The following is a 108,957-nucleotide window of genomic DNA, read 5'->3' as shown; positions in this document are numbered from 1 at the left end:
GAAAGAGATCAAATTAGGAAAAAGGCTTTTCTTATATTTTTTCTTAATATTTCATGTTGGTAATACATTCAGGTAATATGTGCAATGACATTACAGCCAATGGAGTTTACAGTTTTTGGTGTTTTTGTATTTTAAAGTTGCACTATTTTTGTTTATTTATGAAACGTGGTTTTATTTATAAAGACTTTATGTATCACAATGACTAAGCGCCGGTTCACACTACCGGGACGCTACTTCCCGGGGCGACCTCCGAGATCGCGGTGCGAGCAGAACGGGTCCGCAGCTTCCCTATGGGAGGCGACCTGTGAGGCGACCAGGTCGCCTCACAGGTTGCCTTAGTGTGAACGGGGGCTAAATCTGTGTCTGTAGTGCATGTTCAAACCTTAATACCATGAATAATAACAAATGATTTGATTTTCACTCTAGGAGCATATAATTAGTTTGGAAATTCTAGAGAAATGTTTAAATAATGCATCACAATTTATCTAAACCCACTTGATATGTAGTAAACTAAAATGTATGAGATTTTAGTCGACTAAAATGTACTGGAGATTTTAGTCGACTAAAATATGACTAAAACAAAAACAATTCAGATGACTAAAATACGACTAAAACTAATGAAAGCAAATTTATGCAGCGCTAGCAACAAATTAGTGACAAAAATTATTTAAAATGAAAACCAATCTATATCATGTAAATTCAATATATAATGATAAAATATATCAATCACATTAAAGTGCATAAATTCCTATAATAATAAATTAAAGTGCATAATTTAACTAAAAAATTAATAAATATATATTCAAAGTGTAAGATTTAAAGTGCATAAATAGTGGAATAAAGTCCTTATTGATGATCCAAAAAGGTGCCAAAGTGCCAAGTAAATAAAGGTGCTTGTGAGGTGAAGGTGCCCTCTTGGTTCCCCACTCACCGGAATTAGATTGCGGTTGCGGACGTAACGTCATTTCCGGTCGGGAACTTCCTGTATGTGGAACGCACGCCAAGAGCGGCGCCACTTGCTTTGTTTGCCATATGCCATTTTAACATTTGATTTTGTAAGTATTCAATCGCTTTTTGGGGAATAAAATTATACCTTATGTACTTCACGATGTATGGCCCTCTCTTCTTTTAATGGTGTTATCGGGAACGATTTCAACACGGAGGACACATCGGAGGAATCCCACATCTGATCCTGGGCAAATGTGCAATAAAATCAAGGGCTTTTATACAATCTAATTCCGGTGAGTGGGGAACCAAGAGGGCACCTTCACCTCACAAGCACCTTTATTTACTTGGCACTTTGGCACCTTTTTGGATCATCAATAAGGACTTTATTCCACTATTTATGCACTTTAAATCTTACACTTTGAATATATATTTATTAATTTTTTAGTTAAATTATGCACTTTAATTTATTATTATAGGAATTTATGCACTTTAATGTGATTGATATATTTTATCATTATATATTGAATTTACATGATATAGATTGGTTTTCATTTTAAATAATTTTTGTCACTAATTTGTTGCTAGCGCTGCATAAATTTGCTTTCATTCATTTATTCTAAGAATTTCTTAGTGTTTGCAGCAGCTGCACACTCTCACAGTTTTTTTTCACTGAATAATTTATCACTATTGTGCAGCGCGGGTTTAAATTTGTTTTTTCATTCACGACTAAAACTAAAATAGCATTTTAGTGAAAAGACTAAGACTAAAACGAAATCAAAATTTGCTGCCAAAACTAACACTGAGAATAACCCAATGGTTTAAAGCAATAATAAACCCAAAACCAAAAATGTAATATATTGATGCTTACCAAACCTTAGATGTGTTGGCTGCATTCGTTTTCTGTTTTCACCTGGTGATCTGACCAGTAACACATCTCCTGTATTAGAGTATCCCCACTCTGGATGAAGGATCACAGGGGCACCTTTGGACAGCAACAGCAATGTAGTAACAGATTTAGATACACTAACAAATTGAAGCCAAACTGTAGCTCACACTGCAGGTCATGTAAGGTTTACAATCTTAATTTCCTCAATTCCTGATCTATCGTTACTCCATAGGAGGTGGTTTTTGTTTTGTTTTTTTCTCACCAAAGCCAAAGTCCTTTGAGGACTGTTGATTCATTTTGCTTTTATGTTTCATCTTGTGCTGTTTATATAAAACTTTTTTCCACCGTTATACTCTTTCCATTTACTTTTTCATTACGTTTGCATATACTGCTCTTACAGTATGTCCTACCAATAACTTTTTGTGATAAATATTATAGCAACCATTATCTCAAGCATACGTACATTTTTTTTTTATTAGTAAAGATAGATGTGTTGGTAAAGCCCAAACTTTAATTTAAATTTTAGATGGCTTAAAACCTCTGCGGGGTTAAAATCCCAGTTTGGCTGTTTATTGCTACCTGTGTCCCTACTACTCAGTTCCTGTCTTGGAGATGCAAATATTAACCCCATTCATGAAATTTGAACTAAATGCATAATCTGTAGTCTTTACTTGTCTCTCTCCAAAGCTCTAAGTGTTGTTTCTCTCTGGTGCTTCGTTCCACTGTTATCAGCATGAGTCATTTCTGACAAGTTCTCCAACACATGAGATAACATTAACTGAAATTTGTATCCTGGAGGGAGCTTAGAGGGAGATAAGCACTGAGCTTGTCTATTTAGACCAGCCTTTTTTAACCAGTGTGCCCAGGCACCCCGGGGTGCCTTGAGGTTTCTTCAGGGGTGCTTTGGCAAAATGCCTAAAATGTAATCAAAAAATGTATACAAACCAGCAGGTGGATCAAGCCTGCCTTCCATTAGGACTTTCTAGACACTGGCATCCTAACAACCAATGATGTCATCAGTTGATAAGGATGATGCCTGTTGCCTCCACCGCATCCTTGTTTGACCCTCCTGTGCCCCTTTCCCTCAGCACTGGGGTCACATTAGCTGAGAGAATTAAAGGAGAAGAGAAACATAGGAATACAAGTCAGTACCAATGTGCAAAAGTGCATTTTCTTTGAAAGAATAAATCACCACTAACGTTGGGCGTCCTACGTGTGGATGTTGCTGGATTATGTAAAACTATTAGAATCGTTTTTTACATTTTTGAATGGGGTGCCTCAAGACTGCCCATAATTTTAATGGGTGCCCTGAGACTGTGTATTATTTTAAAGGGTGCCTTGACTGAAAAAAGGTTGAGAAACACTGATTTAGACTACAGCTCTGCTTGTTCCTTCATTCCTCTGCCTATGTGGAGAGAGGGGGGGGGTGTGTCCCTTTCCTCCAATCATCTCTCACACAGTGTAAGTGAAGTCTGTCCACCCATTCCTATGTACTGCTGTCAGATGAAGAAAGATTTTTAACATGATCTGCACTTCTTAAAGGGTGTAGAGAGTGGAAGACAGTAGATATATAAGTAAAACTTATGTTGGAGGATTTGTTTCATCTTTGTGTATCATCTGAAGCTATTCACTTCACTGGGTATATGTGAGGGTTTACAGCAGTGCTAATTTTGGCATCAAATTTTGATTTAGTTTTAGTCTTTTGACTAAAATGCCATTTGAGTTTTAGTCCCATTTTAGTCATCTGCAATTGTTTTAGTCGTATTTTAGTTGACTAAAATCTCCAGTACATAAAATAATTTTAATCAACTACAATCTAATGGGTTTAGTTAAATTGTAATGCATTATTTAAGCATTTCTATAGAATTTCCAAACTCATTATATACTTAGAGTAAAAAAATTCTAATAACTTGGTATTATTTATGGTATTAAGATGTGAACAAACTCACAGATATAGATTTAGCCACTCTTGACGGTCTGAGGAGGCCTGTAATGTTGCACAGTGCTCTAGACAGTGGTCTATCTGAGGAGGCCTGTAAATGCACACGGTGCTCTGGATGGTGGCTTGAGGAGGCCTGCAATGCACACAGTGCTCTGGACTGTGGTCTGAGGAGACCTGCAATGCTGCACAGTGCTTGGGATGGTGGCCTAAGAGGAGACCTATAATGCTGCACAGTGCTCTGGATGGTGGTCTAAGGGGAGACCTGTAATGCACAGTGCTCTGGATGCCGGTGGTCAGAGGAGGCCTGTAATGCACACAGTGCTCTGAACGATGGTCTGAGGGGAGGCCTGTAATGTGCACAGTCTTCTGGACGGTGGTCTGAGGGGAGGCCTGTAGTGTACACACTCACAGTGCTCTGCTCTGGATGGTCGTGAGTTGAGACTCTGTTGGGAGGCCTGCACAGTGCTGCTCTGGATGGTCGCCTGAGGAGGCCTGTAATGCTGCACAGTGCTAACTGCTAAATACTATGCACGCTACCGGCCTACTTGTTCGCTGGGGGCAGAAGCACTCTCAGGCTCTACACAGGCTCAGCTTCACGAGGAGTCTCTTTTTCATATTTTCGTTTCGTTTTCATTCATTAACAAAAACTGAATTGATTTTGGTGATCATTTTCGTTAGTGTGCAAAATGTGGTGTACTTTTCGTTTCATTTTCGTCACTGTCAAAAGGCCGCTAATGAAAATTTCGCAAAAATGTTTTCCTCAGTGAAATTACCACTGGTTTACAGCCACTTTAATTACTCTGGTGCCAACTCTAAAATGTTGGATTTCCCATCACTGTCTGTCTTAGTGATAATGCTTGGGAAACTGACAACAATACAAACCTGACAGGAGTTCTAAACCTTTCCTCTCTGTTCACAACTATTCCATTTTATTATTAGTGGAGAAAAGTAATGTTGAGTTTGCTACAGTGATGTCCATCATACAAAGGTTAGCTCAGGGATCCTCAAACTACGGCCCTCCAGCTGTTGCGGAACTACACATCCCATGAGGCATTGTAAAACTCTGACATTCACAGACATGACTAGGTATGATGGGAATTGTACTTCCTGAACAACTGGAGGGCCATAGTTTGAAGACCCCTGGGTTAGTTTGTTCAGTTCTGAAAATGCATGCAAGCGTTCCTCTTTGTGCAATTTTATACAGTTATGAAATTGTGTAATGGAAGCAAATATAGGATTGTGGGACTGTCAAAGAGATACTGCCAACCCTTTAAGATGGCTTCAAGAGCCGTAACTGGCGGAAAGGCTCCCAATCATGTGATCAATGTGATGGGCTGTCACAGTGGTCACATGATCGAGGGCCAACCTATTTCTGTATTCTAAGCACAAATAGTAACCAGGAATTGTTGGTGACAGCTCAGTCACTGTGGAGGGGGATGCTGAATGAATGCATTCACAACACAGAAAAGCTGTACCAGCTGTACATATATATATGTTGCATACTTTACTGTATATGTATATGACTGACAGCAACAGGTAAAGACATAAATGTCTTTATTGTTTAATGATGGATAATGTACAGAAAGGTTAGAACGTCCGCTGAATTTTGTCCCTGTTGTAAACATCATCCCTCCCTTCCTGTCCTAAAACTGTCACAGGGATAAAAGTTGAAGGAACCTCCCCAGTACTATGAAATCAGCAAGGGTTCAGAGCTTTCCTCACTCTACTAATAAAAATGTACTGCTATGTCCCTTTCGAAAAGATTTTTCCTCAGTTGCTGTCTTGGTTAGCATCCTAGGAAGTAAAGCTGATCATACACTATGCGAAATTCACTTCATGGGTGGCCTTGTTGCCTTGTAAAATTGTTGGCTGAACATTCAATCAGATGCAGCTGCTGTTCAGGTATTCTGATACCCGCTGGTACTTCAAAAGAAACACCACATAATTCTCCTGCACTTGAAGGTAGGCCCCAAAACAGTATTTTGCTCTAGGATCTCTTTTCAGGCTGATTCGGATAAATGCCGCCCTGCTGCCCTCACAAGACTGGGGAAGTATGAATAACTGAAAACAAGAAACAAACAGTGGGCACACCGGCCTAGTGCATTATCCTTGATAAAAAGATTTTTAATTTAATAATAGAAAGGTACTCACAAACAAATGCTTGATACAGGGATATCACATTAAAATAGCTGTAGTGTCCACAGTATTACATCATGGATGAAAACTCCAGAGAAACTGGCTGACACGTTTCGAGGTCCTGCCTCTTCTTCTGAGCCAACTCAACTCAGAGTTGGCTCAGAAGAAGAGGCAGGACCTCAAAATGCCTCAGCCAGTTTCTGTGGAGGTTTTCCTCCATGATGTAATACTGTGGACACTACAGCCATTTTAATGTGATATCCCTGTATCAAGCATTTGTTTGTGAGTACCTTTCTTTTATTAAATTAAAAATCTTTTTATCAAGGATAATGCACGAGGCCGGTGCGCCCTCTGTTTGTTTCTTGTTACCCGCTGTCAGAATACAAAAGCTGACATCTGAATCTGTTAAATAATTGTCACATAGATGGCAATAAAAACCCTTCCCCACTGTATTCAAAAGTCCGGACTAAGCGCCGGTTCACATTACCGCGACGCTACTTGCAGGGGCGAACTCCGAGATCGCGGTGCGAGCAGCGCGCCGCGACCTCGGAGCGGCCGCCACGGACTTCATAACATTGAAGTCTATGGCGGTCGCCTCCTGGTCGCCCCAAAGAAGCTCCGGACCCTTTTTCTAGGTCGGAGCGACTTGTGTCGCTCCTATTAGAACGGGTCCGCAGCTTCCCTATGGGAGGCGACCTGTGAGGCGACCAGGTCGCCTCACAGGTCGCCCTAGTGTGAACCGGCACTTAAGGTTAACTTGAACATATAAATATATAAGAAATCCGCTTTTATATTTCCCAATATTATGAATAAGGGACAAACACATATGTAATTTTATATTTTTTATTTTAATTACCACAGTTATTACAAAAGGAAAACAGCTGAACAAGCTTTTAATGGAGACCAACATTTTTTTTACAGGTATACAAACACATATATATATATATATATATTTAGAAAATAGATCCTCAAGCCTGTTAATGGTTTACAAGCATTTACAACAATATTAAAGGCACACGTGTATTTTGGTTATCATTTGCATTGGTATGTGCATCTAAAAAATTGTATTTAGTGATATTTATTTTCATAGAAGTGGCCAACTCCAGAAATCCATGGAACTATATTTTGAGTGCAGATCTGATATCCCTGCCTTGTACATCAGATGCTGGATCATTTCTGAAGTAGCAACAAAGGCAGCTCATAGATTTTAGATGACACAATATCAAGTCTACGGTGGCAGACAGATGTGCAGATCCCTTGGCAGGACCTTTGGTTTGGTGGGTTCAACAGCCTGCTCAGATTGTGATTTCTCTCAAGCTGAGCATTGCTGGCAGTGTCTGCCTGTGCTGCTTTGTATTGACACAGAATTGCAATGGGGACAGTGCCATGGGGGGAACTTGCTCTTTGCTCATTACTGTTGCACAGTAGTCCAGCTTTATTATCCCTTTTCTCTGAATTTAATGCTGGCCGTACATGTCTTTCACACGGGCGTTCCGCATGTTCGTATATCATCCTATTTTTTTGCGGATGATATACGGACATAATGTATGTCAATGGCATTGCGGATGTCAGCAGATGACCATCCGCTGACATCCGATTTTCGTCCTTTCAGTTCTGTTCCATTTTTTGGAACGGAACAGAACCCTATTTTTGTTCCGTGTAAAAAAACGGAACGGATGCAAAATCGGATGTCAGCGGTGTCATCCTCTGACATCCGCAATGCCCATAGACATACATTATGTCCGTATATCATCCGCAAACGGATGGGATGATATGCGGACATACGGAGCGGATGACACAAATGTCATCCGCTTGTGTGAAAGAGCCCTAACTTTGGCCAATTGCTGCCAAACCATCCAACTCAACAAACTTTGATTGAAAATTTGATCTAGCTGGCTGGAAACATGTTGGCCAAACAGTGACTTCATGGATGGGGGACTCTATTGATTCTTCATGTTCAGTTTGCTAAAGAGGTATGCATGGCCATAGATGGTGCACGGGTTGCAGGAAAGAAATTCACACGTTTACAGCATCAACCATGGGTTGCAGGATAGAAATTCACATGTTGCCCCCATCAACACAGACAGTGCTGACAAGGGAATCCCTCCTGCTAAGACATAGGGGTTGATTTACTAAAATTGGAGAGTGCAAAATCTGGTGCAGCTGTGGTTGGTAGCCAATCAGCTTCTGACTTCAGCTTGCTCAATTAAACGTTGACAAAAACCTGGAGGCTGATTGGTTTCTATGCACAGTTGCACCAGATTCTGCACTCTTCAGTTTTAGTAAACCAACCCCATTGTATTCTTCTGGGGGGGATGGGTAGGGGAAGCCACCCTCACTGAGTAATTATTGGTAATGGCTATACCAGCCACTAGCGATAATCACAAGTAAAATGATTGATGGATCAACTTTGTACATTCAGCCTGCCTATGGGTTCAAACCGTCTATGGCTGGCCTAAAGCCCCGTACATACGAGTAGAAATTCGGCCGGGAAATTTCATCCGACGACCTATCTGCCGATTTTCGGCTTGTTAGTATGGTGCTTCCGACAACCGACTCCGACTTTTCGGCTGAATAAATCCTGATGTGCAGGCTATATAATTTTTGTTGACCGTCAAAACACGTCAGATTTTCGTCTCTTTAGTACAGATTTCGATGGGGAAAAATCTTATGAGCAATACTAGGCATGCTCAGAGATGAAAGAACACATAGAAAGCAATCCAACACATGACATCACTTCTGAAGTAGAATTCTGTCGTGCAGGACAATTTGTGTGCAGTCTAGGCATATTCCAACCAACAGACACCACTCTGGACAAAAGACGGAAGACCGGTCGGCGGAAATTCGTTGCGTGTGTACGAGGCTTTAGTCTATCAGTCTGCTCAGACTAATTAGAAATAATTTGTTCTGCAGGGATGGTGAATACACTGTCTGCTATACAGATAGCTACTAAAAGAAGAATCTACATATTTGTGTCTAAAATACAATCATGAACATATGAAACAACAAGCATGTAAAAATGTTTAAGTCCCAACTAAAATATGTTTAGCATAATGCAGCAAAAAAAAATTATGCAACATGCTTTCTTACTGAAAACATAGTCTAGATTTAGGCTGGCCATACACTATACAATTTTCTTGTTCAACTTTCCTTTAGATTTACCAAAACCATATAATTGGAGGTCAAACCTAAACACTTTCAATTTGTATGCAGTCAGGCAGGCCCTTGCACTACATAGTTTTAGGTAAATCTAAAGGAAATTGAATAAGAAAATTGTATAGTGTATGGCCAGCCTTGGTTTATAGTAACCCTTTGTTGTCACTATAGGCAACAAAGTAACAGTGCAGTGGTACAGCAGGCACCCTAATGTGCTTGTGTCTACATATACAGTGCTGCCCACCTCTCTGTGTTGCAGTGTACTACTTTCTGTAAGTTATTATCCTCGTATGTAAAATGCACCGCCCCTGCGATAAAACCTACAGTATTGTTTACTCCAGTTGTAAGAACCTATATTATATGACAAATGCCTCCATGTATTTGGTGTCTGATTCAGACTTCTTATAACGTTTTCAGAAGTGTTGCACTGTGTTTTACATGCAGCTGCTGCTGGGCTGCAAGCACAGGCAGCTCCCTTTTCCATTAGCATTTCGTCAAACTCAGCTAGGTAGAACTTTTTTTTGTTTTTTTAATGAAAAGCTTACTAGTAAATCTATGTAAATTATATTTTAATCTTTTTTTTTGCAAAACTAGTTTAGGCTGGACTGATTTTCCTGATACCTAATGCCCCCTATAAAGATCAGATCAAGAGACTGAAAAGCAGTACTAAGGAGAATAACTACTAATATCCTCAAAAGATGTAGCAACACAAAATTCAGCAGTGCCATCACCATAAAATGTTCTGTTACCGAGTTTAAAGCTGAACTCTAAGCTCACGTTTTTCACTCTAAGGTCTGTTCACATCTAGCGTTTTGGGATCCCAGGCAGAATCACTGCCACTCTGCCCGCAATTCCAAATCGCACTGCAATAGTGGCTAATGCCATTCATTTTTAATGGTACTTCAAACACTATGGCGTTTTGCCGCAATTGACACGTTTGAGGTGCCATTAAAAATGAATGGCACCCAAACACATGTGGTGCGCTTTGCCACTATTTCAGTGTGATTTTGTTTTGCTAGTTAAAGAATAAAACAAAACTTTTGAGTTGAACAGGACAAAGGAGGTAATCTTCCAATGAGACATTTATTCCCCTGCCAACTGTTAAACGGGGATTTTTCCCACATTGGAAAGATATCCTCTCACTTCCTGTTGAGCCTCCAGGACAGGATGTGAAGGCAAATCTCCCTATTTTGACGCAAAGAAAATTAACAGGGGTTTTAACCTTCCCCTACTCTATCCAAAATGAATTGTTTGTTTTAACCCTTTTAGTATCTGAAATATGTTATGATATACAGTAAGTGACTGTGCAATGCATTTATCAAAGACTCTAATGTGAAAGTCTAATGCTTTTCTTATTTCCAAATGTATCTCCATGTCCTTTGATAGGCCATAAAAGTACATTATTTTATATAATAAAACATTGTTTTTAAGGATGTCCTGTCTACTAATGATTAAAGAATGTTGTATGACTTTAAATTAATTAGACAAAGATTAGACATATTTAAGCCTGGATTCACACATATGCGATTGCGGAACCAGCGCAATTCTAGTGCGGGTCCCCGCATCGCATCTCCCTTGCAGGCAGTTCACACTGCTCTCTGCGAACCGCTGCGGGTGTCAATACAAAGTTATTGACACCCCCAGATCAGTTCGCAGATCACAGTACGAACTGTAAATTCAGGCAGGAATCAGATCGCATGGCTGTGAACACCCATGGGATCCGATTCCAGTGCAGGAAAAAAAAGGTTCCTGCACCTTTTTCATGGGAATCCAATGCAAGTTCAGCCATACAACTGTACAACAATGCAGTGCGAATTATGTCTGACATCGCATGTGTGTGAACCCAGGCTAAAGGCACATTAACATTACCCTATTGTAGTAACAAGCATGTAATGTGTTTGAATGGCACCCCTACGCACCTTCTCAACCTTCGTGAGCTAACATACTGTGCAGTGCAGGCCCCATTTTTTGGTAGCACACAACAACGCACATTAGTCGGGTGCCTTTCAGAATAAACAGCAATAGCAAAGTATCGCACCAACATATTGCACATGCGTTTTAGTGAATAAAGATAATGTAAATGGGCCATGATAACGTTTTTAGGTTCTGCACATATTAATCTGCGTTTTATATATCTTGATAATGGACATTAGGCCTGATTCAGTTGCATTGAACTATGCCTAATGATTTCAATAAAAGATTCACTCAGAGCTACTAATGATAGTTCATAAAATATTAACAATATAATTCTACTCCACATATCCGTGAAATACGACACAGTACTAAAAAAAGTAATACTGTATTTTTACCCTGGTCCATAAAAAAAACCTTTGAAATATGTAGAACACTTAAACGACAACATCGATTCATCTTTGGTAACAAACACTTGATTTATAGAATTGGTTATCTTTTTTGTATCTTTATGTCAAATGGGAAAGGAGCAAGTGTCAGGCCAAACCGTCCTTCCAACATAGGCTGAAACGTTTCATCTGCGAATGAAAAACTGAAAGACTGCAGGAGATTGACAAACAGAAGAAAGAGCTCCATCTTGGCCAGTTGTTCCCCCATGCAGACCCTTCGACCTGGCAGAAAAGGTATATCATTATGAAGGTATAGAATAATAATCACAAATTATCAAAAACAGCTAAGTTTTATAACATAGACTGTACTTGCAGAATACCTGAACAGTGGCTGCATCCGATTGGATAGAGCCGTGCTGTTCAGTCAACAATTTTCCACCCGGCTCCTTCAAATTTCAGATTATAGGATGTTGAGTGGGAAATTACAGATATGGCCACCAAAGTTTCAAATTTTGGCTAATTCATCAGGAACCAGCTGAAATTTTCTCCGTGTATGGTCAATATCCCATGCAATGGACAAGAAGGTTAAAACATGGATGTATACTCTAATGTAATGACCTACATCTTGCTAAAGTATTGTGTCTCATAACAATTCTCATTTTATTTCTAAAAATATGTGTTTTCATCTTCTTGTCATCCATTGTTGCATCTTAGTGCTGTTGATCTGTTAAAGCCACTTCCTGTCTACTTGTATTCTCTAAAGTAGCCCATGCGACATCATGACAAGGACAAAGCATGGGGGATTACCAAGTATTTTTTAATAAAGGAGGCATGTGAGTAGGTGCAGGGGCAGAAAACACTCAGTACACTAGTCCCAGCACAGAGAAACAGAATTATATTGTAACTGAAGTTCGCTAATACAGAACAGTCCCGGCGGGAAGGCAACCCGACCGGGAAAACTCACTGAATACAACAGCAGTGTGTCAGTAGAATTAGGCCTCAGGTGTGCTGTCTCAAGGGGTGGAATGCCGTCTGGCTGGTCCATACCCAAGTGGGAAGGCTTCTAGAAGGATGGCATATCCCTGCACCTTCCCTACTCCTTCAGAACCTCTTCCTGACGCTAAGCACCATTTCTGCCAGACGGGTAAGCTGTCCCTACTCTAGCCACAAATGAAATGCGCACCAAACCCAGGAGCAGAGGTCTTAAATAGACTCTGTAAAATAAAATGCAGCGCTTTTGACGACGTATTCTGCTACGAAACGCGTAGGAGGAGCTACTCTCTGCGTCTGAAGTCACCAACCAGGAAGATCTGCCGCTGTGTCCAGCATTACTGGATGGTTTACTACATGTTATGCTGTACAATTTTATCTACATGGTGAGTGTATTTCCTATATGTTTAATAAAACGTGGATTATCAGACATGCTGCACCATGATCTTTCCCTTATTTTTATGATGTGACCACGCATAACGCTGGACATTTTTGAGCCACTCGTATCCCTTTGGAGCCAGGTGTATTTACCGCGCTACTCTTTTGGCCATTGGAGTTTACATCCGTTTCGTTGTGCCATTGGACCACTGTGAGAGCAGGGGTCTCACTATATCTGGTAAGAGGCTGTCCATTTAATGTGGTGGAGGTGCCTGTTCATTTGGGTCACTTGTGTCCGTTCATCACATGCACACTGGAAGGTGGAGAGTTCCTTTTTATTGACTGGACTGATCATGGACTGATTGTCATTACTTTAAAGCGCTGCATTTTATTTTACATTTTCTATTTTTTACTACCTGGTAATTGATGATGGCTGCTTTGTTTATTTTTGGAAGCGTGGTTTTTCTTTATTTTAAATAGACTCTGCCTGACCTAAAATGGCCACCAAAGTCACATGCAGTGCTAGGATCCAATTGGATGCTCCCACTCTGTGACTCTGAGGAAACTATAGAGGAACTGGGTTCCTCTCGACTTCATCCACCACCTGCATTGCCACTACGGATGATTGTGACCTGCAGTGGAGAAAATACAAGTAGATAGCACCTGCCTACAGATTTAGAAATATTGGAAATAATTGTTGTTAGAGCTAATGATATGAGAGTTTAATGAGTGGGTTTACATAAAGTTTTAAACAAGAATAACAAGAGTTATTACCAATGCCAAAAGGAATAAAAGCTTCCTTCTTAAGAATCTGCCCATTCTCATCTAGAAATCTGTTTGGGTTGAAATCATTTGGCTTCTCCCAGACCTGTGGATCTCGGTGTACAGCCCAGAGATTAGCCAGAACCACGCTGCCTTTTGGAATGGTGTAGCCTTGGAACACTGTAAAAAAAAAAAAACACAAATTTAATTTAGTGTAATCAAATTAGATGGAACAATTAGTATAAACATGTGATGTTCAAATGTACTACAGATACCATCTTATAAATGGAATCATCTAAATAAAATTATACTTATTCATTTTTTTTAACAATTAAGATCCTTATTCAATTTGATGGGTGGTTAAAACTACTGCAGTTAACAGACAAAAAAAAGTTTGCTAAGTCTGTTCAACAGTATATCAAAAAGGATTTTTAAAATCCATTTTCATAAGAGGGTTTGCCATTTAACAAATACATAGATTCCCCCCCTCCCCCGCCCCCCTTTTAACAGTCACTTGGGTTGAATTAATCCCACTACATTCTTGCTAAATTGTTCATATACAGCTGCTGTTACACCTGAGGACGGGATGCAATTTCCAACATGGTAATCCAGAAAGAAAAAAAACATGTACGACATATAAATTACATGAAAGAAAACTCATGGTGCTCATGCAACCACCAAAATAAAGGCCGGCTGTCTCTCATGGGGTTAAAAAAGAATGGACCTTGAACTAAAAGCTTTTTTGTTGTTTAGAATAGAGTGGGAAAGAACATCCATCAGGTTTTTACCCATGTCTCAATCACCACTTGGGAGATTTACCCTCACATCCTGTTGTTTTACCGGGCCAAAAAAAAACGAAATATCTCCAAATGAATACAGAAATACCAATAAAAACCTGGCAGAGACAGTGATTATGACCCTAAGGTTTTTGATTGATGTCTGTATTAGTGTAATGTTCCGGTACCTTTGGTACCCTAAATTACACTTTCCACAAGTGTATGCGCCCCACCATTTACTTTTGGAAAGGTGCGCATACACCTTTAAGACTGGAGCTGTCATCACCCAGCGCCGGACTAGATGGCTATTTAAAGCGCCGGTTCTCACTCACATGTGTTCGTTCAAACACCTTTACCTGGATGCTAACCTTGCTTGAAGCTTCCATGCTTGCAAGCTTACCTCGCTGACGGAACCTCGCCGCGCTGATCCCTGTATCCCGCTACTGGATCATCCGCCACTCCTGAACCACCCTTCGGCTGTATCGCTAATAGTGCTAAGTACCCCGCAGGGGAATTCTCTATAAACTTATACTAAGCTTACACTATCTAGCTCTGCATAGTAAAGACTGTTTATCACATCTGCATAACTAGATTGCTAGCTCTTGAGACTACTGCTACTTTTCTGCACTGGGTTGATCTCTTTTGTATGTCCACCTGCTATTCTGTCATCTGCTACCATACAACATTGCTAAACCTTCCTGCATCCATCTGCTACTGTCTCACCTTCAAGTGTCTATCACCTACCACCTCCACTCAACCTATCCCTCAACCTTCATCATTGTGTTACCACATACATAAAGTCATTCTAGGAACCAGCTTGCTAATTGTGTGTATTTACTGGCTGAAATAAGACCTTCCACACATGATGAGTCATTGAGGTTGGGAATGGTATCTCAGCATATCTCTTACATGACTACTGACGTGGAACTATTTCTGCAGCTGAAAATCCACACCATATAAGAAACGCAGAAGCGTTACAATTAGAGCCGGTTCACACTGCCGCGACCTCTAAGTCGCCTCATAAGGGGCGACTTGTTAGCGCGACTTTCAGCGCGACTTCCCGATCCTCTTCTTTTTGGGTCCCCTGCTGGTGGTCCTGGGTACTCCCCCTGCCAACTGCCCCCAATAGCAAGCCTCTTGCTATGGGAGCACTCGAGCAGGCTCGCTCCCGATCAGGGTTCCTGTGAATGGACATTGTCTATTCACACACAGAACACGGCTCACCCCCTGCTCTCTCTTCATTGGCTGATTGGAGACCAGGGAGAGCCGCTGCTCTCATACACATTGCTGGGTCGAGATGGGGCTCAGGTAAGTATAAGGGAGGCTGGGGGGGAGCTGCACCCAGAAGATTGTTTACCTTAATGCATAGAAAAATCAACCTCAATGGATATCTTCAGCCACACCTCTCCTCCCTCATATACATGTGATAACATTAAATAAAATAAGACAAATGGAGACATTTATTTTCTTTGACACAAAGCTTTTATCTTCACTGGCACCATGCAGCTCAAGATCTTTCTGCAAACCAAGACGAGTAAGGAAACATAGGAGAAAACATTGGGGTGCACATAGCTTTACAGATATTTACCATACAAACAACTGATCCAAACTGTGTTTTATTGACACTGCAAATGATTTACCTGTACTTTCAGAAGCCATGTGTGGTACAGACAAAGGGACAACCACAGTCATCCTCTGTATTTCCATAATGGTGGCTTCTGTAAATGGCATTGAAATCTTGTCAGTAAGTGATGGAGGCCGATCGCGTCCTATGACTGCATCAATTTCAGCTTGGACTTTTTCTGTAAGGATAAATGGAAAATAAGACAGGATTATTGAGGATTGGGTCAGAGTGCAAATGCAGCTTTCTTTCAGGTTTATTCAGCTTGTTTTGAGATTTGTTTGTGAAGCTTATGATCTGACCTGCACCTGAGCACCATCTGAGCTCCATCAACCTGCTTTATACTGCTTTTGCATTGTCATTGACTTGTATGGAAAAATGATTCTGATGTAAACAAAAGCCTGTCTACAAATGACCCTTAGACCCGGTCCACACTAGCGCGACTTGTCAGGCGACTTGTCAGCCTGACAAGTCGCGCTCCCCCGCGGTCCATTGACCGCTACAGGACCCGTTCTAATAGGAGCGACACAAGTCGCTCTGACTTAGAAAAAGGGTCCTGTACTACTTCGGGGCGACCTCAGAGCGACTTGCATAGACTTCCATTTTGTGAAGTCCATGCAAGTTGCTCCAAAGTCGTGGTGCATCTGAATGCACAAGTCGCCCCTGAAGTAGTACAGAGTCGTGTCGCCTTAGTGTGAACCGACTCTAAAAGTGTAAGGAATTTTTCAATAAGCACTTTTAAAAGTTTCCTTAACCTCACCCCCACTGTGCTAATATAAGCCCCCCTACTCATCTGAATTACATAAAAAAGAATTATTGCGCAGATAGAGAAGGCAACAGCACAATAGGACAACTTGTGAAAATGGTAGAATAAAGACTGAAAATTGCCGCACTGAACATTCAAAAATTAAATGTGGTGAAAAAAAGTCAACAAAGTGAAGCATTACATGCTGTTCACCATAGTGACAAAAACAATAATTCAAAGTCTGAAATTCTCCAAATATGCATCCAATTTTAATGGATAGGTGAATAAAAGTGCCGATCACCCAAGTGCACCTCCACCATAAATCATATGAAATGCCTTCTTACCGGAAACCTAGACTCCAAATTATAAGAGTCTAGAAAAGCACTGTTTACAGGTCCAGAAGGTCTAATCCTCTACCTCTGTTATACTGATGAGGGTAATGTCATGGCTAGTGATGAGGATCCCTCCGTCACAAAGCCCATGGGGAAGAGATAAAGAACGCCCACATAGTGTAAAACTGTAAATCCATTTATTCAAATATAATGATACTAAAAACTCAGTATTCCAGATAAATTACAGCATGTAAACACTCAAAAGTTCCCCGAGAACCGATCCACAAACAACCTCCGCCCAAGAAGTCCATACCTGTGACATCATTACACACGCCGAGGTTGTTTTACATGTGGATCGGTTCCTGGGAACCTTGTTTACATGCTGAAATTTATCTGGAATACTGAGTTTTTAGTATCATTAAATTTGAATAAATGTATTTGCAGTTTTACATTATGTGGGCGTTCTTTATCTCTTTCCCATGGGCTTTGTGACGGAGGGATCCTCATCACTAGCCATGACATATACCCTCATCAGTATAACAGAGGGGGAGGATTAGACCTTCTGGACCTGTAAACAGTGCTTTTCTAGACTCTTATAATTTGGAGTCTAGGTTTCTGGTAAGAAGGCAATTCAAATGATTTATGGTGGAGGTGCACTTGGGTGATCGGCACTTTTATTTACCTATTCACTCAAAAAATGTAAGATTTTGAATTATTGTTTCTGTCACTATGGTGAATAGCATGAACTAATTCACTTTATGGACTTTTTTTCACCACATGTAATTCTTCAATGTTTAGAAAGGCAATTTTCAGTCTTTATTCTCCTCATCTGAATTGCCAACATGCAGAGTTCTGCCAGTGGGTCCTCCGGGGTTCCACTACAATGTTTACATTTGTGGGTTCCTTCTCTACTTCTTCAGGGCAAGGAAATGGGATTTATCTCCCTGCACCATAAATGGTGATGGACTTCTACTGTGCATTGGGCAGGCAGAAAAAGAACAGGATGACTGGCTGCATGTATACATAGCAGTGGAACCCCAGAGGACCCAATAGCAGAACTAAGTAAGTATTCAGCTGAGGAGAGAGAGGGTGAATTAGATTTACACAGTGGGAGGTATGGGTAAGACAAGGAAAGGAAAATACTTATTGAAAGTGTCCTTACACTTTAGTGTATACAGTATATGCACAACTTAAAATATTCAGGACACATATCCACCTGAAGAATTCACAAGTTTTCAAGATTGATCTCATCATAGATCCAGTGCTGCTTACTAATAGACCAGTTTGAACTTGATCTACTAATCATGGCAAATAAAGTATCAGTGTTCTAAGTTCACCTTTAACTTGGCAAGTTCTTTTACCATCGTTAAATGCATGATGTCTGGTGATTAAATCTGCCAATTCCTTGCTTGGATTACATATTTATTGAATGAGGCATAAACAATCAAAATTATTAATCCTAACATCATTGGTAAAGTAGAAAAAAATGACTTTATTCAAGCAGCATACCACAGGCATACATGAAAAGGTTAACTCAGTTCTGAGAAATCACAGTCCAGATATTGTAAGCCATTCAGAACTGCAACTTGTGATTACCCCATGAGCACAGATTGCTATCATGGTGAGCTTTTACTGCTGCTCTTCACTTTTGTCCAAGGATGTTCAGATTATTACACTTTGCTCCCGACAGTATTTATATTGATTTTATAGTTCAGATAAACAACTTTATCTATTTGACCTGTTACTTGGGTCAAATAAGAATCTTTTTTAGGAAAACATGATGAGTACTTTGTGCCTGTACCAAGCACTTACAGGACATAAACAAATGCTGAGTGCTGGAAATAATATTTCATATAATTATTATTATAAATATTTTCCAAATTTTTCATGTTACCAAAAAAATTGTACTTTAGCCAACACATTCTATGTGATAAGCAATGCTGTAAAATGTAACCTGTAAAGTGAACCATGCTGTTCCTCTTGGTATCCCAGCTATCAATACCTGTTTATAGAGGCTGTTAGAAGATTTTTTCTTCTCTTATTCACATTATTATTATTATTATTATACAGGATTTATATAGCGCCAACAGTTTGCGCAGCGCTTTACAATGTGAGGTAAGACAATACAGTTACAATACAATTCAAAACAGGAGGAACTAGAGGGCCCTGCTCGTTAGAGCTTACAATCTAGAAGACAAGTCACAGCTATTCACTAGATAGCAGCTGTGAAAAAGTAGAAATCATACTATAGGTAAAGTTGGTTCTTACACCAGCTGTCTGAATGCAATGACACTATTCCTCCATTTCTACAACCTCAATTCCAAAAAGTTGGGACACTGTGTAAACTCTACCTAAAAACAGAATGCAAGGATTTGCAAATCTCATAAATCCATAGTATAAATGTGAGTTTAAGGACCTTAGTTTGTAAGCTCCTTGAGGGCAGGGATTGATGTGAGAGTATAATACAAACTCACCCTCCACTTTATTACGTACACCTTGCAAATAGCGGGTTGGACCCCTTTTTTGCCTTCAGAACTGCCTTAATTCTTCATGACATTGGTTCAACAAGGTGTTGGAAACATTCCTCAGAGATTTTGGTCCATACTGACATGATAGCATCACACAGTTGCTACAGATTTGTCAGCTGCACATCCATGATGGGAATCTTCCGTTCCACCACACCCCAAAGGTGCTTTATTGGATTGAGATCTGATGACTGTGGAAGCCATTGGAGTACAGTGATCTCATTGTCATTTTCAAGAAACCAGTTTGAGATGATTTGAGCTTTGTGACATGGTGCATTATCCCGCTGGAAGTAACCGTCAGAAGATGAGTGCACTGTAGTCAGAGGGATGGACATGGGCAGTAACAATACTCAAGTAGGCCATGGCGTTTACCTCTTCTGGACCGCCCCAAGTACATTTACTGCAGCGGGGCGGCCTCTCTGCGTAAAATCACATACATTTACTTGATTTCGCTCTTTCTGGTCTGGGTTATGCACGTGGCTGACGACCAGCTCTCGCTGTGATTGGACACAACAGATGCCAATCAGCGGGTCCAGCTGACCCGATGTCCACCGGGACCAACCAATCATTCCCGAGACAGACAGAACGGCAATCTGCCTGTGTAAACAAGGCAGATCGCCGTTCTGTGACATGAGAAGACAGAGATCTTGTGTTTCTGCTAAGCAGGAACAAGGATCTCTGTCTTCTTACAGTAATACCACCCTCCCCTCCCCCGACAGTTAGAAAGCATTCCCTCGGGACACATTTAACCCTTTGATTGCCCCTGATGTTAACCCCTTCACTGCCAGGTTCACTAGTACAGTTACAGTGTATATTATTTATATATTTAATATGGTTCCTGCGCTATCTTGGATACTACTTTTATCCTTGATGCTTCACCACAATTACTGATACTACAAAACAGCACAAATAATGGTTAAATGGGGGTGATGGTGCGCCTCAAAGGTGAAATAAATGAATATGAATTAAAGTGCTTACATGTGTCTCTTTCACAATTATTGTTGTTGGCTTGGTTAAACTCTCATGAAGTGATTTGATGACTGTTATCTGTCTCATAAACTTAAATAAATACAGTTGTGCATAAATACATAAATACCTTAAAAAATCGTGATATTAAAAAATACTGTTTAAAGTGCTCAGTGCTTACGGTGACGTAACTCCTTAAAATAAACAGAATACAACAAGGTGCAAAAAAGTGTGTGATCATTCAAATCCACATAAATAATTGGCCAATTTCATAAAAGTTTTCAATAAACAATCGGGAATATATATAGGATCCCTTAGGAAGGACCCGGGAGCTACAAGACACCACGCTGGAGAAAAGGCATATGTAACACAGGCGTTTTATCCTCTGTTTTGAGGTGAGAGTTTAGTACACCTAGAAGTGACACAAGGTGGAGGAAATAAGTCACATCATCTATTCACAATAGTGCACTATTGAATCGGCTTTTATTTCAATTGAAGATTGTTTATTGAAAACTTTTATGAAATTGGACAATTATTTATGTGGATTTGAATGATCACACACTTTTTTGCACCTTGTTGTATTCTGTTTATTTTAAGGAGTTATGTCACCGTAAGCACTGAGCACTTTAAACAGTATTTTTTAATATCACGATTTTTTAAGGTATTTATGTATTTATGCACAACTGTATTTATTTAAGTTTATGAGACAGATAACAGTCATCAAATCACTTCATGAGAGTTTAACCAAGCCAACAACAATAATTGTGAAAGAGACACATGTAAGCACTTTAATTCATATTCATTTATTTCACCTTTGAGGCGCACCATCACCCCCATTTAACCAGTGTATATTATTTAGCACTGATCACTGTATTGGTGTCACTGATCCTCAAAGAAGTGTCACGGGGTGTCCGATTTGTACCCCGCAATGTTGCAGTCCTGCTATTATTCACTGATCGCCGCCATTACAAGTGAAAAAAAAAATATTTTCCATAAAAATATCCCATAGTTTGTAGACGCTAAAACTTTTGTGCAAACCAATCAATATACGCTTATTGGGATTTTTTTTCCAAAAAAAGATGTAGCAGAATACTTATTGGCCTAAATTGAAGAAGAAATTCGATTTTTTTAATTTTTTTTTTTTTTATTGGATGGGTGTTATAGCAGAAAGAAAAAAAATATTGTTTTTTTTTTTCTCCAAAATTGTTGTTTTTGTTTTTTTGTTTTTAATAGCGCAAAAAAAAAACCCTGCAGAGGTGATAAAATACCACCAAGAGAAAGCTCTATTTTTGGGAAAAAAAGGGCATTCATTTTATTTGTGTACAGCTTTGCAGGACCGCGCAATAAAGTAACTCACTGCCAGATCGGAAAAAAAATGGTCTAGTCGTGAAGGGGGGGGGGTAAACCTTCTGGATCTGAAGAGGTTAAACAATGCCCAGTTGGTACTAAGGGGCCCAAAGTGTGTCAAGAAAATATCCCCCAAGCCATTACACCACCAGCCTGAACTGTTGATACAAGGTAGGATGGATTCATGCTTTCATGTTGTTTACGTCAAATTCTGACCCTAACATTTGAATGTCGCAGCTGAAATGGAGACTCATCAGATCAGGCAACGTTTTTCCAATCTTCTATTGTCCAATTTCAGCGAACCAGTGCAAATTGAAGCCTTAGTTTCCTGTTTTTGGCTGACAGGCGTGGCACTTGCTGTGGTCTTCTGCTGCTGTAGCCTATTTTCTCCAAAGTTCCACCAGTTTGCCCATTCTCCTCTGACATCAACATTGCATTTTTGTCCACACAACTGCCGCTCACTGGATATTTTCTCTTTTTCAGACCATTCTCTGTAAACACGAGAGATGGTTGTACCTGAAATACTCATTAGGAAGGGGGGGATAGGTGGCAATATGGCAATTACTGGGTATAGTCATATACCTCTATCTCTGGTACAGATTTGGGAGGAGGGAGATTATGGACTTTAAATGAAGCACACGGCTATGAGATGATAAAAAAAATCAATGTATAATATCATGTTTAATAATACATATATACATATTAAATTAAAACAAAATGCATTGGATACATAGTTTTGCTCAATTATAACACATGGTACATGTATTATATACTCATACATATCGCCGCACCACCGTGGTGTGGGTGTTGTTAGTTTTGTGGGTACATATGCTTGTATCTGCAATAAAGTACATATATATGGAGTCTGATGTTTAATACAAGGAAATGAGGAGAGAGAAGAGAAACAGGGGGGGGGGAGGATTCCCCCTGGTTACTCACAGGTCAGCTAAAAGGTTCCAAATGGGGGTGCTGGAAACCAAAGACATGGTGGGGGACTCATCTCTGGGAGCTGTGGAAGTGGCCAGCGGCATGCTGACAACACAAACAATGGTGAATGGACTACCATGGGAGTGGGGTCCACATTGGAAATCAAAAGTGGTGTCCTTTAAGACACACATTGCACTACTTTTGATTTCCAATGGGGACCCCACTCCCATGGTAGTCCATTCACCATTGTTTGTGTTGTCTTCATGCCGCTGGCCACTGCCACACCCCACCATGTCTTCGGCTTCCAGCACCCCATTTGGAACCTTTAGCTGAACTGGGAGTAACCAGGGGGGATCCTCTCCCCCCCGTTTCTCTTCCTTCTCCTTCTTTCTTTGTATTAAACATCAGACGACATATACAGTATATGCACTTTATTGCATTGGCTCCTGATGAGTGGAAAGAACCCAAAAAATGAGTAGAGCCTTTTTTCGATGCTGCGCTATTACTACCATCTGATTAATTAATCGCTTTTACAATCATGATCCATCAATATATTTTTATAGAAAGGTCTAGGTCACCAACTAACACCAACCACACCACGGTGGTGCAGCCATATGTATGAGTATATACATATACCATGTGTTGTTAATGAGCAATACTATTTATTGTACCTTGTACCTTTTTTGGGGGGCATGCGACCCGCGATTTTGTTTGCGCGATGTTACCGCGATTCGGCAGGCGGAAATTGCAGCAACATCGCACAGCGTTTGGGGTGCCATTGCAAATCAACAGCAACGCACAGGTGTCCGGTGATTTGCAATGATTTCTGGATCGCGGGCAGAATCGCGGTGATTCTGCCCACGGTCCGCTACGCTAACATGTGAACGTAGCCTCCTATCACCGTCATTACTGATATTAGCGTTCTCGTCTACCTCTAACCTCTGGGTTGCAACCTTAGCCATATGGTATAATCATATGGAAAATAACTCTGGGTTCCTGAAGAATCTAAACTTTAAAATGCATTGAACTGACAACAAGACAACTGAACTTTGTATATGGATGTAGTATTGTTTTGTTACAATGGTTCAGTTGTTGCTACACGTGAGAGATGGCATACAGTGGAATGAATATGTATCATTATGCATGTGTTTGCATACTGCAGTCAGGTGTCATTCTATGTTTATAATATAACTGGTGTTTTAATGATTTGTGTATAATAATAATAAGATTATTTTTTATATACGGTTTATAATGTTGTGCTATTATTGATGGTCAACATCATTAAAATCTCAAAATTCTTTGGTAATTCATTTAATGCAGAATTAAAGAATGTACACTAATCAAAGCGAACGTTTACTTAGCTTAGTGAACATGTGGAAGGTATGTACACTATGAATACCCAATCATGTGCAGGGAAATAGGAAAATAGAATGTCTGCTGAATTCCAGGTATGACTAGTTTTGCAAAGTTACATTGGTCCAGCTTAAAGTGATACTATAGTCTCATTTTTTTTTCCCGATAAAAATAACAAAACTGTCATACTTACTGCTCCTGGCCCCTCCCTCCCGTTGAGTGCCCCCACAGCAAGCAACTTGCTATGGGGGCACCTGAGCCAAGCCACAGATCCCGGTGTCCATTTAGACACAGAGCCTTGGCCTGGCCCCGCCCCCTTTCTCTACTTATTGGCTCACTGACTTTGATTAAAAGCAGCAGAAAAATCTGAAATTTTCTGGTTCAGCTCATAGCCACTGATATTCCACATTCCTGTTTTACTATATTCTTGAATTATTTGATTGGAATATTTGAAAAAAAAAATCATCATACTTTGCACTAGATACGTTATTCTTTAGCTGACTTACCTTGCATATCTGGATGATGACACATATATAAGATAGACCACAGTAATGTATTTGTGGTGGTATCTGTTCCAGCAATGAAAAGATCACCAACAATGTAGAACAAGTATTCTGCGTCGAAGCTGGTCTCAAGCTGAGTCCTCTTTTCTTCATCTACATGAAGAAGGTACATATCAATGAAATCCCGGGGATTCTCAGGATCTAAAGAAACCTTATGTTCTTCAATTATCCTTTTCAGAAAGGCTGTGATATCTATCACAATTTGTCTGAGCTCCTTGAAGGGTCCAAAAGGTAGATAGTACATCCAAGAGCACACATTAGTCAAGACGGCTTCACTGTTCAAACTGATTTCAAGGCCACGTGACATGAGGTTCAACATGGTCTTAAACTCTTTATCCTCATAGTCGAAACGTTTACCAAAACTAATAGAACAGATAACATTGGAAACACCGTTATTGATAATCTGAAACGGACTGAAGCCTTTATCACCGAATTTCAACATTTCTTCCTTCACATATTTGAACTCTTCAATGATTATAGGTTCCAGACTTAGTTTTCCCAGACCAAAGTGCCTCAAAGTTGAATGAGAAAATCGTCTTTGCTGTCTCCATATCGGGCCATAAGATGCAAACACAATACCTAAAAAAAACAAAAGCAATAGAATACTTACTTAATTGGTTGTATAATGGAGGTTAGCAAAATGGAGGTACAAATTTCAAGCAAATATTTTAGAAATAACTTTATACAGTGCTGTGAAAAAGTATCTGCCCCCTTCCTGATTTTTTATTTTTTTGCATATTTGTCACACTTGAATGATTCAGATCATAAAACTAATCTTTTAGTATTACACAAAGATAACCTAAGTAAATACAAAATTATGATTTCATTTATTAAGGGAAAAAAAGCTGTCCAAGCCTGTCTGGCCCTATGTGAAAAAGTAATATTGCCCCCTCTGCTAAATCATGAATGAACTGAGATTAATCACTATTTTTTTTTTTTTTTTTTATTTCACTTTGCCTCACCCAGGCCTGATTACTCCTAGACCTGTTGTGAAGCAGGCTAAAAGATCTCAAAAAGCAACTCATCATATCGCGATCTAAAGGAATTCAAGAACAGATGAGAAAACAAAGTAATTGACATGTATCAGCCTGGAATGGTTACGAAGTCCGTTCTAAGGCTTTGGCACTCCAGTGAACCACAGTGAGAGCCATTATCCACAAATGGAGAAACTTGAAACAGTGGTAAGCCTTTCCAGAAGTGGCCACCCTACCAAAACTACTCCAGGAGCACAACGACGACTCATCCAGGAGGTCATAAAAGAACCCACAACAGCTTCTAAAGAACTGCAGGCCCCACTTGCCTCAGTTAAAGTCAGTATTTATGATTCAACAATAAAAAAGAGCCTGGGCAAAAATGGTATCCAATGGGAGAGTTCCAAAGCAAAAGCCACTGCTGAACACAAAGGCACATCTCACATTTGCCAAAAAATATCTTGATTATCCCCAATGCTTTTGGGCAAATATTCTGTGGACTAATGAGACAAAAGTTTAACTTTTTGGAAGGTATGTGTCCCGTTACATCTGGCGTGAAACTAGCACAGCATTTTATAAAAAGATCATACCAGCACTCAAACATGATGGTGGTAGTGTGATGGTCTGGGGGCTACTTTGCAGCTTCAGGACCTGGATGACTTGCCATAATTGATGGAACCATGATGTCACAATTACTGGGTCAGGCTCAGTCCAGTTGCAGGAAGCAGCACAATCGTGGTCAACAAGCAGGGTCTGGTACATAAGAGATCAGCCGGAGTGAGGGAACAAGCAGAAGAGTAGTCGTATTCTTAGCCAAAGATCGATACACAAGCAGTGAAGAGCAAAATGGCAGCAGGCAGAGGCGTAGTCCTGGAACGTAGCTGGAGGTCGGTACACAAGTAAAAGATTCAGGAGGATGAAGCACACTAAGCTAGATCTTGGCAAAAGCACAATAATCTGGCATCAGGAAGTTTCGAGAACAGGCTTAAATAGGAAGTTCAAAGGAGTGGCCAAAGGTTCAGAGTTCACAGGAGGCTGGGCAAGAAACTAGACAGGAAACTGGACAAGGTCTAGGTCACCACATAGATCTAGAATGCATACATATCAGCTGCTGGATAGCTCAGCAAGAAGAAGCACTGACAGAAGCAACCAAGGACCTGGCTTTGAATCTGGGCCCTGACACATGAATTCTATGCTCTACCAGAAAATCCTGAAGGAAAATGTCTGGCCATCAGTTTGTGACCTCAAGCTCAAGTGCACTTGGGTTCTGCAGAAGTACAATGAACTGAAACACACCAACAAGTCCACCTCTTAATGGCTCAAAAAAAAAAAAGATTTTAGAGTGGCCTAGTCAAAATCTGGACTTAAAGAGTATGTAAACTCAACATTTCATTTTCCTGCTGTACCGTGTACTTGTTTGAAAATGTATCCTCTTTGTATTGCTTCCTTTGTGTGAAATCCCTGGTGTTCCTGCCAGTCCTTCTGCTTTCCTATTAACTGGCCCACTAGGCATGAGAGCACAGCATCATCATCAGTTATCTAGCTATGCTGGAACTCAGCCTGCTGTCCTCCAATGATCAGACTTGTCCAGGCACACACCCACCCCCTGCAAAGCCTTTCATTGGGAATCTCAGTGTCCTGTTGTTTCTCCTCCCCCCAGCTTTAATGTAGCAGGGAACAGAGGGAATATGATCACTTACAAAAAAGGGAAAAAAGGTATTTAGAATGTTTTTTTTTTTTATCTATATACAAATGTTTTTCCTTTCACTTCTATTTTAAACTAAATGGGTACTTTTACAAGGTGAGGGTTTATATATACTGTGACCTTAAAGAGGCCGTTCCTCCAGTGTAGCTGAATTAAAACAATTCTATAAAGAGTGGGCAAAAATTCCTTCACAGCGATGTAAAAGACTCATTTTCAGTTATCACAAATGCTTGATTGCAGTTGTTGCCACCAAGGGTGGCACAACCAGTTATATGGTTTAGGGGCCATTACTTTTTCGCATAGGGCCAGGCAGGTTTTGACAGCTTTTTTCTTTTAATAAATTAAATCATCATTTAAAAACTGCATTTTGTATTTACTTGGGTTATTTTTGTATAATATTAACATTTGCTTGATGATCTGAATCATTTAAGTGTGACAATTATGCAACTTTTTTACAGCTCTGTATATACAGTATATACTGTAGTATAATTCTTTATGAAAATGGGAAATTGTGTATGAGGCTGAAAGTGAAAGACTTTTAGTGCTGACATTATTAAAATAAATGCTTAGTTTTTGTAAATACAATTAATACATTTACTTATGCTTGTGTAAAGGAAAGTGGGACTCTTCTTTTTAAAGCGGAGTTCCGGGCACAAAATCAATATTTTTTTTGTGCCCGTCCGCTTGTTCCCCTTCACCTGAAAAGGAATTGGATAGTTAGGATTTTTTTATTTTTAAACTCACCTTGTAATTGAAGATCGAATATACTCACCTAGTCTTCACTTCCTCCCTCAGCGCGGCGGCTCCGCTGTCACTTCCTGGCTTGCACTGATTCCTGGGAGCTGAACGCCATCGCTCCCAGGAATCAATGCGACGGCACCGGCCCCGCTCGTCACTTCCGGGCGACGCCGCACCGGAAGTGACGAGAGGGGCCGGTGCAGGCGCATTCTGGGAGAAGAAGACACGGAAGAAGACGCCGAAGAGGATCGCGCCGGCTTCAGCTGCCCACAAGAGAGATGGAAACGCTGTGGAAGAAATTTTATAAGTAAGTATTTCTTCTAAAAGGTAAGTGCGAACCGGGACAGATCAGAGGCTATCCATTGTGGAATGTACTAGCCCTGACTGTCCCGGGGGTATGTTTATTGAAAAATCATTTCTGTGCCCGGAACTCTGCTTTAATTAATTCCCTACCACATCCAGGTTATTACCCTCTAATAAACATAAAAACAAGCCAAGGGCTGTTTTCTGCCTCTGAGTGCATGAAGAAAATACTGTGTGCCTGGCTGTGTAGCAGTGGGGAATCCTGACAACTGCAGCTCCTACATGGGATGTGCTACCTATATAGTTTGTATTTCTAGCGATTTGCTTGAAGTCTGCTTTAACCTCCCTAGCGGTATTCCCGAGTGTGGCTCGGGGTTAAATTTCAGTGTCATTAGCGGTAACCCCGAGGCACACTCGGGGTACCGCTAGGGAGATCGCTGGATCCTGAAAGAGAGGGTACTCACCTTGTCCCCATGATTCAGCGATGTATCCCGGCAGTGTGCAGCGGCCGGATCTTCCGCCCGATGCTCTGTGCCCCGGCTTTCGTCTCCTGCGACATGGCATTCGCAGGGGGGTGGAACCGGCGGCAAATTCAAAAAGTTAAAAACACAAACACGCTGATATATTGTAATCCTATTGGATTACATTACTAAAATAAAATAAATTGACCTTAGCTTGCCCCCCCCCAGTGCTTTCTCCATTGCCCTTCCTGCATTTTTCCTGTACTTTGTGTCTGGAAACTGAAGAGCGACCATGGCATCAAAAAAGCGCGCCGCCACCTCAAAAGTGGTATATGACCTGCATGAAAACAGCGACAGCGATACAGAATCACTTGCAGAATGGAGTGATAGCGATTCGTGGGGAAGTTCGTCATCGGACGCAGAAAGCGATTTTAGCGATGATCCTGAGACTGTGCCCAGCGATGTGCGGACTTGGTGCTCGATTGACTGCGGTACAGAGCACGTAGCGCCCCCAAGGTTCCCGTTTACCAGAGCACCTGGTATCAAAGTGGATGTTGAGGATGACAACCCCTTGGCATACCTCCAACTCTTTTTGACCAATGAGGTTATTGAAAAGATTTTTATGGAAACAAATCGGTACCAGGAGCAACAAGTTGCAGCGCATCAGAGGTTTTCAAGGTGGGAACCCGTGACCAAAGCGGACATCTGGAAGTTTCTGGGCCTAAATATTCTACAGTGAGTGGTGGGGAAACCCCTGCAGAAGTGGTATTGGACCACCAACAAATTACTGGCCACTCCTTTTTTTTTTGGCACGGTCATGTTGGAATACAATTTTTCGCTCATTATGAAATATTTGCACTTTACAAATAATGATGAATTTGACGAGACTTCTCATCCTGCTCCAAAACTCAAAAAGATTTGGGACATTTAGCAAATCATTTTAAAAATTTTCCAGCAGTCCTATGTACCAGATAGAGACATTTGTATCAACGAAAGTCTAATGGCCTACAAAGGAAGACTCAGCTGGATACAGTATATAGCGTCCAAGAGAGCACGCTCTGGCATAAAGTCATTCATGCTATGTGAATCCAGCTCTGGATATATATATGGAATTCGGCCCTTTACACCGGGAAATGAATCAAATTCAATGAAAGGTTCAGCAGTTATGGAATGGCAACCGCTTCGGTTCTTACGTTGATTGAGCCATTGCTGAATATGGGGTACTGTGTCACCACAGACAATTTTTATACGTTCCCAGAACTCTGAGTTCCTTCTTCAAAACAAGACTGATGCGTATGGGACCGTTAGAGCTAGCCGGCCTGACATGCCGCCAACCTTTGCCAATAAAAAGCTAAAGGCAGGAGAAATAGTTGCCTGGCAGAAAGGAAAAATTATGGCACTGAGATGGCGCGACAAAAAAGATGTGTGCCTAATGAGTACCATTCACAACACCTCTACTGTCATGGTACACACAAAAGATGTGATGAAACCACAACTGGTGATGGATTACAATAACACCATGGGAGGTGTGGACAGAGCTGACCAGGCCATGACTTTTTATCCGGCAATGCGGAAACAACAACAAAAAATATTACAAGAATATCTTCAGGCATCTTCTTGAACAATGTTTGTGGAACGCATTTATTCTACAAAAAAAAAAAAGAGTGACAGGCCTGTGGTTCATGTGGACTTTGTTTGTAAAGTTGCCGAACTGATATTTCTCAGGCACCAAACACCAACGGCTGTAAATAAATCCGGACGCCGTGCTGCCGGTGTTGTGAACCCCGAACGCCTGACTGGTCCTCACTTTATGGACCACATTCCACCAACAGAAAAGAAGCCTGCACCCACAAGGATTTGTGTGGTTTGCTGTTCCAAACGTGACGACACTGGAAGGAAAATCCGTAAAGAAACGTGGTACTATTGTCCTGATTGTGACGTTGGACTTTGTGTTGTACCCTGTTTTTAAAATTTTCCATACCCGGAACGTTTACTGAAGCAATATGAATACTAATATTGCATCCTTGTTTGGCCAAAAAAAAGTCAGTGTTTCTGATTATGTTATTTACTATAATTTATTTAATAAAAGTATTATTATTATTATATTATTATTTGTTATTATTTATAGGTATTTATTATATTATAATTTATGATTTTGTGTTTCAAACTTTATCATACCTGAGATGTTATAAAGAAGAACGCACAGTAAAAGAAAATCATATATAAATAGTTGGTTTGGGCTGCTCATCCTTAAGAATTACATGCAAAATAATGGTACCACTTTCAGCACCTAAAGTGCAAATTAATCATACCGCCAGGGAGGTTAATTCTCTGCTACATTGATATAAGTATGTAGGAGTTTTTGTGGAACTTACTGTATGCTCTGCCTTACAAAGCCTCAATAAAAAATCTACACTGTGTAGTAATTATATAAGAAACAGTAGAAAAATACCCCCTTTTTTATATATAAAATTAGAAGATCCTTAGAGTCCTAATCCACAAATACCTACAGTAACCTGGGGGAGTCACAGGTACTATATCTAAACAGTCAAACAGATAGTACCATAACTTCTTACAAATAGTTGGCTATTTATAAGGATCGAAATGTTAACATTTGAAAGTGGTGTAGCCAGGGGCGTTGCTAGGTGGGAAAAAGACCAGGGGCTTCAGCCCGAAGATAAATTTGATAACCCCCGCCCACATTTTAAAGTAAGCCCCGCCCAAGCTCCTCCCATATTTAAAAGTAAGTACCGCCCAAGCTCCACCCAATGGTCCCCTCAGTCAAGGGTCAGTCAAGGGGTGGTATGGAGAGGAGTACAGGGGGTGAGAAATTGGGTGGTATGGAGAAGAGAGAAGTAAAGGGGGTCAGTCATGTGGTGGTATGGAGAGGAGTACAGGAGGTCAGTCATGGGGTGGTATGGAGAGGAGAGGAGTACAGGGAGTCAGACATGGGGTGGTATGGAGAGGAGTACAGGGGGTCAGACATGGGGTGGTATGGAGAGGAGTACAGGGGGTCAGACATGGGGTGGTATGGAGAGGAGTACAGGGGGTCAGACATGGGGTGGTATGGAGAGGAGTACAGGAGGTCAGTCATGGGGTAGTATGGAGAGGAGAGGAGTACAGGGGGTCAGACATGGGGTGGTATGGAGAAGAGTACAGGGGGTAAGACATGGGTTGGTATGGAGAGGAGTACAGGGGGTCAGACATGGGGTGGTATGGAGAGGAGAGGAGTACAGGGGGGTCAGTCATGGGGTGGTATGGAGAGGAGAGGAGTACAGGGGGTCAGTCATGGGGTGGTATGGAGAGCAGAGAAGTACAGGGGGTCAGACATGGGGTGATATGGAGAGGAGAACAGGGGGGCAGATATAGGGTGGTATGGAGAGGAGCGGAGTACAGGGGGTCAGTCATGGGGTGGTATGGAGAGGAGAGAAGTACAGGGGTTCAGTCATGGGGTTGTATGAAGAGGAATACAGGGGGTCAGACATGGGGTGGTATGGAGAGGAGTACAGGGGGTCAGACATGGGGTGGTATGGAGAGGAGTACAGGGGGTCAGACATGGGGTGGTATGGAGAGGAGTACTGCCGGCATCAGATGGAACATAAATTAATGCAGCCTAAACTCAATCCTATTAAACTCCTTTGGTGTAAATGTAAACAGCCAGGTCTTCTTGTCCAACATCAGTACCTGACCTCAAAAATACACAAGTTCTCACAAGCTCAATACAAAATCTTGTGGAAAGCCTTCCCAGAAAAGTGGAAGCTGTTTACAGATGCAAAGGTGAGACCAACTCAATATACCACCCCATGACTGACCCCCTGTACTCGGCTCCTCTCCATACCACCCTATATCTGCCCCCCTGTACTCCTCTCCATATCACCCCATGTCTGACCCCCTGTACTTCTCTGCTCTCCATACCACCCCATGACTGACCCCCTGTACTCCGCTCCTCTCCATACCACCCTATATCTGCCCCCCTGTACTCCTCTCCATATCACCCCATGTCTGACCCCCTGTACTTCTCTGCTCTCCATACCACCCCATGACTGACCTCCTGTACTCCTCTCCATACCACCCCATGTCTGACCCCCTGTACTCCTCTTCATACCACCCCATGTCTGACCCCCTGTACTCCTCTCCTCTCCATACCACCCCATGACTGACCCCCTGTACTCCTCTCCTCTCCATACCACCCTATATCTGCCCCCCTGTACTCCTCTCCATATCACCCCATGTCTGACCCCCTGTACTTCTCTGCTCTCCATACCACCCCATGACTGACCTCCTGTACTCCTCTCCATACCACCCCATGTCTGACCCCCTGTACTCCTCTTCATACCCCCCCTTGTCTGACCCCCTGTACTCCTCTCCTCTCCATACCACCCCATGACTGACCCCCTGTACTCCTCTCCTCTCCATACCACCCCATGTCTGACCCCCTGTACTCCTCTCCATACCAACCCATGTCTGACCCCCTGTACTCCTCTCCTCTCCATACCACCCCATAACTGACCCCCTGTACTCCTCTCCATACCACCCCATGCCTGACCCCCTGTACTCCTCTTCATACCACCCCATGTCTGACCCCCTGTACTCCTCTCCATACCACCCCATGACTGACCCCCTGTACTCCTCTCCTCTCCATACCACCCCATGTCTGACCCCCTGTACTCCTCTCCATACCACCCCATGTCTGACCCCCTGTACTCCTCTCCATACCACCCCATGTCTGACCATTGTCCCATCATTTTTTTTCCCTCCTCTTACATGTTATACGTGGGAACACTCACCTGCCCAACCCAACAGATCCAGAAAGCATTGTCCTGCTGTGATTTGCAGCACCTCTTCCACAGGCCTGTGAATGGAAAGCGAAGCATCCCGGTATATGTGGTGAACACATTTCAAAGTCTTAGAGACGTCATGGTACAGGAGATGGTCAGAGACTGCAGACATGGTACAGGAGATGGTCAGAGACTGCAGACATGATACAGGAGATGGTCAGAGACTGCAGACATGGTACAGGAGATGGTCAGAGACTGCAGACATGGTACAGGAGATGGTCAGAGACTACAGACATGATACAAGAGGTGGTCAAAGACTGCAGACATGATACAAGAGGTGGTCAAAGACTGCAGACATGATACAAGAGATGGTCAGAGACTGAGGACATGATACAAGAGACGGTCAGAGACTGCAGACATAGTACAGGAGACGGTCAGAGACTGCAGACATGGTACAGGAGATGGTCAGAGACTACAGACATGATACAAGAGGTGGTCAGAGACTGCAGACATGATACAAGAGATGGTCAGAGACTGCAGACATTAAACAGGAGAGGGTCAGAGACTGAGGACATGATACAGGAGATGGTCAGAGACTGAGGACATGATACAGGAGATGGTCAGAGACTGAGGACATTAAACAGAAGATGGCCAGAGACTGAGGACATGTTACAGAAGATGGTCAGAGACTGAAGACATGGTACAGGAGATGGTCAGAGACTGCAGACATGATACAAGAGGTGGTCAGAGACTGCAGACATTAAACAGGAGAGGGTCAGAGACTGAGGGCATGATACAGGAGATGGTCAGAGACTGAGGACATGATACAGGAGATGGTCAGAGACTGAGGACATGATACAGGAGATGGTCAGAGACTACAGACATGATACAAGAGGTGGTCAGAGACTGAGGACATGATACAGGAGACGGTCAGAGACTGCAGACATGGTACAGGAGATGGTCAGAGACTACAGACATGATACAAGAGATGGTCAGAGACTGCAGACATTAAACAGGAGAGGGTCAGAGACTGCAGACATGATACAAGAGGTGGTCAGAGACTGCAGACGTGATACAAGAGATGGTCAGAGACTGCAGACATTAAACAGGAGAGGGTCAGAGACTGAGGACATGTTACAGAAGATGGTCAGAGACTGCAGACATGATACAGGAGATGCTCAGAGACTGAGGACATGATAGAAGATAGAAGAGCACTAGGGGGGCCGGAGAGCACAGGCGAAGCAGAGAGCACTGGAGGAGCTGAAGGGCACGGTGGGGTGGGGGTGGGGGACTGGAGAGTATTAAGAGGGGGTTTGGAAAGCATTGCAGGGGGGTTGGAAGGCGCAGGGGGTGGAGAGCACGGGGGGGGACAGGGAGCATAGGGGGGAGGGAGATGAAAAGCACCGGGGGAGGGCTAAAGAACAGGGGGCAGTCCAGTGCACTGGGTGGGGGGGGTTAAGAGCACTGAGGCGGGGATAAGAGCACTGAGGCGGGGATAAGAGCACTGAGGCGGGGATAAGAGCACTGAGGCGGGGATAAGTGCACTGAGGCGGGGATAAGTGCACTGAGGCGGGGATAAGAGCACTGAGGCGGGGATAAGTGCACTGAGGCGGGGATAAGAGCACTGAGGCGGGGATAAGAGCACTGAGGCGGGGATAAGAGCACTGAGGCGGGGATAAGTGCACTGAGGCGGGGATAAGTGCACTGAGGGTGGGGGGGGGGGAATAAGAGCACCGAGGGGGGGGGAATAAGAGCACCGAGGGGGGATTAGAACACTGGAGGGGGGGGGTTAAGAGCACTGGTGAGCCAGCAAAGGAAGTTGTATAGGAGGGGATGGGGCAGCTGCATATAGAGGAATTGATCTTCCCCTATTCTTCCTGCAGGAGGGAGAGGAGGAGAATCAGTTATTCAGCAGCTGCAGAAAGAATAGGGAAAGATGAATTCCTCTATATGCAGCTTCCCCATTCCTCTACTACCCAGCACACACACACTTGGGCAATGGGCACTCACCTTCTTCCCGCCGAGGCTCCGCCCCCTTCTTCCCGCCGAGGCCCCGCCCCCTTCCCGCCGCGGCTCCGCCCCCGCTAGTCCCCGGACTGAAGGAGCTGCCACTGCCTGCCCTTTACACAGTGCCCTTTACGCCACTGCATCCAGTGATTGGTGGGCGATCTGGGGCAGCCGCAGGGCAGGAGAGTGATTGCCGCTGTCAAGTAGCATTGATTTCGGGTGTGGGCAGGACCGGTATGCGGGGCTCCACCCCATTTTTCCGTGCATAAAGAAACAGAAGCTGTCTGGGGAGGAAGGTGGGCGTGGCATACCGGCCCCGCCCACACCCGACATCAATGCTGAAACTTGACAGCTGCATTAACTCTCCTTGCGGCTGCCCTGGATTGCCCACCAATCATTGGATGTGCTTTATAAATCTTATACTGCTGAGGTATGTAGCCCGAGTTCTCGGCCAAACCCAGGCTTTGGGACTCGGGGCTAATCATTTTAAAAAAGCAACAGGAGACTCGGGGCTTTTGGGGAGCACACTCGGGGCTATAGCCCAGGTCAGCCCCCCCCTGCCGACGCCACTGGGTGTAGCGCACCCCTCGTAAGAGCCGCAAATAAACTGGAATACTCCACCTTGCACAGCCAAGCAGATATAATTTTCACAGTCACTATGGAGTCAGAGAACATATAAAAAAAAAATAAGGTAAAAGGGGATATTTATTTAATCAATTGATTACCTTACAAAGCTGACACCATCTGTGTGAGCCAACATAGCCTAAACATATATGCAAATAAATATCCTGTTAGATCACAGGAAAAAGAGGCTATAAAGTTGGCTCAAAAATATACGGCCAAAGGAAATTAATATAGCCTCACAAATGATAAATGTAATTATTATCAAATTTATTAGCAAGGGAATTCCCTTGTTTGAATTACAAATTGGTGAAAAACTGCATTTAGGACATAAAACAGAAGACAAGACAAACGATACTAAATGACAAACGGACCCGCCGGTAACCAAGTGCAGCTTGCACGGGGGGAGTATCCACAGCTACCGCTGTACATCCACTATGCATGCGGTAAGGGCTCTCCCCTCTGTGCAAGCCCCCGGGTGCTCGAGCTGCAAGAGACACTAGAAAGTGGAGGAAGAGAGAAGACGAAGCTACGCAATTCCTTGCGAAACGCGTTGACGTCATCAACGGCCGGGGAACTGCCCCACAGATCCTCGTTCGGGCGGTGATCTGCAAACAGATGGAAGTGGATGGAAGGCGTAGGAGATGAGTGCACTGCTGCACTGCTATCACTACAATGTATTTGAAAGGATGAAGGGGTTTATGGCACTTCACTAGAAACAGCTGATCGGGAAGTCACAGTTTAATCATCAGGAATAAGGTACATAGCTGCTTGCCGGAGCTTAATGGTTTTACAAGTATACCTGACTCCGATGCATATATACATAGGATTACAGCTACCCGTAACCTGATGAACTGTTTGCTACAATGAAATGTTGCTTGATCCCAGATATACTTTATGGCAGTGGTCCTCAACCCTGGTCCTCAGGGCCCACTAACAGGCCAGGTTTGCAAGATAACGTAAATACATCACAGGTGATATAATTTGCTGCTCAGCGATTGCAGTACTCAAGTCTGCATCTCCCCAAGGTAATACTTAAAATCTGGCCTGTTAGTGGGCCCTGAGGACCGGAGTTGAGGACCACTGCTTTATGGGATAGCAACATTGTATTTGATTTTGTATTGAATTGTATTGTCACTGTATTGTCTCCCTATATATTGTAAAGTGCTGTGCAAACTGTTTGCGCTATATAAATCCTGTTTAGTAATAATTAGGGTTGAGCGAACACCTAGATGTCCGTGTTCGACGGGTTCGGCCGAACTTTAAAAAAAAGTCCGGGTCCGTGTCCCGGACTTTTACCGAACTTTTCCCGGACACCGAACCCCATTGAAGTCAATGGGGACCCGAACTTTAAGGCACTAAAATGGCTCTAAAACACCAAAGGAAAGGGCTAGAGTGCTGCAAATGGCAGCAAAACGTAATTAAGAGCATGGCAAGTGCTCTGCAAACAAATGTGGATAGGGAAATAACTTAAAACAACAAAAAAAAAACAGAAAAATAAAACAATGTTCTTCTTCATCTCTGAAGGACGAGGCCCATATGGAGTAGGAGGGAGGTTGAGGTGGTGGTGGATGTGGCGGTGACATAGGCGTGCGCACAGGGTGTGCTGGGTGTGCCTGGGCACACCCTAATCACCTAGGGCACATAGCATTGCCAGTGAGGAGATGGGAAAGATCTCCCTGGGACCTGCTCTGCTCTATTTCTCCTTGCCTACAGGTACATGGCCCCGATACATTACTCTCCCTGCTGGCAAACACATGCATGTGTATTTCAACTTTGGGGTGCACACCTTAATGCAATAGGCTGCGCACACCTATGGGCGGTGTAGGTGGAAGCGGCGGTGGAGGAGGACCAGGGCCGGATTAACAGCATCATGGGCTTGGTGCTGAGGATTTTGAAGGGCCTTAAGGGCCGTGCCTTGCCATGCACCCAGAGGAGGAAGGGTGCAGCCATGCATGCCTAATTCAACATGGGATGCTGTCTCTGAAGCCCATAAACACATCCATGCATCGCCAACTGTCCCTCCTTGTCCGGCCTTCACGCTGTGTGGGGAGGTTCTGAGGGTGCTGCCTGGGGAAGCGAGCATAGAAGCCAGACTTCTGTGTTTACAAGTGACAGAAGAGCGGTAACAGTGAATATGGCCAACCCGGGGCCTATATAAAAGGTAGGGGCCTGGAGCTGCAGCTCCAATAGCCCCTACATTAATCTGGCCCTGAGGAGGAGGACGAGGTAGCCAACACTGCTTCTTTTCAAAAATTTTAAATGAGGGTACACCCCAAAAGAGTGAGAAAGAGCAAAAATGGAACAATGGGTGGGTAAGGTCGGTATCCATTGCTATTCTGCATAAGGTACGGAAAAGTCCCGTGGGATCCATGCCTGGTTCATTTTAATGAACGTGAGCTTGTCCACATTGTCTCTGGACAGGCGGCTGCGCTTGTCTGTTATAACGCCCCCAGCCGTGCTAAATACCCGTTCAGATAATACACTGGCTGCAGGGCACGCCAGCACCTCCAAGGCGTAAAGGGCAAGCTCAGGCCATGTGCCCAATTTGGAGACCCAGAAGTTGAAGGGGGCAGACCCGTCATTCACTACATGTAGGCGTGTGCACACATACTGCTCCACCATGTTGGTAAAATGCTGCCTCCTGCTAAGACGTTCCATCTGAGCTGCTGGTGCTGCTGTTTGTTGTGGCGTGCTGACAAAGCTTTTCCACATTTCGGCCATGCTAACCCTGCCTTCTGAGGTGCTGGCGGTGCCCTGGTTGCGTTGGCGACCTCCTCCTCCTCCTCCTCTGCCTTGTGCTTCCACTGTGGCCCCGCTGTCAGATGGGAATGCCAGCAGCATGGCGTCTACCAGCGTGCGCTTGTACTCGCGCATCTTGCGATCGCGCTCCAGTGAGTGAATTAAGGACGGTACGTTGTCCTTGTAACGGGGATCCAGCAGCGTGGCCACCCAGTAATCAGCACAAGTTAGAATGTGGGCAACTCGGCGGTCGTTGTGGAGACACTGCAGCATGTAATCGCTCATGTGTGCCAGGCTGCCCAGAGGCGACGAAAGGCTGTCCTCTGTGGGAGGTGTATCGTCCGTGTCCTCTGTATCCCCCCAGCCACGCACCAGTGATGGCCATGAGCTGGCCTGGGTGCCACCCTGCTGTGAACATGGTTCCATCTCCTCCTCCAGCTCCTCCTCCTCCTCATCCTCCTCATCCTCCAGAACTGTGCCCCTGCTGGACAATTGCGTCCCTGGCGTTTGCGTGTGCAGGAACCCACCCTCGGAGCCCCTTGCGAATGACTGCCCTGAAAGCCTTGGAAATGTTACCTCTTCATCCTCCTCCTCCTCCTCATCCTGTGCCACATCCTCTTCCATCATCGCCCGAATTGTTTTTTCAAGGAGGCATAGAAGTGGGATAGTTAAGCTGAGAACGGCGTCATTGCCACTGGCCATGTTGGTGGAGTACTCAAAACAGCGCAACAAGGCACACAGGTCTCGCATGGAGGCCCAGTTATTGGTGGTGAAGTGGTGCTGTTCCGCAGAGCGACTCACGCGTGCGTGCTGCAGCTGAAACTCCACTATGGCCTGCTGCTGCTCGCACAGTCTTTCCAGCATGTGCAAGGTGGAGTTCCACCTTGTGGGCACGTCACATATGAGGCGGTGAGCGGGAAGGCCGAAGTTACGCTGCAGCGCTGCCAGGCGAGCAGCAGCAGGGTGAGAACGCCGAAAGTGCGCACAAACGGCCCGCACTTTCTGCAGCAGCTCTGACATATCGGGGTAGTTTTTAAGGAACCTCTGCACCACCAAATTCAGCACATGCGCCAGGCAAGGGATGTGCGTCAAACCGGCTAGGCCCAGAGCTGCTATGAGATTTCGCCCGTTATCACACACCACCAGGCCGGGCTTGAGGCTCGCTGGCAGCAACCACTCATTTGTCTGCTGTTCCATGCTCCTCCACAACTCCTGCGCGGTGTGTGGTTTGTCCCCCAAACAGGCAAGTTGTAAAACTGCCTGCTGTCGTTTACCCCTGGCCGTGCTGAAGTTGGTGGTGAAGGTGTTACGCTGTCCGGATGAGGAGGCGGTAGAGGATGAGGAAGCGGAGTAGGAGGAGTTACGAACAGGAGGCAAACTGAAGCGCCCTGCAATCCTCGGTGGTGGAAGGACATGCGCCAAATTGCTATCCGCCTCAGGCCCATCCGCCACTGCATTTACCCAGTGTGCCGTTAGGGAGATATAACGCCCCTGACCGTGCTTACTGGTCCACGTATCCGTAGTTAGGTGGACCTTGGCACAGATGGCGTTGCGCAGTGCACACCTGATATTTTCCCCCACTTGGTTGTGCAGGGAAGGGATGGCTTGCCTGGAAAAGTAGTGGCGGCTGGGCACGACGTACTGTGGGACAGCCACCGACATAAGGTTTTTAAAACTGTGCGTCTCCACCAGACGGAATGACAGCATTTCAAAGGCCAATAATTTTGAAATGCTGGCATTCAGGGCCAGGGATCGCGGGTGGGTAGGGGGGTACTTCCTCTTCCTCTCAAGTGTTTGGGAGATGGAAAGCTGAACGCTTCCACGGGACATTGTGGAGATGGTTGTTGGTGACCCAGGTGGTGGTGTTGCTGACAGATCGTCTGTTTGCGGGGTGGCAGGTGCCGGTATCACTACAGATGTGGCTGGAGCGGCCGAGACTGCAGCAGAAGAGGAAGCAGGATGAGCCAGAGACGTTTCTTGGTTTTGAAGGTGTGTACTCCACTGCAGCTCGTGCTTTGCACTTAGATGCCTGATCATGCAGGTTGTGCTCAGGTTGAGAAGGTTCATGCCTCGCTTCAAGCTCTGATTGCACAGGGTGCAAACCACTCGTGTCCTGTCATCAGCACATTTTCTAAAGAACTTCCACGCTAGAGAACTCCTTTGAGCTGACTTTGGTGCGCTCGTTCCCTTGCTGCGTTGGGCAGTAGCGGGCGTAGTGTCTAGGGCACGGCCGCTCCGCTTCTGCACCCTGCTCCCTCTTCTGCTGTGCTGGTGGCTCTGTGCGACCACCGCCTCTTCCTCCAAACTACTCAGGTCACCTGCATGACGTTCATTCCATGTGGGGTCGAGGACCTCATCGTCCTCCACATCATCTTCCACCCAGTCTTCACCCCTGCCCTCCTTGTCGGTCTCCACAATGCTGAACGCCGCAGCAGTTGGCACCTGCGTTTCGTCATCATCGGAGACGTGCTGCGATGATCCTTGCATGTACTCATCTTGAGAAATAAGTGGTTGGGCATCGCTGCACTCAATCTCTTCCACTTCTGGGGCAGGGCTAGGTGGATGGCCCTGGGAAACCCTGCTGACAGAGTCCTCAAAAAGAATAAGAGACTGCTGTATGGCTTGGGGCTCAGACTGCTGGCCTGATTTGCAAGGGGGTGAGGTGAAAGACGGTTGGACATTGGCTGCAGGTGCCAACTCTGACCTTTCTGCAGTAGACTGGGTGGGAGACAATGTGAAGGAACTGGAGGCACTGTCAGCAGCAAACCAATCTACTATCGCCTCAACTTGTTCTGGCCTCATCACTTCTAGGGGCGTTTGATGCCCTACCAAATACTGATGCAGGTTCTGTCGCCTACTCACACTTGAGGAAGGTGTTTCACTTGTGCGTGTAGCTGGCACAGATCGACCATGTCCTCTCCTTGCAACAGGAGCTCTACCAGCAGCACCACGACCCAGGCCACGGCCCTTATTTGACGGTCTCCTCATATTTCTGTAATTTAAGATCTTGCCCTAGAAAGGTTTTTATTGAATAGCGGAATAGAAAATATGATCCAAAAAAAGTGTATGTATATCACACGTACACAACCACACTAGGCCCCAATTACTATTGTTTGTACCCCTAAAAGGCTAGATGAGGAGTAGGGGGAGTATGGAACAGGCAGCACCCTCAAACCTTCAGAAGTATGAGATGAACCCCAACAACTTGGAAAGGTGGATCTCTCTCACACGTACCGACACAGACTATCCCGCAATTCAATTGATCCTCAAAGGTTTTTATTGAATAGCGGAATAGGAAATATGATCAAAAAAAGTGTATGTATCTCGCACGTACACAACCACACTAGGCCCCAATTACTATTGTTTGTACCCCTAAAAGGCTAGGAGTAGGGGGAGTATGGAACAGGCAGCACCCTCAAACCTTCAGAAGTATGAGATGAACCCCAACAACTTGGAAAGGTGGATCTCTCTCACACGTACCAACACAGACTATCCCCCAATTTAACTGATCCCCAAAGGTTTTTGATTAAATAGCGGAATAGAAAATATGATCCCAAAAAAGTGTATGTATATCACACGTACACAACCACACTAGGCCCCAATTACTATTGTTTGTACCCCTAAAAGGCTAGGAGTAGGGGGAGTATGGAACAGGCAGCACCCTCAAACCTTCAGAAGTATGAGATGAACCCCAACAACTTGGAAAGGTGGATCTCTCTCACACGTACCAACACAGACTATCCCCCAATTTAACTGATCCCCAAAGGTTTTTGATTAAATAGCGGAATAGAAAATATGATCCCAAAAAAGTGTATGTATATCACACGTACACAACCACACTAGGCCCCAATTACTATTGTTTGTACCCCTAAAAGGCTAGGAGTAGGGGGAGTATGGAACAGGCAGCACCCTCAAACCTTCAGAAGTATGAGATGAACCCCAACAACTTGGAAAGGTGGATCTCTCTCACACGTACCAACACAGACTATCCCCCAATTTAACTGATCCCCAAAGGTTTTTGATTAAATAGCGGAATAGAAAATATGATCCCAAAAAAGTGTATGTATATCACACGTACACAACCACACTAGGCCCCAATTACTATTGTTTGTACCCCTAAAAGGCTAGGAGTAGGGGGAGTATGGAACAGGCAGCACCCTCAAACCTTCAGAAGTATGAGATGAACCCCAACAACTTGGAAAGGTGGATCTCTCTCACACGTACCAACACAGACTATCCCCCAATTTAACTGATCCCCAAAGGTTTTTGATTAAATAGCGGAATAGAAAATATGATCCCAAAAAAGTGTATGTATATCACACGTACACAACCACACTAGGCCCCAATTACTATTGTTTGTACCCCTAAAAGGCTAGATGAGGAGTAGGGGGGGTATGGAACAGGCAGCACCCTCAAACCTTCAGAAGTATGAGATGAACCCCAACAACTTGGAAATGTGGATCTCTCTCACACGTACCAACACAGACTATCCCCCAATTTAACTGATCCCCAAAGGTTTTTGATTAAATAGCGGAATAGAAAATATGATCCCAAAAAAGTGTATGTATATCACACGTACACAACCACACTAGGCCCCAATTACTATTGTTTGTACCCCTAAAAGGCTAGGAGTAGGGGGAGTATGGAACAGGCAGCACCCTCAAACCTTCAGAAGTATGAGATGAACCCCAACAACTTGGAAAGGTGGATCTCTCTCACACGTACCAACACAGACTATCCCCCAATTTAACTGATCCCCAAAGGTTTTTGATTAAATAGCGGAATAGAAAATATGATCCCAAAAAAGTGTATGTATATCACACGTACACAACCACACTAGGCCCCAATTACTATTGTTTGTACCCCTAAAAGGCTAGGAGTAGGGGGAGTATGGAACAGGCAGCACCCTCAAACCTTCAGAAGTATGAGATGAACCCCAACAACTTGGAAAGGTGGATCTCTCTCACACGTACCAACACAGACTATCCCCCAATTTAACTGATCCCCAAAGGTTTTTGATTAAATAGCGGAATAGAAAATATGATCCCAAAAAAGTGTATGTATATCACACGTACACAACCACACTAGGCCCCAATTACTATTGTTTGTACCCCTAAAAGGCTAGGAGTAGGGGGAGTATGGAACAGGCAGCACCCTCAAACCTTCAGAAGTATGAGATGAACCCCAACAACTTGGAAAGGTGGATCTCTCTCACACGTACCAACACAGACTATCCCCCAATTTAACTGATCCCCAAAGGTTTTTGATTAAATAGCGGAATAGAAAATATGATCCCAAAAAAGTGTATGTATATCACACGTACACAACCACACTAGGCCCCAATTACTATTGTTTGTACCCCTAAAAGGCTAGGAGTAGGGGGAGTATGGAACAGGCAGCACCCTCAAACCTTCAGAAGTATGAGATGAACCCCAACAACTTGGAAAGGTGGATCTCTCTCACACGTACCAACACAGACTATCCCCCAATTTAACTGATCCCCAAAGGTTTTTGATTAAATAGCGGAATAGAAAATATGATCCCAAAAAAGTGTATGTATATCACACGTACACAACCACACTAGGCCCCAATTACTATTGTTTGTACCCCTAAAAGGCTAGGAGTAGGGGGAGTATGGAACAGGCAGCACCCTCAAACCTTCAGAAGTATGAGATGAACCCCAACAACTTGGAAAGGTGGATCTCTCTCACACGTACCAACACAGACTATCCCCCAATTTAACTGATCCCCAAAGGTTTTTGATTAAATAGCGGAATAGAAAATATGATCCCAAAAAAGTGTATGTATATCACACGTACACAACCACACTAGGCCCCAATTACTATTGTTTGTACCCCTAAAAGGCTAGGAGTAGGGGGAGTATGGAACAGGCAGCACCCTCAAACCTTCAGAAGTATGAGATGAACCCCAACAACTTGGAAAGGTGGATCTCTCTCACACGTACCAACACAGACTATCCCCCAATTTAACTGATCCCCAAAGGTTTTTGATTAAATAGCGGAATAGAAAATATGATCCCAAAAAAGTGTATGTATATCACACGTACACAACCACACTAGGCCCCAATTACTATTGTTTGTACCCCTAAAAGGCTAGGAGTAGGGGGAGTATGGAACAGGCAGCACCCTCAAACCTTCAGAAGTATGAGATGAACCCCAACAACTTGGAAAGGTGGATCTCTCTCACACGTACCAACACAGACTATCCCCCAATTTAACTGATCCCCAAAGGTTTTTGATTAAATAGCGGAATAGAAAATATGATCCCAAAAAAGTGTATGTATATCACACGTACACAACCACACTAGGCCCCAATTACTATTGTTTGTACCCCTAAAAGGCTAGGAGTAGGGGGAGTATGGAACAGGCAGCACCCTCAAACCTTCAGAAGTATGAGATGAACCCCAACAACTTGGAAAGGTGGATCTCTCTCACACGTACCAACACAGACTATCCCCCAATTTAACTGATCCCCAAAGGTTTTTGATTAAATAGCGGAATAGAAAATATGATCCCAAAAAAGTGTATGTATATCACACGTACACAACCACACTAGGCCCCAATTACTATTGTTTGTACCCCTAAAAGGCTAGGAGTAGGGGGAGTATGGAACAGGCAGCACCCTCAAACCTTCAGAAGTATGAGATGAACCCCAACAACTTGGAAAGGTGGATCTCTCTCACACGTACCAACACAGACTATCCCCCAATTTAACTGATCCCCAAAGGTTTTTGATTAAATAGCGGAATAGAAAATATGATCCCAAAAAAGTGTATGTATATCACACGTACACAACCACACTAGGCCCCAATTACTATTGTTTGTACCCCTAAAAGGCTAGGAGTAGGGGGAGTATGGAACAGGCAGCACCCTCAAACCTTCAGAAGTATGAGATGAACCCCAACAACTTGGAAAGGTGGATCTCTCTCACACGTACCAACACAGACTATCCCCCAATTTAACTGATCCCCAAAGGTTTTTGATTAAATAGCGGAATAGAAAATATGATCCCAAAAAAGTGTATGTATATCACACGTACACAACCACACTAGGCCCCAATTACTATTGTTTGTACCCCTAAAAGGCTAGATGAGGAGTAGGGGGAGTATGGAACAGGCAGCACCCTCAAACCTTCAGAAGTATGAGATTGTGTTCACTGTACCCCACAAAGATTGAGTTCACTGCACCCCACAATGATTGTGTTCACTGCACCCCACAAAGATTGTGTTCACTGCACCTCACAAAGATTGTGTTCACTGTACCCCCCAAAGATTGTGTTCACTGCACCCCACAAAGATTCTGTTCACTGTACCCCACAAAGATTGTGTTCACTGCACCCCAAAAAGATTGTGTTCACTGCACCCCAAAAAGGATGTTGTTCACTGCACCCCAAAAAGGATGTTGTTCACTCCACCCCAAAAAGATTGTGTTCACTGCACCCCACAAAGATTGTGTTCACTGCACCCCAAAAATGATTTTGTTCACTGCACCCCAAAAAGGATTTTGTTCACTGCACCCCAAAAAGGATGTTGTTCACTCCACCCCAAAAAGATTGTGTTCACTGCACCCCAAAAAGATTGTGTTCACTGCACCCCACAAAGGATTTTGTTCACTGCACCCCAAAAAGATTGTGTTCACTGCACCCCAAAAAGGATGTTGTTCACTGCACCCCAAAAAGGATTTTGTTCACTGCACCCCAAAAAGATTGTGTTCACTGCACCCCACAAAGGATTTTGTTCACTGCACCCCACAAAGATTGTGTTCACTGCACACCAAAAAGGATTGTGTTCACTGCACCCCAAAAAGATTTTGTTCACTGCACCCCAAAAAGATTGTGTTCACTGCAGCCCAAAAAGATTGTGTTCACTGCAGCCCAAAAAGATTGTGTTCACTGCAGCCCAAAAAGATTGTGTTCACTGCAGCTCACACACAGAAAAATGGATGTGGATCACTGACACCTGCCTATCTCCAATCCCACACCACACAGCAATATCGATTGTAGTTTGTAGAACACAGTTTCCCTAAAATTCAGCAGACTCTGTCCCTAACAGGATTGAGAAGAGATCGTAGATCAGGATTGAGTGCAGATTCACCCCACCCCCCACACAGCAATATCGATTGTAGTTTGTAGAAGACACTGACCCTATAATTCAGCAGACTCTATCCCTAAAATGCCTACAACTCGCCCTGCCTAAACACTCCGACCTGTCCCTCAATTCTATCCGGACACAAATGGTTTTTTCCTGCCTATCTTTCCCTAATCAGCAGCCAGCACGTTGATGTGTGCTCTGTCCCTGAATCTAAGCAGCATAATGACGCCGCTGCGGCTGCCTCGAACTTATAAAGACTTGGTCACATGCTTCAGACGGCCAATCACAGCTACTGAGACATTTGCAGGCATGGCTGGGATGGCTTAAGGCACACCAGTTAAACGATTGTTGATTGGCTGTTGAAAGCCCGCCATGAAAAGAGCGCCAAAGCATGCAAAACCCGGAAATAAAACGACCGAACACGGATTTTTACCCGAACATACAGTAAAGTGTCCGTGTCCGTGTTCGGGTACAAAAAATTCAATTATTCGGTACGAACACGAATAATACAGTCCGTGTTCGCTCAACACTAGTAATAATACTTATGTACAGTCATATTTGCACTCTGTGTTATTGAACACCACTGTTATATTCCTGATGATAGAAATGGTTTTATTCCATTGTTTTGATACCCCTTTTGAGGACTTTGTGTGTTATCCATCTGTGTATGTTCACATGTGCTGTATTTAAGATATGGTGTTACCATTGTATTTTTTATCTCTAAATTTACTGTTAAAAAAAAAAAAATATATGTAGCACCGTCTAGTGTGTGCTAGAAGTGAGAGTAGGAAAACTATAGGCATGAGCTATGGAATCTGGGTCAGGGTTTACTAAAGGTCAGGGCTGGGTGACTCATCCTGGCAGCTCTCTGGTGCATCACCCTGATAGGATGGAAGGGGCTGAGACCACTCCATAAATAGACATGGGCCATGCCAGCAGGGGTAGTTGGGTGGAAGATGGAGATATAGTGTTCAGGAGGCTGTCGGTGGCCCTAAGGGGTACTCCATAGTCTGGGGGGGGGGGTAGCCCTGTCTTGGGCCGGGGCTAGGGTGCTGGAAGGATCCTGCTACAACACACAGGAGGAGTCTTTCCTGGAGGCACGGGAGCAAGATAGAGGGCAGAGTGAGTAATCAGCACTGTTGGGGACTGACAAGGAGGGAGACTGTCATAGTAACTATTCTCTCTGAAGACAGCAGTGTACTCAAGTCTTCATCCTTCCCTGAGAGATCCCCTGGGAGTCAGCTGGGTGTCCAGGTAGAGGGCTAGTGAAAGGGGCAGCTGCAACCAGGTGGGTTGACAATGCCTGAAGAGGTGGCGCTCTGATCAGAGGCCACAAGGAAAGTGTTACAAGCTGTTCAAAACTGTGCTACACAAAAAGGGGCTACGAGATCCTGCCTGTAAAAGGCCTTTGCAAATCTGACTAGGAGCCAACTAAAAGTGATTTAGCTGGAGCCAGCAAGTGCTATACAGGAGGAAAGTGAAAGAGAATGTACCGTATGTAGACTGTATATAGGAAGATGTCCCTGCAATTTTGCTGAAAGTTTTGCTGAAGTCAAGTGGGCATCCCATAACCTCCCACCCCTATCAAAGTTGTTTCCCTCAATAAATATCAAAAAATGTAAGTCACAGACTGTTCTCTGACTCTGGCTGCTTGTGAAGATCTAGTGTGCCTGGCTGTGCAGGAGTGGGGGATCCAAGTTCACCTGTGACTCCTACGAGGGTAGTGCTACATGTACATAACAGTAATTTATGTCACACTGACCACACAGTACAGCAGATTGCACAAAGAGAGAGAGCTCTCCCCATGCAATCTGCAACACAGTGTTATTTTTATTTTTCCATACTGTAATAATGGGTAGAGTCAATATATTTTTTTTTTTTTTACAGAAATTAATGCTGTTTAGTATGCAAGATTTACAAACCATGTAGGTGGGAGCAGTTCAAGTCTAAAGGACACACAGTGAAAAACATGAACATTATGGCTCTTAATATCGCTTTCATCTAATCTCCATGATAACTGAATCTTGTCTTCAAGCACTATAATAGATGCAGCTGTTCTGGAGCTTTTCAAACATCTGACCTTTGCAACAAAAAAAAAAGGCCCAGCCTATGTTACGTTTTGTTCCTGTGCATTTATTAGAATTTTCCAAGCATTATTGTAGAATTTAAAGTATTTAAAGTATTTCATTGTATTTAATATATATATATATATATATATATATATATATATATATATATTCTGGTGCTTTATGACATTGAAAAGTCTTCTAAGAGCCTATACGCAGCCTGTTTTTAACGGATTTCCTCAAGAGCCTGCTTTTCTATACACTGCAATGGTAAGCAAAAATAGATTGGATAGCAGTGACCATAACATGATTTCATTTAATGTTAGCTGTAGCAACAAACACATACGGGAAATATAAAAACACTTAACTTTAAGAGAGCACATTTTCCAAAGATGAGGGTGCTCTCCAAGACTTAGACTGGGAGGGAATATTTGCATTGATGAACACAAAGGGAAATAGGAATTTTTCAAAGACTGTATGTGAACTTACTGCAAGATCCCTTGGGCAATAAGTTTAAAGGGCTAAAAAACATATCCTATGTGGCTCACAGCCAAAGTTTAAAAAGCTATAAATAATAAGAAAGGAGCTTTTAAAAATTATATAAATGAAGGAACACTATCATCATTTAAATGTTACATAGAATATAACAGATGTTATTATGTAAAAAGGAAATCAAGGAGGCAAAAATTCAAAATGAATGACAGATTGCAAAAGATAGTAGGACAAACCCTGAAAATTTTTTTCAAATATATTAAAAGTAAAAAGGTCAGGTCTGAGCATGTAGGCCCTTTGCAAAATAATCTCTAGTGGGTGACTGGGCATGAAGAGAAGGCACATTTATTAAATCCTTTTTTCAGCTCTGTGTGTACAAAGAAGCATGGGGGAGCTCATGTCCATAATGGGGTATATATTGACACAGCCCCAAATGATCCAATGGCTCAAAAGCACCTGGACCAGATCGCAATCACCCACAGATCCTAAAAGAATTGAGCTCTGTTATTTCAAAGCGATTGTTTCTAATTTTTATGGACTCGGTAATGACTGGAATAGTACCACTGGATTGGCATAGGACCAATGTGATGCCTATATTTAAAAAGGGATCAAAGTTTTTACCAAATAAATATAGACCTGTTAGTTAAACTTCTATAGTCGGGAAGATACTGGAGCATTTAATAAAACACCACATAGATGAGTTCTGGTGGGAAAGATTTATTTTAAGCAACAGACAACATGGGTTCATGAAAGACAGTACTACTAGATTGGCGTAAGGCCAATGCGGTGTCTTTTATTTGAAAAGGTATCAAAGTTTTCACCAAGTAACTATAGACCTGTTCGTTTAACTTCTATATTGGGAAAGATGTTGGAGAGTTTTTAAAAGGGCACATTGATGAGTTCTTGCTGGAAAAAAAAGGATTTTAAGCAACAGACAGCATGGATTCATGAAAGACAGAAGTTGTCAGACAAATTTGATTTCTTTTTATGAGGAGGAGTAAAACCTTGGACAGAGAGGTGGCTGTGGACGTAGTATACTTGGATTTTGCAAAAGCGTTTGACACAGTTCCCCACACACGGCTAAAGTGTAAGGTAAAGTCTACAGGCTTGGAAAGATCAGTTTGTAAATGGATAGAAAATTGGCTAAAAGACAGAATTCAGAGAGTAGTGGTTAATGATTCTTACTCTGAATGGTCTAAGGTTATCAGTGGTGTACCCCAAGGTTCATTGTTGGGACCCTTACTTTTTAATATCTTTAAAAAAGATATAGGGTCTGATATTAAAAGTACCATATCAGTCTTTGTAGATGACACCAAGCTATAGTGGAATAACGTCCTTACAGGATGTCTCCAACTTACAAGCCAACCTCAATGCACTGTTTAATTTGGTGACTATGTGGCAAATAAGGTTTAATGTTGATAAATGTAAAAATATGCACTTGGGGGCTAAGAATATGCATGCATCATACATACTAGAGGGAGTACAACTAGGAGAGCCAATGGTCAAGAAGGATCTGGGGTTTTGATGGATCATAAGTTCAATGATAGCATGCAATGCCAAGCTGCAGTTTCCAAAGCAAGCAAAGCCCTTTCTTGTATTAAGAGAGGTATGGACTCCAGAGAGAGAGAGACATAATTTTGCCCCTGTACAAATCATTAGTAAGCCCTCATCTGGAATATGCAGTTCAGTTTGGGTACCAGTTCCCAAAAAGGACATCTGGGAACAGGAGAAAGTGCAGAGAAGGGCAACCAAACTGATAAAAGGTATGGAGGAGCTTAGCTATGAGGATAGATTACAAGAACTGAATTTATTCTCCCTTGAAAAGAGGAGATTAAGGGGGGATATAATCAACAATAGAATCAACATGTACAAATACTGAAATGGTTCATATAGTGAACTTGTTGTTGAGTTATTCACTTTAAGATCATCACAGGGGACAAGGGGGCACTCTTTACGTCTATAGGGAAAGAGATTTTATCTCCAAATACAGAAAGGTTTCTTTACAGTAAGAGCTGTGAGAATGTGGAACAGACTCCCTCCAGAGGTGGTTCTTGACAGCTCAGTAAATTGCTTTAAAAAAGGCCTGGATGCTTTCCTAAATGTACATAATATAACTGGGAACAAAGATTTATAGGTAAAGTTGATCCAGGGAATATCTGATTGCCTCTTGTGGATCAGGAAGGAATTATTTCCCTGCTGGAGCAAATTGAATCATGCTTTGCTGGGGGTTTTCGCCTTCCTCTGGATCAATTGTGGGTATAGGATTATGTATGTGGGATTGTATGGTTGTTTTTTTTATTGGTTGAACTAGATGGACTTTTGCCTTTTTTTAACCTGAATAACTATGTAACTATGCATCGTAGTACCTTGGTAAGAGGATATACCAGTTTACCATTTGCCCTTACCTGTGTACCAGCCCTCCCTTGCTTAATTATCGGCATAGCCCCCCCCCTCCCCGCTCGTTGTGCCCCTAGGCTGGTCCTCATTCAACCTCCTCTGGTGCATGCTCGGGGGTCTTGGGCACAGTGTGCTCCCCTTGGGGGTGCCCGACCCCCCGATCGTGTGCCTGGGGGCCCCTCTGGTTCCATTTGCATTATCCGCTTCTCGACCGTGACCCGGCCGAGGGGTTCCAGGGGTTCACTTTTCTAATAGGAGAAATATTCAGTTCAGACACTTACTGGTACTCGAGCGCGGCTTTCCACGCACATCTTGCCCTATTCCCGGGTTTCTTCTCGCTGTTCGCTTTTGTGTTTTCCCCAACTGACCTTCACCTGTTTACTAGCCATATATTACATGTCATTCGGTACCTGTTATTGTCCCAACTAAGGTTGTTTGTTACCACTTGGTCTTGGATTTTTGTACACTTTTTGTAACCTTACTTGTATGCTTATAAAACTTTCAATAAAGTGTTTAATAAAAAGAAAAAAAACAATGTAACTATGAATTTTTGCAGCGCAGTAAATCACATCCAACTAAATTCAATCATTCCTGAACACATGCTGGAATCTATTTGTAATGTATACAGGCCTTAAAGTGAACCTGTGGCCAGGCCACAAAAAGAAAAGGTTTCACATCATTTTAAGAAGCAGTATATGAGTTTTAGGACCTGTGTTCATGGGCTTTGGACTAGTGATAATGACATTAGTTTGAGATGCCTCTGAGATTATTCAGAATTCCTTGATGGGTGCATTCGACCTGCACGTGACCTCCTTATGACCTGCTTTAGGTGGAAATTGCATTCTCAGAGGAAAGGGATACAAGTACACATGTTGTCCTGTTCACTCCCTTGTAATGTACAAGATACTGCACTGACACACTGGGGTTGATTTTCTAAAATTGGAGCTGTACATAAAAACTAATCAGTTTCCAGGTTTTTTGAACAAGCTGAAGTTGGAAGCTGATTAGCTACTATGCACAGCTGCACCAGATTTTGCACTGACTGATATAGTCAAGCTGTGTAAAACACTTTTGGCACACCCATTGGTTTGACTGTACAGCTGCTCCTGGGACCTGTCAAATCTATGGAAGCTGATGGATGTCATTTACATTCATCTACCCCCCAACCCTTGGATCTGGGGGCAAAGAGGGTACCTACAGATAAAACAAAAACATTAAGGTATTCACAGTGCTTGTTTCTGCATTTTACAAAGAGGACATGTTCAAAGAAGGTGTAAGATTTACTGCTCTGATTTGCAAGTTTTGACCTTAAAGATTCTTTAAAACAAGTCCTCAACGACCTCTGTATATGTAGGTAACATAAAGCAATTCATGTTCATATTAGAAGCATAGAATTCATAAACTAGCTGTGCTCACCCCTTTTTCCCTCCTAAGTCAGTAGTCTTTATGGCCTTATCATCTGTATAAACCCAGAGTAGGTGCCCCAGCAGGGAGCTGACCTGCTTAGAGAACAATTTGAATGACTTTCGTGCTTTTCTTGCTAACTTTGAGAATGAATTGTTCTACAGTGCATGCAGCTACAGTAGTCAATGAGGCCTTGTTATAAAGCTTTCTTATGGCTTGCAAAGAATATAGAAATCCTTGCATTTCTATAATCTGTCTATGGGTTAAGTTTAAACCTGGAGGTGACTTTGAGGAATCCATACAACTTTACAAAAAGTAACAGATCTGATGACTAAACTCAACATAATCATGATCACAACAACCTACATTCTTTGAATTTCAGTAAACAATGTCATAGTCTTTGTTATCACCAAGAGCCATGTTGAATAACTCTTGTTTAACCACTTTAGCCCCGGAAGGATTTGCCCCCTTAATGACCAGGCCCTATTTTGCGATTCGGCACTGCGTTACTTTAACGGACAATTGCGCGGACGTGCGACACTGTACCCAAACAAACAATATTTTTCACATTCTTTTATATGACATTCTCCAAAAAAAAAATGTAAAAATCAAAATGTTTTAACATTTTTGTCCAATTTGTTTTCTGCTACATATTTTTGGTAAAAAAATCGCAATAAGTGTATTTTGATTGGTTTGCGCAAAATGTATTGCGTCTACTATCTACGGAAAAGATTTATGTTATTCTTATTGTTTTTTTTTTTTTTTTACTAGTAATGGTGGCGATTTGTGATTTTTTGAGGGACTGCGACATTGCGGCGGACAGATCAGACCCCTAACTGACATTTTTTACACTTTTGGGGGTACCAGTGACATTACTACAGTAATCAGTGCTAAAAATATGCATTGTTACTGCAAAAATGCCATTGGCAGGAAATGGGTTAATACTGTTGGTGATCAAGGGGTTAAATGTAAGCCTAGGGGAGTGATTCCAACTGTGGAGGGTTTGGGCTTGTGAAATGATCACAGAGAGATGCGATCCTATATAGCAGGATCACATGGTCTCTGTGTTCATTGCAGGGAGATGGACGGACGGCTGTGTTTACATCAGCCGACCGTCCTTCTCCCTCAGCGAGGAGAGATCGCAGGTGTCAGGCGGCAATCGGAGCCGCCTGACACCCCCACTGGCTTCCCCGCTAACGACCTTCAGGCGATTTGCCTGTAGGAGCCAGCCTGCCACAGTATATCTGCAGCGGCTGGTTCGGGAATCGGATAAGTAAAAACTGTTAATTAATATTTTCATGTTCTTTAATGTGCAGTTATTGAAGGACTGATCAAGAAAGAAGACCCATCAATTTATATATTACATTATGTGGAAGAAAAGTAAGTTACTTGTTGTTTATTGTCAGATCCTCGAAATATGCTGCATTCCTTGTCTTCGCACAATGTCGACTTCTTGGTTAGCAAATTGGTTTATCTGTAATATTTCTTATGCTGATTCCTACAACCCACCAATTGTATGATCATATGATTGTTCTATTCTTTTACTGTATGTACCAAAAAAATATTTTTTTCAATAAATGTTGTGTGGAAAAAAAAAGAAATGTTCCCTTTTTAATGGAGTCATATTTAAGTATTTATGTCAGTGAGTCAACTGATAATTGTGAGTTAAATGATAGTATAACGTAGAACGAGGTATACATGCATACTTGGATCAAACGTAAAATACTATTCAAGTTTATTTAAAATCCACATGTTTATAGGAAATGAAAAGGTTGTTATGACTTGCTCTACCAAGCCAAGTTATCGTTTACAGAGGTATAGTAAAAATAATTACTTGAGATAAAATATCTAAATAATTAACTTGTAACAAGCATGGAATTTGATAAAGAACAGAAATAGATAACACTCCTGATGGCTGGAACATTTGAAGTTAATGTAGGTAGATAAATGCTTATTAAGTAGACTGATATCAAATCGATGTTTCTACAAAATCCTAATGACACTGTCACCTTAACTCACCCACTGTAAATGCGGTGTCAGTCATATATATGTGTGTGTATATATATATATATATATATATACATATATATATATACATACTGTATGTGTGTATGTATGAACAAAAACAAAACGTAGCCATGGGGAGAGGCCCCCAGCAAAAAGTGGTTATAAAATTGACAAGTCAGACAGTAATAGATGTAAAGGTGCCTAATTTTATTACAAAATGTAAAAAATTGATTAAAAAAAGCCAATAAACGTCAATCATGTTAGTTGGCTATGATACAGATCACAGCATGCAATAGGAAAAGCCGCCCATCACCCAACATAGATGACCACACAAGATTGACAACATGTAAACATTCATATAGCTGTGCACCAATAGGGTAAAAAATAGACACATGAAACAAAAACCAAAAAAAGTCACTATGCAGCATCCAGACAAAGCAGGGAACATCCAAAAAGAATCCTCAGGGGCACGGGAAAACCGTGTTGGTGATGGCAGTCCTTTTCAAGTTAGATTAATTACACAATTTTGTACACAGTGGGAGGATGTCCGAAGATTGTTAAAAAACATTGGGGTATTTTACAAAATAATACAAGAATAGCTCGATTTGTGGGAAAACCCCCCATGATGGTGGCTCGGAAAGAGCAGAATTTAGGGGATATCCTGACCCATTCTGAATTTGTAATGACTCTGGATAGTAGTTAGCTATCAGAATCTCCCAGGACTAAGGAGACCGGACAGATTCCTTTATGGATGCGGAGAAAGTTAAAATTTTCTCCATCAAGGATTTAATAAATTGTGCAACTACCAAAGTAATCTATATGCTCTATTTGACAAAAGTAAAACAAAATTGCAGCGCTCAAATATAAAGTGCAAACGAATTAAAGTGCATATCAATGTATGTCGTTTCCCAATGATTGGTTATAATAATATAAATATAGCGATAGAAATATATTAGAAAATGTTCATCGAAAAGTTCATTATAAGGATCCCAGTGAGAAGGTATGTCGTAAAGGATCACACGTGTAGCTGAGTCCACCACCGTATAAATGAATTACAAACTCACCAGAGCCAAATGCTGTCTATGTTATCGGACAGCAATAGGGTATGTAAACTTCATGATCTCTGTAAACCTGGTCGATGTCATCCGGCCATAAGGACACCCTCCAGCAAATTAAACAGCTCAGCACATCACACGAGAGAGTTCAAATAAAAAGAAGAGGCTCATGGTGTAGTACGAAATTAAAAGTTGGGATTTTTAATAAAATGTTATAACACTGAAAAAAACAGTACAGTGTACATATGATAAAACAAAAATAGTATAAAATAAAAGACTCACATCAAAAGCCACCCCTTCAAAATTGAAGCGATGGCTGGACCTTAGGTATTGGTATTACCTCAACCAAGGTTTCCAGAGATCATGAAGTTTACATACCCTATTGCTTTCCGATAACATAGACAGCATTTGGCTCTGGTGAGTTTGTAATTCACTTTTACGGTGGTGGACTCAGTTACACGTGTGATCCTTTACGACATACCTTCTCACTGGGATACTTATAATTAACTTTTCGATGAACATTTTCTAATATATTTCTATCGCTATATTTATGTTATAACCCATCATTGGGACACGACATACATTGATATGCACTTTAATTCATTTGAACTTTATATTTGAGCGCTGCAACTTTGTTTTACTTTTGTCATTTATGTGTATGTATATTTTGCACTTTTTGCTAGCAGCTATTTCACTGTGATTATAGGCGCTGATTCACATTTTTTGTTTTTTATATGCTCTATATGCTCACCTGTCCATGCGACAAGTTCTACATTGGGAAAACAAAGAGACAATTGCGCATTAGGATAGATGAGCATATGAGAGAAATGAAAGAAAAGGAAGCAGAAAAACCCCTAGCAAGACATTTTCAAAAGGTACATGGTGGCAGTTGTGAGGGAATGAAGGTTAAGGGTATTTATGCTTTCAACCTGTCATCTCGACGGGGAGATTTTGATAGAGTTTTATTAACCTCCTTAGCGGTATTCCCGAGTGTGGCTCGGGGAGGGATTTCACTGCCATTAGCGGTAACCCCGAGCCACACTCGGGGTACCGCCAGGGAGCATCGCTGGATCCTGGTAGAGGGTACTTACGTTGTCCCCAGGATCCCGCGATGTGTCACTGCAGCATACGGTGGCCAGATCTTCCGCCCGATGCTGTGAGCCCCGGCTTTTGTCTCCTGCGACGTGACGCTCGCAGGGGGGTGGAACCGGCGGCAAATTAAAATAGTAAAACACACTGATTTCATTACAAAATAAAACACATTGACATTAGTTTGCCCCCCAGTGCCCTTTCCTGCAGTTTTACTGTACTAGTTTATATATATATATATATATCCAAACCCAAATCCAAAAAAAGTTGGGACACTGTACAAATTGTGAGTAAAAAAGGAATGGCCTATTTTACAAATCTTATAAACTTATATTTTATTCAAAATCTAACATAGATAACATATCAAATGTTCAAAGTAGGGATGCACCGAAATTTCGGCCACCGAAATTTTCGGCCGAAAATGGGCTTATCCCATTTCGGCCGAAAATGGGTTAAAAATGCCGAAATTAATGGCCGCTTGAGGAAGGAGGAGGGCGCAGCGCAGGTTTGAAAAGACGTGCCTCTGGCCGGCCGCCCGCCTCTCAATGATGTCCCTACTACTGCGATCTCTGCATTAATGAACTAACAGACCGAGCGGGAGGGCGGGGGTAACTATGTGAGCCTTCACTTCACTTCCCTTACCTGTCAGCAGCACAATGTCCATGAATGAACTGACACTCCGGGCGCGAGGGCGGGGGGAGCGGCCGCTAATAACTATAACTATGTGAGCCTTCACTTTCCTGTCAGAGGAGATACATGCATGACAGGGAAGTGAAGGCTCCCCCCCGCCCTCCCGCCCGGATTGTCAGTTCATTCATGGACATCGTGCCGCTGACAGGGAAATGAAGTGAAGTGAAGGCTCACATAGTTATATCTATTAGCAGCCGCTTGCCCGCCCTCCCGTCCGGTGTGTCACTTCATTCATGGACAGATCGTAGTAGTGACATCACCGGGAGGCGGGTGGCCGGCCAGAGGCGCGTCTTTTGAATAATGGACACCGGAGTAGCTGAGTGAGTAGGAGAGGGACGCTGAGGCTGATGCGGGGGGGCGATAGCTGAGGCAGCTTACCATTGGTATTAGTATTATGCAGCATGAGGGGGTTAATGTATTGTCACTGCTGCATTAGTGACCAACCAGTGGCAGTTATTTAACCCCTTTGTGCTGCATTAGTTCAACCAGTATCAGTGCAACCAGTGTTAATTAACACTGATACTGGTTGCACTAATGCAATCATGTTGCCAATTGACCTAATAAGTTGCAAATTGGTCCTCCAGCTGTTCCTTATATGTACATTTAACTTTTCCGGCCTCTTATTGCTACCTGTCCCAACTTTTTTGGAATGTGTAGCTCTCATGAAATCCAAAATGAGCCAATATTTGGCATGACATTTCAAAATGTCTCACTTTCAACTAGGGATGCACCGAAATGAACATTTTGGGCCGAAACCGAAAATGCAGGATGCCCTTGGCCGAAAACCGAAACCTAAACCGAAAATGACCTTTTCCCCCAAATAATTTGAAATTAGATAGAACAGGGGCATACACCAAAAACAGGCAGCGACGTACACCTGTCGCTGCCACCCTGTCACAGTATATGTACTGTGACGGGTTGGCAAGAGGTTAATTTAATTACCAATGGTATCTGTATTATGCAGCATGAGGGGGTTAATGTATTGTCACTGCTGGTCACTGCTGCATTAGTGACCAACCAGTGGCAGTTAATTAACCCCTTTGTGCTGCATTAGTGCAACCAGTATCAGTGTTAATTAACACTGGTTGCACTGATACTGGTTGCACTAATGCAGCACAAAGGGGTTAATTAACTGCCACTGGTTGGTCACTAATGCAGCAGTGACCAGCAGTGACAATACATTAACCCCCTCATGCTGCATAATACAGATACCATTGGTAATTAAATTAACCTCTTGCCAACCCGTCACAGTACATATACTGTGACAGGGTGGCAGCGATAGGTGTACGTCGCTGCCTGTTTTTGGTGTATGCCCCTGTTCTATCTAATTTCAAATTATTTGGGGGAAAAGGTCATTTTCGGTTTAGGTTTCGGTTTTCGGCCAAGGGCATCCTGCATTTTCGGTTTCGGCCCAAAATGTTCATTTCGGTGCATCCCTAGTTGAAAGTGAGACATTTTGAAATGTCATGCCAAATATTGGCTCATTTTGGATTTCATGAGAGCTACACATTCCAAAAAAGTTGGGACAGGTAGCAATAAGAGGCCGGAAAAGTTAAATGTACATATAAGGAACAGCTGGAGGACCAATTTGCAACTTATTAGGTCAATTGGCAACATGATTGGGTAAAAAAAGAGCCTCTCAGAGTGGCAGTGTCTCTCAGAAGTCAAGATGGGCAGAGGATCACCAATTCCCCCAATGCTGCTGCGAAAAATAGTGGAGCAATATCAGAAAGGAGTTTCTCAGAGAAAAATTTGAAAGAGTTTTGAGTTATCATCATCTACAGTGCATAATATCATCCAAAGATTCAGAGAATCTGGAACAATCTCTGTGCGTAAGGGTCAAGGTCGGAAAACCATACTGGATGCCTGTGATCTTCGGGCCCTTAGACGGCACTGCGTCACATACAGGAATGCTACTGTAATGGAAATCACAACATGGGCTCAGGAATACTTCCAGAAAACATTGTCGGTGAACACAATCCACCGTGCCATTCGCCGTTGCCATCTAAAACTCGATAGGCCAAAAAAGAAGCCATATCTAAACATGATCCAGAAGCCAAGGCTCATTTAAAATGGTCTGTGGCAAAGTGGAAAACTGTTCTGTGGTCAGACAAATCAAAATGTGAAGTTTTTTGGAAAACCGGGACGCCATGTCATGCGGACTAAAGAGGACATGGACAACCCAAGTTGTTATCAGCACTCAGTTCAGAAGCCTGCATCTCTGATGGTATGGGGTTGCTTGAGTGCGTGTGGCATGGGCAGCTTACACATCTGGAAAGGCACCATCAATGCTGAAAGGTATATCCAAGTTCTAGAACAACATATGCTCCCATCCAGAAGTCGTCTCTTTCAGGGAAGACCTTGCATTTTCCAACAAGACAATGCCAGACCACATACTGCATCAATTACAACATCATGGCTGCATTGAAGAAGGATCCGGGTACTGAAATGGCCAGCCTACAGTCCAGATCTTTTACCCATAGAAAACATTTGGCGCATCATAAAGAGGAAGATGCGACAAAGAAGACCTAAGACAGTTGAGCAACTGTAAGTCTGTATTAGACAAGAATGGGACAACATTCCTATTCCTATACTTGAGGAACTTGTCTCCTCAGTCCCCAGATGTTTGCAGACTGTTATAAAAAGAAGAGGGGATGCCACACAGTGCTAAACATGGCCTTGTCCCAACTTTTTTGAGATGCGTTGATACCATGAAATTTAAAATCAACTTATTTTTCCCTTAAAATGATCAATTTTCTCAGTTTAAACATTTGATATGTCATCTATGTTGTATTCTGAATAAAATATTGAAATTTGAAACTTCCACATCATTGCATTTTGTTTTTATTCACAATTTGTACAGTGTCCCAACTTTTTTGGAATCGGGTTTGTACTGTGTGTGTGTATATATATATATATATATGTATACAAACACATACATATATATATATATATATATATACAGTAATATATGTATACGTATATATATATATATATATATATATATATACAGTAATAAATGTATACGTATATATATATATATATATATATATATATATATATATATATATATATATATATATATATATATATGTGTGTGTGTAAATATATATATGTACAGTATATATATATATATATATATATATATATATATATATATATATATATATATATACACTTTAACTTATCTATAGTTATTTATTATATTATAATTTTTGATTTTGTGTTTCAAAGTTTATCATACCCGAAATGTTATAAAGAAGAACGCACAGTAAAAAAAAAAATCATATGTAAATAGTTGGTTTGGGCTGCTCGTCCTTAAGAACTACTAACAAAATAATTGTACCGCTTTCAGCACCTAAAATCGGAAACAATCATAGGGAGGTTAAAGAAAGAGAAATGGTGGATCTATAGACTTAAGTCTTTAACCCAATTGGGCTTGAACACTGAATACAATCTCCAGGTTTTTCTGGAAAATTGATGATTATGTCTCAAAAGGGTTTTTTTTTTTTGTTTATATTTCCTTTGTATTTGTTTTCTGTCCCTCCCCAATTTTTTCCCCCTTTAATCCTGAAGAAGGTACCAAGCACGTAGTGAAACGCGTTGATATCACTCACCCGTCATTAGCGGGAACTTTGAATGATACTGGTGCTGAGTGAGGAGGGAGACAAGACAATTGTTTTTATCCAGCACGGCGATACAGCAGATCGAGAGGAATGGCGAAAGCACGGCAAAGCTTGATGCTTCATGTTACAGGGTCACATGTCAGACCCATTGTGACGCCCCTGCTAGATGTTCAGACTACATCGGGTTCCCACCAGCAGTACCCGCCAGCATTTCCCACCAGCAGTACCAGCCAGCAGTAACCACCACCAGCCAACAACCAGTAGCAAGTAGCAACATCATCAATACCAGCTAAAATCACACACCTCACCAAAGATAAGCAGTTCCAGCCATCACATTGAGGTGAGTTAATTAAATGTTTGACCAAATATAACAGGCTAATTGTTAAGTTGATAATTTTGTACGGCCCCGAATGATGTTATAAATATCCAAATGGCCCTTGGCAGAAAAAAAGTTCCCCGCCCCTGATCTACAAGAACAGCATAGAGAGAAGCGGTGGCTTTGCTGTGAACAGGAGTTGGGGCTGTCCCTGGAGCCCTGGCTGCTCTCCCAGCCTCTTTGCGGCTGCCCAGCTGGGCTGTCCCTGGAGCCTGTGACCTCCAAGCTGGGCTGTTCCTAGAGCCTGTGGCCTCCCAGCTGGGCTGTTCCTAGAGCCTGTGATGTCCCAGCTGGGCTGTCCCTAGAGCCTGGGGCCTCCCAGCTGGGCTGTCCCTAGAGCCTGTGGCCTTCCAGCTTGGCTGTTCCTAGAGCCTGTGGGCTCCCAGCTGGGCTGTTCCTAGAGCCTGTGGCTGCCCAGCTGGGCTGTCCCTGGAGCCCGCACCGCTCTCCCAGCCTTTATGCGGCTGCCCAGCAGGGTTGTCCCCGGAGCCTGTGGCCACCCAGCTTGGCTATCCCTGGAGCCTGTGGCTGCCCAGATGGGCTGTCCCTGGAGCCTGTGGCTGGCCAGCTGGGCTGCCCCTGGAGCCTGTGGGCGCCCAGCTGGGCTGTTTTATGGAGCTCGTGTTGCTCTCTCAGCCTTTTTGCAGCTGCCCCACAGGGTTGTCCCTGGAGCTTGTGGCCACCCAGCTGGGCTGTTCCTGGAGCCTGCAGCCACCCACTCAGACTCTTTGCAGCTGCCTATTCAGTTCACGACATGGCTGGGGGCAAAGACTAGCGGTCAGCTGACTGGTGAGGAACGTGAAGTGGGACCCTATCTCGTGATTTTGGCATAGGTGTCTCAGTGAAGCCGGATACATAGTGAGTAACACTGTCTGTGATTAAAGTTGCCATTAAGAACTCCCCCAGCATTGCAAAGAACAAAGAGAAGGAGTGGTAAATCCTAAAATGTACCATAAGGGGTTTTAATTCTGTATGAGTGGAAGGGACTCAGAGAGCGCTAAATGTCCACTGGTTAGGGGCACAAATTACTTGCCTTGCCTTGGGTGCTGACAACCCACGCTACGCCACTGGGGCTGGTATGAAATTATTTCCAGGGATGGTTTTGATTCCCAGTCCGGCCCTGGATGCCAATCAGTGCAAATAAAAAATGCCAATCAGTGCCCATCACAAATGACAATCAGTGCTTATCAGTAATGCCTGTCAGTGCCCATCACATCACATCACAGGCGTAGTGTCTGTACAGCTAAAATGACATACGTGTACGTCGCTTTGCCTCTACATGCTGCCCAGCAAGTGGTTAGGAAAAAGATGTAATGCAGGAAATTAACTAAAACTGATGCAAAACTAATATAGAGAAGCTGTGCAGAGTAATCAATAAGCTTCTATCTTTAGCTTGTTTAGCTAAGGTTTGAAAATTAAAGATAGAAGCTGATGGGTTGCCATGCACAGCTGCACCTGATTCTGTCTATTCCAGTTGTAGGAAACTTCCATCATCCATACATCCATTTCTCCCCGCTAGAGGAAACAATAAAATAGCTAGATCAGGGCTTGATCTAGGTTAATGTAAGGGCGAGGGTAAGCATCAGCTTCAGGGTCAGTGTTAATGCCAGTGTTAGTGTCCATGTGTTTTAGACAGGATTAAAGGCAAAAACTTTTTTTTACATTTTGGATAGAGTGGAGAGTGATTAGAACATCTGTCATTTTTTATTGCTGTCTGTGCCCCCAATAAAGAGATTCATCCTCACAATTTGTCCTGTTTACCATTATCATTGAATTCATAATTTTTGGGTTGTCCCCAGAAAGTTAAAAGCGGGGGAAATCTGCCAATAGAGACACTGGTTCTTATGACCTGGAGGTCTTCAAGGAATTCCCAAATTTGAAGGGATTTCCTCTCACTTCCTGTTTGGCTATGGGACAGGAAGTGAAGGGAAATCTCCCCAATGGGACACAGATGGCGAAAATAAAATCTGACATTGGTTAACCTTACCTTACTCTATTCAAAATGAAAAAATTCTACTTCAGGGAAAATCTAAATATGCACACATATAGGATAACACAAACATCAGAAGTAGGAGTAATTATTTCGAGGTAGGTCATGGTGATGACAAGAAATATACTGCTAAGTTTAAAAAATAAAAAATATACTATTTTGGGCCAGTTTTTTAAAGTTTCCCTTGATAATAAAAAAAAAAAAATAAACACTTACTGCCGCTTCACACTGATCCGACTTGTCAGGCGACTTGGTCGCCTGACAAGTCGCTTCCAATGCTGTGCAATGGAACCGTTCTAATCAGAGCGACTCAAGTCGCTCCGACTTAGAAAAAGGTTCCTGCACTATTTTTTTTGCAAAGTCGGAGCAACTTGCAGTGACTTCTATTATAAGAAGTCGTTGCAAGCAGTGCTGAAGTCGCCCTGCACGGGCGATTTCATTAGTCACCCCGAAGTCGGGGAGACTTCGAGTCGGATTAGTGTGAACTGACTCTTAGAGCATTTTTATTTTTTTAAGCCTAAAGTGATTCTAAAGGTTTCTTTTTTTTTTTTTTTTTCAAAGGAGAAGTACAGCCAAAGCTCGTCTGGCTGTATTTCTCCTGTGGATCACAGGAGTGCAGTTTGTTCTGCACTCCTGTGAGCTGTTTTCAGCCGATAGGAGGCTGAAGATTGCAACAATAAAGTTGGGATCCACCCATATACCTGGACCGGCACCCGGCTCAGCCTCTTAGCCAGCTGATGAGGGCCTGAGCTGGCCGCTCCAGTAAATGCTGGGGGGGGGGGGGGCTGGGGAGGCAGAGCAGAGCAGCTCTCTGCTTAGGGAGCAGGGAGAACCGAACGATCGGCGGTGTTGGATCGCTCGGTTCTCAGTGTTGGAGGCGCCGAGGGACTGATGCTGCATCCACCTAGGTAAGTATGATTCTTAAAGAAAAACAAAAACCCATACACCTCTTTTAAAGAACAAACATGTCATAATTGCCTGCTCTGTGCAATGGTTTTGCACAGAGCAGCCGCAATACTCTTCTTTTCCTCAGGTCCCCCACCAGTGCTCCTGACTCCTCCCAGTGCCCTCAAAAGCAAGCATTTGCTATGAGGGCACTGGTGCATGCTCGCTCCCAAGCCCTGCTCTATGTGCCCCCCACTCTCTCCTCATTAGCTTACTGGCTGTGATTGTCTCAGCCAATGAGGAGAGAGAGACCTGGCAAAGCCGAGGCTCCCATATGCATTGCTGGATCAAGAGGTGGCTCAGGTGGGTATTGGGGGGGCTGTGGGGGGAGCATAGAATTCATGAAGGTGAAAAACATTTAGCCTTTACTACCTTTAAAACCTTTGCAACCACTTTAAACTGAAGACACATTCCTTGTACACTGTATACAATAAAGCTATGTCTGACTCAATAAAAAATAGGAGATATTTATTAACAAGCACCATAAAATATAGGCCCAGGTATATAATTATATAATTCAACTGGATATACTAAGTAGTTGCATATTTATAAAGTTTTATTGTAGAAAAACACTTAAAGTGTCACTATGTAATGTTCTGGTACCTTTGGTACCCTAATTCCACTTTCCTTAGTGTATGCGCCCCACCATTCTCTTTTGGTAAGGTGCGCATACACCTTTAAGACCGATGCTGTCATCATTGAGCGCTGCAGGAGCGGCTATTTCAACCGCCGGCGGTCTCACTAACATTGTTCGTTCAACGCCGCATAACCTGCCTTGAAGCTCACATGCTTGCAAGCATACCTCGCTGTCGGAACCTCGCTGCTGATCCCTGTATCCCGCTACCGGATCACCCGCTCATACCGAACCTCTCTACTACTGCTTGCTACTAGTGATAAGTACCCCGCAGGGGAATCCTCCATAAACCTTCATACTAAAGCTTACACTATCTAGCTCTGCATACTAAGGACTGTTACTTTTATCTGCACTATCTAGATTGCTAGCTCTTGAGCCTACTAACATCTATCCTTGCACTGGGTTAGTCTCTCCTGTATGTCATCTGCTATCCTATCATCTACTACCATACATGATTGCTAACCTATCTGCATCCTACCTGTTACCATCTCATTCTCAAGAACATTCCTCTCAAGTGTCTGTCAACTATTGTCTCTACTTAAACCTGTCTCTTCAGCCTATCACCACTATACTACTATATACATAGATCACTCCAGGAACATCTTATTGAGTGTGTATATTTGTATGCTGAATCAGAGACTATCCACAGTGATGAGTCTTGGGAGTTGGGATTGGTATCTCAGCGTTTCTCTACATGACTACTGAGTGGAGTAATTCTGCAGCTGCAAATCCACATTGTTCAGAAAACGCAGGAGCGTTACACACTAAAGGCATTTTTTTTTTTTTTTTTTTTTTTTTTTTTTTTAGGTTTATATAGAGAGGAGAAGGATTTCTTGTCATTTCCTGTTTTTGCTACAGGAGAGGAAGTGAAGGGAAATCACCGCAATGGGACACATACTGTATAGCAAAAAAAAAAAAAAAAAACTGACAGAGTTATAACCCTCTCTTACTTTTTTCATAATTAAAAAAAAAATTACCTTTAGTGACACTTTAAGTTGCAAAACTTTGTTCAATTGTTAAAAACGTTGTACACTTTCAAATGTTTTTGTTGCTTTACTAGGTATAAGTGTAGTTACATTCTCTGTGTTCTGTGTTTGGGTTTCCTTGTAATAATGAGCTCACATGTTGTGGCTGCAGAATGCAGTGTCATAGCTGATCAATTCCCCCACGTCCATGTATTACTGCAGCTAGCTCATCCTTATGCAGCAAAGGGACAGGACAATTTCCTGTTCTGGGTTATACAGCATCCAGCACATGCCTTGTCATTTCCTCTGTGTAGCATTACAAATGTGGTAGTGCTAATGTGATGAAACATATGTCTTCCAGTATGGTGATCTATCTGTTAATTGCTCTTCCTGTTTGTGTCTGTGTCAGATCTAATTACAATGCAGCTGTTACCTGCACCAGTACTAGACAGAGACCCAGGGATTGTGAGATATTTTGTCAGGTCAGGTCTCACATTACAGACAGAGGTCGTGCATTAAAGGGTTTGTAACCCTAAATTTTGCTTTGCTGCCAGCCCCTCTCTTTCTAGCTCCCATCCTGCACTGTATAAGTGTTTGTAAGGAACGAAGGGCTCTAAATACCTTTTTGAGAAGTGTCTTCAGGCCGGTCACATGACTCCTGGCCGCTCTGCTATTACTATTCAGGGCTACAGCAGGAGGAGCCGAGCTCTCCCTCTGACGTCCGATTGGAGTCACGTGACCGCTGCCGCTCGGCTCCTCCTGCTGTAGCCGTGGATTGTGTTATCAGGGCGGCCAGGAGTCACACAACCATTCTAAAGCTACTTTACAAAAAGGTATTTAGAGCCTTTGTTCCTTACAAACACTTATACAGTGCAGGATGGGAGCTTGAAAGAGAGGAGCTGGCAGTGACATTGTACTTTTTTTATTAACATCAGTGGGGGGGGGAGGAGAAAGAGAGCTGACAGGCAGGGAGAGGAGGGGAGAGCAGAGAGGAGACACAGTGGATGATGGAAGCACGCAGGCAGACCACGGTAGTCATGGCTCAGCAGCCATGATTATTGTAGTCAGCACACAGGTGGGGAGGGCAGAAACTGACAGGATCAGCCAGGTTTTTTTTTTTTACAGTTTCCAGAGGGGCAGGTTAGACAGCACAAGCACTGTGCTGTTTAATCTGCTATAAGGAAACAGAATCTCTCTTTTATTTTTTTTTTTATTTAGGGTAACAAACACTTTAATCTGTGCACTGCTATGCTAAATAATTAATGTTTAAACATAAACAGAAACTTCGGACACAAGCTCATGAAGATTTATTTACTATATGCTGTGGGTACAGGGCAAGAAAGGAAACCAATGCACATTTTATTCAGATGACAAACACAAGGTGCTGGTAGGAGGGTTTACCATATCTTTAAGGTTTGTTTTACCTTCAATTATGAAGGGGTTAAAGACAATTTGTAATTGGTTGCTGTGTTTTTTGCCTTAATAAATAAGCCCACTATTTCATTATATATTTCATTTAAAAGTCACCACAGCCTTCGAATATCTTTACAAACTGTATTTTAAGGCTTTTGTGGTAGGACATGCAATAAACAAGCAACTGAAGAATATATTTCTCTACCTTTTCATCAAAATTATATTTATTAAATGTGGGCAAGCTCAGGCTGTTAGAAAAATGTCTGTCGGCACACAGTATCCTGCTATTACCATGAACCTTGCTATGCAAACAAAGCCTCTCTGCAAAATAAAAGTCACAAACACAGAAAAGCCAGCTACACGATCCAAGTCTTATGATTCAAAATCAAAACAGGAAACTAGATTATTATCAATCAGCAGTAACTAAAGTGTACAGCTGAAGCTTTGCTGGATTTTCTATGAATCTCAAAAACATTATTACAAAAACAACACAGCTAAATTTCTCTGATGATGCGATTCCCCATGTGATCCCTGGTCTTTTTGATCCTTGCGCATTCCTGTAGTCCTTCTATAAGTGGAACTGCATCAAAATGTTGTTTTTTTTTTTGTTTTTTTTTTAGTTTTGAATGGCATGGTATAGAGTTAGAACCTCTGCCAGGGTTTTATTGATGTTTGTGCCCCCAGCAGGGACACTTACCCAAACCGTCCACGCAATGGTAGGTGTCATCAGGATTGAAATAGAGAACATTGCACTGTCAACATTTGCCAATACGAGTGGAGAGGGCAATCTCTACTAAAAGGTTGGTGCACACTTAAAATAAGGTGTAAATGTATTTCTTTAAGAAATAAGTGGCACATGTAGTTCTCACATTCCTTTGTGTGACTTCTTTGTACTGTACCTAATGCAAAGTATGGAAGTCATGCTGATCATTTGGCTTTAAATCTTTCTGAGGCTCTGACCTAAAACATGTACAATATGTGTTCAGATGTTCTGACTTCAGTCTGACATTCTAATATGCACCTTAGTCAAGGTCAGTGACTCAAAGAACTGAAACCAGAGATGACCTGGCAAGGAGGTCAGTGATGGTAGTCCCATATTTATCTCAGTACATGTTCTGTTAAGAAACAATTACAGCAGCAATACTGCTCCATTTACTAGCATTTGATGTATCGACTAGATCAGGGGTCGGGAACCTTTTTGGCTGAGAGAGCCATGAACACCACATATTTTCAAATGTAATTCCGTGAGAGCTATACACTATATTTCAGGGGTCGGGAACCTTTATTTAATATACATATTCATGGGCCGCAGCTATACAGTGAGTAGATGGAGCTGTGTGAAAGTGCCTGGAGTCCGGTCGGGAAGAGGGCAGAGCAGGCAGGTATGCAATTAGGCCGGAGTGGTGAAGCGCCTGCAAGCCTGCGAGTGATGGAGGTGAGTATAGGCGCTGAGAAAATGGCGGCCGGCCACTGAAGGCCTCAGAAGTGGATGTGAGAGGGTTCCTGGGTGTCAAAGGGAAAGGAGATTGTGTCTGTCGGGGCACAGGGAACGGAGGGCGGTGATTGCCAAGGCCCTCAGATGCACAGCACATGAGCCGGTGGCGGTACCGCGAGTAGGCAACTGGGTCCGTAGAGCGGCCATCCGGTCACCCAGAGACGGACTGAGGGTAGCAGTGGGTAGCCCACAAAGTGTACCGTCGATGGGTGCAGAAATCTCCTTGGCACCAGGCACAGCTACGCAGATGGCACTGGATTGAGTGGTAGACGGGGCGGGGCTCTGGGACTACACGTCCAGCGCGGCTCATGTCTAGACACGCCCCCCTTTATTAAAGATTTGTCTGCGAGCCAGATGCAGCCATCAAAAGAGCCACGTCTGGCTCACAAGCCATAGGTTCCCTACCCCTGGACTAGATGGTGATTTCATTTAGAATGAAGTGTTCCATTACAGTACATTACCACTTGCCTAACGTACATGTACTGCGGCAGGTCGGCTCTATTCCGCGAAATCACGTACCTGTACGTCTTTTTGTGAAATAGTCACAAGGGGACGTGACCGCGCGCTGATAAATCTTTTGTTTTGCAGGTCTGGTGAACCCAATGTCTGCCGGCCACCCGGGATCATTCCCGAAGAGAAGCAGAACGGAAGTCTGCCTATGTAAACAAGGCAGATTGCTGTTCTGGCAGGGGAGAAGATAGAGATCTTGTGTTCTCTATCTTCTCCACTGCCCCCCTAGGGACACATTTAACCCTTTGATCGCCCCTGGTGTTAACCGCTTCCCTGCCAATGTCATTAGTACAGTAACAGTACATATTTTTAACACTGATCACTGTAATAATGTCACTGGTCCCCAAAAAAGTGTCAAAAGTGTCCAGTTTATCTGCCGCAATGTCGCAATCCTGCTAAAAATCACTGATCGCCGCCATTACTAGTAAAAAAAAATAAATACAAATGCCATAAAAATATCCCATAGTTTGTAGACGTGATAACTTTTGCGCAAACCTATCAAAATACCAAAAATATTTAGCAGAATGCATATTGGCCTAAATTGATGAAGAAATTTGATTTTTTACACTTTTTTAGTGGATGTGTTATATAGCAGGAAGTAAAAAATATTGTTTTTTTTTTCTCAAAATTTACGCTCTTTTTTTGTTTTTAAACACAAAAAATAAAAACCGCACAAGTGATTAAATATTACTAAAAGAAAGCTTTATTTAACGTAGAAAAAAAACATCAATTTTATTTGGGTACAGTGTCGCACGACTGCGCAATTTTCAGTTAAAGTAACACAGTGCCGTATCGCAAAAAAATGGCCTGGTCATTAACAGGGTAAAACCTTCTGGGGTTGATAACACACGTTATGGCATGTGTCATTATGATTGGGCTGCCAATGCACCGCAATAGGAAGACATACATGACCTTTTTTTGGCGCTAAAATGCAATGTGTTTGTTCTGGTGTGCCACATTGGGTTGTGCTCCACTGTACAATGCACTGGGATGCCATTTACGAAGAATGCCACTGCCATGCACTGCACATAGAACAATAAGTTTGTTTCAGCATACATTGCCACAACGCACAAGTGTGAATTGGCCCTCAGAGGTAACTACCGTCCAATATTTTATTGGGGATGCAGCAATTAATACAATTTCAGCATATAAATCATTAAATATTTTTATTTACAAATCTCCAAATAATCTAAAGCTAAATAAAACTAAAGATAAAAAGCTAAATGTGTTTTTCCGAAAGCTGGCCATAGATGGGTAGTATTTTTTTTTTTCATTCAGCCAATGGGCTAAATGGAAAAAAAGCAAACTGAGTTTTTCCTAAAGCTGGCCATCGATGGGTAGTATTTTTTTTTTTCATTCAGCTAATGGGCTAAATGGAAAAAAGCAAACAGATTTCTCTATCAGAACAAATAAGGTGGATGAAGGAAATCCCTCTGCCAGGACGTTATATTCTGACAGTGGGACTTTACGTTGTAAGAATACACTAATCAGCGGTTGTAAGCTTTGATCAACAAAACTTTTCTAACATCTCTTCAACAGAAGTCAATAAAATGATTGATTTATTTTGAGCAGAAGCAGCCACACACTGATAGAAATTCAGCCAGTCCATGCTCAACCGGTCGAATTTCAATCCACCTATGGCCAATTTTAGTCAATGTGCCTGTTTATTCTGTAAATAGTGTGCAATATGAGAGCTCATGTATACTATTGTTTTACACTTGCTCCACTCAACACGTCTCCTAGCTGGGTAAGAAAGTGCAGACGTCAAGGTATGTGAGGACCCATATGTTGCATTAAACTGTGTTGTATTAACCACTTCCGGAAAGCCAGCCGCAGTTTTACTGCGGCGGTCAGCCCCTCCTGCACGAACCAACGTAGGTCTACGTCGGTCGCGCGCCTGCAGCTAGGGGGCAAGCGCGCGCCGATGCACGGGGGAAGCGGCTCCGATTTACGCCTGCCACCCACGATCGCTCCCCGCTGAGAGAGAAGAACGGTCAGCTGTTGTAAACAAAGCCGACCGTTCTTCTCTCTGGAATGATCACAGAGTGTCTGTGATCCTTCTATGTAGGATCACAGGTCTCTGTGATCATTTTAAAAGCCCCGCCCCATACAGTTAGAATCACTCCCCTAGGCTCATATTTAACCTCTTGATCATCCACAGTGTTAACCCCTTCCCTGCCAGTGTCATTATTACAGTAACAGTGCATATTTTTAGCAATGATTACTGTAGTAATGTCACTGGTCCCCCCTAAAGTGTCAAACATGTCAGTTAGGGGTCCGATCTGTCCGCAGCAATGTCGCAGTCCCTCAAAAAATTGCAGATCGCCGCCATTACTAGTAAAAAAAAACAAACAATAAAATGACAAAATCTTTCTTTTGTCAAAGGGACATCAGTCACGAAGAGGAGGAGAAGCATCTGTCCCTACCAATGCCACCTACCAGTACCCACCAGTGCCACCTACTAGTGCAGGTCAGTGACACCTACCAGTGCCCACCAGTGCCACCTATCAGTGCCCACCAATGCCACCTATCAATGCCCCATCATCAGTGCTGCCTATCAGTGTCACCCACCAGTGCATATCATTGCCCATCAGTGCCACCTATTAGTGCCCATCAGTGCCCATAAGTGCCACCTATCAGTGCCCTTCAGTGCCACCTACCAGTGCCCTTCAGTGCTGCCCATCAGTGCCCTTCAGTGCTGCCCATCAGTGCCACCCATCAGTGCCACCTATCAGTGCCCACCAGTGCATCTTTTCAGTGCCACCTTATTAGTGCCCATCAGTCCCGCCTTATCAGTGCCCATCGGTGCAGCCTATTAGTGCCCATCAGTGCCGCCTATCAGTGCCCATCAGTGCACCCTATCAGTGCATATCAGGGCCCATCAGTGCTGCCTCATCAGCGCACATCAATGAAGAAGAAAAATGTCCTGTTTGCAAAATTTTATAACAAACTATAAAAATAGTTTTTTTGGTTTTTTTTTTCAAAATATTCGGTCTTTTTTTGTTCATTCAACAGAAAATAAAAACCCCAGTAGTGATTAATTACCACCAAAAGAAAGCTCTATTTGTTTGAAAAAAATGATAAAAATTTAATTTGGGTACAGTGTTGCATGACCGTGCAATTGTCATTCAAAGTGCGACAGCGCTGGCTTGGGCAGGAAGGGGGTTTAGGTGCCCAGTAGGCACGTGATTAATAGTGTAAAACTCCATGATTGGAGGAAAGGCTGGTCAGGTGATTTTTTTTTTGCTTTTAATTGAATGAATGGTGATCTGCTTTCAGGGTCCTGAAGCAAGAAGGTTGCACTTTTTATCTGTAAAGCATGCCGCTTTGCTCTATAAAGCAGCAGTATTACTGCCGTAAAGTCATACGCTGCTCAAAAGCTCTGAGGAAGAAACCTTATCTCCTGAAACGTGTCAGCTTTACAACCTTAGAGATTTGTTATCCTTGACACTGGCTTATATGATATGCGTTGTCTTTTCTCATGCTTGTGAGTACGTCTTTGGCGTTTTAATACATTTTCAATGGTGTTAAAGGTAATTTTTTTTTTTTTTTTAAAAGCCCGTAGCGTGTGCAACACACTCAAAAGACTCCACCCGGTGCATAAAAAAGTGCACACACACAAAGTGAGAACACAAAAAAGCACAGGGTGTGCGACAACATATGGTCTTCCCTCCGAAGAGGTAGGACCCGAAACCTCAATCCCCCGGGGCGCAAGACTCCTGACAGGGACATAAGGTACTCATGGTCTGTCTGGCCGAAACCAGACCGACCCCGTTCTTCAGGGGGACTGCCGAAACAGCCCCCACCGAGTACTAAGTAGGGCTCCCCCGAAGGGAGACCCCATGGGAGAGGGCGAACTAAGCCAAAAGGCCATATCCACCCCCTCCCAAGACTTAAGGCTGGGCCCGAGGACCCACACACTCCAGTCTGTGCAAATAAAGAAAAAAGGTGACAGTGCAGGTGACGGACTCCAAAGAAAAAGACAGACAAAACAAAAAAGTGGGGAAGGGGTAGTGGGGAAAGTGCTTTGGTGCCATGTGGAGAACCAAGGCAGGCCTTCCAGCCGGAATAAAAAATTCCTCTGGTGCAAGCCAAAAGGCCTGTCCCAAGAGGCAGGTGCGAAAAAGGTGTGCATAGTGCAGTGACCAAGGTGCCGAAAAAACTCACAGCGAGCTGCCCCTCACCAGTGAGAAATTAAGGCACCCCTGGGCTGCCACCCCAGGGGCACTTACACTACGGGCTTTTTCAATCTCAGCCCCCGGCCAGACCGAGTGTAGCCCATCCCCACCAGCAGACCTCGGAACCTGGACAGCTTAGAGAGAGCTTGCCTACCACTGGGGACAGGCCTTTTGCAAGGCCAGATCAAAACCCAGGAGAGAAAGCCCTCCCCTCGCCATCCTGTTCCTCAGCCCATTACATCCAGGAGCAGTTCCACCGGCCCCCTGAACCGGCTTTCCTTCCCCCTTCAAACTGGTTAGGACAGTTCAACCCATTCGAATCAGAAGGCGGCGGGCCCCACATGCTTTCCCAGATGACCTACTCCCCGTGCCTCACCAACTAAGAGCGCTCCGGGTTTTGGTCATACTGGTACTAGCTAAGGCCCATACCAACTGATAAGAACAGATACTACACTTGATCTTAGCCAAAAGGCCGAGAAGCGGTAAAGGTAATGCACTAGGCGTTTGTGCCCTCCTTTTTTCTTTATAGGGATTTGGAGTTGTCCCACTTAGGTAGAGCAGCATCGCTAGAAATACCTTATATATTGGAGTGAGCGCTGAGGTCTGATTTTCTTTGCAGCACAAGAACATGCATGTTTTGCTCTGCCAATCACAACTACAAAATAAATGTTTGTATGTAGATCTAAAGAAAAAAGCCTTTTAGTGTCGGTTCATACTGATGCGACTCGAAGTCGCCCCGACTTAGGGCGACTAACGAAGTCGTCCGTGCAGTGCGACCTCGGCGCGGCTTGCAACGACTTCTCATAATGGAAGTCAATGCAAGTTGCTCCGACTTTGCAAAAAAATAGTGCAGGAACCTTTTTCTAAGTTGGAGCGACTTGAGTCGCTCTGATTAGAACGGTTCCATTTCACAGCATTGGAAGCTATTTGTCAGGCGACCAAGTAGCCTGACAAGTTAGATCAGTGTGAACCGGCACTTAATGTTCATAGTGAAACACAGCCAGGACATTCAGTCCAGTGGTGCTAAGATACTCTGTAATCTTTTGATATGAAGTATTATAAATATCAGGTCATCTTAATACAGCCTATGTTCATAAATCATACCTTTGAACACAAGGACTTTAACATGCCATGTTATTCAACATGGATAATGAAAGGGCAACGTCAATACTGTAAGGGGATAGGTCACCAAGTGTTAAAAAATTGAGCAGTTTACAATCCCATGAAAAAGAGCATAGGTTCATCCTCTCACAGCGCCTGCAATCTTTACCGTTTTTAGTTCCATTATTGTTTTTGCCATTACCAGCGAATATGATAAGGTATTTCACACCTTTACAACAATACAGTTCAATACTGTACATAAAGATTAGGAGGGTTTTGCTCATGGAATTTACAATCTAAAAGGGAGGGGGAGATGGTATAAGCTGTGGAGGATGAGCTGATGGACGTACAGTTTTTAGGTAAATGCGTGGGTGGATGTCTATGAATAAATTTGTTTTTAGGGATAGCCTAAATGCAGACAGGGTAGGAGATAACTGTACAGGTAAGGGGTTCCAAAGGATGACCTTGAAAACATAATTTACCTTAAGGTAAGGGGTTCTTAAGGATGAGAGAAGTTTTGGAGGCAAGTGTGGAAGAAGATGACGAAGGAGCTAGAGAGAAGGAGGTCTTGGGAGGAGCAGAGTGGTTGATTTTGGTGATATGTGGAGATGCGGTTGGTGATGTAGCTGTAGGTAGTGCTGTGGATGGCTTTGTATGTTGTAGTTAGCATTTTTATTTCTATACATTGGCCTAGAGGAAACCAGTGGAGGGATTGGCAGAGTTGGACAGCAGCCACAGATTGGTTAGTAAGGTGGGCGAGTCTAGTGGCAGCATTAATGATGGACTGGAGGGGGAATAGCTTATGTAGAGGTAGGCCAGTGAGAAGAGAGTTGAAGTAGTCAAGGCGAGAGACAACCAGGAAGTGAATAGGTTGTTTTTGGCGTTGTAACCTTAGAAGGGGTGAAATTTGGAAATGTTACAGAGGTTAAGGTGGCAAGATTTTGATGAAATGGGCGCTTGTTGATTTTACTTAGTTTATGTCTGGACTTTATTTTGTATAGTATACTCCGCTTTATACCTTTTACCTACAGGTAAGCCTATAATAAGGCTTACCTGTAGGTAAAATTAATATCTCCTAAACCTGCACAGTTTAGGAGATATTCACCCTGCATGCAGGCGCTGACACCAGCGGCGCATGCGCTCTGAATGTCCGGAGGACCTTAAGGGCTCCTTGCCAGCTCCTTGCCGGAAAGTGAACTCCCATGCCCATGCGCGGGAGTGAGGTCATCGCAGCTACAGCCACTCACAGCGCCAGAGCCGCCGAACCCGGAAGAGACGCCGACGGAACATGACAGCTAGCTCAGCGGTGTCCGGGCAATCGTGCCGGGGCTTCGTTCTAAGGTAAGTATTTCATAATGTGCTAGTATGCGATGCATACTAGCATATTATGCCATTGTCTTGCAGTTTTTTTTTTTTTTCCTGTACGGGGATACTACTGCTTTAAAGGATCCCTTGCCCATGGATGTCCTAATTTAGGTGCATAAAAGTGCATATGCGTATACATGATTAAAATCCTCTTCTAGCTCCCAGAGCGTTCTGTTTTGCGTATTTTATATTATTCAAATTAATATAATCTTGTCACCTTTATCCTTGCATGTTGCTGCTCCCTGCTCTTGATAGAGATTCTCTGACTGATCCCCTGCTGATCAGAGCAGAATGGGTGGATGAGCCATTCGTGTCGACTCCACAGATCCCCTTCCCTTAACAGACCAGATCGGACAGGAGGTAGGTAGGTGTAAACGGACACAAGACAGTTTACACCCACTTGTGCATAGGGGTGAATCGACCGTCTGATCAGGTCCACCTAAAAAACATACAGGCGGTCGTGATCAGATCCCTGCAGAGCGGCTTTCTGTTCATTCACAAACTGAAGCATAGTAACGATCACTCACTCTGTTCATGAAGTTCAAGGAACACACCAGACAGGTCGGGGATATAGTTGTGGAGAAGTTTAAAGCAGGGTTAGGTTATAAAATAATATCCCAAGCTTTGAACATCTCAAGGAGTACTGTTCAATCCATCACCCGAAAATGGAAAGAGTATGGCACAACTGCAAACCTACTAAGACATGGCTATCCACCTAAACTGACAGGCCGAGCAAGGAAAGCATTAATCAGAGAAGCAGCCAAGAGGCCTATGGTAACTCAGGAGGAGCTGCGGTAGCATCATGTTGTGGAGATGCTTTTCTTTAGCAGGGACAAGTAAGCTGGACAGAATTGATGGGAAGACGGATAGAGCCAAATACAGGCAATCTTGAAAGAAAACCTGTTATTTACCTTCCAGCAGGACAACGACCCTGAACATACAGCCAGAGCTACAATGGAATGATTTAGATCAAAGCATATTCATGTGTTAGAATGGCCCAGTCAAAGTCCAGACCTAAATCCAATTGAGAATCTGTGGCAAGACTTGAAAATTGCTGTTCACAGACACTCTCAACCCAATCTGACAGCAATTGAGCTATTTTGCAAGGAAGAATGGGCAAAAATGTCACTCTCTAGATGTGTCAAGTTGGTAGAGACATACCCAAAAATAATTGCAGCTGTAATTGCAGTGAAAGGCGGTTCTACAAAGTATTGACTCAGGGTGGCTGAATACAAATGCACGTCACACTTTTTACATATTTATTTGTAAAAAAAATTTGAAAACCAGTTATCATTTTCCTTCCACTTCACAATTATGTGCAACTTTGTGTTGGTCTATCACATAAAATCCCAATAAAATACATTAACATTTTTGGTTGTAACATGACAAAATGTGGAAAATTTCAAGGGGTATGAATACTTTTTCAAGGCACTGCAATGAGCACAGTCCCCCATTAACGGCTACTGTCAACTAAGTTAGCAAAGGCAAGCAAATGCCCTTAATTTTTAAGGCCATAAAAGAACAACCTAAAGTAAGTCATGCCCAAGTGTCAAAGAGATCAGGTACATAGCATATCAGCAGTTTCCCAGCTTGAGGGTATATTCACGCCAGATGTGGTGGGACTACAATGGGTGCTATTCCAGCGCAGTGCCAAAGCAAAATTTCTTGTCTGCTTATGTGCTCCATTCGCGCCACTGCATTGAGGTGGTGTGTGGGCGGTGTGCACTGAAAAAATGTACTTCATGGGGTACTTTTTTTCAGAGCAGTATAGTGTGAGGCAATCCTCTGACTCGCACATCATGGAAGCCATTTGAAATTTATGAATTGTCTGTGTGACATTTCAATAAAGTCTGTTAAAAATAAAAGTTTATATTTAGAGATCTAATAAGCTACGAAAGTATTGCGAAAGTATTCGGTCCCCTTGAACTTTGCGACCTTTTGCCACATTTCAGGCTTCAAACATAAAGATATAAAACCGTAATTTTTTGTGAAGAATCAACAACAAGTGGGACACAATCATGAAGTGGAATGAAATTTATTGGATATTTCAAACTTTGTTAACAAATAAAAAACTGAAAAATTGGGCGTGCAAAATTATTCAGCCCCTTTACTTTCAGTGCAGCAAACTCTCTCCAGAAGTTCAGTGAGAATCTCTGAATGATCCAATGTTGACCTAAATGACTAATGATGATAAATAGAATCCACCTGTGTGTAATCAAGTCTCCGTATAAATGCACCGGCACTGTGATAGTCTCAGAGGTCCGTTTAAAGCGCAGAGAGCATCATGAAGAACAAGGAACACACCAGGCAGGTCCGAGATACTGTTGTGGAGAAGTTTAAAGCCGGATTTGGATACAAAAAGATTTCCCAAGCTTTAAACATCCCAAGGATCACTTTTCAAGCGGTAATATTGAAATGGAAGGAGTATCAGACCACTGCAAATCTACGAAGACCTGGCCGTCCCTCTAAACTTTCAGCTCATACAAGTAGAAGACTGATCAGAGATTCAGCCAAGAGGCCCATGATCACTCTGGATGAACTGCAGAGATCTACAGCTGAGGTGGGAGACTCTGTCCATAGGACAACAATCAGTCGTATACTGCACAAATCTGGCCTTTATGGAAGAGTGGCAAGAAGAAAGCTATTTCTTAAAGATATCCATAAAAAGTGTTGTTTAAAGTTTGCCACAAGCCACCTGGGAGACACACCAAACTTGGAAGAAGGTGCTCTGGTCAGATGAAACCAAAATCAAACTTTTTGGCAACAATGCAAAACGTTATGTTTGGCGCAAAAGCAACACAGCTCATCACCCTGAACACACCATCCCCACTGTCAAACATGGTGGTGGCAGCATCATGGTTTGGACCTGCTTTTCTTCAGCAGGGACAGGGAAGATGGTTAAAATTGATGGGAAGATGGATGGAGCCAAATACAGGACCATTCTGGAAGAAAACCTGATGGAGTCTGCAAAAGACCTGAAACTGGGACGGAGATTTGTCTTCCAACAAGACAATGATCCAAAACATAAAGCAAAATCTACAATGGAATGGTTCACAAATAAACATATCCATGTGTTAGAATGGCCAAGTCAAAGTCCAGACGTGAATCCAATCGAGAATCTGGGGAAAGAACTGAAAACTGCTGTTCACAAACGCTCTCCATCCAACCTCACTGAGCTCGAGCTGTTTTGCAAGGAGGAATGGGCAAAGATTTCAGTCTCTCGATGTGCAAAACTGATAGAGACATACCCCAAGTGACTTACAGCTGTAATCGCAGCAAAAGGTGGCGCTACAAAGTATTAACTTAAGGGGGCTGAATAATTTTGCACGCCCAATTTTTCAGTTTTTTATTTGTTAAAAAAGTTTGAAATATCCAATAAATTTCGTTCCACTTCATGATTGTGTCCCACTTGTTGTTGATTCTTCACAAAAAATTACAGTTTTATATCTTTATGTTTGAAGCCTGAAATGTGGCAAAAGGTCGAAAAGTTCAAGGGGGCCGAATACTTTCGCAATGCACTGTATGTCATTAGTGACTATAAAAACACTTTTTTTTAGCACTGAGCTCTAGTAATACATATTACAAGAAAGTCTATGAACGATAAAAGGTTCTCCCCTAAAATATGTGGCCAGGAGGCATCAGCCTACCATTTAGCATCTGCTATGATCCTTGCTCAACACTGATGATGGTGGAATATACTAGGTACATTGGATCTTTGACCTATTTTTGAGTCTTCATCATAAAAAACTAAAGGAAAGCCTGCACAGAAGGGATATTTTCCCACAACTATACATGTGCAAAAATAGTTTCATGCAATGCCCGAGGTGCTCCTCATCACGTTCTAGCATATCAGAATAATTCCAAGAAATGCTCAAAACCTGGAATGTCACTTTTTTTGTCAAACTGTTTTTAAGTAGCTAACTGCTAGCCAAAAGCAGACCACATTTTTCAATAAAAATTAAATAGTATTTATCAAAATAAGTGAACTAAAATGATAGTAAATTATGTTTTGAAGTTTTTATTCTTATTTACGGTATAAGGCATTTAATTGTTGTCTCCAATCATTTTATTGGATGACCTTGTAGCAGATGTCTTTTAGACCTCAACTGCTGTGTACTCAAATGATTTCTCGTACTGATACTGATTTTGACTGATGTCATCTATTTCTATGGTTTTTGGTTGTTTTTTTGTATGTAAAATGTTGTGATGGTCATTTGGTTTGTCATAATTTTTTACTACCTATTAAAGGTCTCTTTTGAGGCCAAGCATAATTGTCACTAGTCAAATAAATGCTTATTTCTTGTATATCAACTTAACAAAACATTTATACTTATCACCTTAGCAAAAATTCAAATACCACAACTTGTAAAGTATAGAATGCTGTCAGGTCTCCTACAGTATCCCATGATTCTACCTTTCCTCTTGGTGATGATGTTGACCAGTGGCACACTGGGTCGATCAGAAAACACTTCAGAGTGATTGACCATGGCATCTTTCACAGTCTCGAAGTCGTTGAGGATGACAATGAGGCGCGTGCCAATAAACAAGCCGTAGATCCTGCCGTAGATTTTTGCCATATTAGTGAGTACGATGTGTGGATATAGGAAAGCCCCTCTTCTGGTGGCCCCAGGAGGTGCCTTGCTGAGTCTACTACTGTCCATGCCATATTGCAGTAGCTGAAGAAGCCACCCAGGCATCAGCATAAAGGCAAAGTTCCCCATGAAGGGCATAGGAGTGGGGCCAGGTGGTGTGTTCCTGGTCATAATCTGAAAATAGGCCCATAGAGAACTCATCAGCAAGTACAGCACTAAGAACAGGAAGGTATAAGTAAGCAACACTGGCCAGCTCACATTATAACTGAGTGGCAGCCAGGGGGATATGTATTCCTTCCAGAACATGGTGCCTCTCAGTGCATCCATGCTCACGCTGCAGTCACCCGTGTGCAGGCTTCTCAGGATGTCACAGATGTACTCACACTTATACTGCCGCCTTTGGTGTTGTCATATGAAAGGAAGAAGCCCAGCATCCCTCTAGGCGTGCAATCTTCGTACTCCCCCTGCTGGCCTACAGACTTCAGCTCTCCTCACTGCACATCACTTGTTGGATTTGCAGTCATTTCACATAAGGCCTCACATAAGGCCTAAAATCATTACTTCTAAAACTGCGTAAAAAAAAAAAGGGAATTGTAGTATATAGAAAAAAAAGGTAAACCAATTTAAAACGGAAAATTTTGTATGCTGCTCTTTTGTACAAGCACAGCATACTTACACATTATGGCAGGTCACCTCTGTTTTCCCTCTTCCAAAGCTGTCAGTTCAGAGCTTTCCCTTGCCACTCTTTCTGCCACCACTGCCATTATCTCTGCTGCTCCTTCCGGGTTCTATGGCGGCCACTGAAGTAGGGAAATTGCATCATATCAGCACTGGGCTCAATTCTGTGGCAACTTTATGTAATGACGGCATTTATACTAACCACTAACAGATACCTCTCAAATCCCTGAAATGATAAAGAGGGACAGGTGGGGCATTTATTTAAAATGGGCATGGTTTGACAGCTGGCATATCATTAACCTTATAACTAGTGATCGACTGATATCGGTTTTTCGTTGCCGATACCGATATTTTGGCGATCGCATATCGGTATCGGCCTCATTGCAACTACTGCAGTCAGTGCAAAACTGCTAGAAAAAAAGCTAGGCAACAGCTAGACAGTGGACTGGAGTCAGTGGACTACCTCTGCAGTAGGGAACTCAATGCAACTACTGCAGTCAGTGCAAAACTGCTAGAAAAAAAGCTAAACAACAGCTAGACAGTGGATTGGATTGGAGTCAGTTGACTACCTCTGCAGTAAGGCACTCATTGCAACTACTGCAGTCAGTGCAAAACTGCTAGAAAAAAAGCTAGGCAACACAACAGCTACACAGTGGATTGGACTGGAGTCGGTGGACTACCTCTGCAGTATGGCACTCACTGCAACTGCAGCAGTCAGTGCAAAACCGCTAGAAAAAAAAGCTAGGCAACAGCTAGACATTGGATTGGATTGGACTCTTTGCAGTAGGGCATGCACTGCAACTACAGCCGTCAGTGCAAAACTGCTAGAAAAGAAAAGCTAGACAAAAGCTACACAGTTGATTGGAGTGAACACTACTCTTTTCAATACTCCCAGTTAAGTAGAACAATATTATAATGCAGAAAGCAGAACATTTCAGAAAGTCCATGGTCACTTGTTAAAGGTCTTCTGTTTTGTTCATACAATGCTGCCACTTCATAAACATGCTCAGGAGGAGTGGAGGACAGAGGAGCAGAGAGAGAGAGAGAGAGGTATCTTCTAGCATGGGAAGCAAGTCTTTTGTAGCATGCCTCATTTTCTTTCCACCACTGAAGAGGATGTCTTCTTCTGTCAATTACTGCTTTTTTCAAATAGAGATGAAGTTCATCATCCAGGCTCATAGTTTCAGATTAAGAAGAAATTGAATCCTCCGCATGAGGCCCCAATAAAACACTGAAAATATCCTGATATATATTCAACGACGATGAAGAAGATTCTCCTCTGTTCGTTGACGTATTTTTGGACATTTTTCTGTTTTTGCAGCATGCTGCTCTTCATAAAAATAGTGTTCTGGACTTGTCTTTTTGGCAGGAACCTCCTGCACCTCCTGTTGAATATCTTCTGTCAGCCATTGTTTTGCCTTAGCCAATACATCATCAGAAGAGAAAGCATGGTTCTTGTATCGAGGATTCAAAAGACTCGTAAGCACAACATTTTTAATCTCTTCATACTTCTCAAAACATACATCAATCAAAGCTCTTTGGCTTGACAGACCATCATTTGAAAGTTGGAGGGTGTTGTGTGCCATGACACAGAGGTCTGATATATCAGCAAGCCTCTTTCCTTTCCGCATGTTTGCTCCACTGTCTCGAAGTTGCACAAGCATCACCCAGTCTTTGTTGATTCCCCATTCTTAAAGCATGCCTAGAAACATTTTTATACTGTACTTCCCAGTGTGGGATCCTTGCATCACTTTTGTATTCAACACCAATTGCCTTTTTGTCCATCCGCTGTCAATGAAGTGGCATGCAAGAATCATTAGTGACTCTGACTCTGTGACCAGCAGTCTATCATGAATGAGAGTGAGTTGCCAGCATTCTCTGGTTGCAGCATAGCCTTTACTTTGTCAACGACCTTTTGGTGAAGCTTTGTCAGCATTTCGGTTTGATAAATACTGCTCACTCTTCAGTGTGTAGCTTGGCTCAAGTATGGACATCAGCTGCTTAAATCCTGAGTCAGACACCATTGTAAATGGCTGGTTATCAGTGACAATCATCTCTGTGATTACTCTGTCCAGCAGTTGGGATCTTCCATCTGAATCTAGACAGTGACATGTGTTTTTTTTCACAAACATATCTGTTATTGTTGCCTGGGATAGTGGAGGACGTATTGAATCAAAATCACATTGATATTCATTTAGTTTTTTCTGTGCTGCATGATACAATTCAATATGATGAACTCTTAGATGGGCCCAAAGATTTGACATATTTTTGTTTTTTTGCAGTTACTGATACCATGCTTATGTTGTTTGTACATGTGTTGCACACTTTTGCTTTTCCTGGCGAAGGCTAAGACGAGAAATAGTTCCAGACCACACTTTTACTTTTTCGCTCCTCATCCATTTCAATTTGAAAGACACCAAAAATATAAAAAAAAATGGCTTGCTGAAGTTGCTGCTGCTTCTGGCCCCCTGTTGTGGGTTGGTGGCTGACGCCTGGCAGTGTGGGTGGTTGCTTGCTGGCACCCTGTTGTGGGTTGGTGGCTGATCCCTGGCATTGTGAGTGGTTGCTTGCTGGCCAGGGGAGGACTGGGAAGGGGGGCAGGGTGGCAATTGCCCCCCGGGCCACTCTGATGCCAGGAAAAAAGGCCACACTCAGGGCTGGATTATTGTAGGGGCCAGACACTGTATACAGCTGCTGATCACCGCTACACAATATTATATTTGCAGAGCTGCGGTATGAATGTGCAGAGTACGAGTTACCATATTGCATCATGTTTATCTTGCTTGTCTTTATAAAACCAGGTGGGCATGAATAGTGAGCTGATTCAATGATTGAATGGGCCACTTGACTGGACTTGCCCCCCAGGCCTAAGGCTGCCAGCCCTCCCCTGTTGCTGGCACCCTGTTGTGGGTTGGTGGCTGACACCTGGCAGTGTGGGTTGCTTGCTGGCACCCTGTTGCGGATTGGTGACTGACACCTGGCAGTGTGGGTTGCTTTGCTGGCACCCTGTTGTGGGTTGGTGGCTTACGCCTGGCATTGTGGGTTGCTTGCTGGCACCCTGTGGTGGGTTGGTGGCTGACACCTGGCAGTGTGGGTTGCTTGCTGGCACCCTGTTGTGGGTTGGTGGCAATGCCTGGCAGTGTGGGTGGTTGCTTGCTGGCACCCTGTTGTGGGTTGGTGGCTGATGCCTGGCAGTGTGGGTGGTTGCTTGCTGGCACCCTGTTGTGGGTTGGTGGCTGACGCCTGGCAGTGTGGGTTGCTTGCTGGCACCCTGTTTTGGGTTGGTGGCTGACGCCTGGCAGTGTGGGTTGCTTGCTGGCACCCTGTTGTGGGTGGCTTGCTTGCCGGAACACTGTGGTGGCTGGCTGGGTTGGTGTCACCTTGTTATGGGTGGCTGGCTTGCAGGAACACTGGGGTGGCTGGTTGGCTTGGTGTCACCCTGTTATAGGTGGCTGGTTTGCAGGAACACTGTGGTGGCTGGCTGGCTTGCATGAACACTGTGGTGGCTGGCTGGCTTGGTGTCACCCTGTTATGGGTGGCTGGCTTGCAGGAACACTGGGGTAGCTGGCTGGCTTGGCGCCACCCTGTTATAGGTGGCTGGCTTGCAGGAACACTATGGTGGCTGGCTGGCTTGCATGAACACTGTGGTGGCTGGCTGGCTTGGTGTCACCCTGTTATGGGTGGCTGGCTTGCAGGAACACTGGGGTGGCTGGCTGCCTTGGTGTCACCCTGTTATGGGTGGCTGGCTTGCAGGAACACTGTGGTGGCTGGCATACTTGCAGGAACACTGTGGTGGCTGGCATACTTGCAGGAACACTGTGGTGGCTGGCTGGCTTGCAGGAACACTATGGTGGATGGCTGGCTTGCAGGAACACTGTGGTGGCTAGCTGGCTTGCAGGAACACTGTGGTGGGTTGTTGGATTGGTGTCACCCTGTTATGGGTGGCTGGCTTGCAGGAACACTGTGGTGGCTGGCTGGCTTGGTGTCACCCTGTTATGGGTGGCTGGCTTGCAGGAACACTGTGGTGGTTGGCTAGCTTTTTGCTACCCTGGTTTGGGTGTCTGGCTTGCAGGAACACTGTGGTGGCTGGCTGGGTTGGTGTCACCCTATTATGGATGGCTGGCTTGCAGGAACACTGTAGTGGCTGGCTTAGTGTCACCCTGTTATGGGTGGCTGGCTGGCTTGGTGTCACCCTGTTATGGCTGGCTGGCTTGCTGGAACACTGTGGTGGGGTGGCTGGCTTGGGGTCACCCTGATGTGTGGGTGGCTGGCTTGGTGTCACTCACTCACCCTGGCCTGTTCTGTTGTTGTAGGTCGGATGGCTGGCGGCTGGCACCCTGTGGTGGGTGGCTGAGGCCAGGGCCTGTGGGTGGATGGATGGATGGCTGGCACCGTAACTGGACCGGACTGCAGCTGGCTGTACACTATGCTGTCTGAGGTGTGGGAGGCAGTCTTAAGGCAGAGAACGTATGCAGCGCGCTGTGAAATGGCGTCACGTATGGGCCGCTCAGGCATGGGAGGCGGTGTGGGTTGCTTTGCTGGCACCCTGTTGTGGGTTGGTGGCTTACGCCTGGCATTGTGGGTTGCTTGCTGGCACCCTGTGGTGGGTTGGTGGCTGACACCTGGCAGTGTGGGTTGCTTGCTGGCACCCTGTTGTGGGTTGGTGGCAATGCCTGGCAGTGTGGGTGGTTGCTTGCTGGCACCCTGTTGTGGGTTGGTGGGTGGTTGCTTGCTGGCACCCTGTTGTGGGTTGGTGGCTGACGCCTGGCAGTGTGGGTTGCTTGCTGGCACCCTGTTTTGGGTTGGTGGCTGACGCCTGGCAGTGTGGGTTGCTTGCTGGCACCCTGTTGTGGGTGGCTTGCTTGCCGGAACACTGTGGTGGCTGGCTGGGTTGGTGTCACCTTGTTATGGGTGGCTGGCTTGCAGGAACACTGGGGTGGCTGGTTGGCTTGGTGTCACCCTGTTATAGGTGGCTGGTTTGCAGGAACACTGTGGTGGCTGGCTGGCTTGCATGAACACTGTGGTGGCTGGCTGGCTTGGTGTCACCCTGTTATGGGTGGCTGGCTTGCAGGAACACTGGGGTAGCTGGCTGGCTTGGCGCCACCCTGTTATAGGTGGCTGGCTTGCAGGAACACTATGGTGGCTGGCTGGCTTGCATGAACACTGTGGTGGCTGGCTGGCTTGGTGTCACCCTGTTATGGGTGGCTGGCTTGCAGGAACACTGGGGTGGCTGGCTGCCTTGGTGTCACCCTGTTATGGGTGGCTGGCTTGCAGGAACACTGTGGTGGCTGGCATACTTGCAGGAACACTGTGGTGGCTGGCATACTTGCAGGAACACTGTGGTGGCTGGCTGGCTTGCAGGAACACTATGGTGGATGGCTGGCTTGCAGGAACACTGTGGTGGCTAGCTGGCTTGCAGGAACACTGTGGTGGGTTGTTGGATTGGTGTCACCCTGTTATGGGTGGCTGGCTTGCAGGAACACTGTGGTGGCTGGCTGGCTTGGTGTCACCCTGTTATGGGTGGCTGGCTTGCAGGAACACTGTGGTGGTTGGCTAGCTTTTTGCTACCCTGGTTTGGGTGTCTGGCTTGCAGGAACACTGTGGTGGCTGGCTGGGTTGGTGTCACCCTATTATGGATGGCTGGCTTGCAGGAACACTGTAGTGGCTGGCTTAGTGTCACCCTGTTATGGGTGGCTGGCTGGCTTGGTGTCACCCTGTTATGGCTGGCTGGCTTGCTGGAACACTGTGGTGGGGTGGCTGGCTTGGGGTCACCCTGATGTGTGGGTGGCTGGCTTGGTGTCACTCACTCACCCTGGCCTGTTCTGTTGTTGTAGGTCGGATGGCTGGCGGCTGGCACCCTGTGGTGGGTGGCTGAGGCCAGGGCCTGTGGGTGGATGGATGGATGGCTGGCACCGTAACTGGACCGGACTGCAGCTGGCTGTACACTATGCTGTCTGAGGTGTGGGAGGCAGTCTTAAGGCAGAGAACGTATGCAGCGCGCTGTGAAATGGCGTCACGTATGGGCCGCTCAGGCATGGGAGGCGGTGTTAGAAGGCAGAATGTGTGCGCGCAACATACGCAATGACGTCACGAAAATATCGGCAATATCGGTAAACCCAAAGGCCAATTCCGATATATCGGGGAAAGTGCATATCGGCCCACGATATATCAGTGTTGCCGATAATCAGTCGATCTCTACTTATAACATGCTTTAATTAATCATATACTATATAAGAGAGCTGTAGTCATGGGGCTAAAGAAATACAAAAGTAGTACATTCCCCCCACCCGGTCAGTAGTGCATTCACCACCGCCCCTGTCCAGAAGTACCCACCACTCAGTAGTACATTCCTCCCCCCTATGCTCAGTGTAGTACCCCACCCGCTCAGTAGTACATTCCCTATTGCCCTTGCTCAGTAGTTCCCCCTTCAGTAGTACACCCCCCCTCCCATGATCAGTGTAGTACCCCACCCATTTAGTAGTACATCTCCCCTCCCCACTCAGTAGTACCCCATCTGCTCAATAGTACATACATGGTGTACACCATGTATGATATCTGCTGATCCCCCTCTCTGTTACCTGCTCACCTTCCTGCTGTATCACTCCCATACTGTATACCACGTGTGATATCTGCTGACCCCCCATTTAGAGCCCCGCTCACTTTCCTGCTGTATCACTCCCATACTGTACACCATGTGTGATATCTGCTGATCCCCCACTCAGAGCCCGGCTCACTTTCCTGCTGTATCACTCCCATACTGTACACCATGTGTGATATCTGCTGATCCCCCACTCAGAGCCCCGCTCACTTTCCTGCTGTATCACTCCCATACTGTATATCTGCTGACCCCCCACTCAGAGCCCCGCTCACTTTCCTGCTGTATCACTCCCATACTGTACACCATGTGTGATATCTGCTGACCCCCCACTCAGAGCCCCGCTCACTTTCCTGCTGTATCACTCCCATACTGTACACCATGTGTGATATCTGCTGACCCCCCACTCAGAGCCCCGCTCACTTTCCTGCTGTATCACTCCCATACCGTACACCATGTGTGATATCTGCTGACCCCCCACTCAGAGCACCGCTCACTTTCCTGCTGTATCACTTCCTTACTGTACACCATGTGTGATATCTGCTGACCCCCCACTCAGAGCCCCGCTCACTTTCCTGCTGTATCACTCCCATACTGTACACCATGTGTGATATCTGTTGACCCCCCACTCAGAGCCCCGCTCACTTTCCTGCTGTATCACTCCCATACCGTACACCATGTGTGATATCTGCTGATCCCCCACTCAGAGCCCGGCTCACTTTCCTGCTGTATCACTCCCTTACTGTACACCATGTGTGATACCTGCTGATCCCCCACTCAGAGCCCCGCTCACTTTCCTGCTGTATCACTCCCATACTGTATATCTGCTGACCCCCCACTCAGAGCCCCGCTCACTTTCCTGCTGTATCACTCCCATACTGTACACCATGTGTGATATCTGCTGACCCCCCACTCAGAGCCCCGCTCACTTTCCTGCTGTATCACTCCCATACTGTACACCATGTGTGATATCTGCTGACCCCCCACTCAGAGCCCCGCTCACTTTCCTGCTGTATCACTCCCATACTGTACACCATGTGTGATATCTGCTGACCCCCCACTCAGAGCACCGCTCACTTTCCTGCTGTATCACTTCCTTACTGTACACCATGTGTGATATCTGCTGACCCCCCACTCAGAGCCCCCCTCACTTTCCTGCTGTATCACTCCCATACTGTACACCATGTGTGATATCTGTTGACCCCCCACTCAGAGCCCCGCTCACTTTCCTGCTGTATCACTCCCATACCGTACACCATGTGTGATATCTGCTGATCCCCCACTCAGAGCCCGGCTCACTTTCCTGCTGTATCACTACCTTACTGTACACCATGTGTGATATCTGCTGATCCCCCACTCAGAGCCCCGCTCACTTTCCTGCTGCTCCACACTGAACACCACAGTCTTGGCATAAACATACAGCACAGCTACGCTGAATTAGTGCCCACAGCTGCAGGTGTGAATAGGGAGCGCTATCTTAGGCCTTGTTTACACTTGTGCAGTTGTGGCTCAGTTCTTTGTAATTAGGGGGTTAAAACAGGCAGTAAGGAGGCAATACAATGCCTCTTCACTACCTGTCTATTACTGTCCAAAAAGCAATTCTAAAGCCTATTGCTGCTTTGAGATGCTTTGAAGCACCAAGAAAGCGACATGAGGTATCATTTCAGAAGTAATGCAAAGCAGACTCAACAATGTGTACAGGACTGTAAGGCAACCATTTTATTTAATGAGAGATGCTTTGATTGGCACTTGTGTCAAATGCCACATTTTGAAGCGAGTGTAAACAAGGCCTTAACGATACAAATTTGCATAGAATCTTCTTTTTAAACCAGAGTTTAGTGTCACTTTAAGTCAAGAAAAATAAATCCAGCCTAGGGTGTGTGCACATCTAAAGGAAAGCAGGGGATGCACTCTTTGTATTTCTGCGCTGTTGCCAAACAATGTGACTTATAATTCTAGAATGTGGTGGCTCTGTTGATTGGCTACTAACAACGTTCAATGCCTTCCCTGCCAGTGCCCACTTCCAGGCAAAGTTGACAGGAGGCCAAACTGAGAGGGACCATGGACTGGTCTGCTGGTCTTTATTACTGTGTCATGAGAGCGCTCAGAGGGCTCTCCTTCCATGTCAGTCATCTGCTCTCTATTTCAGGCTTGACAGTGGAGAGAGCTCAGAGCAGGGACTGAAACATGGAAGGAAAATCTGCCTTCTTTGTAAATGCTCTGCAGTGCAGGGACCACAGATTTAAAGGGAGCTTGTAAATATTTCTGAGGTATTTATATTTGCAATAGTATGGATGTGATCCTTAACCTTGCTTTACTACCTTGTTAAAGTACAGGCAAAAAGCATAATTTCAAACCGCCATACCAAATATATTATATTTCCTCGGTTAAAGTTGTTCTAAAGCCAAGACATTTTTTACCTTAATGCATTCCCTGCATTGAAGAAAAACATGTCTCAGTAATTGTATCCCCCCCACCTCCCTAAATACTTACCTAAGACCTATCTCGATCCAGCACTGTCCCGTCTGCAGCAGCTCTCACTCACACAGGCAGCAGCGGCAGAGTGGGGGGCAGCCAAGCTGCTCTGTGAGTGTCTATAGATGTACAGAGCCCAGCTGGGGGGCGGACCCACAGGTGTGTCCCTAGAGCAGGAAGCTTGCTATGGGAGCACACACAGAAGAGGAGGAGCCAAGAGTGTCAGTGGGGGACCCCCAAGCATAGGTTCAGGGTCACTCTGTGCAATACTATTGCACACAGCAGATAACTATAACATGTTTAATATTTAAATTAAAAAATATATTTTATAACCACTTGAGTGACAGCCTATATATACCTCTTCCTGTCCAGGTCATTTTTCATATTTTTTAGTTTCCAGTGCTGTAATACTTTGAGAATTACTCTGTCATGCAACACTATACCCAAATGATTTATATATCTTTTTTTTATATATATATTTTTTTAGACATAGAGCTTTCCTACAGTGGTATTGATAGCCACAGTGTGCTTTTTTTTTTTTTATTAACCATAAAAAGGAATGATACATTCACAAAAAAATGATCTTACTTTATGTTATAGCAAATAGAAATGCCAGTGCAGTACAAATAAAATGGTCCCTTTTTGGAAAGTAGACACTGCAAGGTCATTTTTAGCCACACTTATTTGGGAAATTAAGAGACATGCTTATATCAAAGGGTTAAATAGTAGCTAAACCCTAAAACAAAAATGTATTACTGCTTAACAATTCTTACATGTAGTGGCTGTATTGATTTTTATTTTTTTAGACTTTTTCCCCCCTTTTGTTTACCTGGTGATTTGGCCAGGTAACATGCTTCCCTTCCCAGGGTGGCTCCACTCACTCCTCCACTCTATCTATGGAGATGCAATGTAACCACCTTCGAACAGCAACATTTTAATTTCTGCGAAGAGGGTAGTGTTAGATTAGGAGATTTAGAACATTACATAAGTGACAAACAAATTAAAGCATAACCCTATAAACCAATACTTTTAACTTAGTTATAGAAACAGTTTTTTTTTCTTGGTAGACTAGAATGAAATGTAATTTTGGGGTTGATTTACTAAAACTGGAGAGTGCGAAATCTGGTGCAGCTGTGCATAGAAACCAATCAGCTTCCAGGTTTTATTATCCAAGAATACTTCAACAAGCTGAAGTGAGAAGCCAATTGGCTACCATGCACAACTGCACACGATTCTGCATTCTCCAGTTTTAGGTATTCAACCTCTTTGTCACACTTCAATAAAGTGAAAAAAAAAGGAAAAAGTACACAATGTGATGCTCTAGCATGCAGGCTGGGGCAAATGAGGTCTAATTGTTTTCCATGCATCTTTCTATGCGCATTCATAAATGCATGTCATGACACACAATAAAATCATGGTATTGCAAGGCATAGTTACCAGGGTGACCACCTGTGCTGTTTCACTTGCCAGGCCAATAAGATTGTCAGTAAAATAAAAATACCGGTAATTTCCAGAGGACTTTTGTCCAAAATAAAAAAAAGAAAAATATTATTATAGAGGATTTATATAGCGCCAACAGTTCACACAGTGCTTTACAATATAAAGGGGGACAGTATAATTGCAATACAGTTCAATACATAAGGAATATGAAAGCCCTGCTCATGGAGCTTAGAATCTAAAGGGAGGGGGAGGTGGTACAAAAGGTAATAGCTGCAGGGGATGATCTGATGGAGGCGACTCAAGTAAAGTGACTCAGGTGGAGGTGGGGTAAGCTTCCCTGAATAAATGAGTTTTCAAGGATTGCCTGAAGAAGGACAGAGTAGGAGATGATCAGACATATTGGGGCAGGGAGTTCCAGAGGATGTGAGAGGCTCTGGAGAAGTCCTGGAGGTTAGCATGGGAGGAGGTAATAAGGGAGCTAGAGAGCAGGAGGTCTTGGAAGGAGTGGAGAGGATGATTTGGGAGATATCTGCAGATGAGGTTGGCTATGTAGCTGGGGCAATGTTGTGAATGACCTTGTATGTTGTGGTTAGTGTTTTGAATTTTATATGATGGGGTAGGGGAAGCCAGAGAAGGGATTGGCAGAGAGGGGCAGCAGTCATGGATCAGTTAGTAAGGTGTATTAGTCTAACAGCAGCATTCATAAAAGACTGAAGGGGGGATAGCCTGTGTAAAGGTAGGCCAGTGAAGAGGGAGTTGCAATAGTCAAGACGGGAAATAACCAAGGAGTGAATAGGTTGTTTTGTGGTGTCATTAGTTAGGAAGGTGCGAATTCTGGAAATTTTGCAGAGGTTGGGGCATCAAGATTTTGCTAGTGATTGGCAGAGATGTATAGTAACTACTGTAAGTAGAACTACTTCACTACTGTACTTAAGTACTTAAAGGCGGTATCTGTACTTTCCTAGAGTAGAATTTTTTCTCCTACTTCCACTTTTACTTCACTACATTTTTTCGATGATTTCAATACTTCTACTCCAATATTTTTTTTTTGTGCTGCATAGTTACTCGTTACTATTATAAAAATTACCACTGCCAGAACAGTAGATGGCAGGATTCATGAAGTTCAAAAAAATGTGTATAATGTCATGTGTAAATTAGTTCATACCAAAATAAATGCTACTGTATGTATAAATAAAATGGTCTACGTATCTGCTGTTAAGGGGAAAGAGAACCTCCCCCAACCAAGGAGAGTCACAAGCGTACATAGACCTTTTTTCTGGTAGGAGGCTGATTTAGCTTTTTTCACTGGAAGTTGAGAGCACAGGTTTTGCAGTTTTGTTTCACTAGAAGAGTCTATTTGGATATTATTTTGCACTTACCTTCATCCGCCGGGTAAGGGGGAAATCCACAAGGTGGTGGAAGTCTGCACCTATTATTTGGAATAGCACCTGTTTGATTCCTGCACCTTTGAAAATATATTCATTTTGTTTTGTCACATATATATGGTATTATGGCATTATAGCATTATATATATGGACTTTTTTATTGACTTTGATTTCATACACTCTTCCTTTATTTCATTATTGGAATATATTGTTGTATATCACATTGGTTTATATATGATATTGCGCACCAATAAGCTGTGGAGAAGAAAAAACATGCAGGGAAGAGAAGGAGGGATGCTTTAAAGGGAAAGGGAGGGACATACTTTATCTGTTTTTGTTTACAAAAAATTACAGCCAAAGGAATTGTAATTGTTCTTTAGGCTAATCATTTGAAATAATAAAAAACAATATGATGTTCAAACTTTTGACTTATTTCTTTAATAACTACATAACACAGTACTTGTACTTTTACTTTCAGTACTTGAGTAGCAATTTTTTTTAAATAAACTACTGGTACTTTTACTTTCAGTACTTAAGTAGCAAAAATTTTAAAAAAACTACTTGCAATACTTAAGTACAAAAAATGTTGAATACTTTAGTACTTCTACTCAAGTACATTTTTGATAGAGCACTTCCACTTCTACTCAAGTCACTTTTTGATCGAGCACTTGTACCTTTACTCAAGTATGTGTTTCGAGTGCTTTATACAAGTGTGGTAGTAAGTGATGCCGAGTGCACAGGTCAGTAGTAAGGGACGCAGAGTGGAGAGATCAGTAGTAAGTGACACAGAGTTCCATGGTCAGTAGTAAGTGACGCAGAGATCAGTGGTAAGTCACTCAGAGTGAAGGGGTGAGTTGTAAGTGGTGAAGTGTTCAGTAGTAAGTGATGCAGAGTGCAGAGGTGAGTAGTAAGTGGTGGAGCATTCAGTGGTCAGTAATAAGTGATGCACAGGTGAGTAGTAAGTGATGCAGAGTTCAGTGGTCAGTAGTAAGTGACTCACAGTGCAGAGGTGAATAGTAAGTGGTGCAGCGTTCTGTGGTCAGTTGTGAGTGACACAGAGTTCAGAGGTCAGTAGTAAGTGACACCGAGTTTGGAGGTCAGTAGTAAGTGACTCAGAGTGCAGAGGTGGGTAGTAAGTGACGCAGAGTGCAGAGGTGAGTAGTAGGTGACGCAGAGTGCAGAGGTGAGTAGTAAGTGACGCAGAGTGCAGAGGTGAGTAGTAAGTGACGCAGAGTGCAGCGGTGAGTAGTAAATGACGCAGAGTGCATAGGTGAGTAGTAGGTGGTGCAGAATTCAGTGGTCAGTAGTACGTGACGCAGAGTTCAGAGATCAGTAGTAAGTGATGCAGAGTGCAGAGGTCAGTAGTAAGCAACCCAGAGGTAAGTAGTAAGTGGTGCAGCGTTCACTGGTGCGTAGTAGGTGACGCAGAGTGCAGAGGTCAGTAGTAAGTGACGCAGAGGTAAGCAGTAAGTGATGCAACGTTCACTGGTGTGTAGTAAGTGACGCAGAGTGCAGAGATCAGTAGTAAGTGATGCAGAGATCAGTGGTATGTCACTCAGAGTGCAGAGGTGAGTAGTAAGTGGTGCAATGTTCAGTAGTAAGTGACGCAGAGTGCAGTGATACATAGTAAGTGGTGCAGCATTTAGTGGTCAGTAGTAAGTAACACAGAAGTCAGTAGTAAGTGACACAGAGCTCAGTGGTCAGTAGTAAGTGACTCAGAGTGCAGATGTGAGTAGTAAGTGGTGCAGCGTTAAGCGGTGCAGAGTGCAGAGGTGAGTCGTAAGTGACTCAGAGTGCAGAGGTGAGTAGTAAGTGATGCAGAGTGCAGAGGTGAGTAGTAGGTGGTGCAGAGTGCAGAGGTGAGTAGTAGGTGGTGCAGAGTTCAGTGGTCAGTAATAAGTGAAGCAGAGTGCAGAGGTCAGTAGTAAGTGACACAGAGTGCAGAGGTGAGTAGTAAATGACGCAGAGTGCATAGGTGAGTAGTAGGTGGTGCAGAATTCAGTGGTCAGTAGTAAGTGATGCAGAATACAGTGATCAGTAGTAAGTGATGCAGAGTGCAGAGGTCAGTAGTAAGTGACGCAGAGGTAAGTAGTAAGTGACGCAGAGATGAGTGGTCAGTCACTCAGAGTGCAGAGGTGAGTAGTAAGTGGTGCAGTGTTCAGTAATAAGAGACGCAGAGTGCAGAGGTGAGTAGTAAGTGACGCAGAATGGAGAGGTGAGTAGTAGGTGGTGCAGAGTTCAGTGGTCAGTAATAAGTGACGCAGAGTGCAGAGGTCAGTAGTAAGTGACGCAGTGTGCAGAGGTCAGTAGTAAGTGACGCAGAGGTAAGTAGTAAGTGGTGCAGCATTCACTGGTGTGTAGTAAGTGACGCAGAATGCAGAGATGAGTAGTAAGGGATGTGGAGTTTAGGGGTCAGTAGTTAGTGACACAGAGTGCAGAGGTGAGTAGTAAGTAAACTAGAGGTTGGTAGTAGGTAGTATCGTTTAGAGATCAGTAGTAAGTCATGCAGAGGTGAGTAGAGAGTGGCACAGTTTTTTTTTTTTTAGTTTTTTTTTTTTTTAGTTTTTTTTTTATAGTGGACCAGATTGGATTGGAGGAACCTGGGTGTAAATGGACACAAGTCTGTTTACACCCGCTGGTCCATAAGGGTGAATGGAGGGTCTGATCAGGCCTGTCTGAAAAACTGACAGGCAGCCCTGAGCAGAACCTTCGTGTGAAAGGGGTCCAACACTAGTTTCACACACTGCTGTGCTGTGGTTTGGCTGCAGTGCGGTTGTACCCATAGTTTTCGTTCAGTTAACTTGCAGTTTCCTATAGACTTTCTATTAGGTTGCGCATTTATGGCGTTTTTCTGGGAACACAACAAAAGTTCTGCTCGCTGCATGTTTGGTGTACTTTCAGAAAAGGTGCCAAAACCTTATAGAAAGTCTATGAGAAATCTTGAAACCCCCATGCTGTGGCCAAACTGCTATGCAGGCCCCGCTCCCTCCGTGTGGTTCCCCTGACCCTGCGTGCCAATTTTTGCTTACCTCAGTTTAAGCACATGCTTACCTACGATAAGTGCCATCTGGAGAAATTCACTGGGTAGCCCTCCCTAAGCTGAGGATTTCAACCAAAGGCTGAGCAGCACCAGGCAGACCGCATAGTAAACACTTCCAATGCCCTATTTATGTGTCTGCTTTTCTCAAACTGAGGAACAATCCCCACATCATCCTGCTGTGCAACCAGCTTCTCTGCTTCACTCTTTTCTGGACCTACTTCTGCCAACCGTGACAAGTAACTCTGGAGAAAAAGTGAAAACAGGGTGTACTTATTTAATTGAGTGTAAGAAAATCTATCGGTCGGATCCTTGAGTCTACGATATATACCATCATACTGATTAGAGAGTGTGTGGGTCTCCCTGTGGATGAAGCCTGAGAGTCATTTAAATGCACTGCGCATTATTGCTGATCATCTGCTAAGCAGATTTGATTGTATCACGGTGGTGTGGTGTGCTTTATCGACTTATAGGCATTCATCTTTACATCCTTTTTTGATCTTTAATAAACTTTAGTTTATTAAAAACTCCAACTAAGTTGGAGTTTTTGGCAGAACACCGACATCAATCACACAGAGGATAAGGAAGGGGGGCGGATACAGACCCCCATTGTCGTTATGCAGACATCCCAACCTGCAAAAACTCATTTCAGGGAGGTGAGACACCCCCCCCCCCACACGCCGCCGCCCCCCCCCCCCACGCACGCGCCGCAACCCCCCCCCCCCTTTCCAATTTAACACTACCAGAGAATAATGAAATGAAATGTAATCAGTATACCTGGTCACTGGTGCTGGTCACTGGTACTGGTGCTCGTACTGGTCTCTGGTACTGGCCTGGTCACTGGTGCTGGCCTGGTCACTGGTGCTGGTACTGGTGCTGGTCACTGGTGCTGGCCCTGGTCACTGGTGCTGGTACTGGCCTGGTCACTGGTGCTGGTCACTGGTGCTAGTGCTGGTCACTGGTGCTGGTACTGGTCACTGGTACTGGTGCTGGTCCTGGTGCTGGTACTGGCCTGGTCACTGGTACTGGCCTGGTCACTGGTACTGGCCTGGTCACTGGTGCTGGTATTGGCCTGGTCACTGGTGCTGGTACTGGTCAGGTCACTGGTGCTGGTACTGGTGCTGGTCACTGGTGCTGGCCCTGGTCACTGGTGCTGGTCACTGGTGCTAGTGCTGGTCACTGGTGCTGGTACTGGTACTGGCCTGGTCACTGGTACTGGCCTGGTCACTGGTGCTGGTACTGGCCTGGTCACTGGTGCTGGTACTTGCCTGGTCACTGGTGCTGGTACTGGTGCTGGTCTGGTCACTGGTGCTGGTACTGGTCACTGGTGCTGGTACTGGCCTGGTCACTGGTACTGGCCTGGTCACTGGTGCTGGTACTGGCCTGGTCACTGGTGCTGGTGCTGGTACTGGCCTGGTCACTGGTGCTGGTCATTTGCTGGTACTGGTCTCAGGTGCTGGCTCTCTGGTGCTGCTCTCAGGTTAGGTCACTGTGTCTGTCACAGAGTGGGGTGTCACGATGATTGGTCCCCCCGCGCGCCAAAATGCCTCCTGGAGTAGAAGATGTGGCTGTAGTAGAGAGCAAAGCCTCTGCTTGCTCTCTGCAGCTCCTCCCACAGGCGGAGTGCATGACTCATATCACTCCGCCTTTGAGCCGGATCTACTTCGGCTCCGTGCAGGCTTGCTGACACACTCTTCTGCCTGCATCGATGAGTCATCTGACTCACACACAGAGCCGGGATATTGCCCTGAGCTCGCGGGTGTCCGTGAGCTCAGGGCGGAAAGCGGGAGTCTCCCGCGACTTGCGGGAGACTTGAGATGTCTGCGTTATGACCCTTCAGAGAATACTATAGTCTCTCCCACATGTAACTCTTAAGGACTGCTGGATTTTCACACTTTCGGGTCCCCCTGGGTTACCATTAGCAACCTTGACATTCACAGTCTATTAATTTACTTCTTGTCCTAGTCAATAATTAGTCCAGGGGTATGTTGTTGTTTTGTTTTTATTTTATAAATTAGAGATGGGAGAAGGGAATAGTGGGATACTCCAGATTAACTATGCTTAAAGTTTGGAGGACATCTATCTGTTGATACAGCCAGGCTGTTGATCCACCTTGCCATTTAGGTGGATTTAGGATTAAGTCTCTTTCCAGATGACTTGATGAACTAAAGATATCTTCAGGACACTCTCCTAGTATCCTCTTTCTTGACCACTGACAACCGTCAACTGACTATCCTACTCCAGGGTGGACCCCTCAGGTCAGGCCCCTTTGACACAAACCCCTGTATTTACGAAACTGTTTTTCCAGGGTCTCCAGCGTCTCCCCCTCAGTCAGCTTTCCTGGACCTCTGGGTTCAGCTCCGTTCCTCTGACCCTCAGGACGACCTCCTGATGCCACGTGCCACTGCTATAGAGGAGGAGGCAGCCGCCACCCTCTCTCCGGGACTCTGCTCACCAGCCAAAGACCCCGCAGCACATGTGTTCCTGGCTTTTATACAGTATCCCAGAATGCACCGAGACAGCCTGTCCCTGCCAATCACCAGGACTGTATCAAAGCCTATGTATCCATTGGTCAGGTTTCCTCCCACTGCCCAACATGCCTCCCTATTGGACCAGTGTGAAACACTATCTAGACTCAATGAATCACATACTGAGCACAATGAGCAGACCTCACTAACAACTCCTGCTCTCTGCTAGACAGAAAGCAATATAGATTTGCCCACTGCTCCTCTGATAGGCAGACAGAGCCAAAACTATACTCTCTCACTAGCACCTATCTAGGAGGTTGCTACACACAGGTAAATAACTCTTTTTTAACAGAAAGGGTGCCCCTCTCAAAAGGCTAGAAAGATGTGTATGTACTAGCAGCTCATAACGATTAAGATTAAGCTGTAAAAAGGAAATCAATACTTCTCTTTTAAGAGCCTCTGAAAGTCCCAGACAGAACTGGTACCGCAAAGCTGCGGCATTCCACATACCTCCCAACTTTTTGAGATGTGAACGAGGGACACCTATTAACAAAAGTATGTAGGCATAGGACACACCCCTTGCCACGCCCCCTTAAAGGAGAATTATTTTAAAAATGATTAGTTCAACCCCCAAGTGCTTTTTTTTTTTTACCACTACTATTCATTTATACTGGGTTTTAAAATATACAGATGCAGCAATTCGGAAACTGGAAAAAAGTTTTAGTACTGGGAAATACTTTTTGAAACCTAAAAAGTTCATTTTATATACAACTCTATAGATCAGACCAAAATGAGGGACAAATGAGAAGGAAAGAGGGACAGAGGGAATTTGTTCCATATCAGGGACAGTCCCTCCACATCAGGGACAGTTGGAAGCAATGATTCCAGGCTGTGTCAGAAACTCCATTTGCGGAATTAGACCACGTAGTCTTCCAAAGGCCGAAATTCTTGTTGGAGGGTCTCTTGTGGAGGATCGTTGGGGGTCATCATAGATCTGGGCCAAAGCTCTGAAGAAAGAGGAAATCAACTCTAGGACAGGACTGGTCTGCTCGAGGAAACGAGGCACCCAAGACTGTGTTTTTTTCCAGCAGCAAGAAAATAATAAAGCCCACCTTGCTGGATTCAACAGAGAAAATTTGCAGTGGTAATGTAAAATAGAGCTGACAGGTGTTACAGAATGACCAAAATGTAACCACTTCAGCCCCGGATTTTCCCATCTTTCTGACCAAGCCCTATTTTGCAATTCGGCACTGTGTTACTTTAACGGACAATTGCGTGGTCGTGCCACGCTGTACCCAAACAAAATTTACATCCTTTTTTCCCACAAATAGAGCTTTTTTTGGTGGTATGTGATCACCTCTGCGATTTAAATTTTTGCTCTATAAACAAAAAAATAGCGACAATTTTGAAAAAAAAAAAAACAATATTTTTCACATTCTGCTATATGACATTCCCCAAAATAAATGTAAAAATCTAAATTTTTTTACATTTTAGGCCAATTTGTTTTCTGCTACATATTTTTGGTAAAAAAAAATTTGCAATAAGAGTATTTTGATTTGAAAAGTTATCACGTTTTCTAACTACGGGAAAGATTTTTGTCTTTTTTTTTTTTTTTACTAGTAATGGCGCTATCTGCGATTTTTTTGTGGGACTGCAACATTGCGGCAGACAGATCAGACCCCTAACTGACATTTTTGACACCTTTGGGGGGACCATTGACATTACTACAGTAATCAGTGCTAACAATATGCACTGTAATAATGACACTGTCAGGGAAGGGGTTAACACTGTTGGTGATCAAGGGGTTCTGTGACAGACACAGAGATCACAGTCTCAGCTATGCTGAGTCTACAAATCCCTTCCTGTCTGTCACTGAGAAGATCTGACTGCTTTGTTTACATAAGCAGACGGGTCTTCCCACAGTTTCCCCGACGATCGGGGAAGGGAGGCGGCAATCGCAATCGCTGGACCCAGGGGAGCCGCACTGCCACATTAATATTCCTGTGGGCAATCGGCAAGTGGTTCAAGTGTAACTCCACTTTTGTTGAGAAAAAGAAAAAAATCCCCTCTGGGTGATCTATGTAAAAATTGCAGGGCCTGCATCCATTTTGATGTGATTTCCTATTGGGAGTATCTTGCCAAAAATGATGTATTCGAGGGGGCGTTCTGTAAACATTCTGTGTACAGGGCCCCTCCAGGTAGCCATATTGCATTGAATTTCACAGAAAATTACAGAGCTGCAGATTAAAAAGGAAAGGTCATTTTTAATAACATTCAATTACAAGATGACTTGTGTTGCAATTGTATACGCTAAATTAGTTTTTTTTATTTGCAATTTTTTTTCCACGAAAGTGGAGTTACCCTTTAATGTGGTCATCTAAGAAGCATTCTTAGAAGCAGAGGGTACTCAATGTCCTGGAGGAGGGACTACCACAGTAAGTGAAGGAACTAAAGCTGGAGAGGAAGGTGATTTACCAGTGGCTGAAGCTACAGTAGCTGAAGATGCAGTGGTCAGAATTCGGACGTGACCTTTAAGCCTGGCACACACGGGACATGTGTACGGATGCCTGTCCAACAGAGGCGGCCAAACTGTTGAAGGGGCATGCCAGTCCTCCTGTCAGAACACAATAGCTCAGCATGAGATCACTGTACTAACATCATATACAGTAGTTAGTACAGCAAACTCTTCCCAAGCTCCCCAGTTTTTTTTTCATTCAGCCTGCTGGGTTGCACAAAAAAATAAAATTATGGTGTGTACCAAGCTTTAAGCTGGGGATAACTCTCCAAAAGTCCAGTCATTACTTAACCACTTACCCACTGGGCACTTAAACCCCCTTGCTAACCAGACCAATTTTCAGCTTTCAGCGCCCTCACATTTTGCAACACTGTACCCATATGAAATTTTTGTCCTTTTTTCACACAATTAGAGCTTTCTTTTGGTGGTATTTAATCATCATTGGGTTTTTTATTTTTTGCGCTATAAATGAAAAAAGACCAATTTTTTTTTTTAAAAATGCATTTTTCTTCGTTTCGGGTTTAAAATTTTGCAAGTTTAGTAATTTTTCTTCAAAAATTTTAGCCAAAATTTATACTGCTAAATATCTTTAGTAAAAATAACCCAAATAAGTATATATTTTTTGGTCTTTGTGAAGGTATGGTCTTCAAGCTATGGTGCCAATCATTGAAAATTGATCACACCTGATGTACTGACGGCCTCAATTCTTGAGACCCTAACAAGCCAGTAAAGTACAAATACCCCCCAAATGACCCCTTTTTGGAAAGTAGACATTCCAAGGTATTTAGTAAGAGGCATGGTGAGTTTTTTGAAGTTGTAATTTTTTTCCACAATTCTTTGCAAAATTAAGTTTTATTCCCCCACAAAATGGTCATATTACAAACTTATTTCTCACATACTTTATTGGCATACTTGCAACTACACCCCAAAATACATTCTGCTACTCCTCTTGAGTATGGCGATACCTCATGTGTGGGACTTTTCCACAGCCTGACCACATACAGAGGCCCAACATTCAAGGAGCACCGTCATTTCCAGACTACCCATTACAATTTTGTGAGGCACTGTAGGGCACTGATAAGCACTGTAGTGGCACTGATGTGGTATGGATGAGCACTGATGTGGCATGGAAGTGGCATGGATGAGCAATGATGTGCCATGGATGTGGCACGGATGAGCACTGACATGGCATGGATGTAGCACGGATGAGCACTGATTTTGCACGGATGTGGCACGGATGAGCACTGACGTGGCATTTCTTGTAGCACGGATGAGCACTGATGTGGCACGGATGTGGCAAGGATGTGGCACGGATGAGCACTGATGTGGCATGGATGTGGCACAGATGAGCACTGATGTGGCATGGATGAGCACTGACATGGCATGGATGTGGCACGGAGAAGCACTGATGTGGCACGGATGTGCACTGACATGGCATGGATGTAGCATGGATGAGCACTGACGTGGCATGGATAAGCACTGACATGGCATGGATGTGGCATGGATGAGCAATGACCTGGCATGGATGTGGTATGGATGAGCACTGAGGTGGTACGGATGAGCACTGATGTGGCACGGATGTGGCATTGATGTGGCATGGATGAGCACTGACGTGGCATGGATGTGGCATGGATGAGCACTGGTGTGGCACAGATGAGCACTGACATGGCATGGATGTGGCACGGAGGACCACTGACATGGCATGGATGAGGAACAGATGACCACTGACCATTGATGTGGCACGGTTGAGCACTGATGTGGCATGGATGAGGAACAGATTAGCACTGACGTGGCATGGATGTGGCACGGATGAGCACTGACGGGGCATGGATGTGGTACCAATGACCACTGACGTGGCACGGATGAGCACTGACGTGGCTTGGATGTGGCATTGATGAGCACTGACGTGGCATTGATGAGCACTGACGTGGCCTGGATGTGGCAGGGATGAGCACTAGTGTAGCATGAATGAGCACTGATATGGCATGGATGGGCACGGATGTGGCATGAACGAGCCATGGATGAGCACTGAGATGGCATGGGTGGGAACAGATGTGGCATGGATGTGGCACGGATGGGCATGGATGAGGCACGGATGTGGCACAGATGTGGCACGGATGAGGCATGGATGTGGCATTGATGTGGCATGGATGAGGCACGGATGGGCATAGTTGAGGTGTATAGGAGGCAGAGGAGGAGTGAAGCTGCAGTTTCTCCCCTCTCTACGCACGCTGTACTGATCGTTGTGTACAGTGTGCGAGGAGAGGAGAGAAATGAACCGGACATGTGCCGGTTTGTTGACAAGTGATCGCTCCGTCTTTGGCCCTTTACCACGATCCCTGATGCGCTGGGTCCCCGGGACCGGGCGAGCATGGACACTTCCGTGTGCATGCCCCGTGGGGCTCGCGGGAAGCGCGATTCTGGGAGGACGTCATTGTATGCCCTACCAGAATAAGCCGACCGCGCTGTGCTCGTCATTCGGCTATGGCCCAAAAAACTTTTTTATTTTTAGTTTTGGATAGAGTGGAGTGGATTTAGAACACCTGTCAGTTTAATTGCGGTCTGTTTCCCTGTTAGGGAGATTCAACCGCTCTATTTATCCTGTTTACTGTTATCATTTTTCCCCAGAAATGTAATAAAAGGGGAATCTGTCATTGGGGACACTAGTTCTGGTGACCTGGGGGTCCCCAAGAAATGCCCTTAATTTGCAGGGATTTCCTCCTACTTCCTGTTTAGCTATGGGACAAGAAAAGAAGGGAAATCTCCGCAACTGGACATAGATGGTGAAAAAAGAATCTGACGGTGGTATAATCCTCCCTTACTTTATCCAAAATGGAAAATAAAAGTTTTGCCTATACTTCTATTTTAAATTAGAGTTGTGATTTGCTGGCATAGCGCTTCCAAAAGAGGGGTACCTCCTCCAGTCTCAGCCATGGCTGAATGGTGACACCACTAGAAACACATCTACATAGATGCGATCAGGGATAATGCTGGTAACACGGCCACAGAGATACAACGAAATGACACCAGTCGTGTAGTTGTTAAAAAAAAGTGGCCCATCATCGTAGTGAGTACCCATCAGATGTTTGTACAGTTGTCCAGGCAATGTACCAGGCAAGAAGCCAGAGACAGTAAGGCAACTAGTATTTTCAGAGAGAGGTCAATAGAAACAGACCCATATTTATCAGAAAAGGTTTCCTCTAATTTCATTGCAAGGAGCATAAACAGTACAATTTGTGAGTGCTACCACTAGAGGGCTCTACTTAAATATGAAATAGAGTTTACTCTTTAGTAATCCTTTAGTAATGAGAAGTAAAATCTCATTTCAAATAGAATTAACATAAACGAAACCACAAAGTGCTACATATATGGCTCATTTTTTAATCATTAATAATTCATTATATATATTTTCACGCTGGCTTCGAACATGCATGGGAAAACATACATTTATGGAAAAACCTAAAGCAGTAAAATTGAAAATGCTTTAGCAAAATCTACTGTATTTTATCCCCTTAGGGTTTAAAAATGTGAGCCGAAAAAGGCCCAATTATTAGATACTTTTTTAATATGGCAGTTACTTTCTCCTACATATCCCTCACAGATGGGTCAGTATTGGAACCCTTAGAATGTGACACTCATGTATGTTTGTTTTGTAACCTGCGTCTGTACACTTATTGATATACTTATTGATATGTTTGCATTATAGGTCATTTGTACTCAGATTCTGAAGAAGTGATAAAACCTCGAAACACATCAGAGTGCCATACTCCTGTCTTTTCATATTGCGTTCTCATCTGTACCTTGATTATAAGATGTTGTATTACATAATAGACAGCAACTTTTTTGTTGTATATGCGTCCATTTTAAGAAACTGTATAGAGAGATTGGAGACTTGTTAAAGGAGATGGTCAGAGACTGCGGACATGGTACAAGAGATGGTCAGAGACTGTGGACATGGTACAAGAGATGGTCAGAGACTACGGACCTGATACAGGAGATGGTCAGAGACTGAAGACATGGTACAGGAGATAGTCAGAGACTGCAGACATACAACAAGAGATGGTCAGAGACTGAGGACATGGTACAGAAGATGGTCAGAGACTGAGGACATGATACAAGAGATTGTCAGAGACTGAGGACATGATACAAGAGATGGTCAGAGACTATGTACACGATACAAGAGATGGTCAGAGACTGAGGACATGCTACAGGAGATGGTCAGAGACTGAGGACATGATACAAGAGATGGTCAGAGACTGAGGACATGATACAAGAGATGGTCAGAGACTGAGGACATGATACAAGAGATGGTCAGAGACTGAGGACATGATACAAGAGATAGCTAGAGACTGAGGACATGATAAAAGAGATGGTCAGAGACTGAGGACATGATACAAGAGATGGTCAGAGACTGAGGACATGATACAAGAGATGGTCAGAGACTGAGAACATGATACAAGAGAAGGTCAGAGACTGCAGACATGATAGAAGATAGAAGAGCACTAGGGGGGCCGGAGAGCACAGGGGAAGCAGAGAGCACTGGAGGAGCTGAAGGGCAGGGGGGAATGGGGGGGCTGGAGAGAATTAAGGGGGGGTTTGGAAAGCATTGCAGGGGGGTTGGAAGGTGCAGGGGGTGGAGAGCACCGGGGGGTTGGGGGGAGGGGCGGGCAGGGAAAACCAGGGGGATGGAGAGCATGGGGGGGACTGGAAATCACTGAGGGGGGAGCCAGGGAGTACAAGGGGGAGATGAAAAGCACCGTGGGGAGCTGAAGAGCATCGGGGGGGGCTAAAGAGCACTGGGGGGGCTGAAGAGCACTGGGGGGCTAAGAGCACTGAGGGGGGGCTAAAGAGCACTGGCGGGCAGTGGCGGCTGGTGCTCAAAATTTTTTGGGGGGGAGGGCGCAAACAGAAAAATGTAATAGGCATTGCTTTGTGGCAAAAAAACGCTGTAAAAAATTGCGTGACTTTGAGGTCGCAAAAGTGTGAAAGGGGCCTTCAGTAATTAAGGTATAGTGTGCCCCCTTTCAATGCAGAGAGACCAGCGTGCCCCCTTTCAATGCAGAGAGACCAGCGTGCCCCCTTTCAATGCACAGTGACCCCCCTTTCAATACACAGGTTCCAGCGTGCCCCCTTTCAATGCACAGTGACCAGTGTGCCCCCTTCAAATCAGTGACCAGCGTGCCCCCTTTAAAACAGTGACCAGCGTGCCCCCTTCAATGCAGTGACCAGCGTACATGCCCCCTTTCAATGCAGTGACCAGCGTACATGCCCCCTTTCAATGTAGTGACCAGTCCTCCCGCTCCCGCCTCCTCCTCGGCCAATGGCATGGGGTTTGCCTTGCGGCCAATCAGGAAGCATGTATCGGACGCGCTCCCTGATTGACCAGGAGGAGGATCCGTGTGACAATAGCGAATTTTCATTCGCTATTGTCACACAATGGGTGGGCTCGGGACGCACTGCTCTGTGCCCCGGGTCCACCCTTTGCATCGCCCTATTAGAGCCTCTGGCTCTAATCAGGTGATGCAAAAAAAAAAAGCCCCCTTCTTCCCGCCGAGGCTCCGCCCCCCCTGAGAGCAGCGTGGACTGAAGGAGCTGCTTCACACTGAGATGCAGGCAGGACACCGGCCTGACACACAACATGTAAGTGGCACCCGGGGCGGGCCACTACCGCTGGAGGAGGGGAGGACTCTGCCACTGGAGCTTCGGCGCCCCTCCTCCGCCTTAGATCGCGGCGCCTGGGTGCGGTGCACCCCGGGCGCCCACCCAGGATCGGCCCTGGCTATCGAATTTTGAGAGACCCTAGCCTGGAACATTTTTTTACAGTTAAAATAGTTACAAAAAAAAGCTACAAAAAAAATAAAAAAGCCAGAAACAGTTGTCGTTTTATTGAGTTCATTTTCTGTTCTTACTCTGCTTTACTACTCTTTCTACTTTTACTGTACTTTATATTATAATAATACTGTAATGTTTTATTGTTACTCGGTTTTAATGTTAACCATTGTTTGCTTTGCAGGTACGCCCATCAGCTGCAGCACTGATTTGTTTATTCTGACAGCAACAGTGTTTGCGCTCACAATATACGTAATCAATGATTGTAGTGCTGTAGGAGGTGATTTCACCACCGCAGTTAAAAAGAGCATATACTGTATGGTGAAGCATAGGGGATGGGGTGGACAGAGGGTAGATCTCCCCTATGCTCCGCCATTTTTTTTTACATATTTCTTAGCAGAGATGTCTTCATCCACGTCGATTGATGCGAATGGAGGAATCTGCTATGTTTTTTTTTTCCTTCAGCCTGTATGCCTATGATTCAAAGTGGGTGGATGCTGGGAGGTTTTTTACAGCCAGCGGTCAGCTTTTAATTATCCTAGCAGATAATTAACCGCTAGACTGCTTTTACAAGCAGTGGTAGGGGACTCCCCCCCCCCCCCACATCATTATAAACTAGCAATAAAAACAATAAATGTATTACATGCTGTTCATACTCACTCACAGTCACTATGGGATTCATTTTCTGTATTCTGCAAAAAATCTGGTTGATCCAGCTGTTCTCTCTCTCCCCCATCAGTCCATGTCTCCACTGCAGCTGGGGATTTTGCACAGCAGTGGTGACAGCTCTGCACATGCTCAGTTTTCAGTGTATTTACTACCCTGAGCATTCCTCTCTATCACATCTGAGCAGCCCATGTGACTATAGAGTCACACATGTGGGCATATACACTCTGGTAAATTACAGCTCACCCCTTTCCTTCTCCTCCATGCCCACTAAACAGCTAAACACAATGGAGGCAGAATATTACATCTTGATTGATGGAGGCATTACCTCCCTGTTATTCTAAGACAGTCTGGAGGGGCATTATGCAGCCTGTGACTGGCAGAAATCTG

The 108,957-nt window shown here is 43.9% G+C and overlaps 1 protein-coding gene across 1 annotated transcript; it reads right to left on the bottom strand.

The window, feature by feature from the left end:
* Positions 1–11,393: 11,393 nt before the first annotated feature.
* Positions 11,394–81,881, bottom strand: CYP2U1 (cytochrome P450 family 2 subfamily U member 1). The gene is made up of 5 exons (XM_082245490.1): positions 81,302–81,881; positions 24,597–25,232; positions 15,915–16,076; positions 13,511–13,678; positions 11,394–11,650 (listed from the first exon to the last, which is right to left on the bottom strand). The coding sequence occupies exons 1-5, from the start codon at positions 81,804–81,806 to the stop codon at positions 11,472–11,474; spliced, it is 1,650 nt and encodes a 549-aa protein (XP_082101616.1). The 5' UTR covers positions 81,807–81,881; the 3' UTR covers positions 11,394–11,471.
* Between the last annotated feature and the right edge of the window lie 27,076 nt (positions 81,882–108,957).

This window comes from Pelophylax lessonae (assembly GCF_965119305.1).
Source record: "Pelophylax lessonae genome assembly, chromosome: 1".
Taxonomy (NCBI): Eukaryota; Metazoa; Chordata; class Amphibia; order Anura; family Ranidae; genus Pelophylax; species Pelophylax lessonae.
The sequence above is the reverse complement of the archived record's forward strand: the minus strand, read 5'-3'. Positions and strand labels throughout refer to the sequence as shown.

Excerpts from the sequence above, each read along its gene's own strand:
- CYP2U1 (XM_082245490.1), bottom strand. The coding sequence starts at position 81,806 with ATGGATGCACTGAGAGGCACCATGTTCTGGAAGGAATACATATCCCCC. Across the intron at positions 16,077-24,596 it reads TCATCATCCAGATATGCAAG|AAAAAGTCCAAGCTGAAATT; the intron begins GTAAGTCAGCTA and ends TTATCCTTACAG. Across the intron at positions 13,679-15,914 it reads CATGGCTTCTGAAAGTACAG|TGTTCCAAGGCTACACCATT; the intron begins GTAAATCATTTG and ends TTTTTTTTACAG.